The sequence below is a fragment of the Dryobates pubescens genome, chromosome 33, assembly GCF_014839835.1.
Source record: "Dryobates pubescens isolate bDryPub1 chromosome 33, bDryPub1.pri, whole genome shotgun sequence".
Taxonomy (NCBI): domain Eukaryota; kingdom Metazoa; phylum Chordata; class Aves; order Piciformes; family Picidae; genus Dryobates; species Dryobates pubescens.
Window position 1 is genome coordinate 219402 of NC_071644.1, and position 137352 is coordinate 356753.

Consider the following 137352-nt stretch of genomic DNA (forward strand, 5'->3'; position numbering starts at 1 on the left):
GTTTGCCAGCCTGATGCTGTCCTTCCAGGAGTTCCTTTCTCTGCTGCTCCTCAGGGGTGCTTGCTGCCTGTGCCCCTTCCCCCTGGCAGGGCCAACCATGCTCCCCCCCAGGCTGCTGCTGCATCTCCAAGCCACAGGCTCCATCTGTGCCAGGGACAGGACGTCTCCTGCTGCCTGCAGGCACATCCCAGCATTTGCAGAGTTGTTTTAACTTTGCCCTTCTGCCTTCTGTTCACCAGCTTCCAGAGCTGCCCTTTCTGATTTCCTCCACACTGCAGCCTCCAGGGCCTCTCCAGCTCCAGGATGGCACCTGGCCTCCTAGACAGGTCAGGCCTGCTCTGGGCTAGCTCAGGCTTGTTCTCAGTGGGGCTGTAGAGAGCTCTCGTGGTACCAAGCAGGCAGCCTGGTGCTGCTCACTTTGAGCCCCCCTGGCTCCTCCGAGCTGTGATGCTCTCAGGTCACGGTGAGTGCTGCCCGGCAGCCGGGCAGAGGTCAGCCTGGCTTTGTTTCTTTTGGCACTCGTGGCTCTCCAGGAGCAGGCAGCACCAGGCTGCTGCCTCGCCACTGCCTCTCTGCTGACCACAGAAAGCAGCCCCTCGTGTGCCCCCAGCCGCTGCCCGCTCCCGGCTGCACCTCCGGCGGCCGGACCCAGCCCCCTTGCAAGGTTTCCTGTGCCGCTGGGCCCTCCGGGGCGTGCAGAGCCGTTCATGGCCGCTGGCATTTGTGAGGATTGACTTCATGACTCAGTGATTAAAATATCCCAGCCGCGCTGCCACGCAGGGGTGCATGAGCCGGCACCTTTGCAGCCTCGGGCGGGGGCTCTGCCGAGGCTTCTGCTGAAAGCTGGAAATGAAACCTGAGCGTTAGCAGCTCATTGGCTTGAAAGGTAGGAACATGGGCTGGGTGCAGCGCAGGGGAAGGGAAGCCTAAAGAGCCTTTGGAAAGTCACCGCCACCGGGCGCGGCGCACGGCTGGACCCCCGGCCCGCGGCGGTGGCTCGGGGGAGACAGTGTCCATCTCCACGCGTGACAGAGGGCTGCCACCCGGCGTGGCTGCTCTGACCCTCGGTCCTTCTTCTCCGGGCAGCTTTTGCAGGGCTTGAAGTCTCTTACAATGTGATGGGAGCAGGGAGTCTTGCAGCAGTGTTTCTGGGCTGTGGAGGCTTCTAGCTCAGCACCTCCACCCGTGCTGCTGTCCCACCGCCCCTGGGACACTGCCCCGGGGCCGTCTGTCCCGGCAGACCGTCCCAACCCTTTCTCTCGCTGCTGCAGGAGGCTGCGAGTGAGGGACGCTCACGTCTGTGCTGTCCCTGCAGGGATTCCAGCATCGCCGAGCGTCCATCTCCAGCCTCTGCCTCACCTGCTATTATCGGCAAACACTCGGAGCCCTGTTCGTCTGAATCTCTTGTGCTCGGTGGGGTTCCCTATCGATCGCTTTAGTTCTTATCTCTGCTCTTAGGAGACCCCTGGGGCCGTGTCTTTTCCCCTGGTTTAGGTCCTGAGGCAGAGGGACAATGGGGGGGGGGGGGGGGGGGGGGGGTGACCCGCTCTGGAGGGGGTGTCTCGGAGGAACAAAGGGCAGGAGGGGCGCTGCGCTCCAGGCGTCCCCAGCGCAGGATCTGCCTCTCGAACTGACTGCAGCAACCTCAGCCCCCGGGAGTCCCCAGGTCTCCTTTGGGTCTGTTGCCCCCATCCCCTTTTATCCCCACTCCCTTCACAGCCCAATTAGCTGTTTGCTTAAAGTACTGCGAACCTCACTTGCTAAGTTTACCTAATTGCTTCACTTAAGTTAATTACTTCTTGGCTGAACAAGAAAGCAACATAATTGATGTCAAGGCATATTTGTCACTTCGATTAATGTCCCAGGAGCAGGGAACTTGGAGTTCCCCCCCTGCACCCTTCCTTCCTGGACGTGGCCATGGAGGTGGCTCTCTGGTGGCAGTGCCCAAGAGCAGAGGTTGGTGCTGTGCCTTGGGCAGCCCTGCCGTGTGGGAGCCCTCCTGGGGCAGGCTGCAGCACGCTGCTGATGCTGTCTCCTGCCCCCACATCTTGCCAGATCCTGGGGGCAGCCGCAGCTTCCAGGCTGTGACATGGCACGGCCTGGTGCACAGGCAGGGCAGGGGAAGGCAGGGAGGCTGCCACGCGTGACAGTGACAAGAGAGTGGTGTGGGCAGCGAGCACCCTGACAGTGACTGTCTGCGGGGAAGGATATGACCCTGCTGGCTCCAGCCTGCCCTGCCTGGGGAGCAGCTCCCTACAGACAGCAGCAGCCAGACCCAGACCGTGCCCCACGCAAGACTGAAAGCATCCACGGCCGGGCTGGGGATTGGGGCAGGACGCAGCCTCCAGCAACTGCTTTGGGTGCTGGCTGCTGGGAGGGGGGGGGGGGTTAGGGCAGCCGGTGGGATGCTGGGCTGAGGCCTCTAACGCTAAATGAGGCTGTCAGGGATTGTCAGGGAGTTCGCACCCGCTCTTTGCTTTCGAAGGGGTTTTATTTCCTCTCTTCCCTTTGCATCTGAAAGGACTGGAGGCAGCAGGTTAGCTCATGAAAAGCTTTCCCTGGGAGCGGCTGCCTGCCGGACTCGGGGTGAATGCCCCGGAGAAACGCCTCCCACTCCCGTGAAATCTTCCTCCCGCGACCTGCACCAGGAGGTGAACTTTTGTGCGAGAGAAAGATAATCCCCTTTGCTCACCGGGACTGAAGGCTCTGTGATAAAAGCTTTATTCAAGATCAAAGACAAATGCTGCTTTGGCTTTTTTTTTTTAACTACTACCTTAAACAGAAAGTTTGGTTGCTGCGGATTGAAGCTGCGAGCGGTGACAGCTCCGCAGCTCATCCTCCCGGCTGGCCGGCGGGGAGCGGCCCGCGGCGCTGTCAGCCTCTGTGACCATTGTCCCGGCACAAAGAGGGTCCGGGGACTCAGCTCCGTTTCCCCTTGCACCAAACCACTCAGGGTTCAGGTTCCCTTTCAGCCTGGGGGGATTATCCCGGCAGCTGGAGAGGCGGGGGGGAGCCTGGGGAATGGTTCGCGTTTGATCTTGCTCAGCAGTTTCGGCTGCACCGATGTTCAAGGGGACTTTGCTCAGGGGTCCGGGGAACCTCCTGCGAGGGAGGTGACACAAAGGGCTGGGGGCTTTTCTCGGCAGCGAGCTGGTCGATGGCGGGGTGTGTGTGTGCTGTGTTGTGTCGTGCTGGTTTGCACTTCAAAAGCCGTGAGCCCGGCGCGCAGAGCGGTGAGCAGCTACAAATTGCAGGGCTCTCTTCATTATCAGAGCCCCAGCGCTCGGAGCCTTATTGTTGCTTTCTTCCCAGCTGCAGGCTTGCCCTGCAGCCAGCCGGGCTGCTCCCTCCTAACCTCCAAGCCAAAGTGGCTCTCCTCAAGCTGCTGGGTGTGCTTCATCAACACCCTCGTCCTCCAGACATCCCATGCTAGGGGTCCCCTGTATCTGAGGGCATTTGTGTTGTTGGGTGTATCACAGACCGGACTCCCCACATCGTGGGACAGCCCTGACACCTGTACCCTGTGCCTCTGGACCCCCTTTACCATGAGACACTCCATACCCTGCCCTGCAGCGCAGGAGAGCAGCTGGAGCCTGAGAAGCTCCATTGCCAGGGCTGCTCCACCCAGGCAGTGAGATCAGTCCCAGGTAACCCTGCTCTCACCCCCAGTGCTGATTTTCACATCATAGCCAAGTCCCCCTGTGTGTAAAATGCTAGAGGCTCTTACTTCCACAGCTACATCCTCTCTGCACTGAGCCCTTTGTAAAATGAGGGATCACAGGTCGAGCTGTGTGCTCAGGATAACTCCTCTGAAGCTAATGGACTTATTATGGTGCCTCGTTTCAGAGCTCAACTCAGCAAACCTGGTCTCAGAAGGGGGAAAAAATCTCTCCAGGAACGAAATTCACTCTGTCATGTGTGACACGTTTTGCACAGAGATAATCCTCACTCCACCCTGGGGCTTCTGTGCGGACTGGGCCCTCAGCTGCCCTCCTCAGCTCTCCAGGGCTGCCAGCTCACAAGCTTGGTCCTGGCTCTGCAGCACCCAGAGCTGGAGCTAGGAGATGGGTCCCACCTGTGCTGAGCCAGAGATGTTAGCTGATGTTTGCCAGCTTGTTCTGGTCAACATCTGTGAGCCCACAGGCCAGGGCACAGGGAAAGCCCAACCGTTGCTGTTGGAGAAACAAAACCATTTAGACAATTAGGGCTGACCCTGCTGTAGCTGCTCCCCAGCATCCCTCTGGCTGGCTCAGGCACAACTGTCTCACCAGATCAGCATTAGGCTGGGAGGAGATCAGCCCTGGCAGGACCAAGGACAAGCAGCTGTATGGCTGATAGGACATCACCACCTGCAGTCCAAAGCCTCTTCTGCCTTCTGCTCCTGCTACACAGCCTTCCCCTGCACCCACAAGCAGATGCCAGCTTGAATGAGTCACTGAGAAGATAGCTGCTGAGGTTGAAAGGAGGGAAGGAGGAAGCCCAGGGGGCTGGCTGAGTTTGGGATCTCCTGTTCCAAGCAGAGAGGTTGAAGTGCTGCAGGGCTCTACCTTGTAGCTTGAGCTCTGTCTTTAACTACAACTGTTGGGATAACTCCCAAAGCCTGGGGAGGTTTGTCCTGTCCTGGGAAGAAGAGGCAGGAGGTTGGTATTGAGGGGAAGAGCTTTCCCTGAGGGCTGAGGCCAACACTGAGCTCTGTCTTCTGTGGTGGAGCAATGTTCCCTTCCACGCTGTCCCCTCCCAGCCTGTGCCAGCACGGCTGCCAAGGACATGGCCATGAGCCACACGTGGGGAAGAGGTTGGCAGAGGGGAGGGGCACAGCCCTGGTCCCTTCTGGGGGAAATTGTCCTTTTCTTTAGAGTCAAAGCTCCACCACTGGAGGGGTCATTGTGGACACGGTGGGACCAGCAGCAGAGCAGCTGATGGAAGAGCACTCTCTGGGTAATCCAAGAGCTCTAATGATCTGCCTTTGATCTCCTATTCAACAGGGAGATTTATTACAGCTTTCATTTCAAGTCAGAACTGATGAATTTCAGTGGACCTGTCGAGTGGCTACAATCTGGAGGCATTTATCTTTCAGGAGGAAGAGACAGTCTCCTGCCTGTGTCTCGTTGAAGTGCTGGGGGCAGACATGGTTCTCAGCCAGCCAGGGTCAGCCCAGCCCTGCTGCAGGGCAGGGCTCAGGGCAGGCTCCCTGCCCCAGCTGGGGCACAGCAGTTAATCCAGGTCATGGGCACTGCTCTTCCTCTGCCCTGCTCTGCAAACCATCCATGGGGGCCGAGATGCAGCACCACAGGATGCTGCTCTGGAGCTGGAAGCTGCCTCTGCTCCTCTGGCAGAAGGTGGCCTGGAAAGTGGTGTCCAAACCCATCTCTTCTGGCTGGGGTTGCACAGGGCACCTCTGCTGCATTTGAACAGTTCTCAGCACACTTTGCTCCTGAGGGGTGCTGGGGGCAGCCTGCTGCAGAGTTTCCCACCCAGCTGTGCCTGAGCTGTCCCATCCCACACTGTTCCCACTGGCTGCCTCTGCACTGAGGCAGACCTGCAGCAAATCCCTTCCAGCAGCGCTGGGGACAGCCTGGGACAGCCTGCAGCACATGGAGAAGCTGAGGATCTGTGCTGCAGAGCAGCAGTTGTGCCATTGCTGAGGGCCCCAGGAGAGCTCCCAGGCATTATCTGAGGCTCTTACTGGTTTGAAGGCTGCTCCTCAGCTGGGCCTGCTCTGGGCACCTCTTTGTGCCTGCAGCCAGGGGCAGATGTCAGGAGTGTGTCTTCTGCTGCCTATTGAGGCTGGTCTGGGGTGGGGACTGCACTGAGAGATGTTCCAACACATCTGCAGCTCTTTCTCCCAGTCTCCAGAGCTGGCCCCATTGCCTTTCTTCATAGAATCCTGGAACGGGTTGGGTTGAAAGAGACCTCAAAGCTCATCCAGTGCCAACCCCCTGCCATGGGCAGGGACCCCTCCCACCAGCTCAAGGCCTCATCCAGCCTGGCTGCAAACACCTCCAGGCAGGAGGCAGCCACAGCCTCCCTGGGCAGCCTGTGCCAGAGTCTCCCCAGCCTCTAAAGAATTTCTTGCTCTCCAGTCTCAGTCTCTCCTCTCTCAGCTCAAAGCCATTTCCCTCATCCTGTCACTCCCAGCTCCTGTCAAAAGCTTTATTGAAGATCCCCTTTAGGTCCTTCCTTCCTCTCCCCTGTCCTGTCCCCAGCACTCTCACTGAGGGAGAGGCTTTCACTCAGTCAGAGGCTGCACCTTCCCCATGCACTGTCTCCGTGCAGCAAGTCTGTGCTGGGGGCACTGCATTGGTGCAGTGTCCTTGCAAGCTGCCACTGCTGCCCTGACCATGCCACCCATCTTGGCTCCCCCCCACTGTGCCAGTGTGGTCCCACTGTCAGCTCTGCATCATGCCCTGGCAAGCTCTCCCCTGGCAGCTCTGTGGGGCTGTGCTGCTCCCTCCCATCAGCAGGCTACAAAGAGGCTCCAACATGCTCCTGCCCCAGAGCAGGGAGAAGCTCTCCTGGGACAGGCCTGGCTGCCTTCCCTGCCTCATCTCAGCTTCACTAGTGGTTGTCTGAGGATGCTGCCAACCCCACAGACTTTGTGTCAAGGCCTTGGTGCTTGGCTCCAGTGGGGCCTGTGTGGCAGTGGGAGATCTTGCCTCTCTTCTCTTCCCTGGTCCCTTCCAGGATCTTGCCCATGGAAGCCCCAGGAGCAAGGCAGCAGCACGTTTGCTGTGTTTCCCAGGCTGCCCTTGGCCATGCTTGCTCCCTCAGGACCCTGCTGCTGGCCTGGGTCACAAGCCCCAGGGAAATCCACGGCCCTGGAGCAGCACAGCTCAGTGGCACACAGTGGGGAGAAGAGTTGGGTACCAAACACTGCTGCTGCCAGGGCCAGGGGAGATGCATGTGGTCCATGCTGCCCAAGAGGAAGTGCTGTGGGGAGGTGGCACCATCCCAAAGGGTCTTTGAGGAAGCAGGGTGCAGCCAGGGTGCAGCCAGGGTGCAGCCAGGGTGCAGCCAGGGTGCTGGAATTACACAGCTCCATTGTGCAGGGGGATGGACATGGAGCTTTCTGGGAGCCCTTGCTGGCTGCATCTCCACAGCTTGGATTTGGTTTGTTGGCCTGAGCTCTGCAGCAGGAGCAGTTAAATCTGGGGTGCTGAGCTAGAGGCAATCCTGACCATGCTGCCTGCTTCCTGGCATGGCCATGACCTGCATGGATGGTGCTGGTGGCATCATGCTGGGAGCCCTCTGCCAGGAGCCCAGGGCTGCTCTGCTGGCCCAGCATAGTGGTGGCTGTGGGCTGTGCCCCTGTGCTGAGCAGTGTCCAGGAAGGATGTGGTGCCCTGGGGACCAGGGGACCCTGTGAAGGTGATTGCTGTCCCCCAGCACAGCCTGAGCAGCAGCATGGAGGAACAGAGCAGCACTCAGGGGGTGTGACACAGTCCCATGCCTCTCCCATCAGTGTGCACCCTGCTGCAGCTGCTGGGAGGGGGGTGGCAGTGGCAAGGGAAGAGCCACCCACTGTGGTCTGTCCTCTGATTCATCCTGCAGAGAGTGGCTGCCTGGCAGAGAGTGCTGGGGGCCTGCTGCTCCCTGCCAGGGGCTGCTGAAGAGCAGGCACCATATTGATTGGCCCTGTCACTGCCTGAGGGATCTCTGCTGGGGAGCAGCCTCTGCCATTAGCAGTCTGCTCACACTGGCTGCATCAGGGGCCACCAAGTTCTCCACCCTGCAGGTGCAGCAGGGACAGGGCTGGAGCTCCTGGCCACTCCTGAAGCCCTCCTTGGGGAGCAGGTGGGAAATCCTTAGCAGCCTGCAGACATTTGGAGTGGTTCTTCCTTCTTCACAGACCAGAGCCCCCTGCAAGCAGCTCATGACCTGGGCTGCTTCCTCCATCCCTGTCCTGCATCACCATCCCTTCTGCCCTGCCCCAGGGACAGCCCACAGCAGAGGAGGCTGAGCCAGCCCCGGGACAGCCCTCCCGAGGAAGGCTGCATCTGCAGACAGGACAGGGACACAAGGAACACAAAAGGGCAGCAGCCTGGCTCAGGATCTGCAGGGCCTGAAGCAAGCACAACCCTGAGGGGAGACATCACCCCCTAACCACCCAAGGGGTGTTAGAGCCAGTTTGGTATCAAGGATCATTGCCTGGCATCCTGTGTGCCCTCTGCCATGGACCACACCATGTGGACACTCAGGTGGGTGCTGGGGGGAGGTCAGCTTGGAGATGGCATCGAACAAAATCCCCTTCCCATGCCTGCATCTCAGTGAGGTTCTTACATCCACTGACTGCATTCTGATCCCCCCAGCAGGATCTGCTCTGGTGCAGCCAAGCACTTCAAATGGCAAAGCCTCAGCATCCTTTCCTGATGAGTGGGACACTGCCCCCTGCACTGGCACCATGCCCATGACCAGGACACTGCCCCCTGCACTGGCACCATGCCCATGCCCAGGACACTGCCCCCTGCACTGGCACCATGCCCATGCCCTGGGCACTGCCCCCTGCACTGGCACCATGCCCATGACCAGGACACTGCCCCCTGCACTGGCACCATGCCCATGCCCTGGGCACTGCCCCCTGCACTGGCACCATGCCCATGACCAGGACACTGCCCCCTGCACTGGCACCATGCCCATGCCCTGGGCACTGCCCCCTGCACTGGCACCATGCCCATGCCCTGGGCACTGCCCCCTGCACTGGCACCATGCCCATGCCTGCTCCCCCTCTACCCCACTTCTTGTCCCTGTGTGGTCTCTTGGGGTGCTGCCATCTTTCTCACCCCCTTGCCAAGGCACTGAGGACCTGTCCTGGAGAGGGACTCCCATGGCATGCACAGGACTTTGGGCCCAGTGAGAGGGGCACCAGGGGACACAGCACCCTGGCTGGGGGCAGCCTGCAATCCCCATGTGCAGAGGCTGAGCTGGAAGCCTCCCCTGGCCTGGGCTTGCTGCTGGAGGGCTGCTGGGCACAGGGCACAGGGCTGCCCTGAGGTCATTAAAGCAGAAAATGGGGAGGCTGAAAACCTCTCTGGCTAAGAGGAAGTGGCAGACACAATGAAAAGTTAATGGTGGTGGCTGTGCCTTGCCCAGCCCAGGCTCTCCTCTTCCTGCCATGCTCCCCACCCCCAGCCAGCCCCCACTGCTGATCCTGCCCAGGGTGTGTTTGCCAAGGCAGGAGGCAGCAGGGCAGGGATGGACTGGAGGAGCCACCGGCTGCTCCTCTCATCACACAGAGCAGATGAAAGGATCAACCCTCCCTCTGTGTGACACAGGAGGGTCCTGCACCACCTCCTCCTCCCCCAGCCAGTGTCCCAGGAGTGCAGCATTACAGAGGCAGAGGTAAGGAGCACAGCAGCCGTTGTTCTGGTGCCCAGTGGGGTTGGGTGCTCAGGGTGACTGATGGAGCTGTCTAATTGTCCCCTCCTCCAGCTCAGAGCCATTGTTCCTCATCCTGCCACTCCCAGCCCTCGTCCAGAGTCCCTCCCCAGCTCTCCTGGAGCCCTTCAGGTACTGGAAGGCTGCTCTGAGGTCTCCCTGGAGCCTTCTCCTCTCCAGGCTGAACAGCCCCAGCTCTCCCAGCCTGTCCCTTTAGAGGAGGTTCTCTCCAGCCTCTGATCATCTCTGTGGCCTCCTCTGGACCCTCTCCAGCAGCTCCAGGTCCTTGTTGTGCTGGGGGCCCCAGAGCTGGAGGCAGTGCTGCAGGTGGGCTCTGAGCAGAGCAGAGCAGAGGGGCAGAATCCCCTCCCTGTACTGCTGCTCTCCCTGCCCTGGATGCAGCTCAGCACAGGGCTGGCTCTGGGCTGCCAGCTCCTGGGGAGTTTGTCACCAACTGACCCCCCCAAGGCCTTCTCCCCAAGGCTGCTCTCAAGCCACTGCTTGCCCAGCCTGGATGTGTGCTTGGGATTGCCCTCAGCCAGCTGCAGGACCTTGCCCTTGGCCTTGCTGAATGTAGTGAAGCTGGAGATGAGGAAGAAATTCTTGAGAATGAGGCTGGGGAGACTCTGGCACAGGCTGCCCAGGGAGGCTGTGGCTGCCTCCTCCCTGGAGGCGTTCAAGGCCAGGCTGGATGAACCAACCACCTAGTGTGAGGTGTCCCTGCCCACAGCAGGAGGGGTGGAACTGGGAGATCTTGAAGGTCCCTTCCAGCCCAACCCATCCTGGGATTTTTGGGCTAACCAAGATGAAGAATAGAAGCTGCTCACTGTGCACCCTGATGCTGTCTTGGTCAGATCAGATCTCTGCCTCCTTGTGCTCCTTTGTCAGAAATCCAGAGTGAACCCCCAGTAAGCAGCTAACAACTTGGAGGAGACAGCCAGCCCTGGGCTGGAGTGACCTTTCCAAGGCCACCTGCAGCAGAAGCCTCTGCTCAGCAAGTGCCCCTGCTCCTGCCGGCTGGAGCTCATCTTCCCCTTTGTGCCGCCGCAATTTGCATTACAGCAGCGAAATGTCACAGGTTACCTGCCCTGGGGCAAGTTGTGCTCTGTCTCTGCTGCAGTTCAGCGGGGGGAGTCGGCCACACTGCCTGGCTCTGCCCCTGCCAGCCCCCCTCAGAGCCGTGTGGAATCTGCAGCCGATAGCGCTGGGCTAGAAGCTGCGATGTGCAGGGACCTGGGAGTGTGGCTGCTGCCACTCAAGCCCCCTCACATCGGCTCGGTCATGCAGGAAACAGCTCTGTCCGAAGCCGAGAAGGCAAATGGGAGCTTCAGGTTGGGTATTGGGAGGAATTTGTCCACCGAAACGGTTCTGAGCCACTGGCACCGGCTGCCCGGGGAGATGGAGGAGTCCCCATCCCCGCAGGTGTTTAAGAGTCTGCAGATGCGGTGCTGAGGGACATGGTTTGGTCAAGGACTTGCCAGTGTTAGGTCAATGATCGGCCTCGATGATCTGAAAGGGCTTTTCCTGCCTCGGCAGTTGTCTGCCTCTGATCTCCGGCAGCCCTGGGAACCGCCGCTCCCTGGCTTGGAGCCGAGAGGAGGGCTCTGCGCTGCTCCCCGGCCCGGCTCTGCTGCTCATTTGCATGGGCAGGAGGTGGTACAGCGGCGACCTGCCTCTGCCGCGGCGGGTGCCAGGCTGTCCCGGTGCCGGGGGCGGGGGGCGGCGCTGCCCCTGCGCGGGAGCTGCTGCCTGCTCTATGCTAATGCTTCGCTCCCTGCAATTTCATTTTCAACAGGGACTAATTTAAAAGAAATGACCGGCCTGCCAGTGGACTTCAAAGATATCTTTTGATGAGTTTTAGCAGCTTCAGCAAAACTCTAATTTGAATTTCAGTGGCTGCCGTGTGATTTTCTCGGTGACAGTTAAGAGAGATGATAGCCCCAGCTCCATCTGTCAGCAGAGCCTCTCCTCTCCCCTCTTTTCACTGATTTGTTACAGGGGGGGAAAGGAGAGAGGGGAAGTTGGCTAAATTCTGGCGCCCTTGTGCGGCGGCACACAAAGGGAGCAAGGAGCTGGGGGGTGGGAGGTGGCAGTGGGGGGCTGCTGGGGAGCATCCTGCCAGCAGGGGCAGCTCACGGCCCCGGGGGTGCCAACACCACGGGGCAGCGGCTCAGGCAGCCCCAGTTAAGCTGGCAAAGGCTTTCATGGGCACAGTAGCCAGGGTTTGCTGGCAGAGCTCTTGCAGCAGGGAACAGGGCAGGCAGGGCTCCGGCTCGACTGCCGGCATCAGCCCCCTCCAATCCCTCCCCCTGGGTGCTGCAGCCCCCTCGTGGCTCAGTGCCTTTCACTGGGGGTCACAGCAACAGATGACAACCACCAGCAGCTGGCATCTGCAAGCTGCAGCATGGCAAGGAGCGGGACAACGTGCCAGCTGGTCCCAGTGCCAGGGAAAGGCAGGGCACAGGGCACCACCAGACAGTGGGGCCAGTGCAGGGACTGTCTCAAACTCCCACGTTGATCCTCCACCCCCCTCCCACCTTGGTCCTCCACACCCCCCCTCCACATGCAGCGCTCCCTACAAAGGCAGCAGGGCCCCGGGTGGGTGCAGCACAGCTCCTGCTCCCCCTCTGCCGTCTGGAGCTGCCCTGTCATGGTTGTCACCCATGATTTCATGCTCCCTCTTACATCTTTAGTTTCCCTTGTCAGAGACAGCTTCATTGCTGGCTCCCCCACGCCTTGGGGAGTCCTCTCACGCTGAGCTGGCAGCTTTGGGGGCAGAGGCGCCGCAGCCTTTTGTTCCTGGAGCCCTGGATTTGCATCCTGCATCTGATGCCCGTGGCCAGAGCCGCGGCCGGGTGTGCTGGGGCACCGCTCCCGGCGCCCGAGCTTGCCCTCCTCTCACAGGGAAGGCCTGGCCCGGATGACAGGAGCCACTTGGGGCTGCCCTAGCTGGCAGTGGCTGTCAATCCCACCCTAAGCCCCAGCCAAGCTGATCAGGACCTGCTCAGTTCATGTAAAATCTGGGATTAGAGGCTGGTTCGAGTGCCCCTGTTCCCGATTACAGCTGCTCCAGAGACCTAGGCCAGGAGTCAGGCTGCCAGAGCTTTGCTTCCTGCATGCTGTCTGGTACTCAGCACTGCTGGCTCCTCCCTGGGAAAGGGATGCTCCCAGTTCAAGCTGCTTAGTGGTGAGCATCTGCTAGTGCTCCACCCCACACTGGTGCCAGGCTGGGCCCCTCCCTGGCAGAAGAGGCTGCAGAAGGGATGTAGCTTCCCTGTGCACACAGACACAGGACCGCAGCGCTGCACTCCTGGATCTCTAGGAGCCCAGCTCTGCAGGGGCTGCTGCCAGGAGGGGCTGGTGTGGGCCCTGCCATGCTGCCAGAGCTGCCAGCAGAACCCTGGGAGCTGAAGGTGATATCTCTGTAGGGCTTGGGTGCAGAGTGTCCTGGGGCTGTGTGGGAGCCATCCTTGGCTGGAAGGAGTTGCATGGATCCCCTGCCAGCTTTGCACCACAGGAGAAGATGATGCCCTGAGCAAACCCTGATAAAAAGACAAGGAGAGAGGCCAGGTGAGAGCACCCTGGCAGGCAGCTGTGGGGCAAAGGAAGGGTGCCTGTGCCTGCTGAGCCCAGGAGCTATTTGGGCCAAGGCTGCCAGTACTGGTGGTGGAGGCAACGTCACTGTCCCCTGGTCCCGAGCTTGCCTCTCTGTTCAGCTTAACAAAGCTAATCCTGCGGCTAATGACTACAGCTCTCACCCATCCCACCCTCAGGTGATGCCCCAGGGGTACACCTGGGAGCCGGTGACCCCTGGCAAAGCGTCCCTGCCGGTGCCATTGTCTGCCGCAGCAGTGGGCTGGGGTCAGGCTGTGCCTAAGCCCATCTGAGGGTGCCGCCGGGCCGCAGCTCCCGGAGGCAGCGCCGCGCTGAGCGCCGCCGTGAAATCGCTCCGACGTTAGGCACTTCCTAATAAAGCTGTCACAGACACCCCCATTATCTGCCTGCCCAGCCCCCTGCCCTCTGTTTAACCAGATAATCTGCTTTTTAAAAATACATTTTCCTCTGGCTCAGTGGAAGCTGAGGTCTGTCCCAGTTCCTCCTCACCGAGGCGCTGAGGAATGATCAGCACGCAGCCCTCTGGAGCTCTCTTTGTCACTGTGTGGTGCTGAGGACTCTGCTTCCTGGCTAATTATGCTGGCATCTGCCTGCCTCCTCGGCCTGCGGTTGAGTTTGTCCTTGCTGCAGAGGAGCAGCCTGTGTGGGAGGCCACTCTTCCCCTTGGACATGCAGAGATCAGACCTGAAGTTCGTCCTGCCCTTGCCCACAGTGCTGATGCCTGAGATCCTCATCCATCCTTCTGCCCTTGGCTCTGGGGAATTCCCATTTCCCTGCCGTGGCCTGGGGGGATAAGCAGGTTTCCTCTTGACCAGCAAGGTCTGACTCCAGACAGTGGCTGTGGTTTCTGTTGAGGCTTGAGAAGGGTCCTGGGATCAGTCTGTAAATGTTGCCTGTGGGACCATGGTCTTTCCTTCTTTCCCTCCTGCCTAGGCGCCAGTGCCCTGGGTCCACAGGTAGAGTCTGTGACCCCATGCTGCTCCCCTGGGGACTGTGGCCCCAAGCAGAGTGGCCAAGTGGGGCAATGCTACTGCAGATGTCGTTGTGCCTCACACTCAGCCCAAGGACTGTGATGTGAATTTGTTCACCTTCTGCACTGTCCCCAGCCCATGAGGCAGACACTTTCTCATTGCTTTGGTCGGGTAGCAGTGGCTCTTCCCCTTTGCCCTGGCTCTATAGGAAAGGGGCAAGGTGGGAAGGGGCAAGGTGGGAAGGGGCAAGGTGGGAAGATGCAAGGTGGGAAGAGGCAAGGTGGGAAGGGGCAAGGTGGGAAGGGGCAAGGTGGGAAGAGGCAAGGTGGGAAGAGGCAAGGTGGGAAGGGGCAAGGTGGGAAGGGGCAAGGTGGGAAGAGGCAAGGTGGGAAGGGGCAAGGTGGGAAGGGGCAAGGTGGGAAGAGGCAAGGTGGGAAGGGGCAAGGTGGGAAGCGGCAAGGTGGGAAGGGGCAAGGTGGGAAGGGGCAAGGTGGGAAGATGCAAGGTGGGAAGGGGCAAGGTGGGAAGAGGCAAGGTGGGAAGGGGCAAGGTGGGAAGGGGCAAGGTGGGAAGAGGCAAGGTGGGAAGGGGCAAGGTGGGAAGATGCAAGGTGGGAAGATGCAAGGTGGGAAGGGGCAAGGTGGGAAGGGGCAAGGTGGGAAGGGCTCATTCTGTGCTTCTCCAGTTTTGCAGAGCAGCATGAGAGGGGAAGCCACCCTGAGCCTCACCATTTGCAGGCTCTGCTGGTGGGGCTGCTCAGGTTTGGTGTGACACAGAGCCATACTCGGCAGATCACCCTTGGTAACTGTTTGGCCACAACCTGAAAGCCCCCAGAGCCCAGCTGGTGATGCTGTGGTTCACCAAACGTGGTGTGCAGCCTCGCAGCCTGCTCTGGGGTCGGGTGAGAGCAGTCAGCCCGGGGAAGAGGCTGCTCTGTATTCCAAGGGTGAGCTCTCATCTCACGGGAGGATGATGGATCTAATCCCACTAACCTTGCCCAGACAGAGCACCTGTAACACCTACAGAGCCTGCAGAGCTGGAGGCAGCTCTGGCTGTAATTACCCAGGTGCACACTGCAGTGCCCGGGGTTAAATGGCTGCTGGAGCAACACCTCGGATTTGTGTCAGATAAGAGGTGTGACATTGTTCTGCAGGATAAGAAAGAGCCTTATCAGGAAGGTGCCAGCCCTGCCAGCAGCTGGCTCTGCAAGGGGCTGGGGATGGCTGCATCACAGCTGGGGTGCTGCTGCCTTGGAGTCGAGACAGGGCCCAGCACCGCTCTGCTGGGTGTGAGGGAGAGGCTGGGCCGGGCAGCATGAGCCTGGCCTGAGGAAAGTGCTGCTAGCACGGTGCTGGCACCGCTGTGGGGCTGAGCTGGGACCACTCCGTGCGTGACCTGCAGCAGGAAAGACCTCCGAGCTGCCGAGCTGAGCCTTGACATCCAGGAAGAAACTGGTGGGGAGCCATGGAGGGACAGGTGGTGCAGCTCATGCTGCCATCAGAGGATGAGAAGAAGAAAATTCAAGCAGGCAATGCAACAGCCAAGAAGAGGATCGCCTGAAGCTGGGAGCAAGACCCTCACAACATGTTTCAGATGCTCCTGCAACAGCACAGGGCCAGGGAACCACAGCACTGAGCTCTCTCCTGGGGTTGCTGTCACCACTAAGAGGGAAGAAATGAGTTTTTCCACATGCATTAAGACAAGGCACAGCAGCATGAAGGGAGAGGGTCCACGTGCCCAGGAATGCACAGGGAACTGCTGCATCCTGGTGTCTCATCACAGAGGAGAGAGCAGAAAGTGAAATCATGAAAATGATAATGGGTGGAGAATGATTTCCACATGAGAAGAGAGAAGAAAGAAGCTATTTAGTTTGAGAGGGGGTGAAAGAGAGAACACAACGAGATGGAGGACAGGGAAGAGGCATCCAGTAGTCACCCTTGGCAAAGCAAGAGGCACCCAGGGAGCTGCCAGGGCCCTGCCTGCAGGCAGATGCAGGAAGTGCTTTCTGGCAGAGTTCACTGTCCAGGGCAGCAGGAAGCAGAGGGCAAAGTACCAGCTCGTTCCTGCTGGTGCTCTCTGCATCTGACTCCATCTCCCTTCACCTTTCCACCAGCACCAAGCAAGGCAGGAGTCTGATCTGCTCTGCTCCCTGCGGTGGCAGTGATCCCCAGCAGCTCTCCAGTGTGGTGCTTCCCTCTGCTGTCGTGCCAGGCAGGTGTGGCTGTGGCTGCTTGTGGGCACAGAGGCCACCGTGATGGCCACAGGGCTCTGGCCAGGTATGAGTGCCTAGATTCCCTCTGGCAACAGCCCTCAGACATGGTAGGCACAGCCATGGGGACTGGAATGTCCCCACCCCAGCCACACATTCCCACCTCACTGTGTTGCACCCCAAGGTAATGAATGCAAGTTGTGGGGGAGCCCTCTGCAGAGTCCTGGCCACTCAGTGCATGTGTGACTGGGCAAGGTGCTCTGAGTATGGGGACACACCGCTGAGATGCTGCTGGGCACTCCAGGCTAAAGGTGGTGGGGAGCTGGCTGCAGGGGCACTGCATTGTCCAGAGGCCCAGAGCAGGGCATGGTGTGGGCATCAATGCCCAGAGAACCTCAGCAGGATTTGGGAGTGGTCAGAAGGGAGTGACACCCCACCCCCCACCCCCCCCCGAGCACAAGGGGAAGGGGAGCTGTGTCAGTGCCACCTTTTAGCATGTCCCTCCTGTCACCTTTCCCCGGGCTCAGAAGGCAGTGCGGCTCCCGGGGCTTGGCGGGGGGGTGGGTGGGGGGTGGCTCCGTCCTGTTCCTGCGAAGCCACCAGATCTCTGCACCCTCTGCCTGGGGGCTGCTCTGCCAGACACGCTTGGGCATACTGCAAGCAGGTTGTGGGGCTGCTGGAGGGGCCAGCCCTGTAGCCCCGAACCCGCGCGGTGGCAGCGGCAGCGGCAGCCGCAGGTGCTGCTGCGGACAGTGCCGCGGGGCGGTGCGGTGCGGTGCGGTGCGGTGCGGTGCGGTGCGGTGCTCGCCGCTCCCGCGGAGCCTCAGCACGGTTCGGGCTTTCCCCGGGGCTGCCGCGCAGCGCTCCGGAAGGCTCTGCTGCCACGGAGCGGTGCCCCGCGCAGCATCCCAGCGCCTGCCCCCTGCTGCCGACCGCCTGCCGCCCTGCCTCGCTCCCCACCCACATCTCCCACATCAAAAAGTCAGAGGAAAGCTAATTTTGAGGTGCAATGGGTGACCTGGGGGCTCCAGCATCATTTGAGGCTTAGAGGCCACAGGGAAACGGGATACAGAAGCAGGGATCTGGGCTTGAGTTTGAAAGGCTGTGGCCTTTGGCAGATACTTTGCCATTAGTCCATCACCGCCTGCCTGAGAGATCAGCAGTGAATTGTGGTCTGGGCAAGAGCTGGACCTGAAGATCTTTGAGGTCTTTTCCACCCAAACCCATTCTGTGACTCTCTGAGGTTGTGATTCTCTACCCTGCCAGCAGGGAGGGGAGCACAGACCCAGCGAGTCTCAGCAGCAGGCACTGCCAGGGGACGCACTGCATTCGCTCGCCGGCTGCAGCCTGCTGCCCCCACGGAGAGCTGCAGCCAGGCTCCCCTCCCGGTGCCTCCCAAGCGCTCTTCTGCATCCCCTGCCAGGCTGGGGCTCTGCCGGCACGCATCTGGGAGGACTTCTGCCGGCCCCTCGTCTGTGTGAATGGGAGGGCAGGACTCGGGGGCTGACACATCCCTGCGCCTCCCAGCCGGGAGCGCCTCCGCGGCCCGACACTGACGGCGTAATTGCAATATTGTCATGACATGCAGCAGATCAAAGGCTGGGTGCAGGGGAGGTGGCAGTGGCGGGAAGAATGACATACAGTTTGCATTTAGAAAGCACTTAAGAAGCAATTATCCAGCGCTGGGAGCCCTGGCCAGAGAGTGTGGCTCATGTATTTTAATGTGTCTTTCAAAGCCACGAAGATTGGTGCCCAGCAGGAGGCCTGGCAGGCCTGGAGCAGCTCTGTGCAGCTTGCTCCGGGCCAGGCTGCCCTGCAGTGGCCCCACCGAAGCTGCTGGTTGCAGGCTCAGGGGCAGGTGCCCAGGCAGGTGCCCATCGCTGCTCCATCCAGAGGAGGGAGGAGGAGGAGGGAGCGTTGGCACTTCCCCCAGGCATCACTGCTCCGGGGCAAGTCCCTGCTCCTGGAGAGGGAGGGAGGTGCTGCCTTTGCCGGGGTGCTGGGCTCTGCTCTGGGTGCAGCAGCCAGCTGCAGCAGTGCCAGCTTTGCTGCTTTGGCACGGGAGCTCAGGATCTCTCCGGCATGCTTGTGCCAGCCTCTGACCATGTTGGTGATGGGATGGGCACACCTCAGCCCCTCCTGTTTGCAGATCCCAAAGCAGCTGCTCATCCCTCTGCCATGCCTTTGGGCACCTCCCATGCCCCCCCCCCCAGGGCAGTGCATGGTCCTGCTGATGGCTTCCCTCAAGCAGCCAAACCGCCTCCCTCCACTGCCCATCGCTGGGCTGCAGCAGGGTAGGGGCCCTGGCAGCTCTCTCGCTGCTGAGCAGTTGGCATTGCTAATGGAAAAGCCTTTCTAGGGAGAGACCACCTAGGAGAGGTGGCCTGGTCCTTGTTTTCTAATTAGAAGCAGACTTGGAGAGACTAAATGGGTTAGCCAGTGAAGAATAAATTATCTCTTGTAATTATCATCTCCATTGCTGGCTGGAGCAGTGAAGAGCATGCAGGATGTAACCCCCTAGCTGGGGCTGGGCACCTGTCACCTTCAAGGGAGACCTCATGAAATTCTCCTAGCTCCTGAGCTGCCCCAGGGTGGGCAGCCAGCAGTGCCTCAGCTTGAACCCATCCCTGGGTTGATGATGAGAACCTGCCTGGGAGAAGGGCATCAAGGGGGCAGGTGGGTGCAGCTGGCATCACACCGTGGATGGGGTTGGAAGCATCCCTGGTGCCCAGGCACCCTTGTGCAAGGACCTCAAGCCCTCTGCAGCACCAGATGAAGCTTGCCTCCAGGCAGTGCCGATGTGTCCTGACAGGGCTGCTAACATCTCCCCCATCCCATGCTGTGGCTGATGGGCTGCTGACAGCCCTGGGTGGGGGTTCCCCGGCGCTGGGCTGGCAGGAGCAGGCTCGCAGCCCCAGCAGGAGCTGTTCTGCTCCCCGCATCCACAGCAGTGCCTGTCTGTCAGCCCATCCCCAGGGGCCCTGCTGGCTGACAGGCTGCTTCAGGGGAAGGGTGAGGGGCCCATGGCGCTCCCTGCAGCGCTGGAAACACTTGTCCACATCCCACTGGGGCCCTGACCCCTCACCTTGCCGAGTCTGAGGGGATGCTGTGAGCTGAGCTCAGCTGCCATGGCACGGCTCCTGAGGAAGCCCTCAGCGAGGCAGCCCACCTGGAGTGCTGCTTTGTCCTCCCAACATCAACTCCTCCTTTCAGCAGGGACCTCGGGTTCTGGACACTCTGCTCTGAGCTGTGGGGGTGCTGCTCTGCTTTCCCCAGCTCAGACAGGCTGAGGGGGGTGTCCCTTTCCTTGCTTCCCTCCACATGTGAGTGTGGGGAAAGCCTTTAAGGGAAGGTCAACAGATTTGTGCCAAGGTGGGACAGGCTGAAGGTGATCCCAGAGCTGCAGGGATGTTCATACTGATTCCAATCACAATTCAGATTTCAGTCCAAAGCTGTTTGCTTTCTGCTGCTGTTCCCACACACAGCAACTCCCACTGCAGCTCCTTTCTTCACACCACCCCCAGATGATAACAGGGGGAGGGATGCTGGCATCAGCTCTGCTGGAGGAGGAGATGTGAGCAGTGGATCCATCAGACCCACGCAGATTGCTCCTGGCCCAGTCCTTAACTGCACCCCTTGATTTTTAAGACTTATCCTTGATGTGTTCATCTCATCCACAGTCCCTACATGACTGAGGATAAATGTTCCTGCTTAGGCTTCAGAACTATCTCCTCAGGCATGGCCATTCAGGAGACCATGGTCCAGTTCTCCTTATGCCAGGCTGGAGCCCAGGCTTTAGCACATTTACCACCCCTGGACATGGGTTGTCCTCAGCTTCCCTCTTCTGCTCCATGTAAAGTGGTGGCAAAGCCTTTGGCAGCATCTAAGATGTTTTTCCATCCCACAGTTGAGGATGAGGGCATTTCATTTAATGTGCAGGGACAACAAGCTGAGAGATGGAGAAGACCTTCTTGTGGCCTTCCAGGATCTGCAGGGGGCTCCCAGAAAGCTGGGGAGGGACTTTTGAGGGTGTCAGGGAGGGATAGGACTGGGGGGGATGGAGCAAAACTAGAAGTGGGGAGACTGAGATTGGCTGTGAGGAAGAAGTTGTTGCCCATGAGGGTGGTGAGAGCCTGGCACAGGCTGCCCAGGGAGGTGGTGGAAGCCTCCTGCCTGGAGGTGTTTGCAGCCAGGCTGGAGGTGGCTGTGAGCAACCTGCTGTGGTGTGAGGTGTCCCTGCCCATGGCAGAGGGCTTGGAACTGGCTGAGCCTTGAGGTCTCCTCCAACCCTGACAGCTCTATTGTTCTATGGCAGCCTGGCCAGGACATCTGTCTGCCTGGGCTTTAAGGCAAAACCAGACTCGGGATGTAAGCCTGGAAGCAAAGGAGAGAAGAGAATCCAGGTCTCCATCTGCTGTGCAAGGCAGTCCTGGCCTCTGTCCTGCCCTCTTTGCTGCACTCAGACCTTCAGTCACCTTATTCAGTAGCTTCTGGAGCTCCAGGATGTTCTTTGGGGCAGAAGAGAAAAAGGTCTGCAGGTCTTCAGCCTTGGTCATGTTAGGAATGCTCTGCTGGGCCTGACTGACCTGTCTGCAGGGAGCCTGGTCCCTAAGCACCCTCCTAGGGCACCTTCAGAGCCTGGCCACACTGTGCTGAAGGAGAAAGAGGAGGACAGGGGTTTAACTTGGCAGCTCAGAGCCTATTGCACTTCACTTTGAAGTGCTTCAGTCATGTAGACAACATCAGTGGTGGGGCTTGGCCACCACAAAAGCAGCCTGGTTGGTACACTCCACCTTCCCAGTCCAAGGCACTGATATAATGCTGGAGCTTGAGAAAAGCTGAGGAGCCACAATTTCTGCTCTCTCTCAGGCTGGGGAGCACCTTCCAGGTAGGATCCCAACTCCAGAGCCATCTTCTGAATTTGCTCTCCATGCATGGGCCTTGCATGGACCTCGCCAGGACAAAGCCCTGTGGGAGGCTCATCTGCTGCAGGAGGCTCTGTATCCAGGGCCCACATCTGTAGGTGCAAGCCCTGGCCAAGGGGTGCCCAGCCATGCACCCCAAGAGGAACATCTCTTGCCAATGGTTGGGGCACAGTCTGGGGTGGTAAAAGGTGAAGCTCTAATCCTCCTGGGAAGAGGGAGATGTGCTCCTGTCCCACACCATGGCTGGATCTGCTGGCAGCTTGTGCTGCTGGTAACAGGAGAGTTTCTCCTCTTGCTCTGCTCCTCCAGCTGCTCAGGTGCAGCCTGCTCCACAGGAGGATGCTAAAGCTCTTCTGGAGATGGTCTTCCCCAGCATGGTGAAGGAGCTTCAAGCAGCTTTTCTCAGCAACAGGCTGCAGTAAAAAGGAAGCAGTCACAGAAGCACAGAACATTAGGGGCTGGGAGGGACCTCAAAAGCTCCCCCAGTCCAACCCCCCTGCCAGAGCAGGGTCACCCAGGGCAGGTCCCACAGGAACACATCCAGGCAGGTTTCAAATGTCTCCAGAGAGGGAGACTCCACAGCCTCTCTGGGCAGCTTGTTGCAGTGTTTTGTCACCCTCACAGTGCCAAAGTTTCTCCTTATGAGGGATGTCAAGGCAGTACTCTGCTTTTTGACGCTGGCAGGCTCTGAAGCATTTGATTTCTCTGGTAGCTTTCAGCTGACCGAGGCCGAGGAAGCTAATTACGACCGTGTGGCAGAGGGGAACGCCAGGGGGAAGTGGAGCATACAAAGGGCAGGGTTTCATCAGAGAGGGCTGAGAGAAAGAGAAATCTCAGAGGAGATGGTGGCTGATCTCCGGCTGGGGAGCAGGCAACTGAGAGAGCTCTGGTTGCAGGCAGTGCAATTATAATTCGCCAGGCAGCAGAAGTCTCCCTGTCCAGAGTGACAACTTGGAAGGGTGAGCAGCACAGAGCCGCAGAGGCGGCGGCAAACACGCGAGAGCGGCAGTGACCGCGGCAGGGATGAGAGCGGAGCCGAGGCCAGCGCAGCCCCTGGGTGCCGCCGGTACTGCGGTAAGCCCTGGAAGGAAGCAGCTTCGCTGCCGGGGCAGGCGGCGAAGGCAGAGGCTGCAGCGCCGGCAGATGCACAGCAGGGATAAAGAAGGTGACCACTGGCTCAGATGAGCTCTTCAAAGCACAGTGCTGCAGCAGCAGGCAAACGCACTCTAAATCTGCAGGCCGAGGCAAGTTGCTTTACTTTGAACGCAGCCAGAAGGCATCTGCACAAAAGCAGCCACCTGTGGCAGAGCAGCAGAGACTTCTCTGCTGCCTGTGGACATCACCTGGCTGCTCTGCCGAGCAGATAAGAGCCTGTTTGTGCTAACATCATCACCCAGCCGAGGGGCTCAAGTCCTGAGTCCTCTCACTGGAGGACCAAAGGAGTGGAAGATATTAGGGCATGTCCTTCTGCTTGGACAGATGAAAGGAACAAGGGCAAGGAGCCCACCACAGAGCTTTCAGTGGCTAGATGGGGATGAGAGACCCCCAGGGCGTCACATGGTCAGGACAAGCAGAGCTGGCACCAGAGCTGCTTCAGAGGTGATGGAAGAGGTTTCACAGGGAGGCTGTGGATATCCCACCCCTGGGATTGCTCCAGGCCAGGTTGGATGGGGCCTGGAGCAACCTGATCCAGAGGGAGGTGTCCCTGCCTGTGGCAGAGGGGCTGGTGCTGGATGATCTTTCAGGTGTCTTCCAACCCAGCCCAGGCTGTGATTCTGTGAGAGGAAGTCTGTTCCCTCACACCTCTCTTAGGCCACCTCGAGACACTGGCCACAGGGTGAGGAAGGAGAATGCTGAGCCTGTGGAGAAGTATTCCTAAAGATGGCTTGGAAAGAAGCTATGGTCCTAGGGGTGGGGCACTGGCTGGGATGCCCCAGCAGTGTCTTGTCTTGCAGCAGAACAAAGCCTTAAATGGTCTCTTGCCAGTGCCTGGTGCCCCAGGGAGCCTCAGACAGCACAGCAGGGCTCAGTAGGGCTGCCAGCAATGGGTGAGGAGCTTTGCTTGCAGTGGCCTCTGAGGGGGTGCTGGAGAGAACAAGCCCTGGGTTGAATAAATCAGCCCTGCTCATGGCTGGCTTTGCTTTGCCCCTTGGGGAGTCTGCTTCCCAGGGCAGAAGGGCTAACAGAAGGGGTGTGTGGAGTGCAGGCAGCCTGCTGCCCATCTGAGCAGAAGGGAAGTGACCACTGGGTGCCTGTCCTGCCGATTCCTAGGCACTTGTCTCAGGCCCTGTAACATCTGGGGGCTGATGAAGCTCCCTTCTGAAGCTGCTTGACTTCAATTTAGCCCAGATTCCCCAAGCCAGAGGCCAAGCAAACCTCACCCATGGCGGGGGGGCTATGTAAATCTCATCACAGAACCATGGAACCACAGAATCACTCAGCCTGGGCCAGTGCCTGGCCACTCTTTCCCTAATGTCCAGCTAAGCCTGCCCTGGTGCAGCATGAGGCTGTTCCCTCTTGTTCTGTCACTAATTCCCTGTCAGAAGAGACCAGCACCAAGCTCTCTCTATTGTCCTTTCAGGTAGGTGTAGAGGGCAATGAGCTCTCTCCTCAACCTCCTCTTCCTCATACTAAACAGTCCTGGTTCCCTCAGCTGCTCTTCATCAGACTCTTTCTTAAGCCCTTCTCCAGCTTGGTTGCCCTTCTCTGCACCCACTCCAGCCCCTCAATGTCCCTCCTGTATTGAGGGACCCAGATGTGAACCCAGCACTCCAGGTGTGCCCAGTCCAGGGGGACAAGCACTGTCCTGCTCCTGCTGCTCACAGCATCGCTGCTCCAAGCCAGGATGCATTTGGCTTTTCTTGGCCACCTGGGTACTTCAGCCTCTTGTCAACTAGAACCCCCAGGGCCCTTTCTGCTGGGCAGCTTTCCAGCCACACTGCCCCCAGCCTGTTTAGTGTTTGAAAACATGACAGGGGGGAGTGGTGCCAGACTCCAGCAATGTGATCTCTGTCCTGACCTGCCTGCTGATGTCTCTGTCTTCAGATGAGCAGGCAGCAGCTCACAACGTTTTGGTTAGGCCCTTGAAGACTCTTCAGGGGCAAAGCTGAGATCCAAAGCCAGGGCTGTGAGATGACACAGCAGCACTGGGACTGCTTTAGCTGAGAGGAGGCTGAGCCAGGGCTGCCCAGTGATGCTGTGAGCTGCCAGCCTTTGCTTGTCTTAAGCACAGTGACTGATGAACAGCTCCTTGCTCCTCTGTGCAGCTTGGACTCACTTGTACTGACCCTGGGAGCAACCTTCTGCTTACTGCAAGAGTGGTCAGGGGCTGGCAGAGGCTGCCCAGGGAGGTGGTGGAGTCCCCATCCCTGGAGGTGTTCCAGAAAGGTGTGGCCATGGCACCTGGGGACAGGGTCTGGTGGCCATGGTGGGGTGGGGTTGGCAGCTGGACTGGATGATCTCAGAGGCCTTTTCCAACCCAAACAAGTCTATGAGTCCATGATCCTGAGCAAGTTCCTGAGCTCAGGAAGAGAATCATAGAATCATAGAATCAATAAGGTTGGAAAAGACCTCAGAGCTCAAGTCCAAGCTGGCACCCAACACCTCCTGACAACTAAACCATGGCTCCAAGGGCCACATCCAATCCCCTCTGGAACACCTCCAGGGATGGGGACTCCACCACCTCCCTGGGCAGCACATCCCCAGGGCCATCCCCATCTCTTGCTGGGAAGAACTTTCTCCTCACCTCCAGCCTAAACCTCCCCTGGCACAGCTTGAGACTGTGTCCTCTTGTTCTGGGGCTGGGTGCCTGGGAGAAGAGACCAACCCCCACCTGGCTCCAACCTCCCTTCAGGTCTCCCCTGAGCCTCCTCTTCTCCAGGCAAAGCAACCCCAGCTCCCTCAGCCTCTCCTCCCAGGGCTGTGCCCCAGACCCCTCCCCAGCTCTGTTGCCCTTCTCTGGACACCTTCCAGCAGCTCAACCTCTTTCCTAACCTGAGGAGCCCAGAGCTGGACACAGGACTCCAGGTGTGGCCTGAGCAGTGCTGAGCACAGGGCAGGATGAGCTCCCTGCTCCTACTGGCCACACTGCTCCTGATGCAGTGTGGCCAGCACTGGCACACTGGCACACTGGCACACTGCTTGGGCTTCTTGGCCACCTGGCACACTGCTGGCTCACGTTCAGCCCAGGTCCCTCTGCCTGGCTGCTCTCAGCCACTCTGGGAGATGTGGCTTCTCCTCTGCCCCTGGCCACAGTGATGCCATGGCCATGGGTGGTCCTTCCTGCAGCAGTGCCTCATCCCCAGCCACAGCCTGGCTTCTGTCTACATCTGCTTCCCAGAGCTGAGTCCTTCTCTCAGGTGAAACACAGGATGTGTCCTCCCTGACGCTCTGCTACCTACCCTTGCAGTATAGATTCTCTTCCTGACAACTTCCAAGCAAACCTCTTAATTAGTTCCTGAGGCAGTATTAATTAGATGCACCTTCCTCACAGCATTACCTTTGGTTTGTTCATCTCCTGCTGACCCTTGCCCTGAGGAAGGGCTCTTCAGTGACCCCCCACCCCCCCCAGGGAGCTAAATCTCAGTGAAGCAAGGTGGAGGGGAGGATGTTTGCAGGAGCTGGGCTGCAGTTCCACAAGGTCACCCGAGGTAACCAAGTTATTTATAGCTTGGTGTAAGAGCCAGGGCTGGGTGGGTGGCCCCAGCTCTTCCTAAATAGTCCTGCATCCAACATCCCACACCAAGGAACCTGGCTCCTGGGCTCCAAACTGCACACACAGAGACCTGTGCTGGGTAATCAATAGTCCCAGCTGGTGGCCTGGTCCCTGGCACAGCCTGGCTTCATCATCTGAAAAGAGCAAACACTGAACCTGAAACTGCAGCTGGGCACCCTGGGGTGTGCAAGCAGAGCTGGAGGAGCAGATCTTGCCTTGGGACTGTCCTCATTGCCAGCCCCATGCTGGTGGCCTGCTCCCAGGTTTGCTAGGGTGTAAATGCCACAGGCAGAGCCCAGCCCTGTGAAAGCTCAGCCCAGGCATGGGGCCGTGGGCACAGCTGGCAGGGAACCAATGCACTGGCAGCTTGTGCCTGACCAATGTCCCTCTCTGCAAAGGGGCAGCCCTGGTGAGCCCTGGGGTGGCTGTGGGAGCTCCTGGTGGTGCCACCATTGCTCCCTGAGCACTCATCCTGCCTGAAGGGAGCTTCCTTTGGGCGTTTTTGCAGCACCAGAATTCATGTTGGGAAGGGCCTTATTGTGAGCTCTCAAAAGGACTCTGCCTGCCTCTGCCCAGCTCTGTAATTAAGTCTCTCTGAGCTTTCCCCTTCCAGCAGGAACAATGCTCCTGAAATGAAGCTGGCAGCTGAGGAAGCTCTCTGTGCATTCTGTGGGCAGTGCAGAGGATGCCTGTGATGGGGCTGGAGGTGTTTTCTGCCCATCCTGTGCCTCTGCCGCTAGCAACAGTGCTCTGGGGCCAAGCAGAGAGCTTCAGCCTGGGCTGGCAGAGGCTGGGGGTGCTGGAGGGGGCTAGCACTTGCTGTAAGGTACTTCCACAGCAGGCTGCAGGACTCTGGAGGTGGCTGATGTGGGTGGTTCTGCTTTAGTTCCCCTTTCATTACTTGTGTCCAGAGGCAGGCTGGATGCCTCTGGTCCAGGAACCTCAAGAGGAAACCACCATGGAAGTGCCCCCTTGGGTCCTGTGGAGGATTTGTACCCAGAGCACAGCCCAGGGCTCTTTGGGTGCCTTTGACTCAATTCATTGCTACTGGAGAAGCCTGGTGGTGCAGGCAGGGCAAAGATGGAGCTGGTATCAGGGAGCAAAGCACTGACAGGCTGTGCAAAGAGAGGCAGCAGCAGTGGGTGGCAGGGGACAGGGGCTGAGGTGCCACTGCCATCTGGTAGGCACAGAGCAGTTCATCTGTCCATGAGGGACACACCCTGGAGGCACAAGAGTGCCAACCATGCACAAGGAAGGAAAGAACAAGGAGTGAGAGGAGCAAAGAAGGTGTGGAATAGACTGGGAGGAAGGAAGCAGGAGCTGGGTTCATGAAGCACAAAGGATGCCCCAGAGCAGTGTGGCCTGGGGGGCAGAGGGGCAGTGACGTGGGCTGCAGGCTCAGCTGTCCTTGTTTGGAGCATCTCAAACCCTCTGCTTAGGCCACAAAGCCATTCCCTGTGGCAGCAGCAGGGCTGCTGTGCTCTGGAGCCTGGCATCAAATGGTCACACACTCTCTGGGCTGGTGGCAGCCCCTGGTTTGCCAGCTCCAGCTCATTTCTGTTTGTGTGCACAGCCTCCCCCGTGGGGCTGTCCCCACGTCCCTTTCCTGTCCAAGTGCATCTGCACTGGTGGAGAGAGGGGACTGCAGCTGGCTGGTGCCTGCCCTCCTCCAGGGCTCTCCCAACCCTTTGGGCAGCTTGGTGTTATTTTGGGGAGCTTTCTAAGCCCCAGCTCCTGGGGCCTATGGTTAGAGCAGCAAAGCCTTTGGCCTCTGTGGCCAGAACAGAGCCAGCACAGAATCACAGAAGGGGTTGGGCTGGGGGGGACCTCAAAGCTCATCCAGCTCCAACCCCCTGCCATGGGCAGGGACACCTCCCACCAGCACAGGCTGCTCAGGGCCTCATCCAGCCTGGCCTTGGACACCTCCAGGCAGGGCACAGCCACAGCCTCCCTGGGCAGCCTGTGCCAGGGGCTCCCCAGCCTCACTCTGAGGAGTTTCTTCCTATCTCCAGTCTACCTCTGCTCTCTACCATCTAAATCTACCCATCTGCAAGTCTGGGTTAGAGACTGGAAGGCCAAAGGGCAGGGAGGTGTCCTTGTGGCTCTCAGGCCATTTTAGCTCCTGATCCATGGACTTTGTTCCCTGATGTGTGTGTGAAGAACTTGGACCTGACTGTGTTGCATCTCTGCCGCTTCATCCAGTAAAGCTTCACTGCTTGGCTGTCTGCAGAGAAATCCAGAGGCTGACTCAACTTTATCTGGGTGCCAGAGCTGCAAGTGTGGGCTGGAGCTCCTGCAAGCACTGGGCTGGCCATGCCAGCGCTGCAGCCAGGCTTGGTACCCGCTGCAGGGCTCCCTGTGTGCCCCAGCCCTGCTGTGTGCTCCTCCTGTGGTGGCTTCCCTGCAGTGCTGCCCATAGCAATGTCCCCACTGGGGAAGCTGAGGGATGCTCCCTGAGGTCAGTACAGCTGGGTGCAGAGGGAGGCAGAGGTGCTCCCCAGGCCTCCCTTCAGACAGAAGCATTTTCCTCCATGCCTGGAGGTGCCCAGAGCTGCCATACCCATTCCAGACCCATTCCAAAGGGGCAGACCCTCTCTCACCATCCCTTGGGATCAGGGCTGCACCACTGCCAGGCTGCAGGTGATGCTTCCAGCCTGGGCCTGGTGCTGTTGTGCTGATTTCACTTGGGCTAAACTTCTCCTGACTGCTCATCCCTTCTGCTCCTGAGGCCCAGACCTGCCTGCCCAAGGCACGGGCTGATAGCTCCTTTGGGGCAGCCTGGACATAGTGGGAGCTGGAGTTGCTGAGACTAAACCAAACCCTGGGAGAGCAATGCTTTGCATTTCTCTACAGCCCTGGTCCCTAACAGCCTGACAGCAACTGCAGCCCCACCTGAGGGAGCAGAGACTTAGTTCCACTTCAGCAAGACAGAAAATAGGCAAGAGGGGAAGCACAGCCCCGGCACAGCCGGGTGAGGGAACGTTAATGCTGCTAATACCCAGCAATCAGAATGTCTTGGGGAGAGAACAGTGCTGCAGCCCCTTCCCTCCTGCTCAGCCCCTTCCCTCCTGCTCAGCCCCTTCCCTCCTGCTCATCCTCTGCTTGTTTAATGAAAATCAGAGACAGCCATTAAAGAGCTGCTTAGCATTTCAATACCTTTAATATCCTCACTGATAAGGCAACGATGGATATTACCACCAGGGCCTTTCTTAAACTCTCCCCTTCTGCAGCCTGCTCCTGGCTTCTGTTTGTCTCCTTCCCATTCCAAACTCTCTCTTTCAATGAGGGGAAAATTATGATAAGATTATTTTATGTGGTTGGTTTTTTTTCCTGTAAAGGATATGAATACACAGCACTGCTGCTGGTGACAAGGAAGGGAAGCCTGCCAGCCCCCCCAGCCTTGCCCTGAATTAATTGGGCACTGATTGCTCAGCTGGCCAAGGGCCTCCCACAGCCCTCACGGTGGGTGCCAGGGGCTGCCCCTCTCTGCTGCTGCTAAGGGAATCACAGAGCCCTGGAATGGCTTCAGTTAGAAGGGACCTGAGAGCTCATCCAGCTGCAAGCCCCTGCCATGGGCAGGGACACCTCCCACCAGCCCAGGTGGCTCAAAGCCTCAAAGCCTGGTCTTGAACACCTCCAGGCAGGAGGCATCCAAAGCCTCCCTGGGCAGCCTGTGCCAGAGTCTCCCCACTCTTGTAGTAAAGAACTTCTTCCTCATCTCCAGCCTGAATTTCCCCTGCTCTGGTTTCAAACCCTTGCCCCTTGTCCTGTCACCACAGGCCCTTATTAAAAAGTCCCTCTCCAGTTTCTTCCTGGTGGAAGAGATGAGGCCCCTGCCTGCAGCAGCCAGGAGGGGAGCAGCATCCTGTGCCTGCCCACGGGAGGGGTGAGGCGAGGCTGGGCTGTGCCACCCCGGGCAGGATGCTGGCTGCTGGCTGCTCTGCTGGGCCAGGTGGTGATGGGGACCCTGGTGAGCCCCAGGGGCAAGCAGGGAAGGCACCCCTCAGAGTGCCCCTCAGGACAGGCACCTTGCCAGCACCATGACAACCTCGTGAGACCTCCCCTGCAGCTCTGGGGCCAGTTCTGGAGCCTCTGTGCCAGGAAGGCTCTGGAGGGGCTGAAAGGTGTCCAGAGAAGGGCCAGGAGGAGGAGCAGAGGGCTGGAGCTGCTCTGCTGTGAGCACAGCCTGAGAGAGTTGGGGTTGTGCAGGCTGGAGAGGAGAAGGCTCCCAGGAGACCTCATTGTGGCCTTCCAGGATCTGCAGGGGGCTCCAAGAAAGCTGGGGAGGGACTTCTGAGGGTGCCAGGGAGGGATAGGACTGGGGGGGATGGAGCAGAACTAGAAATGAGTAGATTCAGATTGGCTGTGAGGAAGAAGTTGTTGCCCATGAGGGTGGTGAGAGCCTGGCACAGGCTGCCCAGGGAGGTGGTGGCAGCCTCCTGCCTGGAGGTGTTTGCAGCCAGGCTGGAGGTGGCTGTGAGCAACCTGCTGTGGTGTGAGGTGTCCCTGCCCATGGCAGGGGGTTGGAGCTGGCTGAGCCTTGAGCTCCCTTCCAGCCCTGGCAGCTCTGTGATTGTCAGAAGAGGGCTCAGCACCTCAGGGAAAGCACAGCTCCAGGGCCCTGAGGGGGAGGAGCAGGGTGCTGGCTGCTCAGGAGCAGGGAGGAGGTGAGACCTGCTCCCTGTATTGATTGCCCTTGCTGCTCAGCTGCCTGTCCCAGCCCTGACACAGCAGCGACTCTGCTCCAGAGGAGCTGTCCCAGCTGTGGCCCTGCTCAGGAGGCTGCCTGTGAGGTGCCAGCTGAAAGGGCTGTCCCTGTGCATCGCTGCCTGGGGCACACTGACACTCCCTGGGGGTTGCTGCTCACAGCTCAGCCTGGGGCACCGAATGCAGTTTCCCTGGTGGGTGCCACAGCCACGTGAAGGTGCAGAGTGGGCATGTGCCACCTGCACACCCCTCCTGTCCTGATACCACTGGGGCTCTGCTGGGGAGGCCAGGGCAGAGAGCTCAGGCCCAGGAGGGGAAGGCAGTAGGAGCCCAGCTTGTTTAGAGCCAGTTTGGAAGGGTGCTGGAATTCAGGGCTGCTGCCTGTGCCAGAGATGCAGGAGGTGTTGTGCATGGCCAAGTGTTTGGGGAAAGCCCCCCAGGGCTGCTGTGCCCCCAGCCACAGGGGGCCAGGAGGATCCCAGACCTCTGTGTGGTCTCAGTGCCCACAGCCCCACTCAGCTCCTCCTGCAGCTCTCTTGTGAGTGGGACAGGGATGCACCTTGGGCTTGGGAGAGGACAGCACCATCACTCCTCCTGAGAAAGGGAAGCACAGCAGGGGACAGATGGATGGACAGGCAGCTGTCAGGGACCTGCAGCATGGCTCTGGCCATGACCTGAACATCTCCTCTGCAGAGGCTGGAGAGGCAGTCCTGGGGCTGCTGGTGGCCCAACAGCAGATGGTGCTGGCAGGGTAAAGATGGAGCTGGTATCAGGGAGCAAAGCAGTGACCTTGTGTGCAAACAGGCAGCAGAGGTAGGTGGCAGGGGACAGGGACTGAGGCACCACTGCCATCTGATAGACCCAGAGCTACAGTCCTGGGTCTGCTGGTGGACCAGCACGGAGTGGTATGGGTGCTGGAGGTGGTGCCATTCCCTCAGGGAGTGCCACCCATGCTGCCCACACCAGCCCTGGCTGGAGCTGTCTGGCCCTGTAAATGCTACAGGAGAACAGCAGGGCCTGAAAGTGTCTTCCCTGAGTCAGGGCCTGGCACAGGGACACTCTCCTCACTGGCACAGGGACACCCTCCTCACTGGCACAGGCACCAGTTTGCTCTCCCAGGCTGCAGTGGGCAACCCCTGGGTGCAAAGCTGGGTGGAAGGAGCAAAGCTCCTCAGGTCTGAGCTGTGGAGCTAGTGAGGAGGCCACAGGCTCCCTGGTGAGTGCACAGTGAGCTGGGCACTCTCCTCACAGGGCATCCTCCCCTCTGTGACAGCGAGGTGTGGAACCACCTCCAAGGGACACAGTGATGCAAGAGCCTCATTGAGGAGCAGCATGCAGCAGGATGGGGCAGGATGGGGCAGGCAGCCACTGGGGGGGGGGGTGCTGTGCCCCATAAAGCTCAGTCCAAAAGAGGTGGTTGGGAGCCCAGGTCTGGAATGCTGGAGTGATGCCCTCTGGTTCCTGGGCTGCTTGGGTTCCCAGGGACACCCTGTGAGCGTGGCTGTGGCTGCAGGTGGATCCTGGCATGGGTTCCTGTTTCCTGATGGGAGCAGCCTGCGGACTCTGCCTCCTGTGTGCCAGCCTGCAGGCCCCAGCAGTGCCCAGCCTGCAGGAGCATGCACTGACTGAGCACACGAGGCACATCCTGACCACAAACCCAAGTGCCCAGGGGAGCCAAAGTGCCTGGCACAGCCCAGCCCCCTCGGTGCTCAGCGCTGTGCCCTGTGCCAGGGTCACACGGAGCCGGCGCAGCCCTCAGCACCCTGCTGCACCCCTGCCGAGTGCAGGCTCCCCAGTGCACATCATCCTCTCTGCTCAGAGCTGTCAGAGGCTTCCCAGGGAGGGCCTTTGGGACACACCATGCCAGAGTCACTCTGTGCTGGCTCTTTCCAAGCCACTTCACGCTCTGTAGCGGTGCCCAGCACCGCAGCTTCTCGAGGATCCTGGGTCACAGCAGAGCCAACAGCTGTGGGAAGCTGCAGCACCTGGTAGCTCAGGCACCTCTGCAAGACCTGGAGGACTCACGTTCCTGGGACACATGGGGCTGGGATGCTGCCAGGGGACTGGAGAGCCTGCATGGGTGCCTGGGTAGTGCTGGAAGTCTGCAGGGCGAACCCTGTGCACTGCAGCATCCCACTGTGCACTGCAGCGTCCCACTGTGCACTGCAGCATCCCACTGTGCACTACAGCATCCCACTGTGCACTGCAGCATCCCACTGTGCACTACAGCATCCCACTGTGCACTGCAGCATCCCACTGTGCACTACAGCATCCCACTGTGCACTGCAGCATCCCACTGTGCACTGCAGCTTCCCACTGTGCACTACAGCATCCGACTGTGCACTACAGCATCCCACTGTGCACTGCAGCATCCCACTGTGCACTGCAGCATCCCACTGTGCACTACAGCGTCCCACTGTGCACTGCAGCATCCCACTGTGCACTACAGCATCCCACTGTGCACTGCAGCATCCCACTGTGCACTACAGCATCCCACTGTGCACTGCAGCGTCCCACTGTGCACTACAGCGTCCCACTGTGCACTGCAGCATCCCACTGTGCACTACAGCATCCCACTGTGCACTGCAGCATCCCACTGTGCACTGCAGCATCCCACTGTGCACTGCAGCTTCCCACTGTGCACTACAGCATCCCACTGTGCACTGGCATCCCTCAGGACTGCAAGGCCAAAGCTGGCTGCTGCCTCCCTAGGAGCTCACTGACAGAGCCTGGGACTGAGATGGTGGCAGCGCGGATGGTGGCAGTGTGGATGGTGGCAGTGTGGATGGTGGCAGCGCGGATGGTGGCAGTGTGGATGGTGGCAGCGCAGATGGTGGCAGTGCGGATGGTGGCAGCGCGGATGGTGGCAGTGCGGATGGTGGCAGTGTGGATGGTGGCAGTGTGGATGGTGGCAGTGCGGATGGTGGCAGTGTGGATGGTGGCAGCGCAGATGGTGGCAGTGCGGATGGTGGCAGTGCGAATGGTGTCAGTGTGGATGGTGGCAGCGCGGATGGTGGCAGCGCGGATGGTGGCAGTGCGGATGGTGGCAGTGTGGATGGTGGCAGTGCGGATGGTGGCAGTGTGGATGGTGGCAGCGCAGATGGTGGCAGTGCGGATGGTGGCAGTGCGAATGGTGTCAGTGTGGATGGTGGCAGCGCGGATGGTGGCAGCGCGGATGGTGGCAGTGTGGATGGTGTCAGTGCGGATGGTGGCAGTGCGGATGGTGGCAGTGTGGATGGTGGCAGTGCGGATGGTGGCAGTGCGGATGGTGGCAGTGTGGATGGTGGCAGTGTGGATGGTGGCAGCGCGGATGGTGGCAGTGTGGATGGTGGCAGTGTGGATGGTGGCAGCGCGGATGGTGGCAGTGCGGATGGTGGCAGTGTGGATGGTGGCAGTGTGGATGGTGGCAGCGCGGATGGTGGCAGTGCGGATGGTGGCAGTGTGGATGGTGGCAGTGCGGATGGTGGCAGTGTGGATGGTGGCAGCGCAGATGGTGGCAGTGCGGATGGTGGCAGTGCGAATGGTGTCAGTGTGGATGGTGGCAGCGCGGATGGTGGCAGTGTGGATGGTGGCAGCGCGGATGGTGGCAGTGCGGATGGTGGCAGTGTGGATGGTGGCAGTGTGGATGGTGGCAGTGCGGATGGTGGCAGTGTGGATGGTGGCAGTGCGAATGGTGGCAGCGCGGATGGTGGCAGTGTGGATGGTGGCAGTGTGGATGGTGGCAGCGCGGATGGTGGCAGTGCGGATGGTGGCAGTGTGGATGGTGGCAGTGCGGATGGTGGCAGTGTGGATGGTGGCAGTGTGGATGGTGTCCCTCTGGCACACTTTGCTCTGCTTGGACAGTGGGTGACAAGGAGCTGAGGGATCCTGCACCAGCTGGGAGAAGCCCTTTCAGCACAAGGAGATTGCTGGGTTGGAGCAGCTGGTGGAAAATCAGCTCCCCGCCAGCTGCAGAGCTGCAACCACCAGCAGCACTGCTCTGGGGCTTCCTCAGGGCTCGGTGCTGCTCATGAAACCATCAGTCCTGACTGCTCTGCTCCGAGGTTCACTGCATTGTCTCCTGCTTAGCTGCACCCCTGGCTCCAGAGCACCGCTCAGCCCCTGCCAGCTGCCTTGGGAACTGCTGGAGGCCTCCCTGAGCCACTGCTGTGTCCCTGCCTGCGCTGCCCTGCAAGCCCATCCCATGAGAGCACTGATGACAGGATCTCTCCAGCACTGTCTGCAGACAGACAGCTTCCCAGGCAGGCAGAGCAACAAGCCTGAAGGGACCTCGTGCCCTGGGCTGTTCCCAGGCCCTGGTGATGACTGGTGGAGCCCTGCCCCTGCAGGCACAACCCCCATGGCCCTGCATGGGGAATTGTTGCCCCCAGCTGCAGGGAGCCCCTGGCCCAGCGTGAGCTGCTGGGGTGCCCCAGCTCGGGATCCAGCATCTGCAGGGACCATGCCCCAGGGATCCAGGATGAGATGGAGGGGGTGTGGCACTCCCCCCCCTGCCCCAGGCTCCCTGTGTGAATCTGGGATGAGCTTTATCCAAGAAGACGTCAACTGTGAGGTTACAGTGAGGCTGGGGAGACTCTGGCACAGGCTGCCCAGGGAGGCTGTGGCTGTCCCCTCCCTGGAGGTGTTCAAGGCCAGGCTGGATGAGGCCTTGAGCAAGCTGGGCTGGAGGGAGGTGTCCCTGCCCATGGCAGGGGCTTGGAGCTGGATGAGCTTTGAGCTCCCTTCCAGCCCAAACCATTCCATGAATCTAGGAATCTCTGAACAGAGAGATCCTCATCCTCCTCCTGTGGCTGTCCTGGGGACAGCTGCTGGGGGCTGCAGGCTTGGGCCCCTGGCCATGAACACACAGCAGGGTGAACAACCCCTCCACGTGTGGCAGGGGTGGGAGCCAGCCCCTGTGCTTCCTGTGGGCAGCAGGTAGTGGTTGCTCAGCACTGGGATGGGGGCAGTGGTGGCCACTGCAGGGGCTGTAGGCAGGTGCTGAGTGTTCAGAGCTGAGCAAGGCACATGCTGGGCTCACTGCTCTGGTGGCTCCAGGCAGAAGGGATGCAGAGGTTCCCTGGGCAGGGCTGTGGGGAGGATGCTCAGTGCTCCTGGGCAGCCCAAAGCCCTGAGGCAGAGCACCCCTGCCCAGGGCCTGTCCCTTCCCAGGGTCTGTCCCTTCCCAGGGCCTGTCCCTGCCCAGAGTCTGTCCCTTCCCAGGGTCTGTCCCTGCCCAGGGTCTGTCCCTTCCCAGGGTCTGTCCTTGCCCAGGGTCTGTCCCTGCCCAGGGTCTGTCCCTTCCCAGGGTCTGTCCCTGCCCAGGGTCTGTCCCTTCCCAGGGTCTGTCCTTGCCCAGGGTCTGTCCCTGCCCAGGGTCTGTCCTTGCCCAGGGTCTGTCCCTTCCCAGGGTCTGTCCCTTCCCAGGGTCTGTCCTTGCCCAGGGTCTGTCCCTTCCCAGGGTCTGTCCTTGCCCAGGGTCTGTCCCTGCCCAGGGTCTGTCCTTGCCCAGAGTCTGTCCCTGCCCAGGGTCTGTCCCTTCCCAGAGTCTGTCCCTGCCCAGGGTCTGTCCCTGCCCAGGGCCTGTCCCTGCCCAGGGTCTGTCCTTGCCCAGGGTCTGTCCCTGCCCAGGGTCTGTCCTTGCCCAGGGTCTGTCCCTGCCCAGGGTCTGTCCTTGCCCAGGGTCTGTCCCTTCCCAGGGTCTGTCCCTTCCCAGGGTCTATCCTTGCCCAGGGTCTGTCCCTTCCCAGGGTCTGTCCCTTCCCAGGGTCTGTCCCTGCCCAGGGCCTGTCCCTGCCCAGGGTCTGTCCTTGCCCAGGGTGTGTCCTTGCCCAGGGTCTGTCCCTGCCCAGGGTCTATCCTTGCCCAGGGTCTGTCCCTGCCCAGGGTCTGTCCCTTCCCAGGGTCTGTCCTTGCCCAGGGTCTGTCCCTTCCCAGGGTCTGTCCCTGCCCAGGGTCTGTCCTTGCCCAGGGTGTGTCCTTGCCCAGGGTCTGTCCTTGCCCAGGGTGTGTCCTTGCCCAGGGTCTGTCCCTGCTCAGGGTCTGTCCCTTCCCAGGGTCTGTCCCTTCCCAGGGTCTGTCCCTGCCCAGGGTCTGTCCTTGCCCAGGGTCTGTCCTTGCCCAGGGTCTGTCCTTGCCCAGGGTGTGTCCTTGCCCAGGGTCTGTCCCTGCCCAGGGTCTGTCCCTTCCCAGGGTCTATCCTTGCCCAGGGTCTGTCCTTGCCCAGGGTCTGTCCCTTCCCAGGGCCTGTCCCTTCCCAGGGTCTGTCCCTGCCCAGGGTCTGTCCTTGCCCAGGGTCTGTCCTTGCCCAGGGTGTGTCCTTGCCCAGGGTCTGTCCCTTCCCAGGGTCTGTCCCTTCCCAGGGTCTGTCCCTGCCCAGGGCCTGTCCCTGCCCGGGGCCTGTCCCAGCCCAGGGCCTGTCCCTTCCCAGGGTCTGTCCCTGCCCAGGGTCTGTCCTTGCCCAGGGTCTGTCCTTGCCCAGGGTCTGTCCCTTCCCAGGGCCTGTCCCTTCCCAGGGTCTGTCCTTGCCCAGGGTCTGTCCTTGCCCAGGGTCTGTCCCTTCCCAGGGTCTGTCCCTTCCCAGGGTCTGTCCTTGCCCAGGGTCTGTCCTTGCCTGCCCTGGCAAGCGTGCTGCATCCTCTCAAACTCTGCTTCTGAGGGGCTTGGCCCTCCCTTGGGTGCCCAAGGTGGCTGTGCACAGGTTGGATGCTGTCAGCCCTGCCGGCGCTGTCCCCTGCTCCTGCTGCCCCCCGCAAGGCGGAGTGCAGAGGCTCTGGCACAGCATCAAGTGACATCAGAAGCATCAAGAGAGGGCTTCTGCCTGCCTTCCCTGCTCCCAGACCTGCAAGGCGGGCCTGTGCGAGGGGTCTTCCTCCCCATGCACACCAGGGCTGACGGGCAACCCCCTCCCCTTCACACCTGAGCCCGGAGTGCAGAGACGCCCGCGGGGCCGCGGCTCGGGTGGCAAGTTCGGCTCTGCCAGCCCCCGGCCAGGAGCAGCGAGCAGGGGTGTGGGGCAGGGGAGGCAGAGGAGGCTGCTCCGGCACCAGGAGCGAGGGAGGACGGAGGAGTGGACAGGGGAAGGCTGATGCTGGGGGGATGGCTGATGCTGGGGGGATGGCTGATGCTGGGGGGATGGCTGATGGGTGGCAGCGGGGAGCGGGCGCCCGGCGTCCGGATGCTGGGGCTGGGTACAGCGTGCGCGTTGGTGCGGGGAGGGGGGCTCGCTGCAGAGCCCACCCAGCCCATTGGCTTGCGAGCGGTGACGGACAGGCTGCTCCCTCCCTGCCGAGCCCCAGCGCTGCGAGCGCTGCGCTCTAAGTGCCGCTGCCTCAGCCGCCCGTGCCCGAGCTCCGGGCGCTCGCTCCGCAGCTGCTGGGACAGCCGAGCTGCCCCTGTCCCGTGCCCGGTGGCCCCGCCGGACCATGGCACGGGCGCAGGGGGATCTGACATCCTCGCTCTTCATCGTCATCGCTTTAGCTGCCTCTCTCTCTGCCACCACCAGCGAAGGTAGGAACCGGGGTGGCCTTGGCGTGATGGGGCAGCGTTGGGGGCACCTGCGGGACGGCTGTGGCAGCCTGGATGTGCCCACAGAGGCTTGTTCCCTCTGCTGGGCTTAGCTTCTCCTTCCTCCCAGGGGAGTGCAGCTCCGGGTTCCTGCCTGCCTGAGTTTGCTGATCCTGGAGCTCCTGCACTGGAGGCTAAACTTCTGAGCTGGGCAGGAGGACTTGATTCCTGCAGCGATTCCTGCCGGCTCTGCCAGGCCTCCCCTGCCAGGGCTCTGCTGCAGCGTGCAGGGTGGCTGCCGAGAGGGCAGGGACACGGGCAGCAGCTCAGCCGTGGTGATCCCCATCACCAGAGCTGGCGGCAGCGTGGGGCCGTGCCGGCTGGCCGGGCGGCCTCGGCGGCGAGGGGCTGAGGGGCTGGGCACAGGGCAGCGTGCAGAAGGGGTGGGAAGCTGGAGGGGCATTCAGGTGGGAAACTTGTCATAAGGGAAAGCGCTGGAAACTTCTGAAGTGGAAGGCAGGGATGCAGTCAGGGACCCTCTCCCGACATCTTGGTGTCAGCCACGTCAGGCCTGCTCCCTCCACCCGACCACTCTACCCCGCTGCTGGCTGCTCTCACCCCTGGCCCTTGTCAGCAGCCCTGCTCCGCACCTCGGGCCCCCCTCGGCTTCGGCAGCGCTGCTCCTGCTGCCTGCCACCCGGCCGCTCCCCTGCCGCCTTCCGCGCTGGCAGTGGCGGCATGGCTGCCTCCCAGGGCTGCCTCCCAGGGCTGCCTCCCAGGGCTGCTTCCCAGGGCTGCTCTTCTTCATCACCCAGAGCTCTGCCGTTCCCGCTCCCGAGCGTGTCCTTGGCACCAGCAGCAGCATCCTTCCTCCCTTCTGCTGTGCCTCAGAGCCACGGCCAGCACGGTGCAGCCCTCTGCAGCGAGCCCCAGCGCCGCCGTCCCTGCTGGGTGGCAGCGGTGCCATCCCTCCCTTCTCCTGCCCCTGTAGCTCCAGGCCCATGGGCTGGCACCGTGATGCTTTGTGCACTTGGCGGCACCCCGCCAGGCCGGGTCCTTGCACCTGCTGCCATCTTCTCACATCCCCTCCCACCCAGCCTGTCTTCCTCACCTACGCTGCCCATTTCCAGCTATCTCTGGGTCTTAACCCTGCTTCCTGCCAGCTGTCCATTTCTTGGCACTCCTCCTGCTCCCTTCCCCACCAGAGCTTTCCTGCCCTTGTCGGGGATGCATTGGGCTCCCGCTGTTGGGGATGGGCTGTGTGGACGCAGGATGGGACCCCAGCACCCCCCGCACCCTCAACAGCCCCAGTCCTTGTTTGCCATTCACTCCCTGGTGGAGCAGCTGCCCCGTTCCATGGGCAGAGTGTGGTGCAGGATGCTGCCTGCACTTTCCCAGGCTCTTAGCACTGCTGCCCTGAACCACCAAGCATCCCTGTCTGAACTTGGGCATCAACATCTAACCCTGGGCATCAACAAGGGAGGCCAGAGCCTCTTTGCTCTCCTCTGCAGGGGAGATTGCTGGATGCTGGGGTGGGTTGTCTGTGGTGTCTGTACAGACAACCAGGCCCTGGGTACTGTCTGTCTGTCCCCAGCTGGGGAAGATGTGGATGTCCTTCAAGAGTTTTGGAAAGAAGAGCGAATGTCAGCAGCAGCCTTGGCCAGGGGCATGCAGGGGGCTAAGAATGAGTCAGGCTCTGGGGAAGGCCAAGGGGACTGGATCTGGGTTAGACTAGGCAGAAGAGATACTGAGTGGCATCTGGATAAACTGTAGGACCCTGTGGAAAGCTGGTGGTGCTTTGCCCACTGCCCCCAGGGACGCTTGTGCCCCTGTGGGTACTGGGGTTCTGCTCTTTAGGGGCACCTCAGTGCCAGCTGGGCCCCACGGTATGGGCAGTAGAGTTGGGGATGAGGCTGCCGGCTCCTGCCAGCACCAGGTATCTCAGGGTGATGGGCTGGTGGCAGCACCCATGCTGGCGAGGTTGTGGTGCCCTCACTGAGTGCCCTGGCATGGAGATGGGACGAGAAACATGGGGAGCTGCTGGGAAGTGCTGCACGGCTCTGGTGCCTCCTGCACTCCGCTGGCGCTGGGCTCGGCTGCCTCAGCGTGTGGCAGGGCTGGGCACGCCGTGAGCTGCCCGCTGCTGCCGGCCATGACCTCTGCCTGCTGCCACACCACAGCCTGCTCCTTGCTGTGCACCTCTGGCCATGCCACCCAGAAACCCAGAGCTCGCTGGGGAGCTGCAGGGTAGGGAATCACAGCCACAAAGGAAAATTGAGGCCGGTGAGAGCCGCGCTCCGCTCTGCGCACCGGGAGGCAGCTGGCGCGCGAGGACGTGACTTCACCTGAAGAAATGGCTTCAGCCTGGTTTCCTTCCCTTCTGAAGAGCTCCCAGTCCCCTTCCCTTTCAGGAGAGGTTTGGTCCAACAAGTTTTGAGCTCCTATTGTTTTTCCCACCCCGCTCAGTCTCAGAGGGTGCCCTGAAAATGGGAGGAAAAAGGGCCCCGCGGCCCCGAGCGGCAAAGCGCATCGAGCACCAAAGCTGGGCTGGGCCCGTCTAGGTGGGTGGAAAATTGCAGATTTTCATCTGGGGCACTGCAAAAAAAAATAATTGTCTGAAATTGTTGAATTTCTTTAGAGCAGGGAGGTAGGAAAGTTCTTTTCAAGGATAGGGAGATAGTGCAAGAGACTGAAATCCCTGCCCTGCCACGCGGCGAGGGGCGCGGGGGCAAAACCAGGGGAGTGGGTGTTTATGTGACACCCCAGATTGGAGCTAAAGGGTAGAAGGTGAAAGATCTTTCTTGTTTTGAACCAAAATGAGAGGAAATTGCCCCGTTTGGAGCTGGGGCGGGAGCCGACAAGTCACATTTTCTGCCAGAAAATGGCGCTTCGAATGCTGCTGCTGCCTCCAGGGCGCTGCCCTCCGTGAGCTGGGCAACCTTCCTCCCCATCACAGCAAGGACAACATGGCCCATGGGTGAGCTTGGGTGGAACCTCCGTGGGGAACAGCAGAAAAAGGGGACCCAGGGATGCCTCCTTCAGCATTTTAGGGCGTGTAGGAACGGCCAAGGCAAAGATGGGCGATGAGGACAGGGCGGTGAGCAGGGAGCGCGCTGGGGAGGATGCAGAGTTGGTGGCGGCCAGGGACATTCACCTTCAGCTGCTCCATGGGGTCGGTGATGGAGAGGTTTTGTTTCTCCCTGCTACAGGGATGGGGAGCGGGCGAGCACCAGCAGCCTGGGGAAAGCCAGCAGCTTGCTGCGCTGCTGAAACGGGGCCAGGGGAAGCGTTTGTGGCCACCTCCCTGCTAATCTCTCGATTGTAATCTCATTAATTGCCCCTCTGCCCAAACAGAAAAAGAGGTAAAAACTCATCTGTCCCTTTATTCAACACCACTTTTGTACCTTCTGCAGCGATGGCCAAGTCGGGGCTGCGGGAGAAGCAAAGCTCTGAAAAGGAGAGGAAATAGCTTTTTCTGGGTGGTAAAAAAGGGCTGCGAGGATGCTGTGTCCCTCCCTGGGAACAGGAAACGAGGGTTTAGGTCCAGGGGCTTTTGGTGGCAGGGATGGAGAAGCTTTGGCTTAAAACAGGGAGGAGATTTGGGCTATAATTGCAAAAAAAACCAACCCAAAACCCTAAACACCAAACACCAACAAAACCAAACCAAACCAAACCAAACAAAGCAAAACCAAACCAAACAAAGCAAAACCAAACCAAACCAAACAAAACAAAGCAAAACCAAACCAAACAAAGCAAAACAAAACAAAGCAAAACCAAACCAAACAAAGCAAAACCAAACCAAACAAAACAAAGCAAAACCAAACAAAGCAAAACCAAACCAAACAAAGCAAAACCAAACCAAACCAAACAAAGCAAAACAAAACAAAGCAAAACCAAACCAAACCAAGCCAAACAAAGCAAAACCAAACCAAACCAAACAAAGCAAAACCAAACCAAACAAAACAAAGCAAAACAAAACAAAGCAAAACAAAACAAAACCAAACAAAGCAAAACCAAACCAAGCCAAACAAAGCAAAACAAAACAAAACAAAGCAAAACCAAACCAAACCAAACAAAACAAAGTGAAACAAAACAAAGCAAAAGAAAACAAAACCAAACCAAACAAAAGAAAGCAAAACAAAACAAAATTACCCAACATGACCACTGGAAAAAAACAACAGAAAAAAAACCCCCAACAAACAAAGACAACACAAAAACCTACCCCAAAACCAAACCAAAAAAACCCACAAAAACCAAACAAAATCCACCAAAAAACCCCAAACCCAAACAAACAAATGAAAGCCACCAAAAAAACCCAACCAAAATCATGCTAATAAATTCCAATTCCTTTTTGCCTTGCTCCCAGACCGCTGCTGCGCAGCAAACCCCTGCCTGGTTTTCCGCAGGCTCTCCGGAATCTCTCTCTGGTCTCAGCTTCATTTCCATCCTTCCCTCATTAGAAAAAACCCCAAACTTCTGGAAAATCAACCCCTCCCAAACGGATTTCTTTTGGGTGGTTTGGGTTGGGTTTGTTTGTTTGTTTGTTTGTTTGTTTGTTTGTTTTTTCCCCCATTCTTCTGGAATTTTTGCTACCTGATATCAGGAGAGGTTTATTTAGAGCGAAAAAATAAATGGCCACCCGCTCGCTGCTGGTGGAAGCAGAGCTGAGGAGTCCAAATTTAAGTACAGCCAAACCCTGCTGAATTACTGCAGGGATGCAGAAATGCCTTTCCCCCTTTTTCCTTTTTCTTTTTTCCTTTCTCTTTTTCCTTTTTTTTTTTTTTTAAATTTTATCCTTTTTCCTTTCCCCTTTTTTCTTTTTCCTTTTCCCTTTTTCCTTGTTCTTTTTCTCTTTTTCCTTTTTCTTTTTTTACTTTCCCTTTTTCCTTTTTCTTTTTTATTTTATCCTTTTTCTTTCCCCTTTTTCTTTTTCCTTTTTCTTTTTTCTTTTTCTTTTTTCTTTTCCTTTTTCCTTTCCCCTTTTTTCCATTTCCTTTTCCCTTTTTCCTTGTTCTTTTTCTCTTTTTCCTTTTTCTTTTTTTACTTTCCCTTTTTCCTTTATCTTTTTTATTTTATCCTTTTTCTTTTCCCTTTTTCTTTTTCCTTTTTCTTTTTTCTTTTTCTTTTTTCTTTTCCTTTTTCCTTTCCCCTTTTTTCCATTTCCTTTTCCCTTTTTCCTTGTTCTTTTTCTCTTTTTCCTTTTTCTTTTTTTTTACTTTCCCTTTTTCCTTTTTCTTTTTTATTTTATCCTTTTTCTTCCCCCTTTTTCTTTTTTCTTTTTCTTTTTTCCCCTTTTTTCTTTTCCTTTTCCCTATTTCCTTTTTCCTTTCCCTTTTTCCTTTCCCTTTTTCCTTTTATCCATTTTCATTTTCCCTTTTTCCTTTTTCTTTTTTTTTCTTTTATCCTTTTTCCTTCCCCCCTTTTCCCTTTTCTTTTATCCCTTTTCCTTCCACCCTTTTCCCTTTTCCCTTTTCTTTTATCCTTTTCCCTTTCCCCTTTTCCCCTTTCCCCTTTTCTGTTATCCCTTTTCCTTCCCCCCTTTTCCCTTTTCTTTTCTCTTTTTTCCTTTCCCCCTTTTCCCTTTTCTTTTATCCTTTTTCCTTTCCCCCTTTTCGCATTTCTTTTATCCCTTTTCCTTTCCCCCTTTTCCTTTTTCTTTTTCCCTTTTTCTTTTTCCCTTTTTCCTTTTTTTTCCCTTTTTCCTTTTCCATTTTTGTGGTGGTTTTTTTTAGTTAGTTTGGGTTTGGTTTGGGTTTTATTTGGTTGGTTGGGTTGGGGTTTTGGGGGGACTTTGGTTGTGTGGCTTTTGTTCGTTTGTGAGGTTTTATTTGTTTGTTTGTTTGGTTAGAAATTATTAGAAAAATAATTTAGAATTATTAGGAAATATTTTACCCCTAAAGAAAAAAACAAACCAAAACAAAAACCCAACCAAACAAAAAAAAAAACACAAAGAAAAATCCAAACAAACCAAACCCACAAAGCAATGAACCCCAGCGCCAGAGATGCTCAGCCGGAGGAGGAGGGCGAGCAGCTCGCCCCGCGGTTCCCGGCGGGTGAGGGTCTCGGTTTCACCACCAGGACATCCCGGCCGCTCCGCGCTTTGTTCCCGTCGGGTCCTGTGTTCCCTGCGTTCCCGCTCGCCTCGCTGGCAGCCTTCGGTGCCGCTTTTATCTCCAGGGGCAAAGCCATTCATATGATAACTCTATTCATACCCTGACACTTTTGGGTAGTTCATTCTCCTAACCCCAGCCTGTTTGCGCGGCCAACACTCAAAATTATTCCTCTGCCCCGGAGAAGCGATTAACCCCTTCAGCCCTGCTGGTTCAAAAGTGAGCAAGGGGATCACACGGTCCTGTTCCCATCAAAAAGAAACGAACTCCCCACCTCCTGCTCGTGTCAACGTGCACCGCTTAGGCTCACAAATAACCACATACAGGAGGAACTCCTATAGGGATCAGGCCCATCCACACCAGTAAACCCCAGTGACACACCAGTAATGCCCAGGGAACTTCGTCTGGCCCGGGGATACCACCCAGAAAGGTGTTCAGCGTTTATCTGAAGGCATCGGCATCCCTGCCCTCAGCAACTCATCCCAACGGCTCATCAGCCTCAGCCTTAAAAATTCCAGCCCCTCTTTTCCCTGATACAAATTTGCATTCCCACCATTAGGCTGTGTCAGGCTTCCCTTGCTGGCTCCCAGAGCTGATCCTTTTCTGCCGTGAAGGCAGCCGGGCGCCTCGCACCCTCCGCGGGCACAAGCAGGTCAGGCTCTGCAGCCTCCCCTCTCTCATCTTTCTTTCCCTCCAGCCCTGGTATCATGCCTGTGGTATCCTCTACTCTACCTCCAGTTCCTCATGTTTAAAATGCCTTAACCATGTCAGTGAGTGGCAACAGCCCTGGCTGCATCCCAGCACCAAGGGCTCACAGCTCGCCTTGGATGGAGTCCCTTCTGTTACCGTCAGCCTAGGGGCTCTGATGGTATTTCCTCACCGGGCACATGAGATGTTCAGTCTGTCTCCTCAGATGCTTTCAGTGCTGCTTTTTTTTTGTCTGTCAAAATGGTCCAGTTATGTTTAGGAGGGCAAAGAAATTACCTCTAAAGAAATTAACATTCAGAATGTCACCAGGGTCCAAAGAGCCCAAGCCTGCTTTCGGGTGGCCAACTAGCGTGAGAGCGAAACAACCCCACGGGGAAATCAGGAACAAAACAGTCAACAGCCTGAACAATTGTCACCCAGTGTCCCTTCAGATAGCCCAGGCCCTTCAGATAGCCCAGGCCCTTCAGATAACCCAGAGGAGAGAGCACATTTGCAACAAGCCACATTTCCCAGGTGAATCCTCGAGAGAGGACAGAGCTCAGACCCCTGCAGCAGCGCTGGGGTGCAGGAGTCAGCGGGAAGGGTGCTGCAGGGTTTGTGCTGCTAGGGGACCCACAGGCTCCGCTCCAGGCACAATCTGCAGTGCTAGGTCACTCTGGGTGGCATGGGAAGTGCCTCGGGGTGACACCAGGGAGTCATAGTTCAGGGTGAGTAATCTACAAAGTCCCAGAGTCAGATGGTGACCGAGTGGCCACGAGCTCACTGGTGGGGAGCGGAAGCACTAAGCTGCTGTGGGCTCAGGACCTGGGATGTGGCATTTGGGACTTGCTCAGTGTGAGCTTTGGCTCCCTGGGAATCTGCAGGAGTCAGAAACCTCAGTGGCTAAAGCCGAAAACACCTTCCTGTCTGTCCTGCTGCACCCAACCCACGGGACAAAAGAGGGCTCAGGACTGCTGTGGGGACACTGGCACAACCCCCTTTGGAGAGGGCTTCTGTGTCTCTGGGGCTGTGCCCCATAGGCACCGGCAGCAGAGGTGATTTTGTGTCACAAAGGTTCTTGATTCTCTGTCACGATACTGCTGTACTGGTGCTACAGCATCCAGCCTGCCCCTGCAGCCTGGGGCAAGTGGGGGGTCCTGGTCGAGGTGCAGGTCTGGGGACACTGGTCAGGGCTGCAGAAGCTGCTGGGGTGTGGGTTGAATGGATCAGCTCTGGCAGGGCTGTTCCGGGCACAGGCTCCTCTCTGCTCACGGACAGGTTGCTGTGGTCTCACAGTGGGGAGGGACACTGTGCTGGAGAGGACTTGTGTGAATCCCAGATGGCCAGATCCTGAACTGGGGACACCAGGTCTGCAGAGCGCTCATCTTGGGGTGCTGGGACCCTTCAGTTGTGCTCAACACCCCCCAGTGCCTGCCTCCTCCCCAACCTTGCCACAGTTCCTGCTCCTTCCCCTGCTCATATCAGATGTTTCCATGGAATTTCTTGCCTCCCTGACCTTTCTCGCCCCCTCATCCCCAGAGCCTTTCCACCTCCTCCTCTGGCTTCTGCCCTGAATTACAACAAGTCCAGCCTCTCCCTGAGCCCAAAACAGCTCCTTCCCCACTGGCATCAGCTCCTCGACAGGGACGTGGGAACCTGTGCTCGCCCCTCGCTCTGAGCCTTACCTCTGGCACCACACACCTCCAGCCCTGGGGCAGCCCTGGCTTGGTCACATCTCCAGCCAGGGATCTGTGTCCAGCTCTGGCCACATTTACACCACTGCTGCCACCCTGCCTGGCGGTGGGCAGCGTGTGTGCTTCCACCTGAGCCACCTAAGCCAGGGGCCCGATCCAGCCTGGCTGCCCCAGCACACACCGACACCAGGGCTCCCAGGAACAGCTTGCATCCACATTTTCTCTCCCATATTCCTGAGGGAACATTTTATTCTTCTTGTTGTTGTTTGGCTTTTGCTGTGAATCCTTTTTTTCCTTCCCTTGGGAAAACCAAATTGCTGCCCTGGCATGTCAAGGGTTTCTGCTCCCAGAGCCTCGCCCATACTTTATTCTGGGCGTTTTGTTTTGGTTTGTTCCATTCCCAGCATCATTTCATAGCACCTCAAGCCCTGCCAGGGGTTGTGCTGCGCATTCTCCTCGCTGGCACCACGCAGGGCTTGCAAGGATCAGGCTGATCATTTTATTTTTAAAACCTGAGCTGAAGGCTTTTTGTTAGCCCCGATTGAACAAACAAGCTTTCTTTCCACATCAAAGCAGCGCCTGCTCCCGGTGCACTGAGAAAGGGGGGACCCTCTGGGAAGCCCTTGTGGGCATTGCCGCCCCCGATGCCTTACAAAACGATATAAAATTAAATACAGAAAGTTCACAGCAATGATCCGGAGGTCTGGGAAGAAATCCTGAAACGGGAATTAGGGCAGGGGCAGGAGGCAGCGCCGCTGCCTCGCAGCCGCTCTTTGAAGAGGTTTCTTTGCAGGGCTGGTTTGGGCTTTTTTCCGTTCCCAGCCTCACTCTGACACTTCCAGAAATGTGGAAACCCCATGTTCCTGCTGGATTTGGAGAGGTCTCTCACATCTATTGCTTTCCTAAGTGTCCCCCCCGGGAGGCTGAGCCAGTGGGTGCGTTGTGAGCATCGGCCCCGCGGTGTCCTTAGGAGTGCAGCCTGCAGGGCAAGCTGGGGCTCGGCAGAGCCTGGATCCGGCCGCGTGTGTAACAGAGCAGTGCTGAGCAGCACCCCACGGCCCCGGGGCTGAGCTGGCTGCGTGTGACAGAGCAGTGCTGAGCAGCACCCCACGGCCCCGGGGCTGAGCTGGCTGCGTGTGACAGAGCAGTGCTGAGCAGCACCCCACGGCCCCGGGGCTGAGCTGGCTGCGTGTGACAGAGCAGTGCTGAGCAGCACCCCACGGCCCCGGGGCTGAGCTGGCTGCGTGTGACAGAGCAGTGCTGAGCAGCACCCCACGGCCGCGGGGCTGAGCTGGCTCCGTGTGACAGAGCAGTGCTGAGCAGCACCCCACGGCCGCGGGGCTGAGCTGGCTGCGTGTGACAGAGCAGTGCTGAGCAGCACCCCACGGCCCCGGGGCTGAGCTGGCTGCGTGTGACAGAGCAGTGCTGAGCAGCACCCCACGGCCCCGGGGCTGAGCTGGCTGCGTGTGACAGAGCAGTGCTGAGCAGCACCCCACGGCCGCGGGGCTGAGCTGGCTCCGTGTGACAGAGCAGTGCTGAGCAGCACCCCACGGCCGCGGGGCTGAGCTGGCTGCGTGTGACAGAGCAGTGCTGAGCAGCACCCCACGGCCGCGGGGCTGAGCTGGCTGCGTGTGACAGAGCAGTGCTGAGCAGCACCCCACGGCCCCGGGGCTGAGCTGGCTGCGTGTGACAGAGCAGTGCTGAGCAGCACCCCACGGCCCCGGGGCTGAGCTGGCTGCGTGTGACAGAGCAGTGCTGAGCAGCACCCCACGGCCGCGGGGCTGAGCTGGCTCCGTGTGACAGAGCAGTGCTGAGCAGCACCCCACGGCCCCGGGGCTGAGCTGGCTCCGTGTGACAGAGCAGTGCTGAGCAGCACCCCACGGCCGCGGGGCTGAGCTGGCTCCGTGTGACAGAGCAGTGCTGAGCAGCACCCCACGGCCCCGGGGCTGAGCTGGCTGCGTGTGACAGAGCAGTGCTGAGCAGCACCCCACGGCCCCGCGGCTGAGCTGGCTGCGTGTGACAGAGCAGTGCTGAGCAGCACCCCACGGCCGCGGGGCTGAGCTGGCTGCGTGTGACAGAGCAGTGCTGAGCAGCACCCCACGGCCGCGGGGCTGAGCTGGCTCCGTGTGACAGAGCAGTGCTAAGCAGCACCCCACGGCCCCGGGGCTGAGCTGGCTGCGTGTGACAGAGCAGTGCTAAGCAGCACCCCACGGCCCCGGGGCTGAGCTGGCTGCGTGTGACAGAGCAGTGCTGAGCAGCACCCCACGGCCCCGGGGCTGCGCTGGCTGCGTGAGACAGAGCAGTGCTGAGCAGCACCCCACGGCCCCGGGGCTGAGCTGGCTGCGTGTGACAGAGCAGTGCTGAGCAGCACCCCACGGCCCCGGGGCTGAGCTGGCTGCGTGTGACAGAGCAGTGCTGAGCAGCACCCCACGGCCGCGGGGCTGAGCTGGCTCCGTGTGACAGAGCAGTGCTGAGCAGCACCCCACGGCCCCGGGGCTGAGCTGGCTGCGTGTGACAGAGCAGTGCTGAGCAGCACCCCACGGCCCCGGGGCTGAGCTGGCTCCGTGTGACAGAGCAGTGCTGAGCAGCACCCCACGGCCGCGGGGCTGAGCTGGCTCCGTGTGACAGAGCAGTGCTGAGCAGCACCCCACGGCCCCGGGGCTGAGCTGGCTGCGTGTGACAGAGCAGTGCTGAGCAGCACCCCACGGCCCCGGGGCTGAGCTGGCTGCGTGTGACAGAGCAGTGCTGAGCAGCACCCCACGGCCCCGGGGCTGAGCTGGCTGCGTGTGACAGAGCAGTGCTGAGCAGCACCCCACGGCCCCGGGGCTGAGCTGGCTGCGTGTGACAGAGCAGTGCTGAGCAGCACCCCACGGCCCCGGGGCTGAGCTGGCTGCGTGTGACAGAGCAGTGCTGAGCAGCACCCCACGGCCCCGGGGCTGAGCTGGCTGCGTGTGACAGAGCAGTGCTGAGCAGCACCCCACGGCCGCGGGGCTGAGCTGGCTCCGTGTGACAGAGCAGTGCTGAGCAGCACCCCACGGCCCCGGGGCTGAGCTGGCTCCGTGTGACAGAGCAGTGCTGAGCAGCACCCCACGGCCCCGGGGCTGCGCTGGCTGCGTGTGACAGAGCAGTGCTGAGCAGCACCCCACGGCCCCGGGGCTGAGCTGGCTGCGTGTGACAGAGCAGTGCTGAGCAGCACCCCACGGCCGCGGGGCTGAGCTGGCTCCGTGTGACAGAGCAGTGCTGAGCAGCACCCCACGGCCGCGGGGCTGAGCTGGCTGCGTGTGACAGAGCAGTGCTGAGCAGCACCCCACAGCCCCGGGGCTGAGCTGGCTGCGTGTGACAGAGCAGTGCTGAGCAGCACCCCAGCGCCACGGCGCTGACCCAGCCGCGAGTGCTGGAGCTGCTGTGGTGCTGAGCCAGCTGCATGTGCCGGGGCACAGCGAGCAGCATCCTGCTGCTGTGGTGCTGACCCGGATCTGTGAGCCACATCCCCTGTGCACAGCTTCCAAATGGGAAGCGCAGAGCCACCCTCCAGGCTTGTTGGTTTACCTCGGAGCCCCAAGGCCTGGCCTTGGCCGTTGGTGACTAAAATGAGGCTTTTTCTTTCTTCCAGTATTGTCCCAGGGAGGGGAAGCTGAAAGCAAAGCCTCCTGGCCTGTCCCCCTGCCATGCTCTGAGGGCAGCAGGACACAGCTCTGCTGCTCGGCTTTGCCTCTCAAGCAGGAAAGGTCGTGGCTGGCTATTGAGCATGCCCCTGGATTAAACGGTGGGACACAAATAGCTGACCCACCCTGGCCCCACCTGCCCCTTCTAAGCCCTGCCTCAGCTTGTGGGAGATGAATGCTGCTGGCCCTTGTTCCCCTGTGCTCGGAGAGCCTCTCTCTGTCCGTTTCCCACACCTCGGCTCTGTTCCTGCCGCAGATAACCCTCCCCGTGTCGCTCCCCCACCAGCTGGGGCTGAGGGGCTGGTGTGGGGTGTGCAGACAGAGAGCAGGAGCTCCTCACCATGCTGATAAGAGTTTAATTATCGATTCAAAAGGCGTTGTTGCATGGGGGGAAGCTTTGCTGTGAATCTTGGGAGGCTTTTGAAGTTGTGATGGAGAGGAACTGAAGCCCAAGGGAACAGGGCTGCTCCCACTGACCCTTCCTCCCCATGCCTGCACTACAAAGCCCCTGCCTGGGAGGGAGATGGTGGAGTAATTAGAGTGAGGACCGCAGTGGGTTAACAATTAGTGAGAGAGCTCAGAGCCCTGTTTGGCCCCCACTGCTCTTCTGGAGTCTGGGGCTCAGCTCATCCCCCAGCATGTGGCCCTTGGGCTTGCCTCACCACCCTCCTGTGCACCCCTGGGTGGGCTGGGGATCTATAGGCTCCCTGGGCCAGCAGCTGTGGCTCATACAGCACCATTCCTGAGCCCAGGATGCTTGGATGTGGAACTCCAAGGTGTCCTTGCCCCTGTTTGTAGGGTTGGGATAGGTCCCTGCAGGAGCCACAGCTGCCAGTGTGAATGCTGGGAAGGGTTTCTGAGCTCCCTCTTTACAGGCACAGACCCAAAGCCAGAGCTGCAGGGGCTGGGGCACAACAGACAGCTCTGGGTGCCAGGCCCTGCCTCGGCTTCCTCACTGGGCCCCAGCGGTGTTCAGAGCTCGGTGGATACAGGAACGGAGATGGATGCAGGCAGGGCTGCAGAGACAGACACAGCGCAAATGATACACATGCACCAGAGACCCCATGCACATCTGCATCACACCCCATGTGCATCTGCAGCACATGCACATCTGCATCACCCACACCATGCACATCTGCATCACATGCACATCTGCATCACACACACCATGCACATCTGCATCACATGCACATGCACATCTGCATCACACACCATGTGCAGCTGCATCACATGCACACCTGCATCACCCACACCATGCACATCTGCATCACATGCACATGCACATCGCATCGCACACAATGCACATCTGCACCACAGATGTGCACCACAGACCTCATGTATATCTGCACCGTGGACACCAGGGACACCTGCACTATAGCCCTTCACACACATCTGCATCCTAGACACCATGCACATGTGCATCATATGCACCATACACACCCGCACCATGGTCACAGGCCCCTAGTCTTCAAGTCCTGCACAGTTTGCAGCCATGAGGATGCAGCGTGCAGCACTCCTGCAGCGTGCAGCACTCCTGCAGCATGCCATGATGTGACTTCCTGAAGGAGCAGGGAGGCCTTGCCTTGTGTGAGCCTCTGCCCCAAGCCCCCGCTGGAAGCGACCTGCTCGCTCCTAGGTGCTTCCATCCGAGCAGGCAATCAGCCCTGACAGCTCCTCCAGGAGCGCCACAATGTCCCCTGACGCCTCCCGGTGCTTTGGCTCAGTGCACCGAGGCAAGGCCAAGGGGAATGGGGAAAATACAAAATGGTGCTCAGGGAAACAAAATGGAGCTGGCAGCTTGAGGCTGATCCGTGCAGACAGGCCATAACATCAAAGAGAATCTCCCAGCTGTAGCACAGAGGTCTCCCCGACCGGCACGCTCCCTGAGAACCTGCAGCTGAAAGGGCTCCTTTGTGGCAGCCCCGGCAGCCAGGGAGGGCTCCCTGCCAGCAGCAGCACCGCCAGGAGATCACCTGCCAGGGGCTGCACCGGGCCCTTGGCAGCACTCCTCCTAAGTGGATGGCTGGGTTTGGGCAGGCAGTTGGTGCCCCTGTCTCTGACAGTGCTGCTGGAAGGCTGCTCTGGGCCTCCGCCACGAGCTGTGCCAGGAGCTAATGCAGGGCTGCTGGCCTGGCAGTGCTGCTGGCTGTGTGCAGTGCCCACGGCAGTGGGCTCCGTGGGTAGGGCTCCTGTGTGCTTGGGGAACTCTTGCTAAGGGATGGAAGGAAGAACTTTTCCCTCCTCCTGCCAAGAGCCACAAGCAATCTGCTCCACCAGGGAGAAGCTGTCTGGTGGTTCGTGCAGCGGGTAGGCAGCGCCTTCAGCTCTGCTGGGTGACAGCCATATGGTCCCCGTGGTGGGGCTGGGTGCAGCAAGCTGCCCCAAGGTCCTGCACACCGCCGTGCAGAGGAGCCTGGGGCAGTCCCACCTCACCTGCTCCTCCTCAGCGCCATTCCCCGCAGCGCGATGCTCCGGCTGGACGGACCCCAGGCTGCACAGGGTCCTCCTGCCGCCCCGAGAGCGGCCAGAGGCAGCCACGGCCGTGGCTGAGCATCGCAGCGTGGGAAAGAGGGTGCAGGAACCACGGCAGGAGGGAGAGAGGGGCTGCAAGAGCCGTCCCCTCCCCGCGGCCTGCCCGCTGAGGGTCACCAGGACCATGCTCCTGCACTGTGAGCAGGGAAACTCCTGAGCCTGGGCTCCTGCTGGGCGAATTACCCAGGGAAAATAGGCAGAAAATCTTCAGATTAACAATAACAAATAAAAATGGATTTGAGATCCCCGAGGTAATTACTCCGTGCTGAGGGCAAGAGGCCTCTCGAGCAGTGGGAGCAGCGCCGTGCGGGGAGCGGAGGGGCTCGGCCTGCTGTTGGGCCAAAGGAGTCACACAAGAAACCCTGGAAATGCTTTCAAATTGTTCTGCTAACATTAATAAATGCCTCAAAAGCTGCTAATCTGCTCTGTCAGGAGCATGACGTCCGGGTGTTTCACAGCCAGCTCACGTCTCCGCTCCTCTCTCCCACCGCTCTCCTTCCCTGCCTGCTAATAGTAAATGAAAGTGGCACCGGTTCCTCCAGCTGCCAGGACCAGCACCACGCTGAGCCCAGCCTCTGCCAGGGCTGAGGACACTGTCCTGATGTGCCTCGTCCCCACCCTGACAGCCTTACGCTGAGCCCACCGTGCCCCCGAGCCCAGGCACCAGCTGAGCCCCTGTGCCGCAGCAGGGATCTGAGCGCACTGCCTCGGGGTCCAGCCCAGTGCTGCTCCAGGGTGAGGGCAAGCAGCCAGCATGGACACAGCACCCAGCACAGGCCTGACCTGGGTGGCTGCAGGGCAAAGAGCACTGGGAGAAAGCTGGAGGCACTGGAAGTCCCTGAGGGAGCCTGGTGCTGCTGAGGGGTAACACGACACTGGAGTCAGTGCCAGCTGTACTCCCTGCCACAGGTCACCTTGCCAGAACACACCCCCAGAACCTCTGTCCCTCTGGATCTGTGTCCTGGAGCCAGGGCTCATGGTCCCTCCCCACGTGCTGGAGGGAAGCTGAGCAAGCTGAGGCATTCCCAGGCTGCAGTGAGGCTCTCCCCTGCCTGCAGGCTCTGGGCACGGTGCTCACAGGCAGCCAGTGACACTCAGGGGCAGCTCTCTGTGCATCAGCAGTGTTGTGACATCCCTGCCCCCCCCCTGCTGACACTGCACAGGGTTCCAGGGGAAGCTCCTTCAACGGCAGCCTCACCTCTCCCCAGGCAGAAGCTGCTCCCCTCTGCCAGCAGGCTTGCCCTTCTCTCCTTGTTAAGCTGGGCACCTGCTGGTGGCAGAGCTTTCAAAGGGTTGGCTTTGATGAGCCTCCTCATGCAGCCTGTCCCCCACTGTCTGGCCTCTCCCGTGGTGGGCAGCCAGGGCTGTGGGGGTCACTTTGTGCTGGAGCTGGGCACTGTGCTCTGTAATTACAGGGGCTGCAGGAGTGCAGACTTCAAACTGGTGGTGCTGGGAGGGCTGGGAGGGTAAAGTGCTTGGCAGAGACCCTGGAGGAGGAGTGTCCAAGTGAGGAACAATGCTCTGAGCCCTCCAGTGCTGGCCCAGGGTGGGACTGGTGGACAAGCTGAAGTTTGGAGTTTGCTCCTCCAATTCACAGTATCACAGTATCACAGTAACTAAGGTTGGAAGAGACCCCAAGGATCATCAAGTCAACCTGTTCCAACAGACCTCACAACTAGATCATAGCACCAAGTGCCACGTCCAATCTCCCCTTGAACACCTCCAGGGACGGCGACTCCACCACCTCCCTGGGCAGCACATCCCAATGACGAACGACTCACTCAGTGAAGAACTTTTTCCTCACCTCGAGTCTAAACCTCCCCTGGCACAGCTTGAGACTGTGTCCTCTTGTTCTGGTGCTGGTTGCCTGGGAGAAGAGACCAACCCCCTCCTGTCTACAACCACCTTTCAGGTAGTTGTAGAGGGCAATGAGGTCACCTCTGATCCTTCTCTTCTCCAGGCTAAGCAACCCCAGCTCCCTCAGCCTCTCCTCACAGGGCTGTGCTCAAGGCCTCTCCCCAGCTCTGTTGCCCTTCTCTGGACACCTTCCAGTGTCTCGATGTCCTTCCTAAACTGAGGGGCCCAGAACTGGACACAGGACTCAAGGTGTGGCCTAACCAATGCAGAGTCCAGGGGCACAATGACCTCCCTGCTCCTGCTGGCCACACTATTCCTAATACAGGCCAGGATGCCATTGGCCTTCTTGGCCACTTGGGCACACTGCTGGCTCATGTTTAGGCGGGTGTCAATCAGCACCCCCAGGTCCCTCTCTGTTTGGCAGCTTCCCCCTTGCTTTGCAACCCCTCTGACCTGCTCTGCACCCCCACCCCCTCCCAACCTGTGTTCTGCAGCCCCTTCACCTCCAAAACCTCCTGTGACCCAGACTGGAACAGCCCCACCCCAACTCTACCACCAACCAACCTGCAGCCAGGCAGACCCCTGGCACCAGGCCCAAGGATGAGTGTAGGAGACACCAGGAGGAAGTTCTGCACCATGAGGGTAGTGAAACATTGGAACAGGTTGCCCAGGGCTGTGGCTGAGGCCCCATCCCTGGAGACATTCAAGGTCAGCCTGGCTGTGGCCCTGGGCAGCCTGCTGCAGCTGGAGCTGTCCCTGCTGCCTGCAGGGGGTTGGGCAAGATGACCTTGGAGGGCCCCTCCCAACCCAAGGCAATCTGTGAGGCTGAGTGGGGTGTCAGGAGGGGTCATTTGTGGTGGGCCAGCTTCTTGCCCCTTGGGGCTGAGGAGGAAGCCTTCAATGAAATCCTTTGCTCCTGTTTTGCAGTGAACTTGCTGGACACGTCCACAATGCCGGGGGACTGGGGCTGGATGACTTACCCCTCGCACGGGGTGAGTACCAAGGGGCTGCTGGCACACGGGGGTGCCCCTGGGCAGGGTGCAGGGACAGCTCGGTCCCAGGCTGGTGCCCTGGGCAGTGCTGATGGGGTGCAGAGGCTGTCTCTGGTGGGAAAATGCCAGCCAGAAAGGACAGCAGTGGGGATGTGGCTGTTTTGGAAATGTTGTTTCACTCTCCACGTCCCCTGGTAGCCACCAGGCCCTGAGCTGTGGGGGCACTCAAGGGCTACGTCACCCCACAGGCACTCAAGCTGAGCAGCATCTCCATCCTCACTGCTCCAGGGCAGAACCAGCAGGAGCAGCCCAGAGGGGATGGGAAGCTCTCAGGTGCCTGTGACCAGGGAATTTGCTGTGGGAAGGGATGCAGAGGAGCATCCCCTGTGGATGGGGTGGGGATGTGGTGACCCTGTGCCTGGGGGGGATGTCAGGGTGGTGACCCTCATGTGACTGCCATCTCCACTGGCCTGATCCTCTCCACACCTCCCTTCACCTGCATTCCTCTGCCCAGGCTCTCTGCAGAGGCTGTTTCAGGTGGCAGGGGTGACCTGGCTGAAGGATTTTGCTCCTCCATTAGAGAGCAGAAGCAATCCATAAGTCCAGACAGGACCAACTGCAAGGCACAGTGGGGTCTGCTGCCTGCTCTGGACGTGCAGGATTGGGGGATGCCTACCTGGCTTTTGCTGCTGTCTGGGTTTTTCATGTCCACTCTGTTTCATCCCCTCTCTGAACTAAATGCTCCTAATCTTTTCAATTCCACCTCCCACAGAACTCTTCCCAGGCCTCTAATCGTTTCCATTGATCTGCTGCTCCAGCCCGGCGGAGGCAGCGCTGCTTGAGCAGGAGCCATCAGAACTCTCAATTCACAGCAGCAGCAGTGCTCAGCTCCCCCTCAGACATTAGCCCACATGGAAACACACCAACTCCTGAGCTCAGCTCTCATCTTAGCAGACAGCTGTGGCAGTGCTGGCTACCCTGGCACGGTGCTAGATGCAGAGGTAGAAGGTCAGGGGGGAGCAGGGAGCACAGCTCCGGAGCTACCAGCTCCCTGCAGCCTCACAGCAGCTCAGCCCTGGCCACAGCACTGCTGCTGCTGCTCAGCCCTCCAGCCCTGCAGCCGTGCTGGGGACAGGTTGCTGTTAAAAACCTCTTGCTCTGGGGGCTTGCCTGGTTTGGGTTTCCAGCCAGGGGTCCTTCTTCTGCCATTGCCTGCATGAGGAATCACAGAATGGTAGGGGATGGAAGCTGCAGGCAAACCACCCACCCAGGTACAGAGCTGGATGGTCACCTGCCCCAGGGACAGGGCATCCTTGGGGTCCTCAGCTCTTATCATAGAATCACCAAATCACAGCATGGGAGGGGTTGGAAGGGACCTCTGGAGATCATCCAGTCCAACCCTCCTGCCAGAGCAGGGCACCCAGGGCAGGGCACCCAGGGCAGGGCACCCAGGAACTCATCCAGGAGACTCTGGAAAGTCTCCAGAGCAGGAGATTCCACAACCTCCCTGGGCAGCCTGCTCCAGGCTCCAGCAGCCTCACACCAGAGAATTTTCTCCTCTCCTCTGGAACCTGCTGGGTTCCAGTCTGTGCTCATTGCCCTCTGTCCTGTCCCAGGGCACCACTGAGCAGAGCCTGGCCCAGCCTGGCCCCTTCTTGCCCCCCACCCCTCAGATATTTGTAACCATTGCCCAGATCTCCTCTCAGGCTGCTCCTCTGCAGCCCAAGCAGCCCCAGGGCTCTCAGCCTCTCCTCCTCACCCAGGTTCCAGTCCCTTCAGTACCCTCATAGCCTCCCTTAGACTCACTCCAGTATTTCCCTGTCCCTCTGAAACTGGGGAGCCCAGAACTGGACACAATACTGCAGAGGTGATCTCACCAGGGCAGAGCAGAGGGGGAGGAGAACCTCCCTTGACTTGCTGGTCAGACTCCTTTGAGTGCCAGGAGACCCCTGGACTTCTTGGCCACAAGGGCACATTGCTGTCCCCCAGAGAACTTACTGTCCACCAGGACTCCCAGCTCCTTCTCCATGGAGCTGCTGTCCAGCAGCCCCCCCTCACCTGTCCTGCTGCAGGGGTTTGTTCCTCCCCAGGTCCAAGACTCCACACTTACTCTTGAACCTAATGAGGTTCCCCTTTGCCCACCTTGCAGCCTGCCCAGGTCACCCTGGATGGCAGCACAGCCTGAGGGGTGCCAGCCTCTGCTCCCAGTTTGGTGTCATCAGCAACCTGTGCCCTCACCCAGGACACTGATGAAGAGAAGTGCAGCTGAGCTGGCTGTCCTGGGGACACATGGGCATGACTGGGCAGGGCCTTGCAGTCCCTGAGCAGAGCAGGGGCTGTGCCTCCAGGTGCCTCTCATCACACCCATGACCACCTGAGGTGCAGCATCCTGCACTGTGCATCTGCAAATCCAGGGCTGAGTCCTGGCCCCCAGCCCAGGAGGACTCTCAGGGGTAATGAGAGGACCTCAGGGTGCCTGGGCTGGCTCTTGGGGCAGTCACCACTGGGCTGCTCTCTTGCAGCCCCTGACCCCTGCTGCATGGCTGAAGCCTTCACCTCAGCAGTGATGTTTAGGCAAACCCAGCCAACACTGGGTGCCAAACCCCAAAGGCCCAGCTCTGATGTGTCCCCCTGCAAGACCTAGGTGAGTCATGGGCTACCTACCCTGACTTGTGGCCCTGTTAGCAAGAGGATGGCCACAGAGCTGTGTGAGAACTGCCCTGGGCACCTTCATGGACACCTTCAGAGGGCTGCCTGGGCTCTGCTGTGACATTCTTGCAGGAACAGCTTTCCATATCCTTTCCAGCTGGATGCTTTGATAGCTCCTCTGAACACTTCTCTGCACTGTGATTCCTCCTCCATGGGCTGTTGCATCCTTTAACCTCCTGCTGGTCCTTCAGCTCCAGGTGCCTTCTGAGTAGTAAATTTGCACTTGGCTTCAGTTGCCATCAGTGGAAAGGCAGTAGGACAGGGTGCTGGGGACTCAGAGGAGCTGCTGAAGAACTGTACTTGCTCTTGGTGCCAAGTCATGGCACCAAGCAGATGCCTCCTGGGCAGCCCCTCAGTAGGGTTCAGATTCAGGTGGGAGGGAGGATGAAGGACTCAGGCTTGGTAGCTTGGGGCCACATTGCTCCAAGCCTGGTGTGATCTCTGCTCCTGGAAACAGTCTGGGTTTGGTGGTCATCACCTCAGCAGTGCTGCTGGTGTCCCTGGGATTGTGCCTGCCCTGTGGCTTGCCTGGGGCTGGGCAGAGCCCAGTTGCTGTTGTGGTGTGCAGATGATGTGCTGTGAAGCTAGATTGTATTTGAGGTCCTTTATTTTTGCTGCCACTTCCATAACTCCTGGGGTGCATCAAGAATAGTGTGGCCAGCAGGTCAAGGGAGATCCTCCTCCTGCTCTGCCCTGCTGAGGCCACATCTGGGCCCTCGGTTCAGTTCTGGAGTCCCTGGTTTAAGGACAGGGACTCTCTGGAGAGGGTACAGCAAAGGGCTACAAAGATGCTGAGGGCACTGGAACAGCTCTGTGGTGAGGAAGGACTGAGAGGATTGGAGCTGTTCAGCCTGGAGAAGAGCAGCCTGAGGGGTATCTGATCAATGCTGATCAATACTTCAAGGGTGGGTGGCAGGAGGATGGGGCCAGGCTTGGCTCAGGGGTGCCCAGGGACAGCACAAGGGGCAGGGGGCACAGACTGAACATGAGAAGGAACTTCTGTAACTGAAGGTGCTGGAGCCCTGGAGCAGCTGCCCAGAGAGGTGGTGGAGTCTCCATCTCTGGAGCCATTCCAGCCCCCCTGGATGTGCTCTGTGTGCCCTGCCCTGGGTGACCCTGCTCTGGCAGGGGGCTGGACTTAGTAATGTCCAGAGGTCCCTTCCAGCCACAACCATTCTGTGATCCAGTGACTGAGATCCTCCTGCTGGAAAAATATGGCAGTGCTGCCCCTCAGGCTGTCCTGCTGCTGCCTGGCCTGCTGCTGCCTGGCCTGCTGCTGCCTGGCCTGCCTTAGCCCAGCTGCAGCATGTGCTGGGTACAGCATTTACCTGCAGTGTCCCTGCTCCCTCCATGGACCCTTCACAGCATCCTCCTGCTGACTGGGGCTCCCCAGCTGAGGCCACATCCCTTTGTGTTTAGCCCATGTCTCCGCTGCCCTGCCCTGTGTGAGCCCCAGGCCAGCAGACGTGGGAGGATGATCGGAGAGGTCTTTCCCAACCCAGCTGACACTGCGGCCCCCTGAGGAGCTCTGGATGGGTCTTTGCACGGCACCGAACAGAACAGAGCCACAGTCCCCTGCCTGAGCAGCTTCAGAAGGGGTCTTGTGCCCTCTAGCTTAGTCCCTGGTGCCCTACAGTTTGCTTTCCAGCACCTGTCCAGCTCTCTGGGGCTCCTGGGGGTGCCAGAGGAAAGAGATCCCAGAGCTGCCCCCACAGCCAGGGCAATGATCCGAAGCAGTCGGCACTGCAAAGCTGGAAGGGTACCACCGGCAAAGTCCTGACGTTTTCATCACACCGGGGGCAGGGTGAGCCTCACAGGAAGGGTTTTCTCCTCCCTTGGTTTGCTGAGAGCAGCAGCAGAGGAGCAGAGGAGCAGCGGGCGCAGGGGGCCGGGAGCAGCGGCGCAGGGGGCTGGGAGCAGGGGCGCAGGGGGGCGGGAGAAGCGGAGCAGGGGGCCGGGAGCAGCGGGCGCAGGGGGCCGGGAGCAGCGGGCGCAGGGGGCCGGGAGCAGCGGCGCAGGGGGCTGGGAGCAGGGGCGCAGGGGGGCGGGAGAAGCGGAGCAGGGGGCCGGGAGCAGCGGGCGCAGGGGGCCGGGAGCAGCGGAGCAGGGGGCTGGGAGCAGCGGAGCAGGGGGCCGGGAGCAGCGGAGCAGGGGGCCGGGAGCAGCGGAGCAGGGGGCTGGGAGCAGCGGGCGCAGGGGGCCGGGAGCAGCGGGCGCAGGGGGCCGGGAGCAGCGGAGCAGGGGGCCGGGAGCAGCGGGCGCAGGGGGCCGGGAGCAGCGGAGCAGGGGGCCGGGAGCAGCGGGCGCAGGGGGCCGGGAGCAGCGGGCGCAGGGGGCCGGGAGCAGCGGGCGCAGGGGGGCGGGAGAAGTGGAGCAGGGGGCCGGGAGCAGCGGAGCAGGGGGCCGGGAGCAGGGGCGCAGGGGGGCGGGAGAAGTGGAGCAGGGGGCCGGGAGCAGCGGCGCAGGGGGCCGGGAGCAGCGGGCGCAGGGGGCCGGGAGCAGCGGGCGCAGGGGGCCGGGAGCAGCGGGAGCAGGGGGCCGGGAGCAGCGGGCGCAGGGGGCCGGGAGCAGCGGGCGCAGGGGGCCGGGAGCAGCGGGCGCAGGGGGCCGGGAGCAGCAGAGCAGGGGGCCGGGAGCAGCGGGCGCAGGGGGCCGGGAGCAGCGGAGCAGGGGGCCGGGAGCAGCGGGCGCAGGGGGCCGGGAGCAGCGGAGCAGGGGGCCGGGAGCAGCGGGCGCAGGGGGCTGGGAGCAGGGGCGCAGGGGGGCGGGAGAAGTGGAGCAGGGGGCCGGGAGCAGCGGAGCAGGGGGCCGGGAGCAGCGGGCGCAGGGGGCCGGGAGCAGGGGCGCAGGGGGCTGGGAGCAGGGGCGCAGGGGGCCGGGAGCAGCGGAGCAGGGGGCCGGGAGCAGCGGGCGCAGGGGGCCGGGAGCAGCGGAGCAGGGGGCCGGGAGCAGCGGGCGCAGGGGGCTGGGAGCAGGGGCGCAGGGGGGCGGGAGAAGTGGAGCAGGGGGCCGGGAGCAGCGGAGCAGGGGGCCGGGAGCAGCGGGCGCAGGGGGCCGGGAGCAGCGGAGCAGGGGGCCGGGAGCAGCGGGCGCAGGGGGCCGGGAGCAGCGGGCGCAGGGGGCTGGGAGCAGCGGGCGCAGGGGGCTGGGAGCAGCGGGCGCAGGGGGGGTCAGCAGCACCAGCAGCCCTGGGCAGTGTCAAGCCGTCAGGGAGGCAATCGCTGCCTGTTTTGACATTTCCTCTTGCCAGACAATTAACTGAGGGGTAATTGGCTGTAATTGCCGCGCAGGGGTTTAATTGCATCCCCCCCTCACCTCCACCCCGGAGACACGTGCAGGAAGCGGAAGGGTCACCCGGAGCAGCCCTGTCCCGCAGCCTGCGGCTCCTCTCAATTAGAACTTCAAAGGGCTCCCAGGAGCTTTGCAGCTCGCTGCAGCCCCACAACAATTCTCTCTGCTCTGAACATTAAACTCCTGTCGCTGCCGTGGAGAGCCTGCCCCTGCCCCTGCCCCATCCCCTGCCCCCTCCCCTGCCCCCTCCCCTGCCCCCTCCACACCTCTGCTCACCCAGCTCTCCCCAGCAAAACGCCCCAGTGCCCCAGTGCCCTTCTCTCCCCTCTCCTTGCCTGGCACATGACCTGCTGGATCAGAGGGAACCTGATCAGCCCCTCTGCAAATTGCTTTCCTACTGACTAATTAAAAGGCTGATGAGATAAGTCAACATATTATTAATAATTATTGTATCGTCTCCTCTGATTCCCCAAGCCAGGCAGGAAATGACTCTGCTCAGGCACGGGGGCTGAGCAGCCTCACAGAAGGCAATCACAATGGCAGCACCTCCAGTGATGGGGAAAGGCCTCCCCATGCTGCCCAGGACCCCCTCTCTGCCTCTCACCAGCACCTCTGTGCTCAGGCCCCACACCATCCCCCCCCACAGTACCCCCCCCACAGAGCGTCCCCCCCACAGCATCCCCCCATTATCGCCCCTGCAGCATCCCCTCCACACAGCATCCCCCTCCCAGCATCCCCCCCCAGCATCCTCCCCCCCCCAGCATCCCCCTTGCAGCATCCCCCCTTGCAGCATCCCCCCCTGCAGCATCCCCTTCACACAGCATCCCCTCCCCCAGCATCCCCTCCATAGCATCCCCTCCCCGAGCATCCCCCCCATCATCCCCTCCACACAGCATCCCCCCCCCCAGCATCCCCCACAGCATCCTCCCCACAGCATTCCCCCATCCAGCATCCCCTCCCCCAGCATCCCCTCCCCGAGCATCCCCCCCCATCATCCCCTCCCCACAGCATCCCCCCCACAGCATCCCCTCCCCCAGCATCCCCCCCCCATCATCCCCTCCACACAGCATCCCCTCCACCAGCATCCCCTCCCCCAGCATCCCCCCCCCCCCCATCATCCCCTCCACACAGTATCCCCCCCCCAGCATCCCCCCTGCCGCCCAGGCTGGGCTCAGCTGCCCCAGCGCCTTCCATGCTCCACATTGGCTTTGCTTGTGGGAGCCCCAGGCAAGACCTTCAGGGGTGGCTTGCATGTCCCCAGACTGGTTAGGGGAAACCTCCTGAGGCCTGGGCACCAACAGCTAAGAACACTTCCCTTGTGCAGAAGCTGAGAGAGGAAGCTGTCAGAAAGGCACCAGAGCTGCTTGGGCAGCCTGAGACATTCACCCCCCAGCAGCTCAGGGACAGGGATCTCATGCTGGTGGTCAGTGCTGCTCTAAGTGTCTTGGGACTGGGCTGTCTGCAGAGCAAAGCCTATGCAGAAGGTCTCTTGACTCTGCCTGGCTCTGCTCCTGCAACCAGCAACCACTTTGTGGCTTGGATGAAGCCCATCTGCTGTGCCAGCTGTTGCAGAGAGGGTGGCCCTTTGCCCAAGCCCACACCACAAAAGCCCTCTCCCCAGTCCAAGCTGGGCTCTCTGCTTGCCATTTCAACCCCCAACAGGGTCATATCTTTCTCCTTGGAGCATCAGAAGATATTTGATGGTCTCCCCACTGCCCAAGCCATGTCTTGTGTCCTCCATCACTTTGGGGTCTGTGCTATTTCTTGAGTTTCTCTTCCAGGGCAGAACCTCTGCCTGGAACTGCAGAACCTCTTGCACCAGAAAGTTACAGGGCAGGCTGCAGTGAGACTCATTTCCTTTGGAGGAAGAGATGAGTAGGACAGGAACACTGGAAACCAAAGATTTAGGTTGGTAACTGAGATAAGAGCTCAGCTCCCAGGGCTTGCTCAGTCCGTGCTGGGTCGCTGCTAATTCCCCAGGCGCTGGTCACTAGCAGGAGTTAATCACCTGCAGCGCAGCTCAGGGTAGTTAACTGCCTGACAAATCCCTCCTTAGGCACAGTGCTGACTGATTCCGTGGGGATTATCTCCATTAATGCCTCCCATCTGATGATTTATAGCTGCAATAACAGCTCTTCTCCTTTTCCTCTCTCTCAGTGACAGGGGTGGCCAGGACCTGCTGGCTCCTGGGGAGGTGCTCAGTGCTTGCCCTCGGGAGGAAGGAAGGTGCTGGCAGACCTGGCAGCCCTCCTGGAAGCTGCCCCAGGGCTAGGGAGACCTCATAGGACCATGGAATGGTTTAGGTTGGAAGGGACCTTAAAGATCATCCAGTTCCAGCCACCCTGCCATGGGCAGGGACACCTCCACTCAGGGCCTCATCCAACCTGGCCTGGGACACCTCCAGGGAGGGGTCATCCACAGCCCCCCTGGACGACCTGTGCCAGTGCCTCCCCAGCCTAGGGAATTTCTCCAGTCTCAGTCTTCCCTCTCCCAGCTTCAAGCCACCTCATCCTTGAGCTCCATCCCCAGGCAGTGCAGGGCAGGTGGCCAAGCTGGGGCCCCAGGGGCACTGTGCTATCTCCTTCCATCTTTGCCTCCCACCTTCCTCCTTCTTCTCCCCACTCTCCTGCAGCACACAGGCCCTGGGAGGCTTCTAAGACCTTGCTCAGCTGCCTGGTATCTGGGGTTTGCATCTTCTGCCTTGCATAATCTGGCACATTTTTTGCTGGCTGGTGTTGACTTTCATTTCAGCTGTGAGCCCAGCCCCTGCATACAGAGCAGGCAGGGCCCCCCCAGCCCCAGCTCACCACCTTAATGATGATGTCCTCATCTCTGTCTCACTGGGGGATCTTATCGTGGTGACAGGGGCCAGGCTGAGCTCCCTTTAATAAAAGCCACTTCAAACTGTCAGCCAAGAGCAGGCAGTGCCAGGAGCTGGCGGCTCTGGAAGCAGTGGTGCCCAGCATCAGACTCCCCTGCTGCAGGAGCGTGTCATGGAGGTGAAAGAGGAAAACCCTTCAGGGGCTGGGGATGCCTGAAGTGAGTCACAGAACCACAGACTCACAGAACAGAGCTGGCTCACCCAGAACAGGCCTCCAGGCTCACCCAGCCCAGCCCTGCACCCAGCCTTGCAGGCTCAGCACCAAGCCATGGCCCTAAGCCCCAGGCCCACAGCTGCTGGAACCCCCCCAGGGCTGGGCACTGCAGCACTGCCCTGGGCAGACCATTCCAGGGCTGAGATCCCTGCCAGGGCAGAAACCTTTCCTGGTTCCAGCCTGAGCCTCCCCTGGGGCAGCTTGGAACCACTGCCTCTGGTCCCTGCATCCCAAATGTGCAGCAGGGCCTGGCAGAGCTCGTGAGCTGTGCTGCCTGGTGGCACAGTGGGCAGCTGTACCTGTGGCATCTGAGGCAGCAGTGCAGGTGGCCTTGGCTCTCCTCCATGCACTGCCACTGATGGCAGAGCTGTGGGCCAGTGCCTCTGGGGTGGTGTTCTGGGCTGGTCTGTGGGGAAGAGCTGACAGTCCAGAGGCTGGGCACAAAACCCCAGGTCTGACAGAGTGATGCTGTAAATGCCACCCTGCCCAGTTCTGCCTGTGCTTGATGCCAGCCAGTGCTGGTGGAGAATGGACATTTCAGTCCCTGCGCTGCCAGCAGTGAGGATGCTGCCAGCTCTGGCAGTGCCACAGGGACAGGCAGCCATCAGCACTCTCTCTGCCAGATTTGGGGGGCAATGGCATGCCTGGAGACCTGAAGCCACCACCCCATCTGGAGGCCAGGGCATTTTGGTGCCCACAACAACCTGATGTTTCCCTTGCTGGACACTCCTGGGGAGCCCTGAGCCCCAGAGTGGCTCAGCCCTGCTGGGCACCTGCTGAGTGCTCTCCCAGGCTGCTCTGCCTGGCTTCCCGTCCCGTGGAGCTCAGCAGGGAGCAGGCAGGAAGCAGCTGCTGCCTTCATTTGTGCTCCATTAATTTCAGCAACGACTTCCACCCCTCCCAGCACCGAAGTGTGCATGGGGGCAGGGGTAGGGAGCTGGGCAGGGAGCTGTGCAGGCAGGTGAGCACCATGCAGGTAGCTTCCTGCTGCTGCTGTGAATGGCAGATTGAGCACAAGGAAAGAGACTTGGGCTGGAGCCTCCCAGGGGCCCACTGCCACCAGTCTCTGATACCAGACTCACAAAGCACTGCTGTCTGCAGTCAGGGCTGTGCTTCACCCTGCTCTGCTCCAGGGTGGGCAGTGAGAGTGGTTACCCAGATGGGTGCTGGGTGAGGTCTGCTCATTCTCATTGTCCCTTGTGGCTGCAGTGATCTCTTGCCCAGCTCTAGGAGCAGAGGGAGTTCAAAGAATCACAGAGTGCTCTGGGCTGGGAGGGAGCTCCCCAGCTCAGCCACTCCAGCCCCTGCTCTCAGCAGGGACATCCTCCCCTGCAGCAGGCTGCCCACAGCCCTCTCCAGCCTCCCCTGCAATAGCTCCAACCACCTCCCTGGGCAACCTGCTGCAGGGTTCCAGCAGCCTCCTGGGGCAGAACTTGTTCCTCACAGCCAATCTCAATCTGCTCTGCTCTGCTTTGAAGCCATTGGCCCTGGGGCTGGCCCTGCAGGCCTTTGCCAGCAGTCCCTCTGCAGCCTTCTTGCAGCCCCTTCAGGTCCTGGAAGGTTGCTCCGAGGTCTCCCTGGAGCCTTCTCTTCTCCAGGCTGAACACCCCCAGCTCCCTCAGCCTGGCCCCACAGCAGAGCTGCTCCAAACCCCTGAGCATTTTGGTGGCTTCCTCTGGACCCTCTCCACCAGCTCCAGGTCCTTCCTGTGTTGGGGCTCCAGAGCTGGCCCCAGGCCTGCAGGTGAGGTCTGAGAGAGCAGAGCAGAGGGGCAGGATCCTCTCTCTCCAGCTCTGGCCACACTGCTCTGGATGCAGCCCAGACTGCCCTTGGCCTCCTGTGCTGCATCTCACCCTGCCTGCTCCTGGCCAGCTTCTCCCCCCCAGCACCCCCAAGTCCTTCTCCTCAGGGCTGCTTTCCATCCCCTGCTCCCCCAGCCTGCATTGACTGTGAGGCTGTTCCAGCCCAGGTTCACCACAGGTCGGGGGGTGGCAAAGACTCCTGCGTGCCCTGGGCACACCTGGGCTGACCTGCAGTCTCTGTGCCCTGCAGTGGGACTCCATCAACGAGATGGATGAGTTCTTCAGCCCCATCCACACCTACCAGGTCTGCAACGTGATGAGCCCCAACCAGAACAACTGGCTGCGGACCAGCTGGGTGCAGCGGGACGGCGCCCGCAGGGTGTACGCGGAGATCAAGTTCACGCTGCGGGACTGCAACAGCATGCCAGGGGTGCTGGGCACCTGCAAGGAGACCTTCAACCTCTACTACATGGAGTCTGACCGCGACCTGGGCAGCAGCACCCGGGAGAGCCAGTTCCTGAAGATCGACACCATCGCGGCCGACGAGAGCTTCACCGGCGTGGACCTGGGGGTGCGGCGGCTGAAGCTGAACACGGAGGTGCGGGGGGTGGGGCCGCTCAGCAAGCGGGGCTTCTACCTGGCCTTCCAGGACATCGGCGCCTGCATCGCCATCGTCTCCCTGCGCGTCTACTACAAGAAGTGCCCGGCCATGGTGCGCAACCTGGCCTCCTTCGCCGAGGCCGTCACCGGGGCGGACTCCTCCTCCCTGGTGGAGGTGCGGGGGGAGTGCGTGGGGCACTCCGAGGAGAGGGACACCCCCAAGATGTACTGCAGCGCCGAGGGGGAGTGGCTGGTGCCCATCGGGAAGTGCGTCTGCAGCGCCGGCTACGAGGAGCAGAGGGATTCCTGCATGGGTGAGTCCCGCCGCTGCCAGCGGTGCCGGCCGGGGGCACCGGCAGGGGTGGCCGCCAGGGGCAGGGCTGAGGACGGCAGCCTGGCCGCTGACGTTTGGACAGGCAGCCTCTGTGAGCACCGAAGGCTGCCTAGGTCTTCACTGCCCCGCTTCGTGCCTCTGAGGTGTGTCACTGGTGCCACTGGCAAGCTCCTGGGGGCTGCTGTGAGCCTGTCCGTTACGGGTGCTGGTGCACAGGGCAAGGCTCCGGGGCAGGGACTGGCTTTGCAACAGGGGCTGGCGCTGGGACAGGGGCTGCCCTGGCTCCATCTTTCCCTTACCATGGAATGTATGGCACAGAGATCCCGGCCCGATGCCTGCAGCAGCTCTGAGTTCTCTGCTGGTGCACTCCAGCAAAGCACAGCTCAGCCTCTCCACAGTGCCCACTGCTCACTTCCCTCTGGCAGGGGGGCTGGAAGCAGAGAAATAGGGAAGCAAAGCGCCAAGCAAGGTTACGGCGTCCACCCACCGCCCGCCCCAGGGCTGCTGCGGAGCCCGGCCGGCCGGGGGTGCAGGGAACCTTCCCGGGGGGCTCCGTGCTGCTGGGCAGGCTTCAAGCTGCCGACTGTACAAACTGTGATAAGGAAGAGGGGTGACCAGCAGCAGCCGAGCAGGGGCTGTGTGTACAGAGCTGGGGCTCCCCGGGAGAGGCCTCCGCGCAGCTTTGTTTGCTCTGCGCTTCTTGCTGGGCGGCGGGGGGGGGAGCAGCACAAACACGAGTGCAGGGCTGGTGTTTGAGTTTCGTGGAAATGTCAAGTGGAGCTTTTGTCTTCGGGAGACTCGAGGCAAGGTCAGGACGTCCGGAGCCAGGCGGGAAGGGATCCAGCAGCCGCGGGGACGCTGGGTCCCCAGCCGCGCCGGGCGGGAAGGACGGGCAGGAGAGATGCTTCCACCCGGAGCTCCCCCGGGCTGCCTCTGCTGGTTGGAAAGGCGTCCTGGGGTGGTTTGATAACTCGGGCAGGGTTGTTTCCTCCCGTGTTAGGAAGCAGCTGTAAGGTAGGGCCAGGTGAGAGGGGGCACTGGGGTCCCAGCCCCACTGCTGCAAGGAGCTGGCAGTTGGAGGTTTGGTTCAGAAGGTCCAAACACCCCTTCCCCATGCCCCCCTCCTGTGATCCTACACCACAGGCTCTGCCCCAGGGGCTCACCACCCCAAAGCCCGGAGGCTGAAGTCCTGGCCGCAGTGCTGTGTGTCCTCAGGAAGGATGCAGAGGGACTTTTGCTGGGGGTGTCTGGAGATGGGACAAGGGGGAATGGTTTGAGGCAGAGCAGGGTTAGACTGGAGCTGAGGAGGAAGTTCTTCAGTGTGAGGGTGGTGAGACTCCAGCTGCCCAGGGAGGTTGTGGCTGCCTCCTCCCTGGGGGTGCTGAAGGCCAGGCTGGTTGAGGCCTTGAGCATCTGAGTCTAGTTGAGAGGTGTCCCTGGGCATGGTGGGGAGGTTGGAGTAGGTAGGTGGTCTCTGAGGTCCCTTCCAGCCTGAGCCATTCTGTGACTATGTGTTTGTGTCTTCCCTGAGGGCAAAGCTGTGGGACAGCTCCTGCCCCTTTCTGGTGGGGTTGCTCCTGCCCCCAGGCAAGCACTGAGGGCAGCGTGGTCCAAGCTGCCTCCCCAGCTGGGATGGACACGGGCAGAAGTTGACCCTTCTACATGTGGATGGACTCAGACCCATGCTGCTCAACCAGCAGTGCTCTGGTGAAGCTCTCCAGGACTTGTGGCAGCACTGAAGCATAGAGTTGTCACTGGCCTTTCTCTGCCATCCCTCCTGCCTTCCTTGTCCCATCTCTCCAGCTGCCAGCGTGGGGATCCGGAGAGCCCAGCGCGGGGAGCCTGGGCGGGCGCCCAGCGGCGGCGGCGCGTACGCGGGGCGGCAAGGGGATGCAAATCCTCGAGCCAAGCTTCTCGTGCTTGATTGGGGCAGAGTTCCTTTCTCAGGGTGCAAAGAGCCTTTCTGGGGTGATTTATAGCCCCAGCAGCTCTGTCAGGGCTGGAAATTAGCCGTTTTAATTGTCAGGGGGACAAAAGCAGGGCTCCAGTGGCTGTCGCCACTGCAATTTTTCATTCTCGGTGGCAGGGATGAGCTGATATAAATCACTCCTTGTGGCCCTAATAATCTTTCTATAAATATCAGGGAAATTCTTTTTGCCTTTTTTTTTTTTTTTTTGCTTGGGGGAAAGGGGAAAAAAAAAAAAGGACAAATGAGAGAGAAGCTCCTGTGCCTCTGTGGCAGTGTTTAAAATGTGATTCCAAATTAATTTCCTTCCGCCGCTCACAGCCAGACGCCTTATTTGTCAAAGCTAAAGATGTTTGAACAGGGGAGGGCTCTCCCCCTCCTCTCCAGCCCTCATTTTTCTAAGGGCCTGCCAGGGTGATGGAAGACAGCTCAGAAAAAGCAGATCATGGCCAGATCTGTTCCCAGTCCTTCAGAGGAGAAGGAAGGCTGTGTCACGGAGCTGGGAGGGTGGCGTGAGGTGGTGGAGGAGCCTGGGGAGCTGAGAATCATAGAACCACAGAAGTGTCAGGCCTGGAAGGGACCCCAAGGCTCAGCCAGCTCCAACCCCCTGCCATGGGCAGGGACACCTCACACCACAGCAGGTTGCTCACAGCCACCTCCAGCCTGGCTGCAAACACCTCCAGGCAGGAGGCTTCCACCACCTCCCTGGGCAGCCTGTGCCAGGCTCTCACCACCCTCCTGGGCAACAACTTCTTCCTCACAGCCAATCTCAATCTCCCCACTTCTAGTTTTGCTCCATCCCCCCCAGTCCTATCCCTCCCTCACACCCTCAAAAGTCCCTCCCCAGCTTGCTTGCAGCCCCCTGCAGATCCTGGAAGGCCACAAGGAGGTCTCCTGGGAGCCTTCTCCTCTCCAGCCTGCACAACCCCAACTCTCTCAGGCTGTGCTCACAGCAGAGCAGCTCCAGCCCTCTGCTCCTCCTCCTGGCCCTTCTCTGGACACCTTCCAGCACCTCCAGATCCTTCCTGTCACAGAGGCTCCAGAACTGGCCCCAGAGCTGCAGGGGAGGTCTCAGCAGAGTGGAGCAGAGGGGCAGAATCCCCTCCCTGGCCCTGCTGGCCACACTTCTCTTGCTGCAGCCCAGGCTCTGCTTGGCTCTCTGGGCTGCAAGTGCTCCCTGCTGGCTCCTGCTGAGCTTCTCCTCCCCCAGCACCCCCAAGGCCTTTTCTCCAGGGCTGCTCTGCAGCCAGTCCCTGCCCAGCCTGTATTGGATCCTTCCTGTAATAGAGACTCCAGAACTTCTGGAACTGGAACTTCTCTGCCTCTTGGTCCCTCTGCTCTCAGCCATAGCCTTGGATGCCTTTGTTTGGGCAGGAGGGTGGTGCTGGGGTCTCTGCACTTACCCCACTCCTTTTGTCTTCTTCCAGTGTCCTGGTGTTTGTCACAAGGGTGTGAGGAGCACTTCCCATCATGTCAGAAATGCCAGGGTCAGGACCACAGTAAGAACTTCATATCACAGTCTCACAGAATCACAGTCTCACCAAGGTTGGAAGAGACCTCAAAGATCACCAAGTCCAACCTGGCACCACAGACCTCATGACTAGACCATGGCACCATGTGCCACATCCAATCCCCTCTTGAACACCTCCAGGGAAGGTGAGTCCACCACCTCCCTGGGCAGCACATCCCACTGGCTAATGACTCTCTTGGTGAAGAACTTTCTCCTCACCTCCAGCCTAAACTTCCCCTGGCACAGCTTGAGACTGTGTCCTCTTGTTCTGGTGCTGGTTGCTAGAGAGAAGAGACCAACCCCCTCCTGGCTACAACCACCTTTCAGGTAGTTATAGAGAGCAATGAGTTCTCCCCTGAGCCTCCTCTTCTGCAGGCTAAGCAGCCCCAGCTCTCTCAGCCTCTCCTCACAGGGCTGTGCTCCAGACCCCTCCCCAGCCTCCTTGCCCTTCTCTGGACACCTTCAAGGATACCATCCAGGCTGGCATTAGACATGCCACAGCCCTGCATGGCACAAGACACTTGCCCCTTTCATCTGTGCCTCATGCATCTGTCTGACTTCTCCTTAGAGGCACAGCTGTGGCTGGGCATGGATGCTGCAGTGCTTTCCAGGGCAGGAATGGGTTTGAGGAAGAATTGCCACAGCTGCTGATGGGGTCCTGGGGACTGCTGCCTTTAAAATTCCAGTTTCTAGTCCCATGGCATCTTCTGCCACAGCCACCCCAAGATGAAACCCCTCTGCTCTCTCTCTCAGCCCTTCTGCCCCACTTGCTTTTCCCCTCCAGTTTCAAGTCTCTGAAGGACTTTGGTTCCCTCACCCCCTGCCATCCACAGCCAGCCTCAGGCATGAGGCTCTTCCCTCCTTGAAGCCTACCAGCCCCCAGCCAGGCACGTTGGCATCTCAGCCAACAGCAACTGCCTCAAGAGCAGAAGGAGCAGCAGTGAACAGGATCTGTCCCAGCAGTTTATCAGCTGAGACAATCAGCACAGCTCCCCTGGTTTGTATGCAGCTGCTGTGCAGGACAAGCAGAGCCCCACTGCAGTAAGGTCACTGCAGGCAGAGCAGTGAGGAGCTCCTCAGCCCCTGCTCTGCTTCTGTGGGAAGGGAAGGAGCCCACAGGCTGTGAGGCTGAGAGCTGGGGCATGCCTAGCACCCAGCCCTGGGGGTGGATGCAGAGGTGGGCAGGGAGGCTCAAGCAGGTGAGGGCAGTGGGCTTTACCCACCCCTCTCTTACTTGCTCTGCTCTGGGAAGGGATGTTGGGGTCCTGAGCCACCAAGGCTGTAGGGCCATGGCCCTGGCATCAGGGCCAGCCTCCAGTGGCAGAGAGGACTTATTCCTCAGGCTGTGCCTGCCACCACCTCCCAGTCAGAAACACTGGGAAGCTGAGCTCAGATCCAGAGCTGACTGTGAGCTGTACACACCCAGAGTCAGTGTGGACCATCAGTAGCAGAGCCATGGCTATGGAGCACAGTGCTGCTCTCTGGGAGCTGCCACAAACCCAGCCAGGCAGCCAGCCCCCAGCCATGGAGACCTCCAGCACCACAGAACATCCCAGGAAGCTTTTTCTTTAGTGACCAATGAATAATGGCAAACCAGGAGGCAGAGGTCCCCTTCCCTGCTGGCACAGCATGCAGGTGAGCCTTTGGCAGAAATGCAGCTCCCAGAGAGCACCTTTGCAGCACACCCAGGGGTTCCAGGAGCAGGACTCTCTGCTCAGACACTCTTGCCTAAACTTTGGGACCAAATCTTAGCCTCTTGGTGATGGCTCTGGCTGCTTCCCCTCTGTGGCTCCAGCTTGGCTGTTGCCTTTGGCTGGGAAACGGTGAGGGAGCAGCAACTCAAACTGCTGCTCCCTCAGCCCATGTGGGGGTCTGCAGCCTGCCAGGGCTGACTGAGAACAGCCACCAAAGGGCTCTGATGTGTGTGGCTGAATGAGGATCTGGCCCTGTGTCCTCTGGACACGGGGAGGAGAGGGAGGCTGTCACTGCTGGATGCCTTCCCCTCCAGCTCCCAAGCTGAAGGAGAGATGGGACCGGGAGGACTGCTGGCCCTCAGGGACAAGCCCTCTGCTGCTGGCTCTCTCGTGCCTCCTGTGGCACATGGCTGGTGGGAATGGATCTGCAGGGTCTGGTTAACAATCTGGAAGCCAGCTATTTCTTTCCAGTTGGTGGGATTCATGCTGATGAACCAATCAGCAAATTTAATGTACCTTAAACCTTCCTCATGGGCAACTTTAATCGAGCAATTAAAGCACCACAGCATTGCTAATTAAGAGAAGAAAATACCCAGCTTGGTAATTAAGTGCTTGTGAATACAGCTTTGTGTCCATGGACCTTCATGAAGACAATCAGTGGGGACTGACTCCCCAGCTGCAGGAAGCAGCACTGCAGTGTGGGAGCAGGGCAGACACCACCCAGCTGCCCTGCTGGGGGCACAGCCCTGGCCACAGAGGGTCAGGGTGAGCCCTAGGAACACCAGGGACAAAATGACACCAGGGAAGCCACTGAGGGGAAGCCACTGAGGGGAAGCCAGAGACAGGAACTGCACTGTGCTGGGCTGAGCAGTGACCTGCAGCCACAGCAGCAAACCCTTGCAGATGTGTGAGCAGCTGTGGGCCAGGTGCTGGACGGAGAGGGAAGCTGGAGGCCTGTGTGCTGCTCTCCTTGGGCTTGGGTGCAAGGGGACAGAGCCCTTGGCCCAGTGCTCTGCAGGTGGGGATGCCCTTCACACTTGGATACCTACCCAGGCAGACCACAGCCCCCTGCTCCCTTCCTTCAGTGCAGAGAGGGTGGAGAAGGATGCAAGGAGGAAAGATGTGCTGCTGGGTTTGGGGAGCCCGGGAGAGCCTTGCTCCATTCCCTCCTCTCCCCAGACTCTTTATCCCTTTCTCACTCAGATATGTTCTGGGAAGCTTCTCTCTCCTTTTTCTGCTAACTGATTTCCCCCATCTGTTTGAGAGCATCACAGCCACCCTGAGCTCCTTGTGTTGTGTCTTCCTGTGGAGCTGCTGACACAGGCTGCTCGCTTGGGAGCAGGCTGCTGGGCTGGCTCCAAGCAAAACTCCTTTTGTTCTTGAGTGTGATCTATGTGGAGCCCCCAGAACGGTGCACAGGGGCTGCAGCCTGGGCTCCCCCCGCCTTAGGTCCTGCCTGTGTCCCACACAGCAGGGTGACAGATGTGCAGCAGGAGGCCCTGTGAGTGCAGCTCCAGGCACACAGGCTCTGGGTGCTCCGTGCTGCAAATCATTGTGGGTTTCAAGGAGACTTCTCCAGGCGAGTCCCAGCTCACAGGTGCCAGCTCCAAGCAGTGGCTGCCTTGCACCTCAGAGCCTCCCACGCCTGCTGGCACAGTACCATAGGCACAGCTCGACTGCACCAGCACCCTGGGTGGCCACCAGAGAGGGCTTCTGCCCTGAGTGTACCAAAAGAAACCTTCCAAGGGCAGCAGCATTGTGAGCTTCCAGCTAAGGGAGTTATGCAAATGTCCTTTCTGCCATGCCAGGCAGGCAGCTCAGAGACACTTGAGTGACTCACAAGCTCTTCAGTGTTGGTTTGCAAGGCAGTCAGCTGCTTGGTGACATTCAGGCAGGACTGGCTGGGGGCATGATAGCACCTTCTGCTTGTCCCACCCAGAGCTCTGCATCTGACAGAGGAAACAGAGAAAGGACAGAGAAAGGGAAAGAGAAAGGGGAAAGGAAAGGGAAAGGGAGAAAGAAAAAGAAAAAGGAAAGAAGGAAAAAAAAGGAATAAAAACATGAAAAAGAAAGTAAAAGAGAAAGGGAAAGAGAGAGGGAAAAGGAGAAAGAGAGAAAGAAAAAGGAAAGGAGAAAGAAACAAGGGAAAAATAAAAAAGAAAAATAAGGGAAAAAAACCACAACAAAAAAGAGAGTGGAAAGGGAAAGGGAAAAGGAAAGGGAAAGGAAGAAAGAAAGAAAGAAAAAGGAAAGAAGAAAGAAGAAAGGGGAAAGAAAAAAAAAAGAAAAATAAATGCATTTAAAAAAAAAAACTAAAAATAAAAAGGAATAAAAACAGGAAAAAGAAAGTAAAAGAGAAAGGGAAAGACAAAGGGAAAGGGAGAAAGAGAGAAGGAAAAAGGAAAGGAAAGAATAAAGAAAAAAAGGAAAAGAAAAAAGAAGGGGAAACAAAAGAAAAGGGGTGGAGGAAAAAAGAAAAGAAAAGAAAAAAAAAGGAAAAGAAAAGAAAGGAAAAGAAAAGAAAAGAAAAAAGAAAAGAAAGGAAAAGAAAAGAAAAGAAAAAAGAGAAAAGAAAAGAAAAGAGAAAAGGAAAGAAAAGATAAGAAAAGAGAAAAGGAAAGAAAAGATAAGAAAAGAGAAAAGGAAAGAAAAGATAAGGAAAGAAAAGAAAAGAAAAGAGAAAAGAAAAGAGAAAAAAGAAAATAAAAGAAAAGAGAAAAAAGGAAAGGACAGGAAAGGAAAGGACAGGAAAGGAAAGGAAAGGAGAAAGGAAAGGAGAAAGGAAAGGAGAAAGGAAAGGAGAAAGGAAAGGAGAAAGGAAAGGAGAAAGGAAAGGAGAAAGGAAAGGAGAAAGGGAAACTGTTTTGTTTTCCTAACCACAGAAGCTTGGAACATTCAAGGAGGATTCTGGCATCAGACTTCAGATGGGAAGAGACTGTAAGGCTGAGCCTAGAACGGGTTGGGTTGAAAGAGACCTCAAAGCTCATCCAGCTCCAAGCCCCTGCCATAGGCAGGGACACCTCCCCCAGCCCAGGCTGCTCAGGGCCTCATCCAGCCTGGCCCTGAACACCTCCAGGCAGGGGACAGCCACAGCCTCCCTGGGCAGCCTGTGCCAGTGTCTCCCCAGCCTCACTGCCAAGGATTTCTTCCTCACCTCCAGTCTCAGACTCAAATTGCCTGCAGGGTTTGGGCTGGATGTTAGGAAGCTCTTCCCCTGGAGGATTATCCAGCTCTGGGCTGGGATTCCTGCCTTCTCTCTTGCACTGTGTCCACAATTCCACTTTCCAGTCCCAGGCCTGGCTCCTAACAGCCTGCTGGGACCCCAGATCTGCTGTGTGGGCATGGCTGGGAGCATGCTGGGGAAGGGTGCAGGGCAGGGTCAGGACAGGGTCAGGACAGGGTGCAGGGCAGGGTCAGGACAGGGTGCAGGGCAGGGTGTAGGACAGGGTGAGGACAGGGTGCAGGGCAGGGTGCAGGGCAGGGTGTAGGACAGGGTGAGGACAGGGTGCAGGGCAGGGTGAGGACAGGGTGCAGGGCAGGGTGTAGGACAGGGTCAGGACAGGGTGCAGGGCAGGGTGAGGACAGGGTGCAGGGCAGGGTCCAGGACAGGGTCAGGATAGGGTCAGGACAGGGTCAGGACAGGGTGCAGGACAGGATCCAGGACAGGATCCAGGACAGGATCCAGGACAGGGTCAGGGCAGGGTGCAGGGCAGAGTGCTCACAGCATCTCCAGCACCTCCTCTCAAACCCAGGCTAGTGCCCAGTTCCATGTACCAGGGAAACAAACCCAGGCAGCCCCCCAGCACCTAAAGCCAGTTCTATTTTTCCCTAGTTAGGAGCAAAGCAAAGAGGCAGAGCTGGCTGCAGTGCTGGCTGCAGAGCTGGCTGCAGTGCTGGCTGCAGTGCTGGCTGCACATCTGGCTGCAGAGCTGGCTGCACAGCTGGCTGCAGTGCTGGCTGCAGTGCTGGCTGCAGTGCTGGCTGCACAGCTGGCTGAAGTGCTGGCTGCACAGCTGGCTGATGTGCTGGCTGCAGAGCTGGCTGCAGTGCTGGCTGCAGAGCTGGCTGCAGAGCTGGCTGCACATCTGGTTGCAGAGCTGGCTGCACAGCTGGCTGCAGAGCTGGCTGCAGAGCTGGCTGCAGAGCTCCTTCACCTCCAGCCCCACGTGGGGACTGCCCCTGGCTGAATCTTTTGCAGCTTGCCGCTCTTGCTCTGAGCTGGCTGCGTTTGGCAGCTGACACAGATGAAGGGTGAGGATGATGCTAGGCTGGGCTTCAGGGGATTGATGAAAGACATTTCAGCAGTGCTTGGTAGGTCTCTGTAGTGCCTGTAAGAAGTTCTGAAGCAGCTGGGCTGTGATGGATGGAGCTGGCAGCACATCCCAGGTGTGTGTGTGTTGTGTGAGCTCTTCCTCTCCACAGCGTTTGGCCAGGTTCAGCTCATGCTCACAGGCTGTTGCTCTGCTTCCCCAGTGTGCTGCCCCTGGGCAGCTCTTGCTGGGGGGGTTAGAAGCAGGCAGGCTGCAGGAATGAGAATCATAGAACAGAATCACAGGTTGCATCAGGTGGGAAGGGCCTCTCTCAGGGCATCTTGTCCAGCCCCCTGCAGGCAGCAGGGGCACCTCCAGCTAGATCAGGCTGCCCAGGGCCACATCCAGTCTGATCCTGAATGTCTCCAGGGATAGGACCACAACCACCTCCCTGGGCAGCCTGTTCCAGTATTTCACCACCCTCCCTGTGCAGAGCTTCCTCCTGATGTCCAACCTAACCCTGCCCTGCTCCAGTTTCAAACCATTGCTCTCATCCTATCCCCACAGCCCCTTCTGAACAGTCCCTCCCCAGCCTTCCTGTGGGTCCCCTTCAGACACTGAACTGCAGCTCTGAGGTCTTTCTGGAGCCTTCTCTCCTGCAGGCTGAGCAGCCCCAACTCTCCCAGCCTGCCTTTGTAGGAGCAAACTTGCTGAGGGTCTCTCAGTCCTACTGTGTAGCACTGAAGATAGCCAACAGCACTGGTCCCAGTATGGAGCCCTGAGGGACACCACTCCTCACCTGGCTCCAGCTGCTCATTGAGCCACTGACCACTGCCCTCTGGATGTGACCCTCCAGCCAATCCTCACACCAAACAGCCACCCCTCAAATCCATGTCTCTCCAGCTTAGAGAGAAGGATGTTGTGGGGACTGTGCCAAAGGCTTGGCAGAAGCCCAGAGAGGACATTCCTAGGGCCTCCCCTGTGCAGTCACTGCGCTGTAGAGAGCCACTGGGCTGGTCAGGCAGGACCTGCCCTTGGTAGAGTCATGCTGGCTGCCTCCAGTCCCCTCCCTACCATTTCACACCAGAACCTACCCTGGGGGTGCTGCAATGCAGCGGGAGGCAGTGCAGCGGGAGGCAGTGCAGAGGGAGGCAGTGCAGCTGGAGGCAGTGCAGAGGGAGGCAGTGCAGAGGGAGGCAGTGCAGCAGGAGGCAGTGCAGCAGGAGGCAGTGCAGAGGGAGGCAGTGCAGAGGGAGGCAGTGCAGCTGGAGGCAGTGCAGCGGGTGGCAGTGCTGTGGGAGGCAGTGCAGAGGGAGGCAGTGCAGCAGGAGGCAGTGCAGCAGGAGGCAGTGCAGCAGGAGGCAGTGCAGCGGGGGGTTGGGGACCTTACCTTTGCTGCCAGCATGTCTGGGGTCAGGTTTTGCTGTTTGGGGCATGGGAGATGCTGCTCCTCCCCCCCGGGCATCCTGCCCCCGGCCTTGGGCAGTGGCAAAAGTGTGTTCTGTCCTGCCATGAGATGCAGACCCCCCCAGCCCCCCCCGTGTGCTGATCCTTCCCACTCCTTGAAGCAAGCTGCTGCTGCTGACACTTCCCCAGGCAGGAGAAAGGCTTCAGAGGCTGGTGGTGCTGAGCTGTGCAGGGGCAGGGCTGTGCTGGCTCCGCTGATGCTCTGCTGCAGTGCTGGGGACCCTCGGTCTGCAGCTCAGCCTCTGCCTGTGTCTGCAGCTGCATGCTGTGGTGAAGGCTCACAGCCTCCAGAGCTGGGCTGCCTGCTGGGGCTGCAGGGCTGCCTGCTGGGGCTGCAGGGCTGCCTGCTGGGGCTGCAGGGCTGCCTGCTGGGGCTGCAGGGCTGCCTGCTGGGGCTGCAGGGCTGGGATCAGGCTCTTGGTGGTTTCCTTTTCTCTTCATTTGTACATCTTTGGTGCCCAAAGCCATGCTGCAGGGGTGCAGAGTTACCTCCAGTCCTGGCACCTGCAGGGCTGGATCCCACTCAGCCCCACTCCCACAGCCTTTCTGGGTCTGCTTTGGGCCTGCTGAGCAGTGTGGGGTTTGCAGCAGCCTGGGATGGCTCTGCCTAAAGCTCTCCAACAGGAGTGAGCTCTGGAGACAGCTTTGTTCTCATTCCAGCATTAGCTGCCCGTTGCCAGCAGACTCCTGCAAGCTGTGGCACCTCCCCAGACAAGCTCCAAGTGTGCCAGGCTCTCACCTCCACACAGCTGCACAGCCTCACTCCTCCCTGCTCCCCAGAATCACAGAATCAGAGAACAGGCAGGGCTGGAAGGGACCTCAAGGCTCAGCCAGTCCCACCCCCCCTGCCATGGGCAGGGACACCTCACACCACAGCAGGTTGCTCACAGCCACCTCCAGCCTGGCTGCAAACACCTCCAGGCAGGAGGCTTCCACCACCTCCCTGGGCAGCCTGTGCCAGGCTCTCACCACCCTCATGGGCAACAACTTCTTCCTCACATCCAGTCTGAAGGGTGTCTGCAGCAGGCAGCAGCACAGCTCTGGCAGCAAGCTGGGATTTGGATGTCTCCTGAAGAGCAGCACAGAGTCAGGGCTGCTTTGGCAGGAGGAGGGATGCGACCATTTAACTGTGGCAGCACCAGGCAGGTGTCCAGTTTGGGTTGCAGCCAGTCTGGACCCCCCTGGTTCCAGTGTGCCCAGATGGAATTGCTCCATTTGGAAGAGCAGGGTCCCCCTCATGCAGCTTAGCCTGGTGGCTGTGGAGTCTGGGTGCTGAGCAGGGTGCAGGGAGCAGGGTGCAGGGTGCAGGTGCCCTCTGCTGCAGTTGCCTTTTGCTGCAGTTGCCCTCTGCCGCAGGTGCCCTCTGCCGCAGTTGCCCTCTGCTGCAGCTGCCCTCTGTTGCAGGTGCCCTCTGTTGCAGGTGCCCTCTGCTGCAGCTGCCCTCTGCCGCAGGTGCCCTCTGTTGCAGGTGCCCTCTGCCGCAGGTGCCCTCTGCTGCAGGTGCCCTCTGTTGCAGGTGCCCTCTGCTGCAGTTGCCCTCTGTTGCAGGTGCCCTCTGCCGCAGGTGCCCTCTGCTGCAGGTGCCCTCTGCTGCAGTTGCCCTCTGTTGCAGTTGCCCTCTGCTGCAGGTGCCCTCTGTTGCAGTTGCCCTCTGCTGCAGGTGCCCTCTGCTGCAGGTGCCCTCTGCCGCAGGTGCCCTCTGCTGCAGTTGCCCTCTGTTGCAGGTGCCCTCTGCTGCAGGTGCCCTCTGCTGCAGTTGCCCTCTGCCGCAGGTGCCCTCTGCTGCAGGTGCCCTCTGTTGCAGGTGCCCTCTGCTGCAGTTGCCCTCTGTTGCAGGTGCCCTCTGTTGCAGGTGCCCTCTGCTGCAGGTGCCCTCTGTTGCAGATGCCCTCTGCCGCAGGTGCCCTGTGCTGCAGCTGCCCTCTGTTGCAGGTGCCCTCTGCCGCAGGTGCCCTCTGCTGCAGCTGCCCTCTGCTGCAGCTGCCCTCTGCCGCAGGTGCCCTCTGCTGCAGGTGCCCTCTGCCGCAGGTGCCCTCTGCTGCAGCTGCCCTCTGCTGCAGGTGCCCTCTGCTGCAGCTGCCCTCTGCTGCAGTTGCCCTCTGCTGCAGGTGCCCTCTGCCGCAGGTGCCCTCTGCTGCAGCTGCCCTCTGCTGCAGGTGCCCTCTGCTGCAGGTGCCTTTGCTCTCAGCCTGAAGCACAGAGCTTTGGCAGCTTTGCAAAACCTTCATGGGTGAGAACTCCTCCTGCTCCTCCCCTCAGGACCTGGGGAGTGTGAGCTGAGCTGAGCTGGGGGCAGAGGGACCAAGCAGCAGGGAGGGGATGTGAGGTGAGGTCTGGGGTGAGACAAATTCCTCGTTGCAGGGCGGGGTGACAGACTGCAGGGGAGTGCTGGGGGTGGGAGAGCTGTGCAAGGGGGCTGCAGGGTGGGGAGTGGGCTCTGGGGGGGGGGCTGGTGGTGCTCAGGAGTGAGAGGTGAGGCAGTGACCACAGGTGTGAGTCAGTGCTGGGGCACACAGCACACCAAGGGTGCACCATGGGGTGAAGCACGACCTGGAAGCTGAGAGCCAGCCCAGCCCAAACCCCCTACAGACCACCGAGCAGCCTGGGGCCAGCGCCTGGGCTGAGCTGGGGCTGCAGGGAAAGGGCAGCCCAGCCTGGCAGGAACAGAAGGTTCAGGGCAGAGTGTTGGATGTCTCTTTTTAGGAGCTGACTGAGTGACACACTTCTGTTCCACTGCTGTCGTGTGGGAGCTGGGACCAGATTGAAAGGAGGTGTGATTTTCCATGCTAGCTTCTCTTGCAGCCTGGGGGGCTCTGGGACTGGTGCCTGTCTCTGGCTGTCACAGTGGCTGTGACACTCTTATTTCCAGCTCTTATCTCTTCCCAGCACCACCAACGGCTCAGCTCTCCTGGTGCTTGCTGGTGCCCAGCTTTGTTGCAGGGTCAGAGAAGGGAGCAGCTGATGGCACCGGCACTGCAGAGCTGCCCCCTGGCACGCTCTTGGCTATGCCCTCACCTGCCCAAAGGCCCTGGGCTGAGGATGGAGCTGAGAGGGAGTGCCATAGGGTCAAGGCTTGCGATTGCAGCCCCACAGGACCGTGGTGGTCCCAGCAGGGCCACCTGCAGAGCGCTGGTCCCAGACGGAGCCTTCAAAGCGAGCAGAGCAGCTCGGTCCCGGCTCGCCTGTCGCCAGCAGCTTCATCTATCATCTCCCAAGCCCTGCCAGCTTATTAGCAGATGTTGTCCTGTCCCCAGAGGACAGAGAGGGAGGGAAACAAATGGACCAAAGTACAGATGGCTGGCAGAGCCCTCCCCACGCTGCTGCTTCTGAGACAAACCTGCTGCTGCGGGGCCCCTTGGCCAGGCGACGGATGGGGCTGGTGGGCTGGGATGTCAGGGTGGGGGGGAGCAGTGGCAGCCCTGTGCTATTGACCCCAATAACTGGGGACACAGCTGTGTGTCAGAGGGCTGGAGATGTGCTCTGCCAAGCACAGGCTTAGTGTTGTGCCTTGGAGGCTGTGCTTGTGACACTGGGACCTGCCGGGAGCCTGGGCTGCAAGTGTGCAAGGCTTGAGCTGGGCTGCAGCTGCAGGTCTGCTGGTGTCCTCTGTGCACTCTGAAACCACCCTGTGAGCTCAGACTGCAGGCACAGGTAGCCTTGGCTGGGGTTTGGAGCAGGGGAGGAACTGGGTTCAGGAGGAGGACACCAAGGAGCAAGGCGTGAGATCCTCAGACACAGAGGGAGGATGAAGGAGAAATGAATCCCTGTGTTCCACAGGGCTGCTGGGAGGGCATCTGTGGCAGGAGCTGGTTGCAGGGAAGGCAGCAGGACAACACTTCTGCACTCCTCTGGTGGGTGGCTTCAGACTGCAGTGGCTTTAGTGTGTGGAGCCCTGCAGCTGTTTTCAGTCCAGCTCTGCCCCTCTCTGCTCTCAGTCCTGCTGGCTGTGACTGACATTTGCCCTCAGGCCACTGCTCTGATCCTTTGCTCTTACCAGAGCTGCCCCAGCAGGCCCTGGTCTGCCACTTGTGACTGGCCTGGTAGGAAAGAGCCCAGAGCAGGACATGCTCTGTCACCCTGTGCTTAGGCCTGTTCCATCCTGTGCAGGCTGCAGGCTGATGCCCTGTCCCCTGCACCTGCAAAAGGCACTGCAGCTGTGCCCTGCTCCCATCTAGAGCAGGCACCGAAGTGCCTGACCCCATCCACAGCACTGCCTGCCCCAGCTCCAGCTGCTCTCCAGGCCCCTTCACATGCTCCTGATGGCCAGGTGCTGGGAAGTGGCTCTCAAGGGCTCTGCCCTGTTGCACAAATCCCTCTGTAATTTGTCATTTAGGATAATTTTACCCCTGAGTGCATCTAAAATAATTTGGAATCACTGCTACAGGTAATTAACTTTTTTTTCACAGCATTAAGTGCTAAGTGATTACAGTTGCTTGGTGCAGATCTGCTCTGTTCCATCCTTCCTGGGGGCCTTCAGTAAAGCTGGGGAGGGGCTTCTGACAAGGGCTGGGAGTGCCAGGATGAGGAACAATGGCTTTGAGCTGGGAGAGGAGAGATTGAGACTGGAGATGAGGAAGAAATTGCTGAGAGTGAGGCTGGGGAGACTCTGGCACAGGCTGCCCAGGGAGGCTGTGGCTGTCCCCTGCCTGGAGGTGTCCAAGGCCAGGCTGGATGAGGCCTTGAGCAGCCTGGGCTGGGGGGAGGGGTCCCTGCCCATGGCAGGGGGCTGGAGCTGGCTGATCTCTAAGGTTTGTATTTTTCCCACCTGGCTCAGATTTGTCCTTACCTGAGCTCCAAAACAAGGGCTGCAGACTGCAGGGTGCTGCAGTGGCAGGCTGAGGACATCTGGTAAAGCCAGAGTCTCCCTGGCCCCCTAGGTGTGAGGCACAACAAGCACCAGGCAGCACCAAAGCTTGGCACAGGTCCCAGGCTGGTCTTGGTGTGGCTGGCTGGGGACAGCAAAGCTCTCCTTTGCTTTCTGTCCTCTCAGGGAGGTGAAAGGTGTCAGGAGAGCTGAGGAGCAAACCAGCAATTTCCTCCTGAGGCAGTCTGCCTTCCCTTGCACCCTCAGGTCTGGGCATTTCTGCTCCTTGTTCTGATGCTCTTTGGGGTCTGGAGGAGCAGGGATCTGGGGACAAACTGGAGACCTTCTGCCCCTTGCTTTTTCCAGCCTGTGATGCCAGCACCTCTGGCATGTGCAGCACAGGCACCTCCTGCTGGGGGTCTGTCAAACAGCATTCGGTGCAAAACTGCCACAGCAGCTGGGCACAGGGTCTGAGAAGGCACCAGCAAGCCCCAGGGCTGTGTGTGGCTGAAGCACAGCCTTCAGCTGCCATCACTGGCAGCAGCTCAGGTATAAAGAGGCTGTTGGATTGCTGTGCAGGGTGTGAGCTGCTGGCAGCAATCAGTCCAGCGAGATCTGTGGCAAGGAAATGAGTGTCATTAAAAGGAAAACAAATCAGCACCTAGAAGCAGAACAAACAGCCAGCACGGAGGGATCCTGCCCGCTGGGGATGCTGGAAGCAAACACAAACCCTTCTGCATGCTTGGAAGCAGAAAATTGAGGCAGTAGGCAGGGTGGCCACCGAGGGTGAAGACAGGAAAATGAAGGTATTGCTGCCTCAGCAGGGAAAAGCAGAAATGAGTCCGAGCCAGGATTAGTGCTGGAATCACTGGGGCTGGTCCTAGAAGGGCTTGAAGCAGCCAGGGCCCGGGGCAGAGCCTGGTTTGCCTTACTTGGAATGGAAATGTGCAAGAGAGGAGAGATCCTTCCGCCCCCAGACAGATACCTGACATGCCACATGTCGCTCCCCAGCTAATCGATTTCCCTAACGACAGACAAGTTGTTTGTTTCTGTGACAAATGGTTCAGCCGGGGGAGGTGGGGGCAGGGCAGAGCAGAGCGGTGCCAGCCGGGCGGGGGTGAGCTGCGCTCTGCAGAGCTCCCGGCGCCCGGAGCAGACAGGGCAGAGGAAGCAGAAGACGCCCAGGGTGGCTCTGGCCTCGCTGCCCCACACAGAGAGCAGGCAGCCTGCGGGCACTGCAGGGGCTGTTTGCCCTGGGTTTGTGCAGGGAAGCTCTCTGCTGTGTGGGGCAGAGCTCTGAGTCCTTGGCACCAGCCACATGGATGCTGTGGGCACCTGGGCACACCCTGCGCGAGTGGAGGGGCAGCCACTGTGAAGTGAGACCCTGCAGCACATTTGTGCCATGAGTGGTGGCTCCTAGAAGGGTGACCAAGGTGATCTCCAGTGCTGCTTCTTGCAGTGCTCCCTGCCCTGAGGCCAGGCAGGGGCCCAGGGGCTGCAGTGAGGACAGCTCCAGGCAGCAGCAGGGGTGCAAGGAAGAGAACCACAGAGCTGCTGAGGCTGGGAGAGGCCTTGGAGCTCCTCAAGCCCAACTGCTCACCCACAGCTCACTGCCACTGCTGCTGAGCCACTGCCACTGCACCACAGCCCTCAGCACCACAGCCCTCAGCACCACAGCCAGGAGGCTCTGAAACACCTCCAGGGCTGGGGACTGCACCACCTCCCTGGGCAGCCTGGCACAGTGCCTGGCAGCCCTTGCTGGGAAGAAACTGTTCCTAAAATCCAACCTGAACCTCCTCTGGCACAACTTGAGGCCTTAAGAGCACCTTGAGCTTTACACAAACAGCCACAGCAGCCAAGTGTGCTTGTGAAACAGTGGGCAGTGGGTACCAGGATGGCAGCAGATACAGCCTGGAGGGGAGGCAAAGGCAGTTTTCACCTGGCTCTCTTGCCTGTGGGCAGCTGCAGGGACACTTCCCCAGGAGCTGGGGCGAGGGGAAGGTTCCCCAGGCACTGGGGTGGGGGTGAGAGCAGCTTCCTGCTGGTGGGACCTGCTGCGTCGGGGGCTGCTCCTCACCCCGGCGCAGCCCTCTGAGCTCTGTGCCTTGCCTCCTCCGCAGCCTGCCAGCTGGGCTTCTACAAGTCAGCCCCCGGGGACCAGCTGTGTGCCAAGTGCCCCCTGCACAGCCACTCGGAGGGCCGCGCTGCCCGCGTCTGCCGCTGCGACAGCAGCTTCTACCGGGCGCTGCAGGACCCGCCCTCGGCCGCCTGCACCCGTGAGTACCGGGCTGCGGCGCGCAGCTCCCTGGCGCTGCCGGTGCCCCCGCCGGGGTCTGCATGCACCCCTGCACGGAGCATGCTGCCCAGAGCCCTGCTGCAGCCTTTCCACCCCGCAGCTCCCTGCCCCCCATTCCCCGCCTGCACTCCCTCCCTGTCCTCTGTCTCATCCTCATCCTGCTGCTCACAGCATCCCCTGGCTGGAACAGATCTTCAGATCCTCGAGTCCAGGAGATCCCTGTGCACAGCTGCCAGACCATGGCCCTCAGCTCCTTATCCAGATGTCTTTCAAACACCTCCCTGTGCAGCCTGTGCCAGTGCCCCATGACCCTTCCAAGGGAATGCATTGTTCCTGATGTCCAACCTGAACCTCCCCTGGTGCAGCTTGAGGCTCTCTCTTCTCATCACTTGGTACCTGGGGGGAGAAGCTGCCCCCCTCCAACCTCCTCTGAGGAAGTTATGAGGTCTCTCCTCAGCTGCTCCTCCCCAGCCCTGCTCTCCAGACCCTTCTCCAGCTTTGCTGCCCTTCTCTGGACCTGCTCCAACCCCTCAATGTCCTTCTTGGAGTGAGGGCCCAAAACTGAACCCAGAATTTGAGGTATGACCTCACCAGGGGCACAGAGGGAGAAGATCCCTCCCCAGGCCCTGACGGCCACACTGTTCCCAACACAAGCCAGGATGCTCTTGGGGAGCTCTCCTGCCCACACCCCAGCTGGCTGCTTTCCTTTGCAGACATGCCCAGGGTGGTCAGACCCCTGGGAGGCCATGGGGCACCATGAGTGTTGCTGTGCTCTCCTCTGCTGTGGGTGGATGGTGGCACCCTGGGCCCAGGGGTATTAAAATGGCACAAGAACATCCCAGGAGGAGTTCTCCTCTCTGTAGTTGGTCCAGGAGGGCACAAAGCTGTTAGTCTGATAGCTGAGGGCAGGGCAAAATACAGGTCAGCAACAGCTGAATTGTGCTTCCCTCGAGATTGTTACTGCCTCCCCACCCCCCACCCCCCACCCCCCGAATGTGATTTACCCTCCCCCATGTGAGCAGGTCCAGCTCTCCACTCTCCAGCCACCAGCACCTTGGCTCTTCCCCCAGAAGCTCCATGCCACCCTCCTTTTCCCCCCAGAGCAAACACCATCTTTTGCCTGCCTGGCTTGGGCACCCTGCTCCAGAGCATCTTCCCTCTGTGGCTTGGCACCCTGAGACCTGGCTGTGGCTTTGCTGTCCTCCCTCTGAGCCATGTCCCCCCTGGGCAGCAACCTATTCCCTGTAGCACTGCTTGGAAGTGCAGGTGCATGGTGCCCAGGGGCAGCTCCCTGATGATCCCAGGCTCTGCTGGTCCCATCCTCTGCCCATCCCCTGGTCCCATACTCTGCCAGTCCCATACTCTGCTGGTCCCACGCTGTGCCAGTCCCATCCTCTGCCAGCCCCGCACTGTGCCAGTCCCGCACTCTGCCAGCCGCCCGCCGTGCCAGCCCCGGGCGCCGCAGCAGCCCCTGGCCTGCCTGAGGCAGTGTTTGTCCGGCAGGCCCCCCCTCGGCTCCGGTGAACCTGATCTCCAGCGTGAACGGCACCTCGGTGACGCTGGAGTGGGGCCCCCCGCTGGACAAGGGCGGCCGTGCGGACGTGGTGTACAACGTGGTGTGCCGGCGCTGCGCGGGCACCGCGGGGCACTGCGAGGCCTGCGGCAGCGGCATCCGCTTCGTGCCGCAGCAGATGAGCCTGGTGCGGGGCGCCCTGACCGTCACCAACCTCCTGGCACACACCAACTACTCCTTCTGGGTGGAGGCCGTCAACGGCGTCTCCGACCTCAGCCTGGAGGCCAGGAGGGCTGCGGTGGCCAACATCACCACAAACCAGGCAGGTAGGAGGAGCAGACTCCCCCCCAGGCTTTGCCGTGGGGGTGGTGCTGATGTGGCTCCCGCGGCGCTCGGGTCAGTAGCTGCAGGAGCCAGAACCTGCCCCGGCAGCCGGGGGCTGGGCTGGTGATGTGGAACCCTCGGGAGCTGTGACTCCTGTGCTCTGCTGCTGGCTGATGGAGCCAGGGTGAGCTGGAGGCGAGCTGCTGCCCGAGGCTGCTCTCACCCTGCTGTGGCTCATGGCATCCTCTGTCACCTTCCCTTCCCTGCACTTCAGCCTGCAGCTGCTGGCAGAGGCTCCTTGCCTGCAGGAGGCAGGGGGCACGCAGAACACTTGTCTGTTGACAGCAACACTAAGTGGAGCATGAATCTTTCAGGCTGTTCCTCCAGCCTGCTGTCCCCTCTCAAAGGGCCAAGCAGCAGTTCATGCTCTGCTCTTAGCTCACACCAGAGCCAGGCCCTGGCAGGTGACAGCAACACTTCCTGGGAAGTCTCTCTCCTGCATGCCTCATCTCTGCTGTGAGAGGCTCTTTGGACAGCAGTGCTCTAGCCCAGGGGGGCCAGGACCGTGCCCTGGGGTCACCTGGGCATCTGCCCAGAGGAGAGAGCCCAGCCAAGCCCCTGTGCATGGAGCTGGCTGCAGGCAGGGAGGACAGGGCAGGGATTGACCCTTCTTGTCAACCCTCCCTGTTGGAAATGAGCCTGCAGGAGCTTCCTGTGGTGCTGAGCCCCTTCTGCTCTCACAACAGTGGTGCCAGCAGGAGAAAGCTGGGGAGCCTCTCTGGGTTAGCTCATGGCTGGCAGGAGAACAAGGACCTTTTGTTGCTTATCCCTGCTTGCAGCCCTCCAGCTCTCTGCTGAGCCCATGTGGAAATCCCAGAGTGGTAGAATGGCTTCAGCTGGAAGGGACCTTCAGGATCATCCAGTTCCAAGCCCCTGCTGTGGGATACCTCCCACTGGACCGGGTTGCTCAAGGCCTCATCCGGTCTGGTCCTAAACCCTTTCCAGGGCTGTGGCATCCACAGCTTCTCTGGGCAGCCTGTTCCAGGGTCTCACCACCCTCACTCTAAAGAGCGTCCTCCCAATTTCCAGTCTAAACCTCCCCTGCCCGAGTTCCAAACCATTGCCCCTAGTCCCCTTGACCCCACAGGTCCTTCTCACAAGTCTGCCTCTGGAATGCTCAGTCCTGCATGATCCCTCCCAGTGCTGAGGAGCAGCAGCAGCCCAGTGCCCCGGGGGGAATGTTCTTGGGAAGTGCTTGGGAAGTTCAGCCTCTCTGCTGGGGGAGTTGATGCTGAGCAGGTGCTGTGACACCAGCAGGGCTGGGGATTTGGTAGCCATGAAGTTTTGCTTGCTGTGCCTGCGTGGTGCACACCACAGAGCAGCCCAGCCCTCCAGAGGGGCTGAGGGACCCCCTGCCATGCTGCTCAGGGTGGCTTGCCCATGCTGGGTGCTGGTCATTCGTGTCCCTCCAGCCCTGGGTGGTTGAGCGGAGCAGGACTGGGAGCAGCAGAGATGCCCTGGGGCTGTTTGTTGCATGTGTCCAGGGGGTCTAGCTGATTCCCACCCTGTCCTAGTTCTGGTCCTGCATCCCAGCAGTGATTTCTGCCTCCTGGAGGAGCCAGCTCAAAGATGAGCTGAGCTGTCTCTGCTGTCTTTCAGTCCCTGGGTGCCTCACTGTTGGCTTCTCTGGCTGTGGCAGCTCCAGTTTGGAGACAGCAGGCACAAGGACCAGTTCACAGGCTCCTAACCCAGGTCCAGGCTGGGTATCTCCTGACAGGGCACCCTGTGGGCACCTTCAGGGTGATGCTCAGGCCCTGGTCACCACTCTGGGCATTTACCTCTTTCCCTCTTCCCCTGCCCCTCTCTCCAGGCCTCAGACGGGGCAGAAGGGGTCAGGCTCCTGCTGTGGCTCTCCATGACCTCCAGCCCCCAGCCCCTTCTCCTTTCTGGCTCCAGTTGACAGCACAGCACCAGTATCCCCTCCTGCCTGTGCTGGGAAATTGCCCTCCTCTTTCATCTCCTCAGAGCCTGCTCACGCCATGGGAAAGAGACTGAGGCCACTGGAGCGAGCCAGAGGCTGCTTGCAGGGCCCTGCCCAGCACTCAGCCCCACATGGCCTTAGTTAAATCCGAGGCTTGCTTCAGCCCAGGGCTCCTGCACCGGGCTCCAGTTCCACCCTGCCCCGCTGCCGAGTCCTGCTGCCCCCTCCCCACGCGGGACCCCCACCAGCAGGCACCTGACCTGCTGCCATCTGTGTGCCCAGCGCCGTCCCAGGTGGTGGTGCTGCGCCAGGAGAGCGCAGGCCAGAACAGCGTCACCCTGCTGTGGCAGGAGCCCGAGCAGCCCAACGGCATCATCCTGGAGTACGAGATCAAGTACTACGAGAAGGTAAGGCTGAGCCTGCCCCGCCTGGCTTCCACCACAGAGCCACACAGAAGCACTGAGGCTGGAAAAGACCTCTAAGGTCATCGGGAGGGTTGGGCAACCTTCTCGCCAGCACCACCACACTCTCCAAGCCACGTCTGCACCTGGGCTTTAGCATCTCCCAGCGGTGGTGGCTCCAGCACTTCCCTGGGCAGTTGCTGCTGCCAGCCAGCCTGGCACGGAGGACTGTTTTGGAAGGCTTTATGACCTGCTGGTGTAGTGAGGGGGGTTGGGTGCTGGTTTTCCCCCAGGACAAGGAAATGCAGAGCTACTCGACCCTGAAATCCAAGGGCACCACTGCCACCATCTCGGGGCTGAAGCCCGCCACCCGCTACGTGTTCCAGGTGCGGGCTCGCACCTCCGCCGGCTGCGGCAGGTTCAGCCAGACCGTGGAGGTGGAGACGGGGAAGCCAGGTGAGCCCCTGCAGCTGGGGGTGTGGGCACTGGGGGGCAGGGTGCTGGGGGGGTGCTGATCCCCTTCCCCATGGTCATCGTTCCTCTGCCACACAGGGAGGAGGTGCAGCTCCTGGGGTCCAGCCTGCAGGGCTTGCCTGGTGCTGCCCTCCTGAGATGTGCCCGCACAGGAGAAAGGGGAGGGAGGGAGGACATGGCAGTTAGCACCTGGTGGGGTTCTGAGGCCCCAGACTCCTCTCTGCACTGGCTGGCAATGCCAGCATGGCTTCCCCAGATCTGTGCTGGCTTTCCCCATGTGGAAATGGAACCTGTGCACTAGGAGAGCCCCAGAGCTGGGGCTCGGTGGGGGATGGTGCTTGATCTCTGAAGGCCATGACTCTGTTGGGGTAGGTGAGTTCCTGAGCTCAGCAGAGCACTTCCCACTCCAGCTCCCCTCCTTCCCACCCTGGTTCTTGCAGCCTCTCTCCGCTATGACACGATGACCATCGTCTGGATCTGCCTGACCCTCATCACTGGCCTGGTGGCGTTGCTGGTGGTCCTCATCTGCAGGAAGAGGTAAAGTGTGCCCTGGAGGTCATCCTGGCTGGGCACCCAGCAGGTCAGGAGGGATGGGAGAACTCAGGTGCCTGGGGCATCCATAGGCTCATAACCAGCCAAGAGGCTTTGTTTGGAGGTCTCCACCCTCCCTGAGGCAGATCCAGACGCCAGACCTTTCCCTCCTGCCAGCAGGAGCAATAACAATCCCAGTCCCAGCACCACCTCCAGTATGAGGGTGACTAGGTGGGCTAGGTGGTAGGGCCAGGAGTGGAGAGAGCTCTTCTCCATCAGGAAGGTCCAAAGAGCACTGAGTTTGCTACCCCTCAGTGTGCCTGAGCCAGGCATGGAGCAGCCCAGGGGAGACACAGGGGATGCAGGCCACAGTGTCAGACCAGCATGGAGGCAGCTGCTGGAGGGCCAAGTGTCAGCTCCAGCTCCTCCTGGGCTGCCTGCAGAGCTGCCTCCCACCCTGCTGCTTGTGGGAGTGAGGGACAGGAGCAGCTCTTCTGACCCTTGTGCCCCTGTGGCAGGCACTGTGGCTACAGCAAGGCCTTCCAGGATTCTGATGAGGAGAAGATGCATTATCAGAACGGGCAAGGTAGGAGCCTCCTTCCTGCTGCTGTCCCTGGGGTGGGCAGGACCTCAGCCCCGTGGGTGGGCAGGACCAAAGCCCCGTGGGTGGGCAGGACCTCAGCCCCACGGGTGGGCAGGACCTCAGCCCCACGGGTGGGCAGGACCACAGCCCCGTGGGTGGGCAGGACCTCAGCCCCGTGGGTGGGCAGGACCTCAGCCCCGTGGGTGGGCAGGACCACAGCCCCACAGGTGGGCAGGACCTCAGCCCCACGGGTGGGCAGGACCTCAGCCCCGTGGGTGGGCAGGACCTCAGCCCCACGGGTGGGCAGGACCACAGCCCCACGGGTGGGCAGGACCACAGCCCTGTGGGTGGGCAGGACCTCAGCCCCGTGGGTGGGCAGGACCTCAGCCCCACGGGTGGGCAGGACCTCAGCCCCATGGGTGGGCAGGACCTCAGCCCCGTGGGTGGGCAGGACCTCAGCCCCATGGGTGGGCAGGACCTCAGCCCCGTGGGTGGGCAGGACCTCAGCCCCACGGGTGGGCAGGACCTCAGCCCCACGGGTGGGCAGGACCACAGCCCCGTGGGTGGGCAGGACCACAGCCCTGTGGGTGGGCAGGACCTCAGCCCCACAGGTGGGCAGGACCTCAGCCCCATGGGTGGGCAGGACCTCAGCCCCGTGGGTGGGCAGGACCTCAGCCCCACGGGTGGGCAGGACCTCAGCCCCACGGGTGGGCAGGACCTCAGCCCCGTGGGTGGGCAGGACCACAGCCCCACGGGTGGGCAGGGCCCCCAGGGTGAAGGGGTTTGACCACTGCCTGCTTCTGGGAATGTGTGTAGCAGAGCTGATCCCAGGGGCACCTTGGTAATGGGGTTAAAGGGTTGCACAGCATGAGATGAGGCTGTGACAGCCTCATCCTAGACAGCAGCAGGTCAGAAGAGAGGAAAATTCATCACAGGTGAGAGGTGGGGGGGGAGGGGTGATGATCACGTGTTGAAGCCCCGAGCAGCCAGGCCCTGGGCTGCTCTGAGCACCCAGCTATGCCAGAGCTTGCCTCAGACTTCCTTGGGCTGCAGCCTCTGTGGCTCCTCAGCAGGACAGCCCAAAGAGCCCTGCCCTGCCCGGCTGCACCCAGGGCTCAGCAGGGCTGCCTGCAGGAGCTCATCTCCTCTCTGCCCTCTGAAACCCGGCAGTGAAGTTCCCCGAGTCCAAGGTCTATGTGGACCCCCACACCTACGAGGACCCCTGCCAGGCTGTGCTGGAGTTCACTCGGGAGATCGAGGCCTCCCGCATCAAGATCGAGAAGGTCATCGGCTCCGGTGAGTGCCTGGGCCAGGCTGCCTGCTGTGTCAGCCCTGCCCAGAGCCCCCGGGGCTGGGCTCCTGCTGTCCCCCGCGCCCCCAGCAGGCTCTGCAGCACCGGCGCAGCGCTCAGCCAGGGCTTCCTCTGCCCCTCACCCTTCTGAGACCGAGCTCCTGGGGTTCTCTGCCGCCTGAGAAACGCTTTGGAGGCAGCCTGGTTGCTGTTCAGCTGGCGAGGATGGCTCAGGCTGCCAGGGCAGATGGCTCAGCCTGTCCTGCGTGGGTGCTCCAACGCTGCCACCCTGCCTGCAGCCCAGGAGCGAGCGTCTGGGGTGACAAAATGCAAATGAAGCTGCAAGCAGAACGGAGAACTTGCAGAACAAAGGGAACTCTGCACAGGAGCAGGGCTACAGGGAGGCACAGGGCAAGGACAGAGCTGGAACTTCACCAGCACCCCAAGGGCTTACTCCAGAGCAGCAGTGAGGAGCCTGGCTGGGATCCATCCCTGCTGCTGTAGGAGACTCCCAGATTGGTTCATTAAAAGCTGTAGGCCAAGGGCCACAGTAACCACTGCTCAAAGGCATCGGGGGGAGGTGGTTGCTGACAGTGCTGCCCAGATCCCAGGGGTGGCACTGGAAGCTGGATGATGATGGACAAAGCCCAGCAGCCCTGAGGGGCTGGAGCAGGCTGGGTGACCCCTGGGGCTGGTGGGTCAGTGCAGGAAGCTGAGGGGGTCCCCACGGCCTCCCCTTGCCTTGCAGGGGAGTCTGGAGAGGTCTGCTACGGCCGCCTGAAGCTGCCAGGGAAGAGGGAGCTGCCCGTGGCCATCAAGGCTCTCAAGTCAGGCTACACTGAGAAGCAGAGGAGAGACTTCCTGAGTGAGGCCAGCATCATGGCACAGTTTGACCACCCCAACGTCATCCACCTGGAGGGGGTGGTGACCAGGAGTATGTGGCCGGTGGGGATGGGACCCTGTGGTGGGGCAGAGCTGGGATGGGTCTCCCTCTGGGCACCCTGGGAGATAGGGGTCAGGGATTGTTCTGGGTGCACTCCACCCTTCAGCTGCCCCAGCTGCTTCCTTGCCAGCTGCTCACCTCCCCAGGGCCCCTCAAGGGCCCCCCCTTGCCTTTCTTGCCATTGCATGTGGCAGTTGCCAGCTTGCTCCAGGTGGGGGTTGCTGGCTTAGGAGATGTGCTGCCCATCAGAGTTTATTTCTTGGCTGCCTGTGTGGAATCCTAATTTGGAGTCTCCCTTCCAAGAGGCACTTTCTGATGCAAAGTGTTATGCTAATGAATGCAAATTTCCCCGGGCCAAGGAGCTGACCCAGCCACATCCACAGCCCCTGGAGGGGGGCTCAGCGTGGGGGCTGCTGCCACATCCCCCCCCTCATGTCCTGCACAGCTCAGGGCTGCAGCTGCCCTGTGGGGCTGCAGGGGGTGGCAGGCCTGGGCTCATGCCTCCCCCAGTAAAAGCCTGGCACTGGGCTTCCAGAGGAAGGTGACTCCCCTGCTAACCTGACCTCCCTTGTCTTCTGCAGGCAAATTGGTGATGATTGTTACTGAGTACATGGAGAATGGCTCCCTGGACACCTTCCTCAGGGTGAGCAGCTCCTCTGTGTTCTTATTCCCTGCACATTGCCCTGGGCTGAGGGACTGCAGGACAGGCAGGCTCCTGCTCCTCAGCCTCACAGCCGCTGCGACCCCTGTGCCAAAGCTCCCTGCTCTGGGCCCTCCCCTCTCCAGCAGGCCTGGGCTCCAGGGCATCGCTGCTGCATGCCCACAGCAGCACTGCCAGGGCAGACAGCAGCCTGGGCAGTGTGTCAGAGGCGCTGGGGGCACAGGAGCTGAGCTGCAGGGACAAGAGGGGGGCACTGGGGTTAGAGCAGATACTAAGCTTTAGGTGAGAAGTACCAGGGGGGTAGTTTGATGAGAGCATCCCAAAGCAAGAGAGACAGGGATCTGCTGGAGAGAGTCCAACAGAGGCTGCAAGGAGAATGAAGGGACTTGAGCATCTCTGACATGAGAAAGACAGAGAGCCCTGGGGCTGTTCAGTCTGGGGAGGAGAAGGCTGAGAGGGATCTGATCAATGTCTATCAATAGCTGGGGGGTGGGTGTCAGGATGAAGGAGCCAGGCTCTGTTTGGTGGTGCCCTGTGATAGGACAAGGAAGAGCAGGTACAAGCTGGAACCCAGGAGGTTCCACCTCAACAGAAGGAGAAACTTCCCTGGTGTGAGGGTGACAGAGCCTGGAGCAGGCTGCCCAGGGGGGTTGTGGAGTCTCCTTCTCTGGAGGCTTCCCAAACCCCACCTGGATGTGTCCTGGGTGCCCTGCCCTGGCAGGGGGCTGGACTGGCTGCTCAGTGGCTGCTCAGTGGCTGCTCTGTGGCTGTGTGAGCTGGGCTGTGGGTGCTTCCCCTGCAGAGGCACGACGGGCAGTTCACGGTGATCCAGCTGGTGGGCATGCTGCGGGGCATCGGCGCCGGCATGCGCTACCTCTCCGACCTGGGCTACGTGCACCGGGACCTGGCCGCCAGGAACATCCTGGTGAACAGCAACCTGGTCTGCAAGGTCTCCGACTTCGGCCTCTCGCGCATCCTGGAGGACGACCCCGACGCCGCCTACACCACCACGGTGCGTGGGGCCCGCGGGGCAGCCTGGCAGAGCCGCGCCGGTGGGCGCCGCCGGCGCAGGGGAGTTCGGCGCTGCCCAGGGCAGGCCAGGCAGGGCAGCGGTGCAGAGAGTCAGCTCGCCGCTGGTGTTGGTACCGGAAGCTTGAGCCCAGGATGCTTCTGAGGCTCAGGGCAGTGTCCTCCATGCAGGTACCCCCTGGAGGTGTGCAGCTGGGTGGGAGAGCAGGGAGCTGATCAAACCTCCCCAGCCAGTCAGCACAGGGCATTGCCATGCCCCTGTTGGAGTCCTTCTCTGGACTCTGTAGCTCCATGAGAGCAAGAGCAGCCCTGCAGGGAAGGACTTGGGGGGGCTGGGGCGGGGGGAGAAGCTGGACAGGAGCCAGCAAGGGGCACTGGCAGCACAGGAGGCCAAGGGCAGCCTGGGCTGCAGCCAAAGCAGTGTGGCCAGAGCTGGAGAGAGAGGATCCTGCCCCTCTGCTCTGCTCTCTCAGACCTCACCTGCAGGCCTGGGGCCAGCTCTGGGGCAGAGAAGCTTTGGGTTGGACATCAGGAGGAAGTTCTTCACAACGAGGGTGGCAAAACAATGGAGCAAGTTACCCAGAGGGGTGGTGGAGGCCACATCCCTGGGGACATTCAAAGTCAAACTTGACATGGCCCTGGGCAGCCTGCTCTAGCTGGAAGTGTCCCTGCTGACTGCAGGGGCTTGGACAAGATGACCTTTGAGGGTCCCTTCCCACCTGTGAGTCTGTGATTCACTCCTTCAGCTGCCCCAGAGCCACAGGTCAGGGGTGGGGGTTGAGAACCTCTTCTGCCCTGTGGCCACACAGCAGATTTTCCTCCTGGCTCTGCCTCCTTCAGGGCTGTGGACAGGGTGGGAATTGGCATTGCAGCTGAGGTGATTTTGTTCCCACCTGGGGCACTTTGATCTGTGAAGACATTTAAAGGTTTTTCTCTCCAACCTGGGAGCTCTGGAGCTTGAGATGCTCCTCCAGTGTGGGTCACAGAGGCAAAACGAACTCCACTGAGGCAGTGTGTGGTCCAGGAAGAAACTGGTGTGCTCTGCAGGCACCCCTCTGACTAGGACACTGGGGTGGGTGGACAGTTCCTGATGGAGGCCACTCTGGAGCTGCAGCTGAGGAGTCTGAGCATCATTTTCAGAAGGACCAAGGCTAGACAAGCAGGAAGGAGCTTCAGGTTAGCTGGGGGTAGCTGAGAGCAATGCAGAGCATGGCTCAAAGCAGTTGCAGCTCTGAGGGGTGAGTGCACAGCAGCCCAGCCTAGAGCCCTTCATGCTTGGTTTCAGCCAAGTGAAGAAGTGAAGTGAGCCCTGGGTGATTTTCTGTTCAACTGCTCCTTCTGGCATCTCAAGACATAACCTGGCATCCCAGATCCTTTGGTTCTGGAGAAGGTTCCTGCTGCTTGGTTCAAGCACAGCATCTTCTGTGCCCTGGGGGCCCTCAGAAGAAGGGTAAGAAGGGGCCCAAGGTCAGCTGGTGCAGTGCATCCTGCTGCCACAGCAGCCTTCTGCTTGGCTGTGGCCTGCAGGCAGACACTCAGCCTGGCTTCCTCCCACCCTGCCAGCTCAGAGCTTCCCCCCAGTGCTTGTGAACAAGGTCCCAAGGATCACACTGTGCAGGGACCACAGGAAGCTGACCTGAGTGCCCTGAGAGCCCAGAGCTCCTGTGTTGACCTACCTGCTGGCCCTTTCCAACCCTGCCCCCTTGCTGGGGACATCGTCTCATGTCTCTGGTGTGGATGCAAGCAGAGAGGTCACTAGAGGAAGGAGCAGCCACTGAGAATGTCACCAGCAGGGGCTTAGAGGCATCCTGGCACAGTGGAAACCACCAGAGGTGGTTGCTCTGGAGGAAGTCTAGTCTGGACAGAGCTGAACTACAGGGATGCAGTGAGAGAACAAGGAGCAGGAGCTCCCTGGCCAGCGTGCAGAGTATGCTGAGGGTGAGGATGCTTTCTTGTTCAGAAGCTTGTGGTTGGGTGGAATCCTGTGCTGCTCCTCTGTGCTCCTTCACCTGCTCAGGAGGTTAGCTTCCCAAAGGGCCTCTCCTGTGGGACACATCGTTCCTCTTCAGTCCCCTGAGCTTGCATGGTTGGGTGAAGGCAAATCACCCCAGACAAGGACACCTGAAGGGTGTTCCCAGGCAGACCACAGCCCAGCTGCTCTTGGGAAGGCCACATGAGCTTCCCTGCACCACAACTTTGCTCTCCAGGCATCTGGCAACCACATTGCCAGCTGTGCTCAGCTGGTTTTTCATTCAGCAAGTCCTCATCAGTGCTTGCCTGCCAAGCAGTGAGGGACAGGGAGCACATCACCAGCCCCCTGTCAGCTCCTAGCACCCAGGGTCAGCTCCATGCTTCTCTGCTCTGGTAGCCCTCAGCTCCACTGCACCACTTTGATTCCTCTCTCGTGATCAGTGAGGGCCAGAGCCGTGTGTGGAGACCTTGCAGAACAGCAAAGCTTTCTCCTTGCTCTGCTGGAAATGCCTTGAGGTCACCTTTTGGGTACCTCTCTGGGTTTATCTGGTGCAGATTGCTTCCTCAGCCCTTCCCAGCAGATGCCATCCCGAGGCACCTCTCCCGTGAGCTGCTGCCTTGGCTGCGGGGCGGGGAGGTGCCTGAGCCCCGCAGGCTCTGAGCCCCGCAGGCCCTGAGCCTCGGCTGCTGCTCTCCGTTTCAGGGGGGGAAGATCCCCATCCGCTGGACAGCTCCGGAGGCCATCGCGTACCGCAAGTTCTCCTCGGCCAGCGACGTCTGGAGCTACGGCATCGTCATGTGGGAGGTGCTGGCGTACGGCGAGCGCCCGTACTGGAACATGACCAACCGCGACGTGAGTGGGCACGGGCGGCACGGCCGCGCCTGCCCCTGCCCTCACCCGAGCCAGCCGGGCGGGGGAAGGGACCCAAAGAGCAGCCCTTGCCCCTCCTCACATCCCCGCAGGGCCCTGCTCAGTGTGCTTGTCCCCTCCATGGGGACATGAGGTTGTCACCCACCGCCGCAGGGAGCAGCTTTCCCTTTGCAGCCCCGAGGCTGCCGGCGGTGCCAGGCTCTGCTCTGATGCCGCTCTCTGCCCTTCTGCTGCCCGGAGAGCCTCGGCAGGTCTTGTGCCACCTTTCCAGCTGCCTGGAAGGGGCTGGGGCTTCCCTAGCATCACTGCAGCCCCACTGCGTTAGTCTGTGAGTCCGTCCTGCACCCGGTGCCGGGGGTCCATCCCTTCCTCTGCCCGTGTGAGGCTGCTGAGAGCGCCAGGCTTGCACCACCCAGCAGTGGGCTTTGGGTTGGCAGAGTTAGGTGGAGCTACCCTGACCTCAGAGTTTGCAGGAGGCAATAAAAGGACTGTTTTGACTCTGCAGAACTACAGGACTCCTTTCTTTCACCCGAGGGGACCTCCTCCCTGCTCTGGGAGCCCCGACAGTCCCCCCTCCCCTGGTTTTAGGCAGTGGCTTTGGTGACAACAGGGCAAGGGCAGTGGCTTGCACTGCCTGCTGCTCACAGCTCCTTTGAGCAGGGTCTCCTCCAGCCTTGCTGAGTGGTGCAAGTCCTGCCTGTGGAACACCTGACCATGAGTGCAGCTCTCGTGGTTTGTGCTGAGGAAGGCTTTGATGTTCCAGACCTGCTGGACTGCTTCAATCCCCTGTCCCGCCCCCTCCCCCCGCTCCAGCCCCCTGCAGGCACTGCGCACAGCAGCAGTCATGAGCCTGCTGCCCACCCCCTGCTGCCCACCTGCTGGCCCCAGCAGCTCATGCAGCAGGGACCCTCCTTGTGTGCCCCGGGCTGGGGTGCTGGGTGTGGGTGCTGTGAGATGTGGGTGCAGGGCACGAGGGGTGGGTGCAGGGCACGGGGGGTGGGTGCTGGGTGTGAGGTGTGGGTGCAGGGCACGGGATGTGGATGCAGGGCACGGGGTGTGGGTGCAGGGCGCGGGGTGTGGGTGCTGGGTGTGAGGTGTGGGTGCAGGGCACAGGGGGTGGGTGCAGGGCATGGGGGTGGGTGCAGGGCGCGGGGGGTGGGTGCAGGGCACGGGGGTGGGTGCTGGGTGTGAGGTGTGGGTGCAGGGCATGGGGGTGGGTGCAGGGCGCGGGGGGTGGGTGCAGGGCACGGGGGTGGGTGCAGCTCCACCTGGGCGTGTGGCTTCCTTGCAGGTCATCACCTCGGTGGAGGAAGGCTACCGCCTGCCGGCGCCCATGGGCTGCCCCGCGGCGCTGCACCAGCTGATGCTGGACTGCTGGCAGAAGGAGCGCAGCGAGCGGCCGCGCTTCGCGCAGATCGTTGGCATCCTGGACAAGCTGATCCGCAGCCCAGACAGCCTCAAGGGCACCGGCACCGTCACCCGGTGAGGCCCGCAGGGCTGGCAGCTGCTGCCGGGCACAGCCAACAGGGGGCATCGCTGCCCGGCTGCTTCCCCGGGACAGGGACCTGCCAGAGTCCAGGGGAGGCCACAAGGATGCTGGAGGGACTGGAACCGGGGTGAGGAGGAGAGGCTGAGAGCCCTGGGGCTGCTTGGGCTGCAGAGGAGCAGCCTGAGAGGAGATCTGGGCAATGGTTACAAATATCTGAGGGGTGGGGGGCAAGAAGGGGCCAGGCTGGGCCAGGCTCTGCTCAGTGGTGCCCTGGGACAGGACAGAGGGCAATGAGCACAGACTGGAACCCAGCAGGTTCCAGAGGAGAGGAGAAAATTCTCTGGTGTGAGGCTGCTGGAGCCTGGAGCAGGCTGCCCAGGGAGGTTGTGGAGTCTCCTGCTCTGGAGACTTTCCAACCCCACCTGGGTGTGTTCCTGGCTGCCCTGCCCTGGCTGCCCTGCCCTGGCTGCCCTGCCCTGGCAGGGGGTTGGACTGGGTGATCCTCAGGTCCCTTCCACCCCCTCCCATGCTGTGATTCATTCTCTGGTTCTGTGACACAAACATGCAAAGGACAATGGGCAGAGGTTGTGCTGAGCAGTGGGAACCATCCTGCACTTCGCTGCCTTGCTCCCACCCTGGCATCCCATGCCAGGGGCTGCAGCAGTGCCCAGTGCAGTGAGGTGCCTGCCTTTACCAGCCTGTCCTGCCCTTACCTGCAGGGTCACAGCCTCCTTGAGGTGGATCTTTCAGCCTGGCTACCTAGGACCAAGTGTTCTAACCCCTTCTGTCCTGCCCCCAGGTTCACCCAAACCCCCTTTGACAGGAGTCTGCTTGACCTGGCCAGCTGCCTGAGCGTGGAGGACTGGCTGGACTCCATCCGGCTGGGGCACTACCGAGACAACTTTGCCACGGCAGGGTACTCCTCCCTGGGCATGGTGATGCACATGAACATTGAGTGAGTACCACACAACCAGCTCCACCCCATTAGCCCCAGCAGTGACCACCCTGCCTTGGCCCAGCCTAGCTGGCTCCTGGTATCAGGGATGCTGATGACACCAAACTGGGGGCGGCAGCTGACACCCCTCAGGCTGTGCTGCCAGCCAGGCTTAGACTGAGAGCTGGGCAGGGACAACCTCAATGACATCCAACAAGGGCAAGGGGAGAGTCTTGCACCTGGGAAAGAGCAACCACACAGATCAGGATAGTTTGGGACTGAGCTGTGGGAGAGCAGGGAAAGGGGAGAGGACCTGAGGGTCCTGGTGGGTGGGAGGTTGACCCTGAGCCAGCAATGAGCTCTGGTGGCCAAGAAGGCCAAGGGCAGCCTGGGCTGGATCAGAAGGGCTGTGCTGAGTAGCTCAAGAGAGGTTCTCCTCCCCCTCTGCTCTGCCCTGCTGAGGCCACAGCTGGAATCTTGTGCCCAGTTCTGAGCCCTCAGCTCAAGAAGGACCTCAGGGAACTGCTGGAGAGAGTCCAGCACAGAGCCACAGAGCTGCTGCAGGCTGTGGAAGATCTTCCTCATGAGGAAAGCCTGAGGGAGCTGAGGGCTCTGCAGCTTGGAGAGGAGCCTGAGGGTGAGCTCCTTGCTGGGGATGAAGCTGTGCAGGGGCAGTGCCCAGAGGCTGGAGCCAGGCTCTGCTGGGGGATGCCCAATGCCAGCCAAGGGGCAGTGGTGGAAGCTGAGGCAGAGGAAGTGCCATGGGAACAGGAGGGAGAATTTATTCCCTGGGAGGGTGACAGAGCCTGGAGCAGGCTGCCCAGGGGGGCTGTGGAGACTCCTCTGGAGATATTCAACCCCCTCCTGGCTGTGTTCCTGTGTGAGCTGCTCTGGGTGACCCTGCCCTGGCAGGGGCTTGGACTGGATGAGCTTTTGAGCTGGATGAGCTTCCAGCCCCTGACATTCTGTGACTGTGATGTCCAAGGCTGTGCTGACCGTTGGGGGAAGGTGTGGAAGTTGTGTGGAGAGGGTGTGAGCACTAAGCCACCTCTGCTGCTCTGTGGTGGCTCTCCATTGTCATCACAGGCTCACAAGTAATTGGGGTTGTGAGGTGCTTCGGGAGGCCATGGAAGCAAACTGCCTGCTCAAAGCAGGGTCAGAGCTGAGGTTGTTGACTCCTTGCACCTTTGTTTTCCCTGCAGAAGGCATGGCAGTCTGGAGCAGAGGGTGGCTGTGCCATGCTGTGCAGCTTCTCTGGTGTCAGTGGGAAGCAAACAGAGCTGGAGGCAGCTCAGAGCTTCTCCAGCCCCAGAGCACTGCAGTGGCTCCCTGCTCACTGCAGCCAGGCAGGGCTAGGTCAGAGCCAAGTGACCCAGTCTGGGTTAAGTAAGGAGAGCTGGGGAATGTGTCCCATCCCCTCCACCTCCTGCTGTAGGGAGCTTGCTCTGCCACCTGTCCAGGGGGTGTCCAAGCTGGCTGATGCTCCATGTGGTACCAGAACGGAGAGTGCAGCTCTGCCTGCCCCTGCCCCTGCCCCTGCCCCTGCCCCTGCCCTGGTCTGCATTGCCCAGCCCTCGCTCTTAGCACCAGCCAGGGCTGGCAGGAAGCTCTGCTGCCTCTGAGGGGGTCTGTGCCCTGTCAGAAGGCTTGGAGCTGCCAGGCAGTGGCTGCTGTGGGTGGGAAGGATGTGACAGGGAGCAAGGACGTGACAGGAGCGGCTCGGCCGGGGCGCAGCAAGCGGGGAGGGAGCCAGGGGAGGGAAGCTGCAGAGACGCAGACAGGAGCCTGTCAAGTGCATTGATCAGGGGCTGCTCGTGGGGTCTTTGCTGGGGGACTGAGCTGATCCTGAGCCTTGATTCTCATGCACATCAGGGCAGTGTTTGAGTGGGGAAGGCTCCTCATCCATCCTCCCCTCCGACTGGGTTATCCGAGGGCATTGGCTGAAACCGAATCCAATCTCAGAGCATCGATCTTGTCACCTCCTGCCTGTCAGCAGTGATCCCCTCCTGCTCCTGCTCCCCCCAGGGCTGTCACAGCAGCCATGACAGCAAGATGTGCCCAAGGCAATGGCAGCCTCTCTGCCCTTGGAAGTTTCTAAGGCCAGGCTGGATGTGCCTCAGGGCAGCCTGCTGTGGTGTGAGGTGTCCCTGCCCACGGCAGGGGCTTGGAACTGGATGAGCCTTGAGGTCCCTTCCACCCCTGGCAGCTCTGTGATGCCCACAGGCAGCAGCCTTGTGCTGGTGGGCAAGCAAGAGGAACCAAGCATGGTCCTGGGCCAGTCCATGGAGTGTGCCCATGGGGAAGAAAAGGCTCTGCCTGGGGCCAGATCCAGCCCAGGGGGTGCTGACAGAGCCTTTGCTCTCCAGGGACGTTCGGAGCCTGGGCATCACCATGATGGGCCACCAGAAGAAGATCCTGAGCAGCATCCAGGCAATGAGATCCCAGCTGCTGAGCACAAACGGCCCCAGGAGGCATCTCTGATCACCAGCACTGCAGACCCACTCTGGGCCTTCCTTGGCACTTACCCTGGCAAAGGGGCAGCAGGGTGGTGAGCAGGAAAAGGGGCACCAGGCCAGGACCTGGAGCCCTGGCAGCTTCTCTTTGATTTCAGCCTCAGTGGAAACGTCTTTCCAGATACCTTGATGGTCCTGCTGCCTCCTTCCCCCATCTGAAGGGGGGAGCAGCCTTCCAAGTGGGCTAGGGGCTTGTCATGCCTCTCTCCATCCCCTACTGTGTCCCTGTGGGACTGGGGGTCACCACACAGCTAGGCAGGACAGGTGGTAACCCCCACACAGCAGGCTGGCCCCAGCTGCATCTGCAGGTGCAGGGCTGTCAGACACAACAGCAGTACCAGGAGCAGTGGCACTGGGCTTGCCATGGCACACAGCTCCTTTGGAGGGCACAGCTGGGGACTTTGGTGGATCTCTGAACTGAGGAGGGCTCCACAGGCTGCCACACAGCAGAGACAACCCTGCTCCAGTGGAGCCTGGCCCAGGGGAACCTCCCAGTTCCACTGCACTCCAGCCTGGACCTCCTGAGCTGCAGCAGCCTGCAGGGGACTTCATGACCCAGCTCGACAAGGCCAGGAGGGCAGAGGGCAGAGAGCAAGGTGGCAGTGCCAGGCTCTGTGTGCACTGAGAAGAGCTGGCCAGGGTCTGCTGTCTGGAGCCTCAAGGACCCCAGGGCTCTGCAGGAGGCTCTCCACTTTCTGAACCCACCAGCACTGCTCCTCTCCAGATCCAGCACAGGCATCCCAGGGCAGTCCAGGCACATCTCCTAGGGCCTCAAACTCAGGTTTCTCCCTCAGCAGCACAACCACCGTGTCCCTCCTGCCCCTCCTGCCCCTCCTGCCCTCCCCCAAGGCTGGACCAGCACGGAGTGCAGTGGAGGGCTCTGCTCCCAGCTCCCAGGCTGGAGGGGCAGCCAGGCTGCTGCCAGCTCTGCTTTGCTCTTGTACTGCCCTAGGGACACCCAAAAGCTGCCCCATTGCCACACCTCCTGCCTGTGCCCAGGGCTGCCCTGGCATCTGCAGAGGAGGGGTCCTGAGCAGCGGCTGCAGCCACACACTCCTGCAGCGGGGCACAGGGGGTGCTCAGCTCCCCCCAGCTGCTGAGCCTGGGGACTGGCAGGCTGGTGGCCTGTGCTCCACAGCTCTCCTCTCCTCCACAGCTTCCTAAGAGCTGTGGAGCTGGTCTGAGAGGCTGAGCTGGCTGCAGAGATGCAGATGGGGTGGGGGAGGGTGGGGGGAGGCTGGGGGGCTGGGAAGGTCTCTCGTGGATGTAAATAGGATTTTCTGTGGGTGTGGGAAGTGTTGGAGTGGAATCCAGTGTTGAGCACAGCAATGGTGGCAAAGCACAGAGGCCTCACTCCTGGGGCTGAACTCACTGCAAAAAACCCCAAACAACCTGCTGGGAGCGTGGCTGGGGCTGGGCTGGGCTGGGGGGAGCTGGAGGAGGGCTGGGGGGAGCCACGCTGCCTGCCAGGGCCCACAGCACCCTGCCTGAGCACTGGCACACATCCAGCATCACTCTGCACAGGGCCTGGTGGGGGCTGGCCTGGGGGCTGCTCCTGCCAGTGCTGGTTGGGCACTGGGGGGGGGGGGGAGGGGGAGGGGGGAGGGGGTTTCTCAGCTGCAATAATGCCAGCTCAGCCTCTCTGGGGCACCTCTGTCCTGCTGGGCTCTCTGGCTGTGGTGGGCATTTACTGCTTCCCATGGAAGCTCTGTGTGGCAGGGGACAGATGCAATGTGTTGCTTCATTGTATTGCACCCCCCTGCAGCCAGCAGCACTGCAGAGCCCAGCCCAGGCCCTGCAGCACAGGGTGCTGCTGCTGTCCACCTCCTCCCTTCCCAGCGTCTGGGGCTCCCCAGGGGCTGAGGCCCTCCTGCACCAGCTGGGGAGGGCAGAGCTGTGCCCTGGGGCGCACAGGGCAGCCCTGCCAGCGTGGGCTGCAGGATCTGGGGTTGGGAGCTGCCAGAGGGCCTTTCCATGGGTCAGGTCCTGCAGCATGGAGTGGCTGGGCTGCTCCTGGCTGCTCCTGGCTGCTCCTGGCTGCAGGGAGGCTGGGGCAGGGCTTTCCTTTTATGTTCAAGGTGTGCACCTCTTCCTGGGCAATAAAACTTCTTCTTCCCACAGACTGCCTGCTCCTTGCCTCTTGTGGTCACTGTGCTGCACAGAGCTGCTCTGGGGGAGCACTGGGGGCCTCCACAGCTGCTTCAGAGGCACACTGGGGACAGCTCTGGCATGCTCAGCTTGCCACCACCTTCCCTTGCTCCAGAAAGCCTCTCAGGTGTGAAGGAAGCTGCCCTGGAGAGCAGGAGGGGCTGTGGGGTGGGGCCCACAGGGGCAGGGAAGGGGCTGAGCATTTGCAGGGCCCCTGGGTGGGGGTTGCTGTGCTGGGGATGGGGAGAAGCCTCATGGAGTTGCATCTCATGCAGGAGACCAGGCAAGCACAGGAGATGTGCAGAGGCTCCTCTGAACCTCAGGGATCCCCTGCAGGCTCTCCCAGCCCCAGGCTCAACTCTCCTCTAAATTCAGTAAAGCCTCATCCCCTGAAGTCTGAGCTGAAGTAACCTCACAAGGGGGGTTGCAAAACTCTCCTTGCAGGCCTTTAGCTGCCCTCCAGTGGAGGGTTTAGCAGCAGGTGAGTTACAGGGCTGAGAGACCCCCAGGAAAGCAGCAGATACAGAAGCAAAAGGGAAGGGCAGCACAGCACAGGGTGGCACTGGCTCTGTCCATCTCACTGCTCCCTTGCCCCCAGCTTTCACAGCCCTCCAGGGATGCAGGGGTCTGTCCCCAGCCTTGCTTGGTGTGGGCAAAGGTCAGCCTGCCCCCCCCAGTGCTGTGCCCCCCTGTCCCTCCAGGTACCCCAGACCCCTTAGTCACAGAACTGTTCTGGCTGGAGAAGGCCTCTGAGAGCATCCAGCACCACCAAAACCAAAGCCTGGCCCCAGCTCCACTGGGTACAGAACTGGCTTGGTCCATAGCCAAGGGGAGGCCAGGCACAAGTGGAGTCCCTCAGGGATCAGGGCTGGGACCAGGCTTGGTTAACATCTTTGTTGGTGCCCTGGACAGAGGCATTGAGTGCAGCCTCAGCAGGTTTGCTGACACCCAGCTGTGTGCTGCTGACATAGGGAAGGATCCATCCAGGGGGACCTGGGCAGGCTGCAGAGCTGGGCCCAGGATAACCCCAGGAGGTTCAACAGCCAAGGGCAAGGTCCTGCAGCTGGCCTGGGGCAATCCCAGGCATGGCTCCAGGCTGGGCAGGGACTGGCTGAGAGCAGCCCTGGAGAAAGGCCTTGGGGGTGCTGGGGGAGGAGAAGCTCAGCAGGAGCCAGCAGGGAGCACTTGCAGCCCAGAGAGCCAAGCAGAGCCTGGGCTGCAGCAAGAGAAGTGTGGCCAGCAGGGCCAGGGAGGGGATTCTGCCCCTCTGCTCCACTCTGATGAGACCTCCCCTGCAGCTCTGGGGCCAGTTCTGCAAGCAGCCTGCTGTGGTGTGAGGTGTCCCTGCCCATGGCAGGGGGTTGGAACTGGCTGAGCCTCGAGGTCCCTTCCAGCCCTGACAGCTCTGTGGTTCTATGATTCCAAGTGCCATGGCCACACCTTTCTTGAACACCTCCAGGGCTGGGGACTGCAGCACCTCCTGGGCAGCCTGGCACAGAGCCTGGCACAGAGCCTGGCACAGAGCCTGGCAACCCTTGCTGGGAGGAAGTTTTTCCCCAGAGCCAGCCTGACCCTCCCTTGGGGAACTCGGTGCTGTTCCCTCTTGTCCTGTCCCCTGCTGCATGTCAGAAGAGCCCAACCCCCACTGCAGACCCTTGAAGCCCCTCAGTCCCCACTGCACTTTGCAGGTGCTTGTGCCCCCTGTCTGAGCCCAGCCCTGCCCTGGCTTTGTGCACTGAAGCTCTCCTTGCTTCCCCCAGCATGGCCAGCAGCAGGCTGAGCTCAGGGATGCTTCATTCCCTGGCACCTGGTCCCAGCAAAGCACAACCCAGCCTGGCTCTGGCTGCTGCCTGCTCCCAGGCAGCGTTTGGGGCCCTCCTGTGCCCCCTCAGGACTCAGCTCCTGCTTGGGGGGTGCTGGACAGGGCAGAGCAATGCTGCTGTGCCAGCTCTCACCAGGAACCCTTGGAGATGCTGGCAGCAATCAGCTGCAGGGGCTGGGGCTGTGCAAACTCACAGCTGGGACTCAGTTGCCTTTGCCTCCAGCTTTGGAGTTCTCCTCACTGAGCAGATGCTGAGGGTTGTGTTCTTTGCCCTCCTTGCAGGCACTTTGCCCTTTGCCCTTCCTGCTCCATGCTGCAGCAGCTCTCTCCCCAGCCCCTCAGCCCTGCAGGCAGCACCCAGCTGTGGGAGTCCTGCTCCCGAGCTGCTGCTGCAGGAGCCACTCAGCCTGCCAAGGCCCAGCAGCTCAGCTCCTACTGCAGGAGGCAGCTGGGGCTGTGTGGGAGGAGGCTGCCTGGCACTGCTCCTCTGAAGCATTCCCTGACTGACCTCCCTCCTGGGCTGCCCTGCAGAAGCCCCTGGGCAGAGGATGGGGAAACTGTCCATGGGAAGGAGGTGGTCAGCAGGCAAACTCCTTCTGGGAGAGGGGAGGGAAGCTCTGGTTTATTTGGAAGAGCAGAGGAGAGTCACACAGATGATCTCTGGTCCTTCCCTGGAGCTGTTCCAGGGACTTTGATGTCCTTCTTGTAGTGAGGTGCCCAGCACTGACCACAACTCTCCAGGTGCAGCCTCAGCCAGGTCTTGAAGTCTGTGGCAGATAAAGGCTCCAACATACCAGAAAGGTGGAAAATGATGCCCAGGGATGTGTTTGGGAGGTGATGGGGAGGAGGAGGTCAGGAGCAAGAGGAGGAGCAACAAGAATCCTGCAGTCCTGTGGCAGTGGGGAATGGAGATACTGAAATGGAGTAGGTTGGAGGGTAGGAGCATTGTCTTCCCAGCAAGGGCTGCCAGGCTCTGTGCCAGCTGCCCAGGGAGGTGGTGCAGTCCCCAGCCCTGGAGGTGTTTCAGAGCCTCCTGGCTGTGGTGCTGAGGGCTGTGGTGCAGTGGTTGTGAGCCCTGGGCTGGTGGGAGGTGTCCCTGCCCATGGCAGGGGGTTGAAACTGGCTGATCCCTAAGGTCCCTTCCAACCCAATCCATTCCATGAAAGCCCTTCAGATACCCAAAGAGCCCTCAGGCTTTTCACACCTTCTCCAATGCCCCTCAAGAGAGTTTTGTTCCAGCTGGCAGTGCCAGGAGCTGCCCTTCCCCTGGCCAAACAGCTTCCCCTTGCCAGTCCCAGCCGGTACCACCCCAAGCTACCAAGAAGTCCTCTCTGAAGCCTTTCATTCACAGCTGCCCAGGCCAGGCCCGGCTGTGGCAGCAGCAGGCAGGGCTCTGCGAGCTGTGTGTGCCTGGAGGTGGCAGTCTGGCCCCGCAGAGCACCTGCAGAGCCCTGCCCGCAGCCGCCGCCTCAGCGCCGTGCCCAGCTCCGCGGCTGCCAGCGCCCTGCGGGCTTGCAGGGGTCAGCTGTGCCCTGGCTGCTGCTAGCCGATGGTGAACTCTGCTTCCTATTTACTGAGCTGACTCCTGCCTGATCACACAGCAGCTCGGCCTGCCAAGGAAGCCTGTACTCCCCAGCCACCTCCTCGCTGCGCTCAGCACAGGCGTTTAGCGTCGAGGCCGAGCAAACGACTCAGGGTGATCTGATGGGAGGGACGACCACCACCCAGGGCTGCTGCCTTAACCCTGCCACGGGCCAGGGCTTGGGTTTTGAAGCATCCATAGGTCACATCTTGGACACCAGCATCAAGGAGCGTGATAGCAGCAGAGCTCATCCCTTGGGAGTGCCAGGGCACAGCTGCTGCAGCTCCTGCTTCTGCTGGGTCCCTCTGGAGCGCAGCCGCAGAGCCCCCACACGGCAGGGAGATGTCTGGGTGCAAAGCTGGCTGCACAGCCAGCTGCTCAGCCTTGGGAGGGGAAAGCTAAGAGCCAGAATGGTTCTGAGTTAGACCAGGCTGAGGGCTTGCAGAGCACCCAGGAGAGCTGTGCAGAGGGAAGGGCAGAGGCTTTGGCACCTGTTGCTCTGGACTCCCCCCCTGGCACATTAGAGGTTTCCATTCTGCTGATGCTGGAAGGAGCTGAAGTTGTTCCTAGGCACTCACTGATGCCTGATGCCTGATGCCTTCCTGACCCCAGAGTCTTTCACTCACAGATTCCTTATCACTCACCCTGTGTTTCCTTTCCTCCCTGCCTTCCCACCTGCCCCTCACAAAGCTGTCCTGAGAAGTGGCCTCTGCAGGGAGCAGGCAGTGGGGCAGTGCTGGGTGGCATTCAGCAGGCAGCAGCAGGGGAGGTGTCCCTCCCAAACACACAGGACCCAGGTGGTTCACAGGGAGGGATGAGAAGCAGGCAATGGTGAGAGGTGGTTCTTGTGCTTGGATGAGCATGGGGCTGACAGAGGCACTCTGGGTGGATGTGATTTGGTGCCCTGATGGCACACCAGCTTGGGACACCTGTGTGCTGTGCCAGGGGCAGGGGTGCTCAGGGGCGATGGAGAGGCAGGAGGTGATGGAGAGGCAGGAGGTGATGGAGGCAGGAGGTGATGGAGAGGCAGGAGGTGATGGAAGCAGGAAGTGATGGAGAGGCAGGAGATGATGGAGAGGCAGGAGGTGATGGAGGCAGGAGGTGATGGAGGCAGGAGGTGATGGAGAGGCAGGAGGTGATGGAGGCAGGAGGTGATGGAGAGGCAGGAGGTGATGGAGAGGCAGGAGGTGATGGAGAGGCAGGAGGTGATGGAGGCAGGAGGTGATGGAGAGGCAGGAGGTGATGGAGAGGCAGGAGGTGATGGAGGCAGGAGGTGATGGAGAGGCAGGAGATGATGGAGAAGCAGGAGGTGATGGAGGCAGGAGGTGATGGAGAGGCAGGAGGTGATGGAGAGGCAGGAGATGATGGAGGCAGGAGGTGATGGAGGGACAGGAGGTGATGGAGGGACAGGAGGTGATGGAAAGGCAGAGGTGATGGAGAGGCAGAGGTGATGGAGGCAGGAAGGAGCTGCAGGCTCACAGCTCCCTGCCCAGTGGGACTGACCCCATCCACGTGGAGCCCCAGCAGGGAGGGCTGCAGCCCATTTGCTGCTGGGCTCCTCCGGAGCTGCTCGGAAGGGCTGAGGCTCCTCATTAGGATTCCTTCTTCCCCCTCCTCTCGGAGCTGCCAGCGGAGGGTCAGCAGCGCTGATGAGACTCTCAGCTCTCCCAGGTTTTGCATTTCCATGTGTGGAGCTTTTTCTGTGCCTGAGCTGGGAGAAGATTATGAATAAAAGATTAAAATCAGAGGTCTCCAATCGTTTAGGAGCACAGCAGTTGCAGTTATTCTGGGAGCAGGCAGAGCCCAGCACCGCTGCTGCATACCAACAATTAGCAACCAGCTTCAAAGGGGCCCCAGACAAAAGGCTGTGCCCCCTGGGGAGGCTCTGATGGGGTGCAGGCAGCAGATGACCCAGGGAGCTGAGAATCATAGAACCACAGAAGTGTCAGGCCTGGAAGGGACCCCAAGGCTCAGCCAGTTCCAACCCCCTGCCATGGGCAGGGACACCTCACACCACAGCAGGTTGCTCACAGCCACCTCCAGCCTGGCTGCAAACACCTCCAGGCAGGAGGCTGCCACCACCTCCCTGGGCAGCCTGGGCCAGGCTCTCACCACCCTCCTGGGCAACAACTTCTTCCTCACAGCCAATCTCAGTCTCCCCACTTCTAGTTGTGCTCCACCACCCCCCCAGTCCTATCACTCCCTGACACCCTCCAAAGTCCCTCCCCAGCTTTCCTGGAGCTCCCTGCAGATCCTGGAAGGCCACAATGAGGTCTCCTGGGAGCCTTCTCCTCTCCAGCCTGCACAACCCCAACTCTCTCAGGCTGTGCTCACAGCAGAGCAGCTCCAGCCCTCTGCTCCTCCTCCTGGCCCTTCTCTGGACACCTTCCAGCACCTCCAGAGCCTTCCTGGCACAGAGGCTCCAGAACTGGACCCAGAGCTCCAGCTGTGGTCTCACCAGAGTGGAGCAGGGGCAGAATCCCCTCCCTGCCCCTGCTGGCCACACTTCTCTTGCTGCAGCCCAGGCTCTGCTTGGCTCTCTGGGCTGCAAGTGCTCCCTGCTGGCTCCTGCTGAGCTTCTCCTCCCCCAGCACCCCCAAGGCCTTTTCTCCAGGGCTGCTCTCTGGGCAGTCCCTGCCCAGCCTAGAGCCATGCCTGGGATTGCCCCAGGCCAGCTGCAGGACCTTGTCCTTGGTCTTGTGGAACCATGAGATCCTCCTGGGGTTGTCATGAGGTCGACCTCTGGGCTCTGCAGGGCCTTGGGAACAGAGCAAAAGCCTCCTTGAGCCCAGGTGCTCCAGAGGAGGCAGGAGTCCCACCAGCTCCACTGCTCAGAGATGTTCATGGCACAGAGGAGCAGTGTGTCCCAGCAATGGCTCAAGAGAGAATGGAGGAGTGGATGGTGGGGAAAGGAAGGTGAAGAGGACAGATTTGGGTGAGCTAGCATGTGACTGGGAAGAGCTGAGGCAGGAGGAGAAACTGGGATGACATGAGGAGCACAGAGGAGTCAAGGCAGGACTGGGTGGGAGCTGGAACAAGAGTGCAGAGCAAGCCAGGGCTGGTGTGGCAAAGGGCTGCTCATAAGCAGGGGCAGTGGCTCTTGAGGGCTGGCTTAGTGCTGGAAAGAAGAAATGCCCCAGGAAAATCCTTGGCTCCTCTGCTCAGGGAGGTGAGAACAGGATGGGACTGGCTGGGGCATGGCTCCTCCTCTGCCATGGGCACATTCCTGTCCATGTCCTCACCATGCTGCATCCCTTGCTCCTCTCTGCACTGCTGCAGCCTCCCCTTCCCAGGCACCTTGCTCCCCAAGGGGATAGGCACAGGCAGGGCTTGTGGTCCCAGCATGGCCCCTCTCAGGCTCTGCTGGGGTAAGAGACACCCAGCCTGAAGCAGAAGTGTTAGTGCCTCAGTGCTGTTTCCTTTGTCCTGCTCCCTCTCCTGAGCCAGAAGCTCAAATCTCAGCCCTGCAGCCCACTCACAGCTCCTCTGCCCACACCATGCCTGTGCAGGTGCCACCAGACATCCATGCCTGGAGGGGCCTGGGGTTGCCTGCTCAGAGAGCCCAAGTGGTGTTGGTGGGGGAGGAGGCAGCAGAAAGGCCTGAGCTCAGGAGAGGCTGGGGGCACCCCAGCCAGGACACAGCCCTGCAGGAGCCTGAGGGGAGTGTGGTGCCGTGGGACAACCTGAGCTGTGACAGGTGCCAAGCCAGGGGCATGCTGCACAGGACAAGCTGGAGCTGCCTTTCACCACCCTGCTGCATCCTGTGAGGCTTCCAGGCAGCCTGCAGGCAGCAGGAGACGCTGGGCACAAAGCACTCAGATGCAGAACCCTTCCAGGCCTCTCACACTTTCTATGAGCCAGGGCTTGGCAATGAGGCTGTAGGGAGGACCTCCCCCAGCTTGTGCCTGTCCCGCAGCCTCTCCCCCTCCTGGAGCCGTGGTGGGCTGAAGCCAGACGTGGCAGAGGACAGCAGGCACGGAGGGGCTGCCGCTCCTGCAGGCTCGATGGAAACAGACGGCAGCGGAGGAGGCTGCGCCGCAGCAGTGCCCCCGCAGGCGAGAGGGTGGCAGCCTCGGCTTGCGTCTCCATCTGCCCAGGGGAAGGCAGGGAACAGGCACCAGTGGCAGCTCGCAGGGAGCCTTGAGACGCTGCCCGAAGGAACCAGCTCCCAGGCTCCCTGGCAGCACAGGCGCTCTGCTTGTCCATCCTCACCCTCGCCCCTGCCCTCCTGACGCTGTGCCTTCAGCTGCTCCCTGCAAGTCTCCTTTGCCATCCTCCTGGCCCCGTCTGGGCTGCTCCTGCAGGCTGCTGGGGGCAGTGGGCAGGGTGTGAGACGTCCTTGGAGGGGAGGGGGGGTGGGGGTGCTCACAACTGCCAGCCGAGTGGGGTTTCACCTGCCTGTGTCCTTTGAACAAGGAGGACGAGTGCGCTGTCTGCGAGGGGCTGGGACACAGAAGCTCCTTCTGGAGAGGAGCAGAGCCGGAGCCTCTTTGACATTCCCTGCACACGGCTCCGGGCAGCCGGGAGGGGGGCACTGAGCTGGGGGGGCTGGGCTCTTGTTTGCTCTCTGCAGAGTGCCTGTCAGAAATGCCCACCTCCGGGAGGAAGGGATGGACAGATGGACGTGGCTGGGCTGAGCAATGCCGGCGGTGCGCTGCTGGGAGCTCCCTGTGCTTCGGAAGCCCTCCGGCATCGGAGCTGACAGCTGCGGCCGCCGGCCCTGCCCTCGCCGAGCGGCTCCGGCAGCCTGAGCCTCCCCCGGGGCCGCTCCCGCCGCTGACAAAATCCCTTCCTCGGCTTTTGGACATCCCCATCTCAGCGGCCGAGCTCCTGGCACTGCTCCCTCTGCACGGGGACCCAGTCCTGCCCGGGGGGAATGGCCCTCCTTGCCTGCCCTGCTCCGGGTGAGCATCCCCCGGCTGCTGGTCCTGCGGGGGCTGCCGGTGCAGCCTGGCACAAAGGCTGTCCTCTCACCCTGCCGCTGTGGGAGGAGCGCTGGGGGTGACAGGCAAGCTCCTGGTGTTGATGTAAAGTGGCTCAAGGATGAGTTGTGCCAGCTCCACCAGCAGCTCTCCAGAGCCTGGTGAAACACCCCCGGGAAGATGAGCAGGTCTGTGCCTGCTGCATCCCTCCTGTGTCCTGCAGCCTCTTGTTCTCGCTGGGTTTCCCCAGCCTGCTGCCATCCCTGCATTCACATTTGCTTTTCAAGCCTCTCTGAAATCCCAGTGCACTGCAAGGTGGGGAATGTAAGAGCAGGTGATGAAAGGGACTCACAGCACACACTGCTTGAAGCTCAGAGAGCTGGCCCCTGGGACTGGCTTTCAAGGGCCAGCATTAGAGCTGGAGTGAGAGTCCTCAGAGCTTTAAAGCTGTTTGGGTATCCATGGGAAGCATTTGTGATGGCTGCCTGCAGCTCCTGCCTCTGCCAAGTGCTGCCTCTTGCTGAGCCTGGCTTTGTGTGGGTGCTGGGAGGCAGAGCACAGACCAAGGGAGCAGATCCAGGCAGCCAGGCTGTGAGTTCACAGCCTTGCTGGCAAGGGGAGGTAGGCAAGGCCCCATCTGGAGATGCTGTGCAGGAAATTGATGGCATTTGGGTTTGTTTTCCCCAAACCTTTCTTCCCCTGGTGTGGTTTCAGGATCTTTTGTTGTGGGTGGAGGAAAGGATGCAAATCTGTAACCTCTGTGGTCCCAGACAGGCAGATCCTGCCCTGGGTCACCTGCAGGAGGCTTGAGTTTGCCCTCAAGTGAGCCTCTTGCTGCTGCAGGCTGTGAGGTCCCTGGGACCAGACCCCTGACTGCCCACAGGTCCCACCACAGGACCTGCTGCCTGCACACCGCTGCACAAGCTGAGGGTGCAGGATGCCACCTTAGGGGACACCTGGGACACCCAGGTTCAGTCAGTGACTCACCCTCCCCATCATTAGCTTCCTCTGGGAGGAGGATGAGAGGTGCCACAGCCTCATGTTCATCCCTGAGCAGCCCCAACCTCAGTGACTACTGTTGTTGGCCCCCTCCACTCTCCCCCTCTGTGTCCACAAGGCTCCACCAGCCCAGAGCCTGCACTGGCCACCCCCCTGCCTCCACATCTTCCTGGGGTGGGGTGAGTCTGCTCTGGGGAGGAGGTCTCTCCCCTGATAGTGACCCTCCTGACACCTCAGAGCTGGGGGAGCTGCCTGGGACCAGACCTCTTTATTTGCTGCTGAAGTTTTAGCTGGAAGGTTGGGGGAGTGCAGGAGATGGTTTCTGGCTGACAGCAGGGTGCAGTGCCCACAGCCCCTGGGAAGCCAGCACCTGCCTGCACTCTGCTCCTGGAGCCTGCAGCAGCAGTCTGGACACAGCAGGCAGCCCCTGCCCACCAGGTCAGGACATCTGGCTCACAACCAAACCATGCTTCATGGAGGGCAGGACCCACCAGCTGCCACTGAACTGCCTGAGAATCTCTGAACTGCTGCAGGTTTTTGTGCACTGACAAAGTGGAAGGGCTCAGAGGAGGAGCATGAGGCAGGCAGGGCAGGCAGGCACCCATCAGTTGTTCTGAGCCAGCCCCAGTGGCATCTCCACCAAACAAGTCACTTCCCCATGCTGGATCCCTGCGAGAGGCCAAAGCAGAGAGTGGGAGATGGAAATCCAACACAGGGAAGGGAAAGGCAGCAGCCTCCCCCCAGTGCCAGGTTCACAGCTGCTGCCAGCTGCTGTGCTGCTCTGGGCATGCTAGGGATAGGCACCAGTCAAGAGCCAAGACTCTGGAGCTAAGCCAGGAGTTTCCTGTCTTGGTTCTCTGTCCCTCAGAGCTCCAAAAGCAGTGGAGATGGCTGCACACCCATTCCTCTAATTCCTTTAATCCTGTTTTAATCTCTTCCTGTTTATCAGCCTTGATCCTGGGCTCCATCAGCCTTCCCTTCCCTGCACACCTCCCTCCACCATCCCTGCTGGGAGCTTCGCAGCAAACTGCCCCCAGAGCTGCTCAGCTCCCCTCGCTCTGGCAGCAGGGACTCCAGCCCAGCTCCTGCTGCAGGCTGAGGACACTGTCTGCCTTCTGCCTCTGCTACACCAGCTCCATGCAGCCTGTGGATGGGATCTGAGCCTCACAACTCCATCCCACAGCAGCAGGGTCTCTGGAGCCTTGCAGACAAGGGGAAAGCCCCTAAGGAGCGGTTTGGTGGGGAGCAGCCACTGCCTGCCACGGGTGCTGTCTTCTCATCTTGCCAGCTGTGATCATCTTGGGCGTCCCTGGGCTCAACACTAGCAGGACTGAGGAGCAACTGCCCCACAGCCAGGGGCCAAGAAAAGTCTCCAGCAGGTGGAGGAGAGCCCCATGCAACCCTCTTCCTTTGCTACCTTCAGAGGCCACAACCTGAAAGCTGGAGCACCCCCGGGACACCACTGACCTGCTGGCAAGCCCCAGTCATCCCCCAGCCCCTGGCGCCAGCCCTTGTGCTGCTCAGCCCTTGGTTCCCTTCCCCTCACGGTCCGGGGCTCCCACCCACCCCGGGCAGGGCTGCTCCACCTTTGGCAGGGGCCTTCCTCCGGCTGAAGTGGGGCAAGGCATGAAACATGGATGAGGGCGGGGGGCTGCGGGGGGCTGCGGCGTGCTGCTGGGCCGGCCCTGATTCGATTAGCGCTGATGTTTCTTTCATGAGCCAGCGGCTTGCTCCCCGCGCAGCCCCCTGCTGCAGACCTCGGGCTCAGTCACGGAAGCAGACGGCTGATTAACCACCCGCTGCCTGCCTGCCCCCCGCTCCCTCCCTCCTGTCCCCGTCCCTGCCTCTGCCTGCCGCTGTCCCCTGCCACCTCCCACCGCTCCGGACCGAGCCCCGCTGCCCACAGCCTGCTCTGCCTGCTGCTGCCGGCCCGGGGGCTGCCATTCGCCTCGGGTCCCTCCCGTGCCCAGCACAGGTTGGGCTGGGTGTAGCTGGACACGGAGCAGCACTGCCAGGCCAAGAGGTGGTCAGACCCTGCCTGCTGCGGAGGTGCTCAACCAGGTACCTCCTGCACCAAGGGGGCAGCTTCTGCTTCTGCTGTGGAGGAGCAGGGCCAGCTCCTGAGCAGGCTGATAGACTCTCTGTCTCCAGCAAGAGCTTGATGAGTTTCCTAATGAGCAGGCCTGCAAGAGCAGCCTGGCTCCTGAGAATCAGCTGGGCTATTTCAGGCAGCTAATTGTACCGAGCAAGGACGTTCCTGCTGTTCGAGTGTTTCACTTATCTGGGGCACTGTGAGTGCTGAAGGGCTTCCCCAGAGCTGCTCTGCAGGGCAGGGAGAAGTGGGCTCAGCAAAGATCCTGCTGCAGCTGTCGCTCTCTCTGTCCCTGCGCTTCTGCCAGGTGACCTTGAAGCCGATTCCAGCAGCTTGGAAGCATCCTGCAGCCTGCCCTGCCTCAGCTCGCTTGGTACAGCTGCTCCTCCCCGGCTCCAGCCACACACAGCAGCCTGAGGCTTCTGCTCAGCAGGATCCTGGTAGTCTCCTTCCTGCCCAACCAGCTGCAGGAGGCCTCGAAGGCCCCAGAACGTTGCAGGAAATGGAATGCTGGAGTGTCTGGAAAGGGCTGGGGCATTCTGTGGCTGAAATCTTCCCCTCTGCCTTTCCCATCCCCAGGTTGCACCTCTGCTGTTAATCATGTGCATGAGGAACACTTCCCAGGCACTTCTGGTGGGGGCCAAAAATTCTCCATCTGTGAAGACTTTCAGCTCCCAGTTGGCCAAGGGCAATCTGCTCTGGCTCTGAGGTCAGTTGTGCTTGGAGCTGGGGGCTGAGCCTCATCTCATGGCAGCTCTGGCAACTTGGACCCTCTGGGCAGCGTGGTTCTTCTTTTTCCCTGCTGGAACAATCCAGCTCATCCTCTCCAGAGCTGTGGGAAGAGCTCTGTCCCTGCTCACAGGAGGACTTCAACTGCAGCAGTGCACTGCCAGCGCTGTTCCCAGCCCAGGACTCACCTTCAGCAGGTGCAGTTCAGGAGGTGGTGACATTCACCCCAGAGCTCATGTGTCTGTCTGCCCACGAGGGGGACTTCTGGGCTGCAGTTTGGACTGGTAGTGGCAGAAGTGATGTGGGTGATCACACAGCAGCTCTCTTTGCCTCGCCTGTGCTGTCCCTGAACCAAGGGGGGTGTAAAGGAGTGGGAGCAGCCCCCAACAGATAGAGCTGTGAGTCTGAAATGGTAGACTCAGAGAATGGGAGGGGTTGGAAGAGAGCTCCGGAGATCATTGAGTCCAACCCCCCTGCCAGAGCAGGGTCACCCAGGAAAGCATCCAGGTGAGTCTTTAAGGTCTCCAGGGAAGGAGACTCCACAACCTCCCTGGGCAGCCTGCTTCAGGCCTCCAGCAGCCTCACACCAAAGAAGTTTCTCTTTATGCTGAGGTGGAACCCCCTGGGTTCCAGTCTGTGTCCATTGCCCCTGATCCTACCACAGGGCACCACTGAGCAGAGCCTGGCCCCTGCTTCTTGCCCCCCACCCTTCAGATACTTGTAAACATTCACAAGATCTCCCCTCAGCCTTCTCCAGCCTCACCAGCCCCAGGCTCTCAGCCTTTCCTCCTCACAGAGGTTCCAGTCCCTTCAGCATCCTCTCAGCCTCCCCTGGCCCCTCTCGTGTCACTCCCTGTCCCTGGGGAAGCCAGGGCCGCCGGAGCCTTCGCTGCCTCGCTGCCCAGCGGGCCGGGCCGTGGGTGGGCTCCCGCCAGGACGCCGCTTCCAGACGCTCTGCGCTGCTGCGGCTCTGTGCGTGCGGGGGGAGGGCCGGGGGCAGCGAGCAGCGATCCGGCAGCCCCGGGGAGGGCTGACACGCGAGGCTCGGCGCGGGCAGCGCTCTACACGCCACGGGCGGCGCCGGGCGGCGAGGGGCAGCGAGGGGCGGCGAGGGGCGGCGAGAGGCGGCGAGGGGCAGCGCCGCGCAGCGAGGGGCAGCGAGGGGCGGCGAGGGGCAGCGAGGGGCAGCGAGGGGCAGCGCCGCGCAGGGAGGGGCGGCGCCGCGCAGCGAGGGGCAGCGCCGGGCAGCGCCGCGCAGGGAAGGGCAGCGAGGGGCAGCGCCGCGCAGCGAGGGGCAGCGCCGCGCAGGGAGGGGCAGCGAGGGGCAGCGCCGCGCAGCGAGGGGCAGCGCCGCGCAGGGAGGGGCAGCGCCGCGCAGGGAGGGGCAGCGAGGGGCAGCGCCGCGCAGCGAGGGGCAGCGCCGCGCAGGGAGGGGCAGCGCCGCGCAGGGAGGGGCAGCGACGGGCAGCGCCGCGCAGGGAGGGGCAGCGCCGCGCAGGGAGGGGCAGCGAGGGGCAGCGCCGCCCAGCGAGGGGCAGCGCCGCCCAGCGAGGGTCAGCGCCGCGCAGGGAGGGGCAGCGAGGGGCAGCGCCGCGCAGGGAGGGGCAGCGAGGGGCAGCGCCGCGCAGCGAGGGGCAGCGCCGCTCCCGCACACGCTCTGCCCGGCGGCTCCGCGGGCTCGGCCCCTTCCCAGCCCACCCGAGCCCCTCGGTGCTGCCCGGGCGGCCCGAGTGGGCTGCGCTCGTCGGAGCCCGGGGAACGCTGGCCCAGCAGCCTCAGCTGCATTTCATGGCCTGAAACAGTGCCAGGGGAGGGCTAGGTTGGAGATGAGGATCAATGTCTTTGCTGTAAGGGTGTCAGGGGTTGGCAGAGGCTGCCCAGGGAGGTGGTGGAGTCCCCTTGCCTGGGGGTGTTGCAGAAAGCTGTGGCCATGGCACCTGGGGCCATGGTTTGGTGGCCATGGCACCTGGGGCCATGGTTTGGTGGCCATGGTGGGGTTTCATTGGTGTTGGACTGGGTGATCCTTGAGGGCTTTGCCAACCCAAACAATTCTGTGGTTCTCTCTTTGCTCTGCTCCCTCTACCCTTCCACTGCTCACTGCCTGGCTGCCCCTGGTCATCAGTGAAGCCTTGAGGGGGGTGGGGATGGCTTTGCCCCTACAACATCACAGGATCCTGGATTGTTTAGTTTGGAAAAGACCTCCATGGTCACTGAGTCCAACCACTGCCCTTACACCACAAGGGACTGGGCTGAGTCCCTGGGGGGAGGTGGCCATCCCAGCCACAGCAGGCACTTGGCCTCCCCACCAGTCCAGCTGAGTGTCTTTCAGGTTGGATCTATCATTCCTGGCTCCTGTGGCCAGGCTCTGTGGCCTGTCTCAGTCTTCTGGCAGTGTCTTCCTGCAGCTCACAGTGATTGGCACTCCCCTGGGCCAAGCTTAGTGGTGCAAATCCAGGTCCTTCCTGTGCTGGTTTCAGTGGTCCTATCTGGTCTTCACTTACCCTGTAACTCCTCCTAGTCCCTCACCCAACCTGCTACACCCAACCTGAGGGGGGGACCAACCCCTGTGGTGGTGGTGATAACACCTCCAGCTGTTCCTAAATCCTGGGGCACTCCTCCAGCTCTTCATCTGGGGCCATCTGCATGCAGAGAGGCTTCAGTATGGTTTCACCTCCCTGCATTTGTCAGTGGTGCAGCTGAGCTGCTGTTGTGCTGGCTGTGCACCACACTCAGCCAGCTCTCCCCAGCAAGCCTAATCTGGGGCTCAAAGCTCCAGATGAGAGGGGTGGGGAGCACTGGGGGCAGAGTGAGTGACTGCCAGTGCACCATCACTGGATGTGCTGGAAGTGAAGGACAGCAGAGACACTGCTGGGGGAGTTCCATCTCTGGCTACCCAGGCACAGGAGATGCCCCAGGGGCTCCAGGCCAAGTGGGAAGTTCAGGGGGGTTGGAACTGGGAATGCCTTAACCAAAGGCATTTCCTGCTGCTGAGATCTCTGCACCAAAGGGTAAAGAGTTGATGTGTGCAGGAGGATGATGGGGGGGAGGGGGGACACTGGTTGCCCACATCACAGAACCAGAGAGCTGCTGAGGCTGGGAGAGGCCTTGGAGCTCCTCAAGTCCCACTGCTCACCCAGAGCTCACAACCACTGCTGCTGAGCCACTGCCACTGCACCACAGCCCTCAGCACCACAGCCCTCAGCACCACAGCCAGGAGGCTCTGAAATGCCTCCATGGATGGGGACTGCACCACCTCCCTGGGCAGCCTGGCACAGTGCCTGGCAGCCCTTTTGGTGCAGAAATTGTTCCTAAAACCCAGAGTGAACTCTCCCTGGCACAGCTTGAGGCTGGTTTCTCATCTCATCTTGCTGAATGTGAGAAGACACCAACCCCCAACCTGGCTCCAGCCTCCTCTCAGAGAGTTGTAGAGGGTGATGAGGTCTCTCCTCAGCTCCTTTGCTCCAGGCTAAACAACTTTAGGTCCTTCAGCTGCTCCTCCCCAGCCCTGTTCTCCAGACCCTTCCCCAGCTCCATAACCTTTCTCCGGACCTGCTCCAGCATCTCAAGTGTCCTTTTTGTAGTGAGTGGCTCAAAACTGAACCCAGCCCTCAGTGAGTGGCCTCAGCAGTGCAGAGCAGAGGGAGATGGTCACATCCCCAGCCCTGCTGGCCACACTATTTCTGATGCAAGCCAGGATGCCACCCTGGCACACCTGGGCACACTCTGACTCACGTTCACCCCCAGGTCCTGAGCAGCTCCCCAGGCTACAGAGGCTACCCGAGCAGAGACGCTGACCCCTGAGGGCACCGAGGGTGTTGCCCCGGCCGGAGGTGTGCCCGGTGTGGTGCTCGGTGATCTCCAGGCAGGCCGTGCGGGCAGAGGCCGGGGGCTGCGCTCCTCCTCTCCTGGATGCCAAGCTTCGGACTCCATCTGCTGTACCGGCAGCGGAACTTCCCCGGCGAGCGCCGAGCTGCCCGCGCCGGGGAGCCGCCGGCGGCCGCCGCGCTGCAGGGGCTCGGCCCTGAGCAGCACGGAACGGGGACAGGCAGCGGCCAGCCCGGCCCTGGACGCAGCCCTGGGAAGCACGGGAATGTCCCAGGAATGCTGACACCTCCTCAGCCTGGGTGGCAAGAACGCCAGGCGCTGCCTGGCTCTGCGGGAGGAGGACAGAGACAGCTCCAGCAGGTCCTGCCAGCATCACCCAGGGGAGTCAGGGCTCTGTGCAGCACCCCCGTGGTATGTGACAGTTTCCCATGTGGATTCCCAGCACCACGCCGTGGAGGAACTGCTGCCCCAGGGTCCTAGAGTGCATTCAGAGGAGTGTGGCCAGCAGGTCAAGGGAGGTTCTCCTCCTCCTCTGCTCTGCCCCGGTGAGACCACATCTGGAAAGCTGTGTGCAGCTCTGGGCTGCCCAGCTCAGGGGGGACAGGGGATAGAGAGAGTCCAGCAGAGGCTGTGAGGATGCTGAAGGGAGTGGAACATCTGTGAGGAGGAAAGGCTGAGAGCCCTGGGGCTGCTGGGGCTGGAGAGCAGCCTGAGAGCAGATCTGATCAAAGACCTGCAGGGTGGGAGGCAAGAAGGGGTCAGGCTCTTGGCAGTGGTGCCCTGTGGCAGGTCGAGGGGCAATGGGCACAAGCTGGAACACAGGAAGTTCCACCTCAACATGAGGGCTGGAAGCTGCTCTGGTGCCAGGGGCAGGGCTGGAGGCTGCTCTGGTGCCAGGGGCTGGGCTGGAGGCTGCTCTGGTGCCAGGGGCAGGGTTGGATGCTGCTCTGGTGCCAGGGGCAGGGCTGGAGGCTGCTCTGGTGCCAGGGGCTGGGCTGGAGGCTGCTCTGGTGCCAGGGGCAGGGGTGGATGCTGCTCTGGTGCCAGGGGCAGGGCTGGAGGCTGCTCTGGTGCCAGGGGCTGGGCTGGAGGCTGCTCTGGTGCCAGGGGCAGGGTTGGATGCTGCTCTGGTGCCAGGGGCAGGGCTGGAAGCTGCTCTGCTGCCAGGGGCAGGGTTGGATGCTGCCCTGGTGCCAGGGGCAGGGTTGGATGCTGCTCTGGTGCCAGGGACAGGGCTGGAAGCTGCTCTGGTGCCAGGGGCATGGCTGGAAGCTGCTCTGGTGCCAGGGACAGGGCTGGAAGCTGCTCTGGTGCCAGGGGCAGGGTTGGATGCTTCCCTGGTGCCAGGGGCATGGCTGGAAGCTGCTCTGGTGCCAGGGACAGGGCTGGAAGCTGCTCTGGTGCCAGGGGCAGGGTTGGATGCTGCTCTGGTGCCAGGGGCAGGGCTGGAAGCTGCTCTGGTGCCTGGGGCAGGGTTGGATGCTGCTCTGGTGCCAGGGGCAGGGCTGGAAGCTGCTCTGGTGCCTGGGGCAGGAGTGCATGGACCTCACTCTGTCTCTGCCTCCCTTCTCCTGGCTGCCTGCAGCTCTGCTGGCATGTGGGCAGCCCCTGCCCATCTATGTGTGAGGAGGGAGAGAATAGAGCCTGGTGATTTCCTCTGGGGGGCTGAGCTCAGCTCCATCTCTCTGTGTGCTGTGAAGCCTAAAGGACACCTTGAAAACTTCTTTTGTCAGGAAAGAAGCTGAATTCTCTCTCCAGGGTTCCCTGGGGACTTCCCAAAAGATTTCCAGCATCTGAGAGGGCTTCCTCTCCACACCCTCTCCCCCTGGCACCTGCTGGCAGAGCATGCCCGTGGGATGCCCTGGGCAAGGGAGCCCTGGGCTGGAACTGGGTGCAGGTGGCACCATTGGCCTGGCACAGAGTTTTCTTCAGGGTCATTGCAGTCTCTGCTCTCTGTGGCCCCTGTCCAAGAGGCCTCACATGAGCATGAGCAATGTGCCCAGAGAGAGCTTCACCCCAGCCCTGCAGGTGCTGGCAGGGGCAGAGCTGGCTCTCTGGTGCTCTCCCTTGGCTGAGCTGCACAGGATCAGGGATGCAGCTGGCTGCAGGCAGTGGGACGCCTCTGCAGGGCCAGCTCAGCCCTCACCTGTCCCAAGGGCCAGCCAAGGGAACATCAGGGCAGGTGGCCAGGCCAGGGCATTGGCAGCATCCCAGCAGCTGAAGCCAGACCCTGCACAGAGGGTGGATTCAGGAGGTCTCCATGAAGCAGGAGTGTTCCTCTCCTCCCTTCCCATCATGGCTGTTCCCTCCTGGCTCACCCAGCTCCCGGGCCTGGGACCCAGGACCAGAGGCCATGCCTCTGCCTCTTTGTCTGCTACAGCAGAGGAGATGCAAACCCTCCTGGAGAGAGGGGAGCAGAGTTTGGTGGGGAGTGAGGGAAGGCTTCCCCCATCCCCTTGTCCTCCCTGCCAGCTGCTTAGGGCAGGCCCAGGTTCAGGAGGGAAGGGTAACAGGGCAGATCCTCAGGAAGGTGACCAGCAGCACTCTGGCTGTTCCCAGACAGCCATCACCACCCCTTGCCCCCAACCCTGAGGCAAGCTAAGGTCAGCCCAGCCCTGACCTTGCTGCAGATGGCAGAGCTGAGCACACACATGGGAGGGTCCCTGTGTGCCATGAGCTGTGGGCAGGGCCCCTGGCCTCCCTGCTGTCATTTAGCACCATGCAGGCAGTTGTGTGCTGGCATTCAGCAGCCAAGGAGCTCTCCTTAAGCTGGGGGAATTATTTCCACATCATTTCAAATTTTCTGCTCTATTAATTTCCCTCTAGTCTGTCATCTTCCTCATTTGTCCAAAGGCTCCCAGGGCTCAGCAGAGGCAGTGCTGGGCAGGGGCTGAGTGGCTTCCCCTCGGGCCGCTGCCAGCCTGGGCTTTCCGCAGCCCAGCCAGCTCCTGGCCTGCCAGGCCACTGCTGCCCCAGGGCAGTGGGTGTTCCTCTAGCTCAGCATCAGCTCTGGCCCTTCAAAAGAGGACCCTGCAGTAGGCACAGGGCCGGGAAGCTGCCTTGGTGCCACCAGCCTCAGACACCCCCCAGCAGTGTGCCCCTCTCGGCAGGCTCCATCTCCGCGCCAGCCTGGAGGGGGCTGGGAACCTCTCCACCGGGATCATGGGGCTGGGGGCTGCTGCCACCCCCTCATCCTCTCCTAAAGCTCTCTCTGGTGGCATGGAGGGCTGGTGTTGGCAGGGGGCTGCAGGTCCTGTTCAGCTGGGCACAGGGCACAGCACCCCAAAAGCAGCAGCCTTAGCCTCTCCCAGCTCAGCCCCAAGCTCCAGCCCCTCCTCTGCCTCAGAGCCATGTCAGCATCCCAGCCTGAGGGCATGGCCCTCCAAAACAGGCACCAGCCTGAACCAGTTGCAGCTCTTGCTCTGCACACAAGCTCCAGCCCCTGGGCTCAGCTGCCAGGTCTCCTTTGCTGGTGCCTTGGCTGCTCACCTTGGCCTGGCAGACAACCCAGGCTGGCAGGCTGCAGCAGCCCAGCACTCCTCCCTCTCAGGTGGTCCCAGCACTGTTTGCTCTCTGTGTCTCAGCTTTCAGGAGCTTCTCTGGGGGAGCAGGGAGGTCCCAGCTGCTCTGCAAAGGGCAACAGAGCTGAGACTCTGGGGGTGAAAGCTGCCTGGATGTAGAGCAAGCCAAGGAGGGTGCCGCAGGTGTGGCCTCCTGTCGGGATGCAGCCTGCAGCATGCTGCTGGAGCCCCACAGCAGACAGGCTCTGCTGCAGCAGGGCAGGGGTGCTGCCCTGTGCCCCTGCCCTGGCTGTCCCAGGGAGCTCATCTGCTGCCCACCGTGGGGGATGTGCTGCTGGGCTCCCCGGGGAGGGCTGGGTGCTGAGGCTGTGCTTGTGTGCAGCCCCCTGCCCACCCCCCGCAGGATCCTTCCACAGGGACCCCACACAGCCTGGGGCAGTGCCCCCCCCCCCAATGCTGACAGCTTCAGCCTCCTGCCTCCCCTCCACGCTGCTCCTCCAGGTGATCTCCAGTGGTAACTTCTGCTGATCCACATCTCCTTACAGCACTGCTGGGCTGGAGAGGGTCCAAGGAAGAGCAACAGAGCTGGTGAAAGACCTGGAGAACAGGGCTGGGGGGGAGCAGCTGGGGGGGCTCAGCCTGGAGAAGAGGAGGCTGAGGGAGACCTCACTGCTCTCCACAGCTCCCTGAGAGGAGGCTGGAGCCAGGAGGGGGTTGGGCTCTTCTCACATGCAGCAGGTGACAGGCAGGGCAAGAAGAAATGGCCTCAAATTGCACCAGGGGAGGTTCAGGAGGGATTTTAGGAGCAATTTCTTCCCAGCAGGGGTTGCCAGGCACTGTGCCAGGCTGCCCAGGTTGGTGGTGCAGTCCCCATCCCTGGAGCTGTTTCAAAGCCTCCTGGCTGTGGTGCTGAGGGCTGTGGTGCTGAGGGCTGTGGTGCTGAGGGCTGTGGTGCAGTGGCAGTGGCTCAGCAGCAGTGGTTGTGAGCAGTTGGGCTTGAGGAGCTCAAAGGCCTCTCCCAACCTCTCCTTGGTTCTGTGGTGGTGCTGTGCCAGCAGCACTGTGCTGCCTGCCCACCAACACCCAGCAGCTCTGGGTGCTGGCAGAGGACTGTGCTGAGCTGCTCCAGCCCATGCTGGGCTGCTGTGGAGGGCACAAAGGAAGGCATTCTGCTGCTGTGCTTGTGGCAGGTGCAGAGGGATCAGTCCCAGCCCTTCCAGGTTCAGTGAGAGGCTGAATAAGATCCACATCTGGTTTGCTCTTCCCTGCAGTCTCTGCTCTAGTACTGAACAGGTAAGAGCCTGGAGAGCAGTGGGCAGGGGGAGGCCTTTGCCTCTCCCCTGGCTGCCATCTGAGCTGATGGAGGCCATGCAGGGTGTTCAGCACATGTCCTGCAAAGCTGTGTGCAGTGCCTGCCTTCAGCTGCTGCCCTGCAGCTGGCTTCTCCCAAATGGTGCTCAGAAGACCTCCTGGCAGTGACCACAGTGCCTGGGCACTGCAAGGGGAGCAGTGAAGCAGAGCCATCCCCATGCTGCTCCTGCCCAAGGCACCCAAGCCCAGAGGGCTGCTCCTGTCCCCTGTGCTCAGGCTGGTCCCGGGGCAGGGGTCGAGCAGGTCCCCCCCAGCACCAGCACCGCTCCTGCTGTTGGCAGCAGGCATGGCAGGAGCATGCTGCTGCCTGGCACGATGCTTCCCCACTGCCAGGGGATTTTCTGAGAGCCAGGGGGGCAGTGCCCTTTGCTTCTCCACCCCAAACTGGTTGGCTGTGTCAGTGCTGAGGGTTAAGCCTGGAGCTGGTGACAGCCACACAGAGCTGGTGGAGCAGATGGCCTCTGCCATCTCCTGTGCTCCTGTCCAGCAGCAGGCTCCAGGGCCTCAGCTGGGCTGGGAGGCTGGTGGTCCCCCATGCCAGGTGGTGTGAGTCCTACCTGCCAGCTTCCCTCCTGCTACCTGAGGCTGGCTGTCCAGCCCTGTGCCCCCTGTCTCCTTCCTTAGTCCTGAGATCTCAGAGCTGCTCTCCTTGTGTCTCCTGCCTCTAGTGCTCATCCTTCCTGCTCCTCATGGCTTGTAGTGACCACTGCAGACCTCTGCTTCCAGGGCTGATGTCCTGCTTGGCTGGACAGCTCGAGCTGCTGTCCCTGTGCTGCAGCAGAGCACTGGAAGCAGGATGCTCTCCAGCATCAGGGGCTGGATTAATCCCCCCCCTCCCCAGTCTCCATACATTTACCTCCCCATGGTGGTCCCTCATTAGCATCCCACTGCTGTCCTCCAGCTGCTTTCCCTGTTTACACCATTTCCAAGCCCGTGGTAGGACTTTATGAATCATTTATCTTAAGCAGCAATTATCCTACCAACCAGCTCCTGGTGCTGTGGCCACCAGCTTGCTCTGAACACCAGAGAGGCACAAACAGCGCAGGAGATGGATGAGAGGAGGATTGCTGCAGCTACCTGAGCCCCCCACCCCCTCCCCACTCACAAAAGCACTTTCAGGGCTGTCTGTGGGGGCTCTGGTCTGAGCAGCCTGAGGCTTGGAGGCAGAAGGCAGGAGCAGTCTGGCAGGAACAGGGCAGCAATGAACCACAGAACAAGAGCTGGGCACACAGTGGCCACCTCTCTGCTCCTCTGCACAGAGGGGGGACCACAGAACACACCAGGGGGAAGGGACCTCTAAGGCTCATCCAGCCCAAGCCCCCTGCAGCCAGCAGGGACACCTGCAACTGGAGCAGGCTGCTCAGAGCCCCAGCAAGCCTGCCCTTGAGTGTCTCCAGGGATGGGACCTCCACCACCTCTCTGGGCAACCTATTCCAGTGTTCCACCACCCTCACAGTAAAGAACTTCTGCCCCATGGCCAACCCAAACCTACCCTGCTCCAGGTTCAGACCACTGCCTCTTGTCCTCCACTCCAGCAGTGTTTGCCTCAGTACTGTTTGGCTTTAAAGATGCTGCCTCCATTCCAGGGGTCCTACAGGAAAGAGCATCAAAACCCACCTCAGTGACCACTGCAAAGTGAGCAGCCTGCAGCCAGGGCACATGGCTGGGCACCACAGCCAGGAGACTCTGAAACACCTCCAGGGCTGGGGACTGCACCACCTCCCTGGGCAGCTGGCACAGAGCCTGGCAGCCCTTGCTGGGAAGACAATGCTCCTACCCTCCAACCTACTCCATTTCAGTATCTCCATTCCCCACTGCCACAGGACTGCAGGATTCTTGTTGCTCCTCCTCTTGCTCCTGACCTCCTTCTCCCCATCACCTCCCAAACACATCCCTGGGCATCATTTTCCACCTTTCTGGTATGTTGGAGCCTTTATCTGCCACAGACTTCAAGACCTGGCTGAGGCTGCACCTGGAGAGTTGTGGTCAGTGCTGGGCACCTCACTACAAGAAGGACATCAAAGTCCCTGGAACAGCTCCAGGGAAGGACCAGAGATCATCTGTGTGACTCTCCTCTGCTCTTCCAAATAAACCAGAGCTTCCCTCCCCTCTCCCAGAAGGAGTTTGCCTGCTGACCACCTCCTTCCCATGGACAGTTTCCCCATCCTCTGCCCAGGGGCTTCTGCAGGGCAGCCCAGGAGGGAGGTCAGTCAGGGAATGCTTCAGAGGAGCAGTGCCAGGCAGCCTCCTCCCACACAGCCCCAGCTGCCTCCTGCAGTAGGAGCTGAGCTGCTGGGCCTTGGCAGGCTGAGTGGCTCCTGCAGCAGCAGCTCGGGAGCAGGACTCCCACAGCTGGGTGCTGCCTGCAGGGCTGAGGGGCTGGGGAGAGAGCTGCTGCAGCATGGAGCAGGAAGGGCAAAGGGCAAAGTGCCTGCAAGGAGGGCAAAGAACACAACCCTCAGCATCTGCTCAGTGAGGAGAACTCCAAAGCTGGAGGCAAAGGCAACTGAGTCCCAGCTGTGAGTTTGCACAGCCCCAGCCCCTGCAGCTGATTGCTGCCAGCATCTCCAAGGGTTCCTGGTGAGAGCTGGCACAGCAGCATTGCTCTGCCCTCTCCAGCACCCCCCAAGCAGGAGCTGAGTCCTGAGGGGGCACAGGAGGGCCCCAAACGCTGCCTGGGAGCAGGCAGCAGCCAGAGCCAGGCTGGGTTGTGCTTTGCTGGGACCAGGTGCCAGGGAATGAAGCATCCCTGAGCTCAGCCTGCTGCTGGCCATGCTGGGGGAAGCAAGGAGAGCTTCAGTGCACAAAGCCAGGGCAGGGCTGGGCTCAGACAGGGGGCACAAGCACCTGCAAAGTGCAGTGGGGACTGAGGGGCTTCAAGGGTCTGCAGTGGGGGTTGGGCTCTTCTGACATGCAGCAGGGGACAGGACAAGAGGGAACAGCACCGAGTTCCCCAAGGGAGGGTCAGGCTGGCTCTGGGGAAAAACTTCCTCCCAGCAAGGGTTGCCAGGCTCTGTGCCAGGCTCTGTGCCAGGCTGCCCAGGAGGTGCTGCAGTCCCCAGCCCTGGAGGTGTTCAAGAAAGGTGTGGCCATGGCACTTGGAATCATAGAACCACAGAGCTGTCAGGGCTGGAAGGGACCTCAAGGCTCAGCCAGCTCCAACCCCCTGCCATGGGCAGGGACACCTCACACCACAGCAGGCTGCTCACAGCCACCTCCAGCCTGGCTGCAAACACCTCCCTGACCCTTCTGGCCACACTTCCCTTGCTGCAGCCCAGGCTCTGTGGTTCCATCTCACCTTGCAAGGCAGGGCTGGGAGGGCTGAGCCCCCTGGAGGGCTGCTTGGTGTCAGCTGCGGGTGGAGGAATGACGCTCTCCAAGCTGCCCTGTGTCGGCTTCACCCCTCGGAGAGGGGGGAGCTGGGTTCTGGCGCTGCGGGGTGCGCGGTGCCGTGCGAGCAGCCCCTGCGTGCGGGCAGGGCGGCCGTGCCCGCTGGCAGCCTGGCACACGGCTCCCCGAGGCTGGCAGCGCCACCCGGGCGCTCCGCCCGAGCCAGCCCCGGCGCCGGCGCTCGCTGGCCTCTGCCTGCAGCCCCCTCGGGGAGCGGCCCCCGGCCGGCAAGCCCCGCGCTGGGAGCCGAGGCTGCGGCGTGCGGGGGAAGCTTTTGTAGGCACCGGTTCAGAGCTGGCGTGTTTGAGGCTGGGGTCACGGCGAGGCCATCCCCGGCGCTCCTCCGGCGGCTCTCCCCCCGGCCGCACGGAGCTGCCTTCAAACGGATCGAAACCAATCACCTCTGCGCCGCAGACAAAACTTTTCTCCCCCTCGCTCTCCTTTGAAGCCGCTCACAACACCTTGGACTTATCAAGACTAATTTTAGAGGAAAACAGGGCGGGGGGGGGGGAGGGGAAATATGCAAAGCGGAGCTGCAGGTCCCCGCAGACCTCCAGCGCTGTCTGAGAGCTCTTCTGAGGAGCGCGGATGCGATGAGGCTTCCTTATCTCCGAGTCAGCGCTGGAGTAGAGAGCCACGTAACGAGGGACCATTTCCCATCTGCTGCATAAATCTGAAGTTACTTCAGGCAGAATGAGGAATCAGAAGCTACTTCAAAGGCATTTGAGCTCTGTATCTGTGTCAAACCGCAGCTCTAAGCACTCTGTGGTGCCCTCCTATTAAAGATGAACTTTTGTACTCCGTTAGACGTCTCCAAAGCAGCAGCAGCAGCAAACACAAGTTCAGCTGCTTTTCAAGTCCTCCCACCCCCACCCAGCTCCCTCACAGAACAGGAGGCTGTAAGGATATTTGTGAACAAACAGCCCTGTGTTTGCTGCAGAGGTTCTGTGCTGCCTGCCGGCTCGGGAGGGCTCTGCTGGGTGCCGCTGCAGCTCTCCAGCCTTGCCCAGCACCCGGGGGAAATGCCCCCGTGGCACGATGGGACCAGGCACCTGCTCCCCACAGCCACATCCCCAGCATCGTCTGGCCTGAAAGTGTTTGTGCCAAGGGAGAGGCAGCTCTGCCTGCCTGAGACCTAGGGGGATGGGGGGGAGGGTCGCTGGGGAGGAGATGGAGCAAGGCTGACGGTCAGAGAATCAGAGAACTGTCAGGGCTGGAAGGGAGCTCAAGGCTCAGCCAGCTCCAACCCCCCTGCCATGGGCAGGGACACCTCACACTAGAGCTGGTTGCTCACAGCCACATCCACTCATCCCTTCCCATCCCCAACTCCACTCATCCCTTCCTCTTTCCAACTCCCAGCCCTTCATCATCCCACAACCAGAAGGACTGCATCCCTCTCCTCTTCCCTGGACAGCAGCCCTGCCCCAGCCAGTGCCCCTAGAGCAGTTCTGGCAGTGCCATCCCTCTCCCCTCCCCTGTCTCCAGCTTCTCAGCTACAACCAGAGTGTTCTGCAGTGTTGGGGGTTGGGTGCCAAGCTCAGACCTGCCTAAGCCTTTCTGCTCATGGGAGCTGCACCAAAGCTTCTCTGTTGTTCTCAAAGCTTTTCTTAATCAACTTCCCTCCCTGGGAGTTGTTTCAGGATGCTGTGAGGGAGCTCCATGGGCTGCAAGGTCCTTTCTGTGTGCTCATTGCTAACTTGGAGCCCACTGTGTCCAGCTTGGGCTTCTTCTCTGTCTGAGTTACTTTGTGAAGGCTGAGAGGGAATCTTATCAATGCTTATCAATATCTAAAGGCAGGGGGGCAAGAGGATGGGGCCAGGCTCTTCCCAGTGGTGCCCAGGGAGGTAGAGCAGGGGGCAGTGGGTGCAGACTGGAGCACAGGAGGCTTCATCTCATCATGAGGACAAACTGCTTTGCTTTGAGGGTGCTGGAGCACTAAACCCAGGCTGCCCACGGAGGCTGTGGACTCTCCACCTCTGGAGACTTGCAAGACTCCCCTGGCAGTTTCCTGTGCAACCTGATGTAGGCAAACCTCTGCTAGCAAGGGGTTGATCTTGACAGGGCTCTGGTGGAGGATGTCCCTGCTGACTGCAGAGGGCTTGGACTGGATGAGCTTTGGAGGTCCCTTCCCACCCAGACCCTTCTGTGGTTCTGTGGTCTCCAGAGGCCCCTTCCAGCCCTCATGTCTTTGGCATGGACTCAGGCTGCCCTTTTATCTCCCAGCCCATCATCATCCTCACTTGTTTTGCTGCTCTTCCTGGTCACTTCCAGACCTGAGCATCTCAAAGAGCTTTGCCTTGCTGCCTCAGCTTTCATCCAGCTTCTGGGTGCTATCAAGACTGAGACCCTGGGCTTCTGGTGGTGAGCTCCCCCATCATGACAGCTGAACATCAATGCCTTGCTTTTTTTTCCTCTCCTCTAAGCTGCTTCTGAGCCCACAGGACAGAGCCATGAGACCTTGGCATCTAGAGAGGCCTTTGCTGAGGGACCTTAGGCACAGCCCTTCGAGTGACAAGTGCATGAGGCTGACCTTTGCTATATCCTTTTTGGCCTCTTCAAAGATCTCCCCAAGGTCTGAGACTGAGTCCTGAGACCATCACCACCACCACCTCCCCCCTTTTACAAATCAGAGTTGCAGAATTGCCCAGATGGGAGAAGCCCTTTAAGATCATTGAGTCCAACCTCAGCCTAACACTGACAAGTCCTTGACTAGACCATGCCCCTCAGCACCACCTCTACACCACTCCTACATCCCCCCAGGGATGGGGACTCCACCACCACCTCCCAGAGCACTTTCTTACCCTGCAATGCTTACTAAGGTGTCATTAAGCCTGTTCCTGGCTGGAGCTTGCCCCAGCTCTTGGTGAGACACCCAGGACCCACTGGCCACAGGGACTTCTGTATGCATTGGTGTCACATCTGTCACCTTCCACATCAATCTGAGCTGACACAAGGGGCTTGCAGCTGACCTGGTTCCTCTGGAAGCCTTTTCTGAGTGCCACCCAGCCTGGCTGTGTGACTCTTCAGGCACTCACTGTGCTCTAACATCTCTGACTCTCCTCAGGCTTATCCCCTGGAAAAGCCTGGAGTGGGAACCATCTCGGTCAGGGATGTGCAAAACCCTCCTGCAAAGGTTTCATTTCAGCTTTCTGTGGAGGTCCTCCTGTGCCCTGTGAGAGATGGCAGCCTCCTGCCCCCCTGAAGTGTGGGCAGAGTTCTGGTCTTTGTTTTTAAGCAATTTGCTCTTTATAATCCTTATACTGAACCTGGTTCATTATGGTTTGGCATTTGCCAGGGGCTGGGCACATCTCACAGACTCACAGAACAGAGCTGGGGAGGAAGAGACCTCCAGGCTCACCCAGCCCAGCCCTGCACCCAGCCCTGCAGACTCAGCACCAAGCCATGGCCCTAAGCCCCAGGCCCACAGCTGCTGGAACCCCCCCAGGGCTGGGCACTGCAGCACTGCCCTGGGCAGACCATTCCAGGGCTGAGATCCCTGCCAGGGCAGAAACCTTTCCTGGTTCCAGCCTGAGCCTCCCCTGGGGCAGCTTGGAACCATTGCCTCTGCTCCTGGCCCTGGGCACCAAGGAGCAGAGGCTGCCCCCTCCTCACCCCAACCTCCCTGCAGGGAGCTGCAGAGAGCAAGGTCTCCCTCATCCCTCTTCTCTCTCTGCCCCCTGCCTTTGGGCACTGCCACCTTTAGCCTCCCTGCACACTTGGACCCTGGCAGAGCTCACCGGCTGGCACAGGGCTCCAAGGGCATTTCTGCAGCGGGCGGCAGCGCAGGACCTGCCCAAAGTTTGGAACTCGGCTTCAGGCCTTTGCAGAGCACTCTGGAGCTGCCCTGAAGGGTGGTTTATCATCTTGGCAGATAGCAGAGGCAGTTATGGACTAACAAGCGTGACCAGGACCCCAGAATGGATTTACCTCATTTGAGAGGCTTTTCCATTAATTTGTTTCACTCCAGGCGAATTCTGTGTGCCTCTCAGATCAGGCTTAGTGGGGATCTTAGTCACAAACAATTGCTCTCAAACCTCAGAGATCAAGGGTAGTTGATATCTCTTTTTCCCTCTAATCTAATTTGATTCCCAATAGTCTGTGGCTAATGCAGGCACACAATGCACCAGGCACAGCCTTGGCAGCGCAGCCAGCGACGGACAAGGCGGTGTTAAGATCTTCCTTACATCATTATCTCCAGCTCCAGCTCTTGGCAGCAGTGCTGGGAGGGTTTGGGGAGTGGAGGAGCACAGAGACCTTGGCCTGACGCAGCCAGGGTCGAGGCAGGAGATCACCATCATTCAAACATGGCAAAGGGATTAGCTGATCGCAGTGACAATGCTGTTAGCACGTCAAATCTGCTGCAGCAGCCCGTGACCGGCCTGGCATGCAGCACCCAGAGCTGCAGAGAGGCACAAAGGAGAGGGGGTCCCAAGCAGGGGGGAGGAGACAAAGAGGCTTGAGACTAATACCAGAGCAAAGGGTCAAGGCAGGAGTGAACCTGGTGCTGGAGTCCTCATGCAGCCAGCATAACAGCATCCCTCAGCGGGGCTGGAAGGGATGGGCCAGCATAGAATCACTGAACTGGCAGGCTTGGAAGGGAGCTCAAGGCTCAGCCAGTCCCAACCCCCTGCCATGGGCAGGGACACCTCACACCACAGCAGGTTGCTCACAGCCACCTCCAGCCTGGCTGCAAACACCTCCAGGCAGGAGGCTTCCACCACCTCCCTGGGCAACCTGTGCCAGGCTCTCACCACCCTCATGGGGAACAACTTCTTCCAATCTTAATCTCTCCACTTCTAGTTTTGCTCCATCCCCCCCAGTCCTATCCCTCCCTGACACCCTCAAAAGTCCCACCCCAGCATTCTTGGAGCCCCACTTCAGATCCTGCAAGGCCACAATGAGGTCTCCTGGGAACCTTCTCCTCTCCAGCCTGCACAACCCCAACTCTCTCAGGCTGTGCTCACAGCAGAGCAGCTCCAGCCCTCTGCTTCTCCTCGTGGGCCTGCTCTGGACACCTTCCAGCACCTCCAGAGCCTTCCTGGCACAGAGGCTCCAGAACTGGACACAGAGCTCCAGGTGGGGTCCCAGCAGACTGGAGCAGAGGGGGAGAATCCCCTCCCTCGAAGCACCTCTTTGTCAGGTCCTGCTGGCCACCTGCAGGGACACAAATCATTCTTCTCCTCAGTAATTTCTCCCCCCATAACTCAGGCTCTTGGTTCTCTGCCCTGCAGCAGCACTGAAACAGCAGGAAAATGGACAGGGGAAGAGCAGCCAGGCCTGGCACAGCTGGCACCAGAACTGAGGGCACAAAGGAAGCCCAGAGGCAGAGGTGCTGCTGTTTGCCCTCTCTGCTCTAGAGCTTGTTCACCTTCCCCTGCTCTAGGGTTGTTCACCTTCCCCTGCTCTAGGGTTGTTCAGCTTTCCCTGCTCTAGAGCTTGTTCACCTTCCCCTGCTCTAGGGCTGTTCACCTTCCCCTGCTCTAGAGCTTGTTCACCTTCCCCTGCTCTAGGGTTGTTCATCATCCCCTGCTCTAGGGTTGTTCATCATCCCCTGCTCTAGGGTTGTTCATCATCCCCTGCTCTAGGGTTGTTCATCATCCCCTGCTCTAGGGTTGTTCACCTTCCCCTGCTCTAGGGTTGTTCATCATCCCCTGCTCTAGGGTTGTTCATCATCCCCTGCTCTAGGGTTGTTACCTTCCCCTGCTCTAGAGCTTGTTCACCTTCCCCTGCTCTAGGGTTGTTCATCATCCCCTGCTCTAGGGTTGTTCACCTTCCCCTGCTCTAGGGTTGTTACCTTCCCCTGCTCTAGGGTTGTTCATCATCCCCTGCTCTAGGGTTGTTCATCATCCCCTGCTCTAGAGCTTGTTCACCTTCCCCTGCTCTAGGGTTGTTACCTTCCCCTGCTCTAGGGTTGTTCATCATCCCCTGCTCTAGGGTTGTTCATCATCCCCTGCTCTAGGGCTGTTCATCATCCCCTGCTCTAGAGCTTGTTCACCTTCCCCTGCTCTAGGGTTGTTACCTTCCCCTGCTCTAGGGTTGTTACCTTCCCCTAGGCTTAGCAGGGCTTTTCCTGCCCCAGAGGTGGCTGCTGTCAGGTCTCTTCCTTGATACCTGCTCAGCACTGCACAAGCAGCCCCTCTTTGGCTCAGCATTTCCCAGGGCTTGGGGATGTGCAGTGAATGTGCTTTGGGAGCACTCCTCAGTGATTCCCATGGCTCTGGAGTGCTGGGCTTGGCTCAGCTGGGCTTGGCTCAGCAGGGCTTGGCTCAGCTGGGCTTGGCTCAGCTGGGCCACTCTCTCCTTGTCCCCTGCTCCAGGGGCACTGTTTTCTTTTAGGAGGGTGGCTCTGGCTGTAGGAGCCTCAGGGCAAAGGATGACTTTAGAGGCCCTGGATGAAGCAGCCAGGGATCACTAGAGCTGGGCACCAGGAGGGGTCAGGCCACAGCCAGAGATGGTGCTGGGAGGAGCTGCAGGCAGTGTCCTTAGGAGTTCTTTCTGGGATCCAAGATGCTGAATGTGCTTAAGGCCATCAGGGAAGCTTGGCAATGCCAGGGCATGGCTGGGCACACTGAAACTGCAGCCAGCTTCTGTCTGCATCCCACACCTCCATTAGACACCAAAACAGTGCAGGAGAGCAGAAAGAATCACCCTAGTACAGCTGGGGAGGCCTTGCCAAGTCTGGTTAGGGTGACCCAAAGTCCCAGCTCATCTAAAAGGGTCTGGGAATGACCTCAGATTGTGCCCATGGAGACTGCTGGAAGCCAGGGAACTGCCAAACTTTCTCCCTGCCCACGGAGCTCCTGCAGGTATGGAGCTGCTGTGCTGGCAGGGACTCCACAGGGCATTGTGGAGCTGACCTAAAGCAGTTTTGTGCCAGCCACGTCCTGCAAAGGCCTCTGAGAAGTCTTGAGAGGGTCTGAGGCAGGTCCTTGGCACAGGCTGGAAGGAGAAGCAGCTGTTGGGATTCAGCACAGCACACCTGAGGGTTTCCCACTGAATTCTCAATTGAGCAGCACCCACATCCCAGCAAATGATCTGAAAACTGCAGAGAGCAGCTCTGCAAGGAGAATGCAGATGGGATGCCAGGGTAAGGAGCCAGGCATCAGCCCCCTGCAGAGCCTACCTCAACCCCAGGCATGTCAAAGCATGGAGGAAGGTGCTCAGGGGCTGCTCAGGGGCTGCAAACAGGACAGCAGCCACCAGCACCTGAGGGCAGAAGTGCTGCAGCCCTTGGGGAGTGCATGGCAGCAGGGAGCAGGCTCTGGGCCATGCAGAGCAACCATCTGAGTGCCACATGCTGATGGATGGTGTCCCTGGCTTGGCTCTCCTGCAAGGTTCTTGTGCCCACCTCTTCATGGGGAAGGTCTTCTTCTCTCTGAACACCATTACTGGGCTCAGTTTTGGGACCCTCACTCCAAGAAGGGCTTTCAGTTGCTGGTGGTGTCCAGAGAAGGGCAACAAAGCTGGGGAAGGGTCTGGAGAACAGGGCTGGGGAGGAGCTGCTGAGGGACCTGGGGGTGTTCAGTGTGCAGAAGAGGAGGCTGAGGAAGACCTCTTAGAATAAACCAGGTGGGAAGAGACCTTCAAGATCACCAAGTCCAACCCATCAACCAATCCAACACCACCTAAACAACTAACCCATGGCACCAAGCACCCCAGCAAGTCTCTTCCTGAACACTCCCAATGATGGTGACCCCACCACCTCCCCAGGCAGCCCATCCCAATGGGCAATCACTCTCTCTGTGTAGAACTTCCTCCTAACCTCCAGCCTAAACCTCCCCTGGCGCAGCCTGAGACTGTGTCCTCTTGTGCTGGTGCTGGGTGCCTGGGAGAAGAGACCAACATCCACCTGTCTACAACCTCCCTTCAGGGAGTTGTAGAGAGCAATAAGGTCACCCCTGAGTCTCGTCTTCTGCAGGCTAAGCAACCCCAGCTCCCTCAGCCTCTCCTCCCAGGGCTGTGCTCCAGACCCCTCCCCAGCTTTGTTGCCCTTCTCTGGACACCTTCCAGCAGCTCAACCTCTTTCCTAACCTGAGGAGCCCAGAACTGGACACAGGACTCAAGGTGTGGCCTAACCAGTGCAGTG

General features: G+C 60.3%; 1 protein-coding gene across 1 annotated transcript; it reads left to right on the forward strand.

Moving 5' to 3' along the window:
* The first annotated feature begins 37883 nt into the window (after positions 1-37883).
* Positions 37884-103309, forward strand: EPHA8 (EPH receptor A8). Its single transcript, XM_054175806.1, has 17 exons — positions 37884-38004; positions 55474-55538; positions 66686-67349; positions 85181-85336; positions 86860-87195; positions 89457-89581; positions 89869-90031; positions 90490-90586; positions 91099-91166; positions 92334-92459; positions 93203-93388; positions 93979-94040; positions 94861-95070; positions 97762-97911; positions 99221-99411; positions 100218-100373; positions 102719-103309. The coding sequence occupies exons 1-17, from the start codon at positions 37920-37922 to the stop codon at positions 102831-102833; spliced, it is 2955 nt and encodes a 984-aa protein (XP_054031781.1). The 5' UTR covers positions 37884-37919; the 3' UTR covers positions 102834-103309.
* The last annotated feature ends 34043 nt before the right edge of the window (positions 103310-137352 follow it).

Bases quoted from the DNA above. Each gene is read 5' to 3' on its own strand.
- EPHA8 (XM_054175806.1), top strand. From the start codon at position 37,920: ATGGCACGGGCGCAGGGGGATCTGACATCCTCGCTCTTCATCGTCATC. The intron at 87,196-89,456 runs GTAGGAGGAGCA...CTGTGTGCCCAG, and splicing joins CATCACCACAAACCAGGCAG to CGCCGTCCCAGGTGGTGGTG. The intron at 97,912-99,220 runs GTGAGTGGGCAC...GCTTCCTTGCAG, and splicing joins GGAACATGACCAACCGCGAC to GTCATCACCTCGGTGGAGGA.